Consider the following 138980-nt stretch of genomic DNA (forward strand, 5'->3'; position numbering starts at 1 on the left):
ACGAAATCCACCTCTTGAATCTCGGCGCTTGGCACGGTGCCTGGCACACAGGGGACGCCCGACAAAGGGTTTAATCGCAAAAGAAGAGAAAGAGTCCCGAACGCGCCTCTGCTGCGCCATCCTTGTGCAGCAGGCATCGGGCGGCAGGGTATTGGCCAGGGCCCTGGGTCAGGACCGGGCCGCTGGCCCGTGCGCCATCCCGGCCCCGGGCGGAGGGGGCGCTGCGGCGGGAGGCCGCGCGGGGCGGGGCAGGGCGGCCGTGGGGCCGCCCCCTGCGAGCGAGCGCCGCGCGCGCCGCCGCCGCCGCCGCCGCCGCCGCCACCGCCTCCTCTGCTCGGCCCCGGTCCCGGTGCGGCCCGGCCGGCCCGCGGGGCGCGGAGCCGAGGTCCGCGGCTGGCCGCATGAAGGACTGTGAGTACCAGCAGATCAGCCCCGGGGCCGCTCCGCCGCCCGCCTCCCCCGGGGCGCGGCGCCCCGGCCCCGCCGCGCCCCCCGGCCCGGGCCCCGGGCCCCCGCCGCCCGCCGCCGCCGCGCCGCGCTGGAGCGGCAGTGGCAGCGGCAGTGGCAGCGGCAGCATCGGCCGCCGCCCGCGGCGCAAGTGGGAGGTGTTCCCGGGCCGCAACCGCTTCTACTGCGGCGGCCGCCTCATGCTCGCCGGCCACGGCGGCGTCTTCGCCCTCACGCTGCTGCTCATCCTCACCACCACCGTCCTCTTCTTCGTCTTCGAGTGAGTTTGGCGGCGCCCCGCGTCCCCGCCCCCTGAGGCGCCCCATTCCCTCCGGTCCCCTTTGACCCCTGGGGCGCACCCCCCTTGCTCAGGCCTCTCTGGGCGCTCCAGCCCCTTTGGTCCCCTGCTGGGCTCTCCCACCTCCCGGGGCACTCTGCCCTTCCCAGCACCTGCCAGGCTCCTCCCGGGCCGCATCCTCCCTGTGCTTCTCAGAATCTGCCCTCAGGCCTCTCCAATCTCCTTATCTTCTGTCTGTCCTTCCGGGTCCCCTCCAGCCCTCCCAGACTGGTCATCCTCCCATGCTAGTTTGGATCGCCATCTAAGCTGGTCCTCCGGCCCCTCCCTAGCACCCCCATCCTTCCCTGGCACTCTGCCTTTGCTGGCCTCTGCCAGGAACATGGCCCTCCCATGTGCCTCGAGGCCCCCATCCTCTCTGCCCTCTCAGAGCCTGCACCAGGCCCCCCAGCTCCTTGGATGGATCCCCTCTCCTCACCTATCCCCTTGCCTGCCTTCTAGTTTCTTTCGGACCCCGTGGGGCATCTTTTCTTTATATCCCTTCCAGACAGTTTTTGAATTTCTTCCTTATCCTTTGGCCATATTCTCCCCTTTGAAATTTCAAGGCCATCTTCCAGGATCCCTCCAAGGTCCCTCTAGGTCCCCTCTCCACTCTCAGCACTGCCCCCCCACCCCTGTTTTCCCCTTGGCCATTCTCTCTCTAGGCCCTCAAACATCTTTGGGCCACTCAGGCCTCCCCTTTCCTCTCCAGCACCTTCCTTATTTTTTGTTCCAGAGCTTCCTGTCCTTACCCCTGCCTCCCCCAGTCCCCCCAGACATCTCCCAGGCCCCTGCCCCCCACCTCCTGACTCCTGGCTTCCTTTCCCTTCCCAGTGCTCCGGAGCACCCTCTGTCCTGTTCACGGCAGGAACAGCTGCAGTGCCTTGCTATTTTTCAAGAGGCGAGAATATTTTCATGTGACAGGTCATATTTGTCCCCATGGGTTCTTGACCTCTTTATAACCCCAGGGACCCAAGATTGGCCCACACAGTATTCTCCATGTCATGGATGGAGGGGGGGATGCTTGTCGCTTTACCAGGATCACATGTTGGTATGCAGAGTTTTCCACTCTACCCTTGGTTGCTAGCTTGAGCCACCTGTGTCCTGATTCCTTGCCCACCCACCCCATACTACATGAACCCCACTTTCCCCTCCTAGTTCTACCCATCCTCTGTGGTCTTAGTTATACAGGTGGCTAAGAACTCCATCTCTGCAGCTAACAAAGCTGGTTAAATCTCGGGCCCATCATGCACTCAGTGTGTGACTTCGGGGCAGTCACTTCACTTCTCAGATCCCAGCTTCCTCATCTATAAGATGGGGTTTATAATAGTACCCACCCCCTCAGGTTGTCACACGGGTAATGTGAAGTCATGTACCTAAGTTTTTATCTGGTAATAAGCATAGCGGGAGCTATTACTTGTCATCACCAAAAAACCCTTCCCAAGGGCCATGATAAGGCTGCCACAGAGACACTGGTACCTTTTCCAGTGGCCAGATCATATATCTGCATCCTTGGGTTTCCCCTTGAAGCAAGGTGAGGACTTCCTACAAATTAGCTTCTCCCTTTCACCTTTCCTTTCTGACTCAGGGTGGATAGAAAGTTCCAGGATAATTTAACAAGCAGAAGCTCCGGAGAGCCCCGGGCCTCCAGCATGACCCTTGGGCTGAGTTTCAGATCCACCTTGCTGGCCCAGCCCATGTGGCTGCTTTGAAAGTGTTTTTTCCAGCATCCCTCCGGCTCCCCCTGGTCCTCCCAGCCAGGGCTGCAGCCAAGGCAAGAGGAAGTGGTGCTTACTGGGGTTGGTCCCTGTGACCCTGCAGTGTGGGATTCGGGCAGTTCAGCAGCAGGGCCTTCTCTGGGCTGAGGGGATATCTTCAATAGAGACAGATTTGTCTCTAGAGAGGAGGAAGCGAGGACGTCTGGGTTCCTGGAGAGCTCGTGAATCATCTGGTCCTTGTCTCTGCTCCTCCTCACTTGGGGTGGTGGTGTGGGCAGGAGGATTTGGGTTGGGGCTGTACTGGGGTGAAAGCTCAGTGGGTACCTGGCGTATGGGACGCTGTTGATGAGGGCATTGGAGGGCGACAGGAGCTCTGGGGCCTCTGCTGCCGAGCGTGGTTTTCCCCGCTGCTGGGTTGGGTGCATTGTCGCGCAGGCCTCCCAACAGGGCTCCCAGATTCTGCCCTCTGCCCCACCCCCCCACAGCAGCCGGCATGTCCCTTTCATTTCAGGTCAGATCCAAATATTCCCTGGCTCTCCGGATAAGAGCCACAGCCCTGGTGGTGGCCTCGTCTCTGTCCCCATCTCCTCCCAGTGCTCCCATGCTTTCCCTCCCAGGCACATTGGCTTCCTCACACCCTCCTACCTCAGGGCCTTTGCACTGTTTGGGAACATCCTTCCTTCAGACAGCCTCATGGCTGACTCCCTCACTTTCTCTCGTCCTTCCCAGACCATCCCTTTAACCTAGGAAACTGCCCCTCTCCCCTGACCTACTCACCAAAGCACTTGCCAACACCTGACATAGCAAGGCTTTTTGTTAGCTTCTTGCCTGTCCCTCTCCATGAGAACAGTTTTCCCTGTTGTATCCTCTGTGCCTAGAACACGGCCTGGTATGTAGTAGGCACTTGACACAGTAAATACATAATCATACAATATAGCAAGTACCTTCGCTTGTTGGACAATGGACAGAACATTTGCTGGGAGCTTGGAGACCCCAATCCTGTCATTGCCTGGCTGGGCGACCTTGGATCTGGCTGTGGGCTTTGGAGTCCTGCTCTGTAAAACCGGGGGGCTAGGACGTGGTGTTTCTGAGGTTCTACGAGTCTCAGACTTCACCTCTTCTCCATCTCCCAAGAAGCCTGGTTGTACATGAGCTGGTTGAGTTGTCATATGCATATGGGTGACATGCAAGACTCAGACCTGGGGACCTTGAGATGTTTGGAGCAGATCATGGCCCACTTAAAGCCCTTGGTTTTGGCAGTCTCTGCTTCTTCAAGGGAAGGGTCTCTCAGGAGGCCAGAGCCTCTGACAACAGGATCCAGAAACAGGGCGTAAGATGCCCACAGGTTTAGAGTTCCCGTTGTGGCTCAGCGAGTTAAGGACCTGACTAGTATCCATGAGGATGAGGGTTTAATTCCTGGCCTCCTCAGTGGGTTAAGGATCTGGCGTTGCTGTGAGCTGTGGGGTAGGTTGCAGACCTGCATTGCTGTGGCTGTGGTGCAGGCTGGCAGCTACAGCTCTGATTCAACCCCTAGCCTGGGAACTTCCACATGCCGAGGGTGTGGTCCTAAAAAAAAAAGATGCCCACAGGTTTGCCAGAGCCTTGCACAGGGTGTTCTAGCAGACTTGGGTCAGGGGGCCTGATAGAACCAAGTGGGGACACCAGCCCTTGGGTGACAGTGTCAACGGCTGGACCGTGCTCTTTTTCCCCTTCATCTGGCTGACCCTACCTAGTCTTTGGGTTTTAGCTTAGGCATTATCTCCTTCAGCCCATCTTTCCTAACTGTTCTACTCCTTTCCCCTTCCCCATTATAACAAGCAAAGCCCTGTGTGGCAATTCTCTGTTTACCTGTTTTCCCCACTAGACCCTGAGCCTCACTGAGGGAGCAGGGGAACTCTTATCTTATTCACTGCCACCATCCCTGCTGCTTGTTAAGGGTATTGCCGTTCACACAGAGAGGGCTTCCATCAATATTCATGGAGTGACTGAATAAGTGAACATGGTTATGAATGGTTCATCCCGAGGGACAGTCCAGCCCTTGGGTAGTGGCTGCCTGGAGTGCTGTGTTTGGAAGGATTCTGAGGGTGCAGCCAAGGGCAGAGGTTGAGTGCTGGGATCTGTTGATCATATCTGCCAGGAGTTCAGGGAGACAGTGCAAGGATCAATGAGTGCTGCCTCTCTAAGCACTGAAGGGCCAGTGCTGCACTCACCTAGGGGCCGGGCCTCTGCCTTGGGGGACTGAGGTGGTGGTTGCCAGTTTGACAGAGCCTGCCTGGTGCTGCAGCCCTGTGCCCTGGGCGGCCCTGGGGTCTCCGCTCATCTCTTTCTCTCTCTCTTTTTCTAGCTGTCCCTTCCTGGCCCGCCAGCTGACCCTCGCCATCCCCATCATCGCTGCCATCCTGTTCTTCTTCGTCATGAGCTGCCTGCTGCAGACAAGTTTCACCGACCCTGGGATCCTGCCCCGGGCCACCGTCTGTGAGGCAGCCGCCCTGGAGAAACAGATTGGTGAGGCTCCCGCTCCAGCCGCAGCTGGGTCCCCCAGCTCCACCTTTCTTGATCTGAGAGGAGATCTGATTTTCTCTTCCCACGCTGTGCTAGGAACACTGTGCTAGCAGGGCTACCGTAGTGAGCAGGGCAGGCTGAAGCTGATGTAGAGTGGAGGAAGCAGAGGGTAAGCACGTGAGCACATAAATAAGAAATGCTAGCACGAGAGGACTGGTGTTGACAGCTGGATGGTACTGAGTACTTAGTGGGGGCCAGGCCCTGTGTTTATATGCATGATCTTATTTCATCCCCAGAGATCCTGTGAGATAGGTCCTGTTGTTATTCTCCTTTCATTTTTATTTTTGTCTTTTTAGGGCTGCATCCCCAGCATTTGGAAGTTCTGAGGCTAGGGGTCAAATCAGAGCTGTAGCTGCCAAATCAGAGCTGTTGCTGCCGGCCTACACCACAGCCACAGACACACCAGATCCAAGCTGCATCTGTGACCTATACCATAGCTCTTGGCAACACCAGATCTTTAACCCACTGAGCAAGGCCAGGGATCGAACCTGAATCCTTATGGATCCTAGTCAGGTTCCTTACCGCTGAGCCACAGTGGGAACTCCCTATTCTCCTTTTAGTGATTAATTAAATTGAGCCTCACGGAAGTTAAGTAAATGGTTGAAGGCAATATGCTAAGTAGAAGAACTGGGATGAGACCCTGGGCGCTCTGACCCGAGCCCCTGCTTTTAAACATTCACACACATTTATTCCTTCATTCATCAAACATTTATTGAGCCCCTACTATATACCAGACACTTTTCCTTTTTGGCATTTGATAAATCAAGTTTATTTCACTTTGGCTAAAATAGTAAATATATTCCTGTACAAAAAAATGTTCAAAAACTTTATGTAGGAGTTCCCATTGTTGCTCAGTGGTTAGCGAACCCAACTAATATCAGTGAGGACACAGGTTCGATCCCTGGCCTCTCTCAGTGGGTTGAGAATCTGGCATTGCCAGGAGCTGTGGGGTAGGTCCCAGACCCAGTTCTGACCTGGTGTTGCTGTGGCTGTGGTGTGGGCCAGCAACTGCAGCTCCAACTCGACCCCTAGCCTGGGAACTTCCATAGGCCACAAGATGTGGCCCTAAAAAGCAAAAAATTTCACAAAAATAAGAAAAAGAAAGAAAGACAGTCAAGGAGTTGCCGTCATGGCTCAGTGGTTAACAAATCCGACTAGGAACCATGAAGTTGCGGGTTTGATCCCTGGCCTCGCTCAGTGGGTTAAGGATCTGGCATTGCCGTGAGCTGTGGTATAGGCTGGCGGCTACAGCTCCCATTAGACTCCTGGCCTGGGAACCTCCATATGCCGCTGGAGTGGCCCTGGAAAAGACAAAAGACAAAAAAAAAAAGAGAAAGACAGTCAACAATTAAATATCTAGGCTGTTACAGAGAAGAGGAAAGCCAGGGGATGGAGGCTAGAGCTGGAGGAGGGTGTACGATTTTTAAATGGTTGGTTGGGATGGAGGGCTTATGAAGGTGGTGACATCTGAACAAAGAAGCAAAGGCCTACAGAAGTGAGGAGCTGAGCCTCCAGGGTCTCTGGAGGTAAGCACAGTGGGGCGGGGAGTGGGCTCGTCTCGATTATGGTCAGGGAGGCCCTTGGGAGGAGGCGGCATTGAGATGAGCCCTGAATGGCATGATGGAGCCAGTAGCATGTGGTCTGGACACAGTGAAAGGAAAAGCCCGGAATGGCAAACAGACTGGCGTGTTTGAGGAGCTGCCCAAAGGCCTATGTGACCAGAAAGGCCCTTGGTGCCTCCCAGAGTGCTGCATGGGTGCCCAGCTGACTGGGCACCGTGGCCAGGGCCTTAATCTCAGCTTGCTCCACCCCAGCTCCTTCCTGCTGAGAAGTGACACAGGTATTTGCACACCTCAAGTTTCCGGTCCGTGGTTGGCTCCTTCCCCTAACTGGATGGCTGTCAGACAGGCTTTTAAATACCCAGCTGCCTCTGAAGAGACCTGGCAGCCTGTGAGTGGCAGAGCCCTACTGCATCCATCCTGGAAGTCATTCCGCCAGGCCTCTGGAGCAGCTCAGGAGAGCGGCCAGTAGGGCAGAGAATGTCCCCGGCTCTGGTCTGCCCTCTGTCTCATTCTCTGCCCAGGCCTGCCCTCGGCCACGCCCTCGGTTGCCCTCTTCCTCTGCCTGCATCCAGCTTCCTTCCTTCCTTCCCCGCCCGACGCTCAGCCTCCAGGCTTCTGCTCCTTCAGAATCCTGGTCCACGGGCAGCAGGGGAGGCTCAGCGCAGCCCTGTTTCTCCTCCCTCCAGGTCAGAGTGCTCAAGAGGCAGGATTACTGTCCAGCTCAGCCCGGGCGCAGAGATCTGGCTGCCTGGAATCCTCTGGCCTCCAGGGAGCTGTTTGGGTCTTACTGACAACAGTAAGCCCCTGAGTTTGGGGAGAGCTTGACCATGCCGAGTGCTTCTCATCCATTATCCGCTCTGATCCTCACCACAGTCCGGCCCTGCTGATGAAGAAACCGAGGCAGAGGACCTGTGGCCGGAGCATGTGCCTTGACTCCCAAGCCCTATGCTTTCTCTTCTGAGGTGGCGGTAGGGACACTCGCCCCCAGTCTTCCATGGCCACACTCTCTTTATTCTTAGGTCTCAATTCAAGTGTTTGGGAAGCCTTTGTGACCCCAGTTGGGCCACATCCTCTTGACACATTGCCAGAGCACCTTGTCCTTCCCTCTTGGCCCTGTGCTGCATGGTGGCTGTTAGGCATTGTCAGGCAGGCCCAGTAGCCTTTCCTGGATGGTGAGTGTCCTGTTCACTTTGTCTGCCATCTGGAGGGACTCAGCAGCCTTGGCCTCTGTGGAGGTCCTCCTTGCTGTCCCCTTGAATTCCTCACAATTAGGCTTTATGGGTTTGGTCATCTATGTGTTAATTTATTCCGACCGATGGCAGGGTGAGGAGGCCAGGGGGAGGGAGAGGAATCTGCTGTGAGCCCTGCCCTCTGCTGGTTTCCAGGCTACAGCTTGGTCCAGGGTGGAAGGCCTGACTGGCCGCTACACGTGAGATCAGACTTTGGAAGAGGATCAAAGAAACCAGAGGAGTGTCTTCTGCCTGGAGAATGTGGGGAGGCTTCTGGAGCCAAAACATAAAATTTGGGTGGAGTTCAACCACAGGAAGGCGTGTGAAGGGAGCCCCCTGAGCAAATGGAGCAGGAAGAGGCGAGGATGCAGTGGGAAGAGGGGCAGGCATGGGAGCTGAGCAGGCCGCGTCAGCTGCACTCGAGAATTTGGAGGATGGGGTGAAGTCAGTCTTGTGGCCCTTGAATGTCAGGGTCAGAAACATCCCCTGGAGAACAGTTCCCAAGCCTGGAGAGTGGCATCTTTGGGGCTTTTGAGTTGTAAAATTGAAGCTGCTTCTTTTATTTTATTTATTTTTTTTAACTTTTTACTGGCCACACCTCTGACTTATGGAATTCCCCAGCTAGGGATTGAACTGGAGCCGAAGCTGTGGCCTACACCACAGCCACAGCAATACCGGATGTGAGCCATATCTGGGGCCTATGCCACAGCTTGCAGTAACGCCAGATCCTTAACCCACTGAGTGAGGCCAGGGAACCAACCCCCATCTTCATGGAGACAGTGTTGGGCCCTTAACCTGCTGAGCCACAATGGGAACTCCTGAACTGGAGGCTTCTAATCAGAGTGAAACGTATTTTCTCTTTTTCTTTCTTTTATTTTTTTGTCTTTTTAGGGCCACACCCATGGAATATGGAAGTTCCCAGGCTAAGGGTCGAATTGGAGCTGAAGCTGCCAGCCTACACCACAGCCACAGCAACACAGCCTCATCTGTGACCTACACCCCAGCTCACGGCAACACTCGTCCTTTAACCCACTGAGCAAGGCCAGGGATCGAACCCACGTCCTCATGGATACCAGTCAGGTTCGTGACCACTGAGCCACAAAGGGAACTCCGAAACATATTTTCCTAAAGAGGACAAAAGTCACTGAGCCTTTTTAGAAGGTCGGGGGGGGCCAGCTCTGGAATGGGCGGTGCCCTTCACATAAATGTGAGGTGATTGCCAGGCTGGGCCCATGCTGGTGGTGCAAGCTTCTTGCTTCGGTCCCATAGGCCAGCAACTCCAGCCGCACAGGATCTGGTCTAGGGCTCCCATCCGGCAAGGACCTTCTGAGGCAGGGTGACCAGCTTCTCCCAGTTTGCCCCCGACCCTCCCTGTTTTGGCATCGAAAGCCTCGTATCTTGGGAAACCCCAAAGTTGCAGGCAAACCAGGCTGCTGGTCACCCTGGTCTGAGGTCCTGACCTACCGGCTGGTGAGCTATGCAGCGGGACCCCCTGGGGGGGCCACTGCTCTGGGCACTTGGAAAAGGAGCTCCTGGTCTGATGGGAAATGATAGAAACATCTGAATCCACGTGACAGACACTCACCTAGCCATGGTTCCCACTCACACAGCAGACAGAGGCCACCTCTCCCTCTGCAGCCTCATGGCAGGCCACGGACCGCACCCTGTCTCTAGGGCATCTGCCCTCAGGTCCTTCTGAAGCCCACTGGCCTGGGGCACACGCACCTCATTTTCCACCTGGATTGGCTCAGGGCTCCGCTGACCAGGTGCCGACACCTGTCCTCTCCCTGCAGTCATAGTTGTCTCTCCACGATTCAGATTTGACCCCAGCCCTTCCTGGCTCAGAGTTTGGGTGACTCCCTAATGCTCTCAGCAGTATTTCCTGAAGATCAATCATTGGAATATAACCTTCATGAGTTTTGCCCTTTCTTTACCTCACTTTGTACCTTCCTTGCTTTTATGTGTTCCTTTAAATGGCTTGATTTTAGGGAATTCCCTGGTGGAACAGTCTGTTAAGGATCTGGCATTGCCACTGCTGCGGCACAGGTTCAATCTTTGGCCTGGGAACTTCCACAAGCCACAGGTGCAGCCACAACAAAAACTACAACAAAAAAGATATGGCTTGCTTTTAAATGTATTTCACAAGGAGAATTTATACCACTTGTTAGCAGAAGCCACATGCTCTAAATAGAAGATAATCATAAAAACAAAAATGTACCAATGTTACAGAATTCCTAGTGGCTGCAGTTGTCTGTGGAAAGCAGTCACTTTGAGGCCTGTGAGGATCATAGGAATTAAAAGTTGAGACTTGGTGGAGTTCCCGTCGTGGCTCAGTGGTTAACAAATCCGACTAGGAACCATGAGGTTGCAGGTTTGATCCCTGGCCTCGATCAGTGGGTCAAGGATCTGGCGTTGCCATGAGCTGTGGTGTAGGTTGCAGATGTGGCTCGGATCCCGAGTTGCTGTGGCTGTGGTGTAAACTGGTGGCTACAGCTCCGATTAGACCGATAGCCTGGGAACCTCCATATGCCACGGGTGTGGCCCTGGAAAAAGATAAAAAAAAAAAGTTGAGACTTGGCGTTCCCATCATGGCTCAGTGGTTAATGAACCCAGCTAGTGTCCATGAAGACGCAGGTTCCATCCCTGGCCTTGCTCAGTGGGTTACGGATCCAGCGTTGCCATAAGCCATGGTGTAGGTCACATATGTGGCTAGGATCACATGTTGCTGAGGCTGTGGTGTAGGCCAGCGGCTGCAGCTCCAGTTCAACCCTTAGCCTGGGAACCTCCATATGCCGGAGGTGTGGCTCTAAAAAGACAAAATATATATATATATATATAAGTTGTGTATATATATATATAAGTTGTATATATATATATAAGTTGTGTGTGTGTGTATATATATATATATAAGTTGTATATATATATATATATAAGTTGTATATATATATATAAGTTGTATATATATATATAAGTTGAGACTTGAAGAGTTCCCATTGTGGCTCGGCAGTAGCAAACCCGACTAGTATCCATGAGGATGCGGGTTTGCTCCCTGGCCTTGCTCAGTGGGTTAAGGATCTGGCATTGCTGTGAGCTATGGCGTAGCCACAGACTTGGCTTGGATCTCACATCAATGTGGCTGCAGCTCTGATTTGACCCCTAGCCTGAGAACTTCATATGCCACAGGTCTGGCCCTAAAAAGCCAAAACAAACAAATGAACAAACAAACAAAAACTTTAAGTTTCTGTTGTGGCTCAGTGGGTTAAGAACCTGACTGGTATCTATAAGGATGCCAGTTCAATCCCTGGCCTCGATCAGTGGGTTAAGGATCTGGTGTTGCCATGATCTGTGGCGTAGATCACGGATGTGGCTCAGATCTGGCATTTCTGAGGCTGTGATGTAGGCTGGCAGCTGCAGCTCCAGATTCCCGGGAGCTTCCATATGCTTCAGGTGCAGCCCTCAAAAAAGACCAAAAAAAAAAAAAAAAGTTTTGATTTTCACCTGGAGAGAGTCAGGGCTTGAAAGAGAATTGAAAATGGAATGGCTTTCTCATCATGTGATTATCAGTGTTGCTTAGTGTCCCATCCAGGAAACAATCCACCTCCCGGTTTCCTGGGAACAGATCATCTCCCACGTCCCTGCAAGCTCGCCCTCGGAGGCGCACTCACCTGCATGTGGAGGCAAAGCTCTGGCCCAGGCTGCCCTGCTCACCTTCCGCTCCCTGGCTCCCCAGCCACACTGCACATTAATGCCTGTAGGCCTTGGCCTTGACCCACAGGGTCCCCTCCGCTGCCGAGCCCTCCTCTCCCACTCCTTGAACCCAGGGTCTCATCCTTTCCCTTCTAGCTGCATGGCTGCCTCATCCCTCGTTGCTGTGACTGCTGCCTCTTTTCCCCACCCCATATATTCCGCTCTGAGAAGGCACCAGGAATGCCACTGATGCCCCAGTGCTGGGTTACACCTTTACGTCTCCCTTACAAGGTGGATGTTATTACCCGGTGAGGAAGCTGAGGCTCAGAGAGGTTGAGCGACTTCCTCAAAATCACAAGCTAACAAGTGGCATGGCCAGGTTTCACAACGGGGTCACGCTGGCCCCAGGGCCACCACACTTGACTCACAGAGCCTCTTGCACTGACTAATGACCCACCTCTCCCGCTCACTCTGCCTGCAGGCTGTTCTTCCTGTATCCCCAGGCCTGCCAGCCAGCCTGTGTGTGGTAAGGGTTCCATAAGCCTCTCGAATGAAAAGAAATGGTCAGGTGGGGGATACAGTGACCCAGTGCTCACAGCCTGGGCACCGTGGCTGACCTCAGGCTGGCCGGAGGCTGGGCGACCTCTCCCCAGGGGGTTCCCTACCGGCCCCTGGGCTTCAGCGACAGGCACAGGGGTTCAGGCCCACCTGCAGAATGCCTGCCTGCTCCTCTCTGGGGCTGTGGTTGGGTGAAGGGACTGGTCAGGAGGAAGGGGTGGGAGATTCACTTCCTTCTCCCCACGCCTTTGGTGAGGAGGAGCCTCCCCCATCACCACGTCCTCCGGGGCTTTAGTGTCCCACGTGGAAGGCAGCAGGAGGCCTCACTAGCAGGAGGGTGCCTTTTTCTTCTCGGGAAGAGCCTGCAGCAGGAAGAGCCCTGTAGTAAGTAGATCTTCGCTTCCCTTAGGGCAGGGATAGCATCTCTTATTACTCCTCCCTTCATGGCCCCAACAGCTATTTTCTGAACCTGATGAACAAAACAGCCATATTTGACTCACCTCTGTGTTCTTGCCTCCTCCTTCCCCCACCTGTGCCCCAGGCCTTGCATACCTTCCTGATGTAGTTGATGCTAGCATTTGAAAGAATGGACAGATGAATGCCTTGGAGGACAGAGGGTTCCAATTTCAGCCCCACCTTTTACTATTGAAGTCTGTAAAATAGGAGCACGTGTCCTCTTGCCCAGCCCAGAGCATTTTTTGTGTGAGACAGGGAATGTCATTGTGCTCCGAAAATGGTTTTTCTTGTGTTTCCCTTATGGCACAGTGGGTTTAGGATCCAGTGTTGTCACTGTGGCAAGTTTAATCCCTGGCCCAAGAGCACCGAATGCTATAGGCGCAGCCAAAAAAAGAAAATGGTTTTTCTGTATTGAAATGTAAGAGGCTTGGAGTTCCCGTCATGGCTCAGTGGAAACAAATCTGACTAGTATCCATGAGGATGCAGGTTTGATCCCTGGTTTCACTCAGTGGGTTGAGGATCTGGTGTTGCCGTGAGCTTTGGTGTAGGTCACAGACGCTGCTCAGATCCTGCGTTGCTGTGGCTGTGACAAGGCTGGCAGCTGTAGCTCTGATTCGACCCTTAGCCGGGGAACTTCATGTCCTGCAGGTGCAACTGTTAAAAAGAAAAGGCAGTGGGACTCGGCTGGGTAGTAGCCTCCTTGCAAAGCCTCCTTTGACCCATCTCCTCTTGGGCCCTGCTGGTGGTGACTTTACATGCAGGTGGCATCTTGTGCCGGTGTGGCCCCTTTTTCTCTTCTCTGCCTCTGGCACCCGGCAGCTGGAGGGAGCCGGCTGTGCAGAGCCCCACTTGCTGTTGGAGTTCTAGAGGGGAGGAGGCCTGGCTGCTGGAGGCAGAACATACTGGTATGAGTTCCCTTCCTGTCTTGGGGGAGAGGTGCGGGCATTCCTCAGCACTGGGAGGGCCTTTGGGAATCCGGTGAGGGGATCCAGCAATTTCTCCCTTAGTCCTGCAGAGTCCTGTGGCTGTCCTTCACGCACAGATGGGTTTTTTGTTTTTTGTTTTTTTTCAAATCTCTTCATAAACCAGTTGTTTGGAATAGAGTGTTCCATAGAAACATCAATGGTAATAATGGCTAATATTTATTAAGCTCTTGACAGGTGCCAGGCACTTTGCCAAACCCACTTGATGCCCTCTCACCCAATCCTCCTAACAGCACAAGGAGGTGGATTTATGTCCCATTTTCTTTTTTAGCAGAGGAGAGCACAGAGAAGTTAAGCAGCTTGACACATGTCACACGGCTAGTAAGCGATTGGGCTGAGATTCACACCCACATGGCTGTCTGGTTCCAAAGCTTATATCTAAGCCTGGGAGGCGACGGGGGTGGGGTGGGGGGGGTGGGCAGGGGCAGGCGCTGGGCCTTGGTCCTGAGGAGCAGGCTGTGGACTCGGGTTTGGCGTGATATCAACAGTTTTGGAAAGAGCTGGGGGGTTCTACACAATGGAGTGTCACAGCCTGAGGTGTTTGTCAGGACGCAGGGCTGGCCTTGCAGCCTCTCCTCCAGCCCTCGTCGCAGCCCTGGGAGAGTGAAACTGTCTTGTCTCCATTTTCTGGATGAGGAAACTGAGGCTCAGAGAGGTGAAGGAACTTCCTGACATAGCAAGTGGGTAGTAAAAGGGGGATTCGAACCCAATGTTTGTTCCAGACTCCAGAGCCTGTGCCTTGCTGCCTCTGATGAACACAGCTACTGGTTAGGACTCACCAAATACCTGTACTATTTCTAATCCTTACAGCCCTTCAAGGTAGTTGCTATTATTTATCTGCTTTACAGATGCAGCAACAGGTTCGCTGAGGTTAAGCAGCTTCCCCGAGGGCACCAGCTCATAGATGGAAGGCTCAGGACTTGAACTCCAGGCCTGCCTGTGTCCGAAGCAGGCTTTCTCTCTCCTTGGCCTGCTGCCACATGGTTCGTAGGCCCAGGACGGCTGGTTTGTTCCTCTGTACCCGCTCTCGAGAGCCATAGGGTGCAGTTGAAGAGACAGTGTACACACACAACTGTCCTGTCACAACTCAGCATGGAACAGAGCGTGTGTTTTGTGCTGTGTGAGGCCCAAGAGCCCCCTCGGCTGTGGTGGTCAGAGAGGCTGCTGACAGGGCCCGGCGAGTCCTGGTGAGCAGAGAAGGGAGGCCTGGGCTCGGGCACAGGGGCAGGAAATTGGGGCAGAGCTGTGGAGAGAAGCTGGGAGTGGAGGTTGGGCCTGACTGTGGAGGCCCCTGGTATCAGGACAAGAAATTTGTCCCTTTTTTTTTTTTTTTTTTTTTGCTTTCTAGGGCCACTCCCGTGGCATATGGAGGTTCCTAGGCTAGAGGTTGAATCGGAGCCGTAGCTGCCGGCCTACACCACAGCCACAGCAACGCAGAATCCTTAATCTGCTGAGTGGAGGCCAGGAATCAAACCCGCAACCTCATGGTTCCTAGTTGGATTCGTTTCTGCTGCACCACGATGGGAACTCCAAGAAATGTGTCCTTTACCTTGTGTTTTAGGGAGGCCAGGGAAGGGTTTCTGAGCTGGGAAGTGACCCCAAAGGGAGTTATTTAGAGGAATGTGACAATGTGTACCAGGGGGGTGAAAGGCACAGGGGCTGGGAGCAGGGAATCTCCTGGGGAAGCTGTTCAGTGATGTGGGTCTGGCCTGGGTTAGGGTGTTGGGAGTGGAGGGTAACAGGTTTTGAAGGAAGAGCCTGTCCAGACCTTGCCACTGGCCAGGCCCGGATGACAGAGAAGGAAGGGTCTGTACGTAGACTCCAAACTGAGTTCTCCTGCCTCTGCCACTCAGTGGCTGTGCATCCTCAGACAAATCCCCTAACCTCTCTGGGCCTGTTTTCTCATTTGTAACTGAAGGAGTTAGAACAGAGTCGTCAGTGAAGCCACATTCATCAGGTATCTGCTCCATGCCAGGGGCCATATTATATGTTCTTAGAGGTTCCTTTTAGCCCTTGGATTGTGCCATCAGCAGAAATAGGGAACCGGGCAGGGAAAAACACCACTCATCATGACACTTTAAAATTTACAAAAAGGCCTCAAGCCCAGGCTTTGGGAACTGGCTTCACATACTGACTCTGCCACTTACTCACTGTGTGGCCTCAGGCAAGTCATTTAGTCTCCTAAATGACTCCTTATCTCCTGGGCTGTTATCAGATTTGAAGGGGAGGGTTCTCTTGAGGTGCATCGGGTTAAAGATCTGGCATTGTCACTGCAGTGGCTGGGGTGGGTTCAATCCCCAGTGGGGATGGCAGGCCAGAAACTTGCAAAAAAGAAAAAAAAAAGCCTCAGTGACCTGTTTCTCTCTCTTTTGTGTATTTAGGGCCACACCTGTGGCATATGGACGTTCTCAGGCTAGGGGTTGAATTGGAGCTGCAGCTGCCGGCCTATGCCAGAGCCACAGAAATGTGGCATCCAAGCTATGTCTGTGACCTACACCACAAGCTCACGGCAGGGCCGGATCTTTAACACACTGAGCAAGGACAGGGATCGAACCCCTGTCCTCTTGGATACTAGTTGGGTTCGTTACCTCTGAGCCACAAGGAGAACGTCTTTGTCTTCTCTCTCTCAGCAATTCTCTCTTTTTTTTTTTTTTTGTCTTTTTGCCTTTTCTAGGGCTGCTCCCACGGCATAGGGAGGTTCTCAGGCTAGGGGTCTAATCGGAGCTGTAGCCACCGGCCTACACCAGAGCCACAGCAGCACTGGATCCAAACCACATCTTCGACCTACACCACAGCTCATGGCAACGCCAGATCCTTAACCCACTGAGCAAGGCCAGAGATCAAACCCACAACCTCATGGGTCCTAGTCGGATTGGTTAACCACTGTGCCACGACGGGAACTCCTCTCTCAGCAATTCTATGAGCTGATAATAACAGTGCACACTTCTCCTTTCTCTTCTTTTTTTGGTCTTTTTGTCTTTTTAGGGCTGCACCCACGGCATTTGGAGGTTCCCAGGCTAGGGGTCCAATCAGAGCTATAGCTGCTGGCCTTTGCCACAGCAACGGGGGATCCAAGTTGAGCCGATGACCCACACCACAGCTCACAAAAACTCTGGATCCTTAACCCACTGAGCAAGGCCAGAGATTGAACCCACGACCTCATGGATACTAGTCGGGTTCATTAACCACTGTGCCATGATGGGAACTCCAGTGCACCCTTTTTTTTTTTTTTTTTGTCTTTTGCCATTTCTTGGGCCACTCCCGCGGCATGTGGAGGTTCCTAGGCTAGGGGTCGAATCAGAGCTGTAGCCACCGGCCTACGCCAGAGCCACAGCAACGCAGGATCCGAGCCTCATCTGCAACCTACACCACTGCTCGTGGCCAACGCCAGATCCTTAACCCACTGAGCAAGGCCAGGTTTCGAACCCACAACCTCATGGTTCCTAGTCGGATTGGTTAACCACTGCCGCCATGACGGGAACTCCAGTGCACACTTCTTAAGCATTTGTTTTGTGCTACTTCATATATATTAGCTCATTTAATCCTCACAACAGCCCAGTGATCAAGGAAGCAGAGGCACAGAGAAGTTAAATGATTTGCCTTATCACACATCTAGCAAATGGTATCATCAAGAGAAGCCCCACTAATTAGAGGTGGAACGCTAGGATTCATATCCCATTCTATCTCTTATTCCCATTTTACAGATGAGAAAACTGAGACTCAGAAAAGTTCATTTGACTGCAGCCTCAGACATAATCACCCGGTGGCAGAACCAGTTTTCAGAGCATGTCCACTGGCCTCAACCTCCCTGCCGTGACCATGCTGCCATTGCTGAGGAAGAGCTGCTCAGATGCTTAGTTCCGTTTTAAACATGTTACGGTCAAGGTGGTGGTAAAACAGCCTAGCAAAAGTCTTGTCAGTAGCTAGGAATGTGAGACACAAATCTGCTTCACTGATAGATGCCAAGCAGCTAGAATGGTGCCTGGCACATGGTAGGCGCTCAGTAAGTGATCGCTGGGGACAAGTAGCCAAACTGGACCTATTATCTGGGGAGTTGATCCAGTGGAAGAGATGGCTGCGAATGTAGCCAGAGACTGGGGATCACAGGAAGCCCCATTTGAATCTCAGAATTCTGTTCAGGGAGGAGCCATTGCTCCGGGAAGATTGGTCCTTTATGGCCAAGGGTACGAAGGGGTTCCGAGGATAGAATTGTGGGTTTGCATAGAGCTGACCCAGGTTCAGATTCCTGCTCCGCCAGCACACCCACCTTGTGACTTCAAACAAGTTACTTTCTTTTCTCTTTTTCCTTTTTCTTAGATTTTTACTGAAGTATAACAAGCTTACCAAAATTATACAGATTATAAGTGTTCTGTTTGTTGAGCATTCGTGGTTGGAACACACACATGTAATTAGCGCTCAGATCAAGAAACACTGGTGTCCCTGGAGCCGCCCCTTGTTCCCCTGCGCAGTCTCTGTCACTGCTCCAAGGATAACCACAATCCTGACTTTTAACACATAGATTACCTGTTTGTGAACATTTTATGCTCGGCTGTGGGTTTTCTTCACTTTACACACATTTGCAAGATTCATTCATGGTGTTGTGTGTAACTGAGGGTCATTTATTCGCATTACTGTAGAGAATGCCATGGTATGAAGAAACTACAGTTGGTGTTTTTTGTTTTTTTTTTTTTTTTTTTTATCCTTTTTAGGGCCGCACCCACGGAATGTGGGGATTCCCGGGCTAGGGGTTGAATTGGAGCTATAGCTGGTCTATGCCACAGCCACAGCAATGTCAGATCGGAGCCATGTCTGTGACCTACACCACAGCTCATGGCCACCCCGGATGCTTAACCTACTGAGCGAGGCCAGGGATCAAACCTGCATCCTCATGGATGTTAGTCAGATTCATTTCCGCTGAGCCACAACGAGAGCTCTGAACTACAGTTTTTATCCATTCTACTATTGATGGATGTTTGGGTAGTTCCAGACCGTGGCTATTTTGAGGATTGTTGCTGTGAATGTTCTTGTACGTGTCTTTGGGTGCCCATCAATTCTTGCACGTTTCTGCTGGAAAGATACCCAGGAGTGGGATTGTTGGCAGGCAGACAGTTGTCCAGAGTGGTCATGTGAGATTTCTAGTTGCTTTACATTTGTGTCAACATTTGAGAGAGAGATTTTTTTTTTTTTTTTACATTTTAGCCATTCTGGTGCCTATGTACAGGTGGCATATTGTGGTTTTAATTTGCATTTCCCTGATGACTAATGAGTATGAGCACTCTTGCATGTGTCTGTTAGCCATTTGAACAACTTCTTTGATGAAATGCCCATTTGAATCTTTTGTCCACCTATCAATTCAGTCGCCTGGCCTTTTCTTACTGACTCATAGGAATTCTTTGTGTGCCCTGGATACACATCCTCTGTCCTGTGTCAAATAAACATATTGCAAATATCCTCTCCTAATCTGAAGGTCACCTTTTCATTCTTTTAATGCTATCTTGAAATGAACAGAAGTTCTAAACTTTGGTAAAATGCCATTTATCAAATTGCATTTTTGGATTTCCCATCGTGGCTCAGCAGAATTGAATCTGACTAGCATTCATGAAGATACAGGTTCGATCCCTGGCCTTGCTCAGTGGGTTAAGGATCCAGCGTTGCTATGAGCTGTGGTATAGGTCACAGGCTCAACTTGGATCCCACATTGCTGTGGCTGTGGTGTAAGCCAGCAGCTGTAGCTCCGATTCAACCCCTAGCCTGGGAACTTCCATGTGCTACAGGGGCTGTCCTAAAAAAAAAAAGCGTATTTATGATTAGCCCCTTTGTATCTTATTTTAAAAAACTTTGTCTACCTCGGAGCCATGACGTTGTTCTACTTTTCTTTTTTTAAATCCAAAACATTTGCATTGAGAACTGCAGTCTATCGGGAATTGAATTTGGGTTGGGGGAGGGGGCAGGGGGTGCAGATACACCTTTTTTCCCATTTGTGGGTCCAGTGGACCCTGGAGTGTTTATTGGGGGGGGAGACTGTCTTCCTTCTTGGCTACAGTATCACCTTTGTCCTGAACCACAGTACATGCTGGGTCTGTTTCTGGAGTCCCTGTTCTATTCCATTGGTCACTGTTTCTACCCTGTAACCCGAACCAGGCTGTCCTGATTGCTCAGGCTTTGTCGTAAGTCTTAATATCTTGTCCTATAAGACCTCTAGCTTTTTTTTCAGGAATGCCTTGGCCATTCTTGGCCCTTTGCATTTTCTTTTGAATTTTGGAATGAATGTGTTAATTTACACACACACACACACAACCCCCTGTGATTATGTTGCATCTACAGATTAGTTTACAGATAAATAATCCTTTTCTAATGTTGAGTCTGCCAATCCATGAACATCACATATCTCTGGGAGTTCCCATTGTGGAACAGCGGAAATGAATCGGACTAGGAACCATGAGGTTGCAAGTTTGATCCCTGGCCTCGCTCAGCAGTTCCGGTGTTGCTGTGAACTGTGGCGTAGGCCAGCAGCTGTAGCTCCAATTAGACCCCTAGCCTGGGAACCTCCATATGCCATGGGAGTGGCCCTAAAAAGAAAAAAAAGAAAAATAAAAAATCACATATCTCTGTATTTCTTTTTCTCTTAAAAAATTTTTATTATGAAAAATTTCAAACACTCAGAAAACTGGAAAGAGATAGTACAACAAATTCCTGTATATTCAGCATCTAGATTACTAGTTATTAAATAGTTATTACTAGTGGATTTTATTTGTGTCATATACACACACACAATACTTTTTTTGTTTGTTTGTTTGTTTTTTGTCTTTTCTAGGGCTGTACCCACAGCATTTGGAGGTTCCCAGGCTAGGGGTTGAATCAGAGCTGTAGCTGCCAGCCTATGCCACAGCCACAGCAATGCAGGATCTGAGCCACATCTTCGACCTACACCACAGCTCATGGCAACGCCAGATCCTTAACCCACTGAGCGAGGCCAGTGATTGAACCTGTGTCCTCATGGATACTAATTAGATTCATTTCCACTGAGCCACGATGGGAACTCCACACACATAATTCTTATAAACCATTTTATAGTAAATTATATACAATCATAGACACTTTACCCATAAATACTTCAACATATATCCTCAAGATTTAAGGATAGCCTCCTACGTAACAATTCCATTATCACATTTAGGAAAATTAATAACTCCCAGATTTCTAATCTGTAGTCTTTTTCCCCCGTTGCCCTCCAAAACTCATTCGTTGCTGTGTTTTGTTTTGTTTTTGAAAATAAGATCCAATCTAGGGGAGTTCCTCTTGTGGCTCAGTGGTTAACGAACCCAACTAGTATCCATGAGGATGCAGGTTCCATCCGTGGCCTTGCTCAGTGGGCTAAAGGATCTGGTGCCACTGTGAGCTGAGGTGTAGATCATAGGCGTGGCCTGAATCTGGTGTGGCTGTAGCGTAGGCTGGTAGCTACAGTTCCTATTTGACCCATAGTCTGGGAACTTCTATATGCTGCAGGTGTGGCCCTATTAAAAAAAGAGAGAGAGATCCAATCTAGGATCTTAGCATTTCATTAATTTACATCTCTTAAATCTCTTTTAATTTAGAACCATCTCCCCTCTGCTTTTGTAAGGATACTGACTTAATTGGGGTGGGGTGGGGCATATCCGTAGTGTGGGCAAATTCCCAAGCCAGGGATCAAACCCTTGCCCAGCAGCAACCTGAGCCGCTGGGTGACAGTACCGGATCCTTAACCTGCTGTGCCACAAGGAAAATCCTTGACAGTGATTTTTGCTGGAGAGCATTCTGATCTGATCACATCTGATCATTTCTTCCTGGCTTTACTCTCATTGTATATGTACGTTGTCTCTCTGTCTTCTGAAGCTCCTGGAAGCTGGGACTTAGATCTAGGCTTGTTTAGCTGCAGATAAACCTCACTGAGCCTTCCCAGGCCTCCTTCTCTGATGGCCCTTCTCAGAGTGATGAGTGAACAAGTGTGTAAAGCCCAGTGCTTGGCACATAGCACGTCTCAGTCAGTAGAAGCAGCTCTTGAGATCTGTCCCTGCCTTAGGTAGGCATCTTGCCCCAAAGTTTGTTTCCCAGAGGCTTCTCTTGTCCCAGCCAGGCAGCACTGGCTCCCCCACCGCCCCTGACTGGGGCTCCTGGCTCTGGGCTTGGCCACCCCCTCCACCTGTCTCTCTTCCCATTTTCAGACAACACAGGCAGTTCGACATACCGGCCGCCCCCTAGGACCCGAGAGGTGATGATCAACGGGCAGGTGGTGAAGCTGAAGTACTGCTTCACCTGCAAGATGTTTCGGCCACCGCGGACCTCACACTGCAGTGTCTGTGACAACTGTGTGGGTAAGTGGAAGGCAGCGAGGAGGGATGGGGGAGCCCTGAGAGTGATGTAGCCCTGGAGCCAGGGAGTCACTCACGGAGGCCGGGGGGTGCCTGAAATGTCTGAGCAGGACGTGTGGTTCCCCCAGGTTTGCTCTGAGTGAACAGAGGCCATGGGGAGGGCCTCTGGGTCACCACTGGTGTCTCGGCTTCAGCCGGGATGGGCAGATTCCTTCTGCTCAGCTCTGAAGTGTGGGGTGGACACACAGACGCCCTAAATCCTCCGGGTCCCCGGTAGGTCCAGGTTGCCAGGAGCCAGAGACAGGAGCGGTGACATTCTAGGTACATTTGATTCACCGTCCAGCCACCCAGGGTTAGCTGCACTGAAAGACTTTGGTCTGATTCCCAGGATTTGGAGGGACAAGAATCTAGGAACCAAGGAGTTCAGGCTGGTGAGGTGGAGAGGACACAGCCAGGGTTGGAAGCTAAGCTCCTGACCCACAACTGCAGTGGTGGGTAGAAAACCAGAGGCTGTTTTGTCCCCTCCCCTGCTCTCCAGTGGCCAGGCGGCTCTGACGGGGACCGAGGGAGTGCCCCAGAGGGTGTCGTAAGGGAAAGGCCCTGTGAGAGGCTCCAGGTGAGCTGAGCCACGGTGACTGTGCACAGTCCCCAGGGCGGTGAGCTCATCCCACCAGCTCAGCACTCCCTGAGCAAGAGCACAGAGGGCAACACCCCAGGGTGGCAGGCAGTGAAGTGGGTGACTCAGTGGGCATCATTCATCCCTGAGAATCCGCCTCACCCACCCTCAGAAGGGCGCTGGCCTGGGCCTGAGGCCTGCAACGGGCTTGTGACCCACATTCCCACAGGGGACTGTCTTCACTGGTCTGGGTGTGGCCCCACCCCCAGGGACATAGTGCCAGTGTGAGCTCAGCCCTCTGACAGGGCCTGCGATGCTGGTTCTCCACAAGTTCCATAGCGGCCCAACCCCTGCCTGATCCTCTATTCCAGAGCCAGGGCCAGGGGTCACTGGTTGTCGGCCTGGGGCCAGGATCAAAGGTGGGGCAGCCAGTATTTTCTGTGCATCTTCTTTGTACCGGGTACTGCCAGACCCTGGGATGCAGCTCAGGCCTGCTCCCTGCTCACAGTCGAGCAGGGGTACCTGGTCAGCCCACTAATTGTCAATCACCATGGAGACACACGTGGGCAGGGTGCGGCAGAGGGTAAGTGCCAGGGCAGCAGAGCAGATGACAGGGGCCTCGCCGTGTCTGGGGCTGGAGGAGATGTTCTCAAGGAAGTGGCCTTGCAGCCGCACGAAGAGAGAATCACCCTGAACCAGGTAAAGGGATGAGGAAGAATGTGCGAGGCCTTGGGAACCTGCTCGGAGGTCTAGAGGCCGGAGAGTCGGGGTGTGGAGAGAGCGTGGGGTGGGGACGCCCTGGCCGCGGCTGGTGGTAGGCCAGGCCGGCGCTAACCCCTCTCCCCCGGCCCTTCCAGAACGGTTTGACCATCACTGCCCCTGGGTGGGCAACTGTGTGGGGAGACGGAACTACCGCTTCTTCTACGCGTTCATCCTCTCCCTCTCGTTCCTGACGGCCTTCATCTTCGCCTGCGTGGTCACGCACCTGACGCTGCGTGAGTTGGGGGCGTGGGGGCCGCGGTGAGCTCAGCCAGGTCAGGGGGCTGTGGTCCCGGTCCCTCTGAGCCGTGCCTTCTGTCTCCTCCTCCCCAGGCTCTCAGGGAAGCAACTTCCTCTCTACTCTGAAGGAGACACCAGCGAGATATCCTTTGTCATTGTTGTTGTCGTTGGTGAGGGCTCCCTGTGGGGACCTGAGCCCCCTTCCCTGGGGTGGGTTCCTACAGCGCACCCTGCATATGGAGGGGCTGTAAGAGCTGATTCTGAGTGGGCTGTTGTGAGGCCGGAGAACTCTCAGGAGCCACAGTGCCGTCCTCCTATAAGACCCCAGGCTCCCCAGACCAGGCCATGTCCGTGGCTCTGGGCGCTGGGAATCCTCAGTTCCCTCTACGGTCCACCACCCCGGGCTAGTCCTGCTCTTGGGGGCGCTCCCGAATCTTCCCTGGGGCCCGGGAGGTGATCTGCTAAGTGGTGACTGGGCCATAGGAAGGTTACAGACTTAACATCCTTTCTGGGCACGTGGCTCCACGAAAGGATGGGTGAGAAAGGCTGGGCTGAGTGAGTTCCCAGGAGCAGGGAGGCTCCCGGTCCCCGTTAGGTCCTTGACTGCCCCGCTCACCGTGCTGGAGTTGGTGATCTGCTTCTTTTCCATCTGGTCCATCCTGGGCCTCTCAGGGTTTCACACTTACCTCGTCGCCTCCAACCTGACAACTAATGAAGACGTGAGTAAGGCCGGAGCAACACCTCGTCCCTGGGCCAGAACCTGGGAAGGAGGCAGGGCCTCGGGAGCCTGGAGCGGCTGTAGGGCAGCCCCAACTCTCCGACTGCCCCCTCAGAGGGAGCTGGGCTTCTCCCAGTGCTCACAGCTGGGCCCTGGGAGACCCAGTGCAGGCTCCCGAGGCCCCCAGTGCCTCGGCCCCTCGAGGCAGGCCCCTGAGCTTGCTCTCTCTCTAACCACACAAGAGCAGCACTCGCACTGTAACCGTCCTTACATCTGACTGGCTTACTGCGTTCGCAGAGTTCTTTCAATTTCCATTATCTTTGAGTCCTTTTGCCAGCCCTGAGGCAGAAGGAAGAGGGATGCTTTTTCTCCATTTGATGGCTGAGCAGCTTGCCCCAGGGCCACACAGCTGAAAAGGGACAGAGCCAGGGTTGCCCTCAGGAGCTTGCTGTGCCTCACCACACTGCACTTATGGACAGCAGGGATGTGACAGTCCTCAGGATGTGCTGGGACTCCCTAAGGCATCCTTAGTTGGGGGGCGGGATGTGGGGTGGCCAGGACAGAGGCCCGAGGCTGCATAACCTCCCAACCTGCTGCCTTGTAGGTCTCTACCAACAAGCATTGTTTGAGCACTCACTGTGTGCCCAGCCCTGGACTAGATCTGACCTCCCCTGTCCTCCCAAACAATACAAAAGCAAATGAGAGCATCCGTTCCAGGGCCAACATCTGATACTGCTCAGAGGCCCATTGACCAACAGGAAATACATTCCTTGACCTCAGCCTGTCATTTGGGGAAATAAAATTTAACACACATGATAGGGTATCATGTGATGGGTGATTGGTACAAGCAGAAATGACATCAGCCAGCATCTCCCAAGGTGGTTTCCTGGGGGCTGTTTCAGCAGGATATTGCCAGGGGTTAAGGAAAAAGGGTGTCATGACCAAATAAGTTTGGAAAACTCTAGGTTAAAGTCAAGCAGGCATCCTTTACCAACCATCCCCCCTCCCCTACCCCGTGCCTTTGATAGCTGGCTCCACAGATCCAGACGTGGGCAAGGTTTCAGCTAGAGCTCTGACAGTGCTGTCAGAGAGTTCCCTGTTTTGCAAATGAGGGTTGAGACTCAGAAAAGGGTGGTCTGTCCAGGGTCATGCAGTGAGTCTGGAGCAGAGCCAGGGTTCATAGCCCGGTCAGCCTGGGCCCTGTGGCTTTGCATCACCCTTCCTCTTGGGCGGCTGGCAGAGAAGGAAGGATACACCCAAAAAGTTTCCTGTGGTGACTTCTCTTGGGCTTTCCCTGTCTTCTGTCTGGGTTAGGGCCCCCTCTTCTGGGTGCCCCCCCAACATCCAGCAGTCCCTCATATTTTCACTGAGTGGCCTGGGTTAAAGGCACAGTCCCTCCAATAGTCTAGCCAGAATTGATTTCAGAATTTGCTGGTTTTTCACGGTCTCTAGAACAAACGAAATGAAGGGAAGTACCTGACCCAGACTTCCTTCCTGCTTGCAGATCAAAGGTTCGTGGTCCAACAAGAGGGGCGGTGAGGCCTCTGTCAATCCCTACAGCCATAAAAGTGTTATCACCAACTGCTGCGCTGTGCTCTGCGGCCCCCTACCTCCCAGGTAAGTGTGGGGGAGCAGGGGAGAGGTCACAGGGCCTGGCCCGGCTAGCGGAGGTGGCCCTGTGAGTCCACTCCTCTCAGATTCTGGCATCAGCAGACCTCTCCCCACACCACACATGCCCTCTGTCCACCATCCCTTGCTGAATGCACTCAGGACATTTGTCACCTAAAGAAATTCTGTAGTGGAGTTCCCGCTGTGGCACAAAGGGATTGGCGTGTCTTGGGAGCGCTGGGATGCAGGTTTGATCCCTGGCCCCGTGCAGTGGGTTAAAGATCCAGCTTTGCTGCAGCTGTGGCTTAGGATGCAACTCTGGCTGGGATCTTATCCCTGGCCTGGGAACTCCATATGCCACGGGGCAGCCAAGAGAAAAAAAAAAAGGAATGCTGTAGAGTTATAATTTGTAATCACATGTGCTCAGTGTAGGTAAAAAAGTAAGTACAAAATATTAAAGAGTATTCGATAGCACAGGTGATCTTCCACCCCAGGGGTAACCACAGTTAATGTTTTGGCGGTGCTGGTGCGTATGGCTGGACTGGGTGAGAGCCCTCCTGGCTTAGCCAGGCTGGGAAGTGCCCCATCTGTCCCAACACTAGGGGGCGCCAGAGTGCCAGATTGGGAGTTAAATTGCGGTGAATTGGGTTGGGGGTGGTGGTTAGTGTTGATAGTTCCCCACACATCACCACCTCCTCCGGGCTAACATGCCTGTCACCCATCCTGTGTCATGGGTAAAGGACAGTGGCACTATCTCTCAGCACCCTTTCATCCTTGCATTTCCCCTCAGCTGCGCCTGGGCGCCTAACAGAAAGCTGAACAGTTTGGATTAACAGTGGATAAATTCTGTGGCCAGAAGCCAGATGTCCAGAGTACAGAGAGGCCCTTCCAGAGAGAAAGGGCCTCTTGCTCCCAAGTGGAGAGCAGCTTCCCTTTCCTCAGCTATCCTAGGGCTGGGTCTTTTCTCTCAGCCGAGAGCTGGACCCTGCCACCCAGGCCCAGGCCTGGAACTCGGGTGTGAGTCAGGGTCCTCACGTGTCCCCCTTGTGTTTTGGAAGCCTGATCGACCGGAGGGGATTTGTGCAATCTGACACCGTGTTGCCCTCGCCCATCAGAAGCGATGAGCCAGCCTGCGGAACCAAGCCCGACGCCAGCATGGTAGGAGGCCACCCCTGAACCGGGCTCAGTACTTGCCACCTGCTGGCTTGTCTGCCCCTCCGCACTCACCTGCCGCCCTCCACACCTGCCAGGACCCTCCCCATTCCACCTGAAGGGAAGCAGAGCCGCCAAGGACTTTCTGAGTCTTTTCGTATTTATTTCCCATCCTGCGTGGCTTTCCCCACACCGTGCCATGGCTGTACCCTCGGCTCCCCAAACCAGGTTCCCACAGCCTGGGGCCCTAGATTCCCCCAGCTGACCAGTGGCAGGAGTGACAGGAGAGAGAGGCCGAGGGCCCTGAGATCGCCCAGGGGACCATGCCAAGTCTCTGCCGTGCCAGGGTGAGCCCTGTGTGAGTGAGGGTGCGAACTGAGTGTGACGCCTCCCTGCAGGGAGCTGCTGGGCCCTGCTGAGCCGGGGTCCATGGGGCAAAACAGGACGTAGGAGCAGGTGGCTCTGGACAGCAGGCCGTCTGAGAGGACGCCTCCGTGGGCTGCTCTGGTCTGTGGGCTCCTTCATTCTCGTTGTGACGATCATTATTCTTTCTTCTGTGTTTTGTTTTTTGTATGGAGTTGGTCAGTGGACTAGAGCTGGTAGCAAGGGCAGAGTTGGGGCCACGTGGCGGGCAGCCTGTGTCAGAGGAAGCTGCACAGCCAGCCAGGCGCCTGAGACCTCAGCTCCTGCATGATTCCCGGGCAGCACACTAGGAAGTGGGGGCCTCGCCCTCTCTCTGCCCACGAAGGATTCTCCAGGGCCCAGCCTGGCCCCCACCTTTCTCCCAAATCAGGTTTGGGGATAGGCAAGTTATACTCATGCTGGCAATACTTGAAACGGGTTTATTAATGCTGGGAATTTTGCACAATTTTATAGACCTCTTTTCTACATAGCATTTTTTAAATGGAAGAAGAAAAAGTCAGCCACATTGCTCTCTGTGTAGTGCCAGGTTAAGGGTTATAGGAAGGCAACTTGGTTTGAATAAGTTTATTACAAGAGACCTTCTGACTGTGAGTGAGTGTGTGTGTGTGCGTGTGCCCTTGTATGAATGTGGCTGGTTCCCACTCCCCCACACACCCCCTGGGTTGCCTCACTCCCCGCCATCCCCCTTGGGCACCAGCCTAAGCCATGGGGACAAGGAGTGTGTGCATTGGTCACTAGAGACCCCTGGGCTCATGCTGCAGCTCAGCCCCATCCTACCTTGCCCTCCTCCTTGGACTTCAGACGAGCAGTGGCTGGGACTCAGCCACCCAGCCCCCAGGTCAGGCTTCCAGCTGAGACCTGCCCAGACAGGCTGAAGCCTGGCCAGGTGGATGGGGTAGTGGCTGTGGGGAGTGGCTGCCATCCCACAAGCCACACCCCCTCCTCAAGCTCTAGGTATGGGACCCAGTGCCAGGGGCTGAAGGACCAGGAGCCTCTGCCAACCAGAGGCCTCCCTCCACAGAGAAGGAAGGAAGGAACAGGGTGGGCCGAGAGGCAGGAAATTGTCCCTTTATCCTCTTCCGGGGCCTCTCCAGTAGGCGGAACCCCTTGGAAAGGGACCTAGGAAGTCCTGCGCCTTGTCCTTCCTTGCTCCAGAGCCAGGGGGTCACAGGCAGCTGAGAAGCGGCAGCCACAGAGAGCCCCCTCTGGGAGAAACAGCTTCCCTCAGCCTCAGGGCCCTGGGCCTTGCTGCAGCGGCTCTGGAAGGTGGGGAGGAAGCTGGCCAGAGCAAGGGACTCCGACCCGCCTTTTATTTAAGCCAGTATTCTTTGTTTCTGCTTGTAATAAAATTTTTGTTTTTAAGAATTGATTTGCTTTGGTTTGGTTTTTGTTTGCTCTTCCTTTGCTGAGGCCTCAGCTGGCAGCCTTCTCTTCTTTCAGCCACACTGGGTCTTTCCTGGGGTGACAGAGAAAGCAGGTGGCCCAGTGACGTGGCTAATGTTCCCCGGTCCTGGCTAGTCTGTCCACTGGAGGCTGAGCAGATGGGGCTGCAGCCAGGCCCCCCGCGGGCATGTAAGAGAAGGCCATCTTGTCCCCAGTTTGTCCCCTCCACCTTCCCCTGCCTCAGGGGCCTGGAGACCCCTACGTTCTACCTCAATGTCTTTCCACTTTGACCCCCCAGCGACGGCTCAGCTAAGAAATGGTTTATAAGACATTCCAGTTTGCGAGCCAGAGCCTCCCTGGCCGCTACCCCCGCCTGGGCAGCAGGGCCCGGCCAGCCACCTCGTAACACTGGCCCACCTCTCTGGTATCTCCCCCAGGAGGACACATGTCAGGATTTTGCCATCTCCTGCACAGCCTGAGGGTTAGCTGGTAAGACCGTATCTCCCCTGTCAGCCAGCACTGCCCGCTCCTCCACACACCGTCTCATCCTCATCGCATGCCTCACCAGCCCCATGGAGCCCATTCATCTGTCTGGTGTGTGGTGTGGTGTGTGTGCTGGCGGTAGTAGGGTGCCCAGGGCTCCCCCCGACGCAGAAGGACCGGGGCGTGGGGCCAGGGCTAGGAGCCCAGCCCTGCTCGGGACTGAGGCTGTGGCTTCGTGCTCCGCAGCTCTCCAGCTGGAGCAGGAGGTGATGGGCGAGGTTGGGGAGGATGGCAGACCGCCTCGGAGGCGCTGGGGCCTGTTCTGGTGGCGTCCTGGTGTGCAGGGGCCCTCGACCACTAACCCTGTGGCCTGGCTTTCTGTCCCTGCCTCCCTGCTGAGCTTTCTGTCACCTGCCCATCTTCTCTCCTGCTTTGTTGCCTGCCGCCCGAGCCTTGGCCCTTCCGTGGGGAAGAGGCTGGTGCTGTGGCACCCCTGCCAGCCTCCTCTCTCCTCCCGATCTCGCTAACCCTCTCTCTTCTCCTTCTTTGCTGTCCTGCCCGGGATCTCCAGTGTGTGCGGGGGCTTAAGGACCTCCTGAGGACTGCTGCTCTCTGCCTCTCCGGGAGCGGCCTGGGGGGAGCCAGGCACCCAACACCTCCGCCTGCCTAACCCACCCGTATGTGGCCCGTCTGCCACCGTCTGTGCCTACAGGGTCTGCCCCTAAGCCTGCCCCCCCCCCCCCGCCCATGTGCTCTCTAGAGCCCCACCCCCACCCCATAGGAGGCAGGGGCTGGCCTCTCTGCCCCCGCCCCCGCTCCATGTGGCCAGAGTGTAGAAAGCCATAAAGCAGCTGTCAGCACAATGATGTAAACTCTGCTGAAACTCGCCCTCCCCTCCTCCGCTCTCCTTCCCCTTCCCCAGATTTGTAAGGAGTCAAGACTCTAGGAATCTTGCCTTACAGCCTGCCCACCCCCAGCATCAGGCATAGCCCGAGTCGGAGTCGAGCCAAGCAGGTTTCTTCAGGAGCCGTCTGGGGTGTTGATGACGCTGTTGAACAAGTTTGGTGACTGTTCTAAGCACAGCTGGTTGACACTGTTCCCACGGGCCCCCACCCCCACCCCCTGGAGCAGCCCAAGGAAGATGCTTGCACCCTTTGCTCCAGGCACCGAGGGACTGAGCTCACTCCCACAGCCCCGTGCTCTTCAGAGGAACTAAAGGAAACCAGGCCGGCCTAGGAAATCTGCTGAGCCCATGGCTGGGGGCTGCTTTTCTGCTGTCCTGTACCTTTTTTAACCAAAATAAAGATTTCCCTCTTCTTGCCGTACCCTTGGCTGTCTGCTACCACCTTCACTTTGGGGTCTAGGGCTGGGGCCTGTGATGAGTCTGCAGGCGAACATCCGGCTTACCCTCACGGCCAGCCTTGTCACCTGGTCAGTACTGTCCTGGAGATTTTAAAAAGAGGTGCAGTGAAGCCAGAGTGACACAGAATGGCTAGGCGTTCCCATTGTGACTCAGCAGAAATGAACCTGACTAGGATCCATGAGGATAAGGGTTCAATCCCTGACCTCGCGCAATGGGTTAAGGATCTGGTGTTGCCGTGAGCTGTGGTGTAGGTCGATGTCGCGGCTCATAGCCCACATTACTGTGGCTGTGGCGTTAGGCTGGCAGCTGCAACTCTAATTCGACCCCTAGTCTGGGAACTTTCATATGCTGCAGGTGAAGCCCTAAAAAAAAAAAAATAAGAAAGAAAGAAAAAAGGCAGATGGAGTGCTGTCTTCATTCTCCCCTCCAGAACTCCTGGTCTCAGTTCCTGAGACCTTCAAGCCTCAGCTGACCTCTGAACTCAGCAAGGTCCCAGACCAGGCTGCGACAGAGGGTTTAACTCCAGTCTGGGACTGTCACACCCCTGAACTGAGCCCAGCCCAGGTAACAGTGGAACCTTCCCTCTCCCCCGCTGCCATCCCAGATTGAGGTACATGCACAGTATGCTACGAGCTAAAAAATAATTAGAGCGGCCATTTAGCAAGGGCTTGCCAGGTGCCAGACCCATTCTCTCACCTAAACCTGTAAGGAAGGTGATGTCAGCCTTTTTTCAGATGAAGGAACTGAGGCTCCAGAAAGGCACAGGAATTGCCCTGGGTCTCCCAGCTGATACATTCAGGATTTGAAACTGATCTCTGTGCCCGGAACTCTGACCCTTCTGCACCAGCCAAGGAATGACTAGGGCTGCTTTGGGGGGAGGGGATCTCAGAGAGAGAAAGCCTGAAATTAGGGAATGTCATTGGGAGCCAGCAGGGGGCTTAGAGATGCTCTGTGCTGGCATCCATCCATGTTCTAATAGGGAAACTGAGGCCAAAAGGCAGGAAGGGACTTGCTCAAGGCCTTGTAGCAGAGCTGGGATGCAGTCCCACACCTGGACCTGATTCCATTCTCTTTCCAGTAACTTCTGTATCCTAGACTGGCCTGGCCTAGGACACAGAGGAGACTGAACAGCAGTGCCTTGAGGAGAAAAAGACTCAGATAGCTGAGTCACTTAAAAGTAATATCTCTCCCAAAGGCAACCAACTAGTAGAGTGAGCTTTTAGCTGAATAACTGAACTCTTGTTCATAACTAACCAGGGGAGAAGGTGCCATAGTTTCCTCCAGTCATGTGTTTAATTGGATCACTCCAAGACCAAAAAAATTTCCAAGGAAGTTCTTTCTGGAATCTAACCAGAGTCCATCCTGCTACAATCGGAGCCCTGTCCTTGTTCTCAGTGGAGGAGGACAGCAGCTGGTTGCTGCCTTCTCCATGCCACAACCTTTTAAGTCCTATTACCAGCTAAGAAGGCCTTGTTGTCTGTGGGACCAGAGGCCTTGGTCCTGCTGGTAGGAAGGATGCTGTATGGGAAGGTGGGAAGTAAGCAGGCAGGATGAGGAAAGCCCCTTTGGCTGCAGCCCCAGCTCCTGTGCTGCTGACTAAGGCGGCGGGCGGTGGAACTCCAGGCCCTGCCAGGGCCTGCTGCCTCCTGCCTGCCTGGGAAATGGAGGCCTGGAGGCAAAGGGAGGTGCCTGAGACAGGAACTGAGTCAGGACCGACAGGCTAGAGCGGGCAGGAGGTCTTAGGCAGCCTGGCTCCCAGATTCACCTCTGAGCTTCAGCAGGGGAGGGCGAAAAGGCTTTCTTTGCTCTGCCCAGAGCTGTTGTGTGAACCACCACCAGGTCTCCTGGCTTGAGGGGGAGGAAGAGAATTCTTCCTTCCTCGATACAGAAGCAGCTCCAAAATTCCTAGGCCTACCAGGCCCTGCCTTCCAGGTTTCTAGTGTTCTGAGATCTCCAGCTTTCTTTCCCCCAGGACTTGGGACAGCCCGAGCTGGATGACTAGTACAAAGGAAGGCCCTTGAGGGCCCAGGGCCTGCAGAGGCCAGAGGAATGTCTGAGCTGGAAAGGGAGGAGGCAGCGTTGAGTGAGTGCATCTGACCAGTCCTTCATCTTCTCTCCTGCTGGGCAGGGTCTGGCCTTCAGCTGAGGCCTGGTTTGGGGCCCTTCCTCATAGCAAAGAAACCAGCTCCATATTAGTGCTTCAAGGGTATGTAATAGTAAGGTTCGATGGATTTTTTTCACATGATATTAATACTAAATGCTTTCCATCAACTCATTAGATCCTCACAAGAGCTCCATTTTACATTTAGGAAAACGGAGGCTCACAGAGGTTAAGTCACTTAGTCAAAGCCAGAGCACCTGTAAGAACCAAACCGAGGCAGTCTGACTCCAAAAATACTAGGCTATTCTGTCTCTCTTAGAAAACTAATATGCAGTCACCACTGACAACCTGAAGACATGAGGAAAAGTAAAAGAAAAAAAACCAAAACACTTAGAATCCTACTACCTAAAGATGTGCGTGGTAAATTGGTATTTTTGTGTATTTCCTTTCCATTGTTTTCTGTGTCAGGGATCCGTTTTGAGCAAAGCCTTCAGAAGTTTGAGCCTAACATCCCTGTTGCTTCCTTCCTTGGAAAACCTGTAGCATCAGCTCAGACGTGTCCCTACTTTTCCTTCAAAGAGGCACCTCTCCTCTTTGAGCCTCAGAGCTCTGGCTCTGGGAGGGAAGGGTGAGTGTTCAGACACCAAGAATAACTGGGAAGGGACAGGCCCCTGAAAGGGTCCTGGGTCAGGGATGAAACTGGCTGGATCCCAATCAGAGGAGCCCCACCCCTGAGCCCTGTCTGGGCTTTGGCTTGGGCTGGAGCAGATAAAAAGGAAGCCATCCTTCCAGGTACAGTGCCAACAACTGTAGGTGAAATTCTTGGCTGACACAGAGACAGCACCCCAGCAAACAGGGACAGAAGATTAGCAATAGAGAAGTCTCCATCTCTGAGGCCTGTGCCAGGGGTCAGAGGTGGGGCCATGGTCAAAGGGAAGGGGCAGGGAAACTTCTGAGAGAGAGGCTGGGGAAGGGAGCACTCAGAGGGGACAGCTGCCCCCTAAAACAAAATGGCATGTGTCATGGCTGCCTCCTTTTTCTCAGTTCCCCCCGCAGCCGCACTGGGCTGAGCACCCAGGCGGCCTTCTTCCTAGCCTCTGACAAAGGGCAGGCTGATTCAGGCAGGAAAGTGGGACAGCTAGTGAGCTGGGTCCCCACCCTCTGTGAGCCCCACTGATACATGATGGCAGGCGGCTTGCGGGGCGGGGGGGGTGGTGGCAGGTAACCTGGCGTGGAGAGCCAGAGGGTAAGTCCTCACACAAGTGGCAACAGGCCACCAACTTGAAAGGGAAAATTGTGCTGTGATGGGGAAGGTATCCAAAAAACCTACTGGGTGACTAATTACAAAGGCTGGGCTGGAGCGTCAGAGGCTGCTCGTTAAACACCTCATTAAGTGGCACCCTGAAAGCTGCCACCTGTGCATTCTGGGAGCTCAGAAGGGATGGGACCTGAGGGGGAGAGAGGAGTTGGGGGGTGGGGTGTAAGCATTTCAGGTAGACTCCAGAAGAAGCCTACATCTCCCTTCTAAATACAGTCTGGAGCTCACAAGTCAGAAGCCTGAATGGGAGAGAAGTCCAACTTAGTAACTGTGTGACCTTGAGCAAATCTCATCCCTCTCTGAGCCTCAGTATTCCCCTCTCTACAGTGGGAGTAGTAGCCACAGCCCTGCCCATCTCACCAAGATAGCAGGGATTAAGTTAGACCATGGGTATGAGGTGCTTGGGAAACTATAGCCCTACCTAGACAATGAGTTATTTCACCTAAACCAGTGGAGGAACCACTCCTGGCCAGATTAGGCACCCCCTTCTCCTGCACCTGGCTTTATGGGCTCTGCCTAGGTCCATAGTGGCCAGGTAGCTGAAGCCATCCTGAGCCCCAGGAAGGATGCAGTGAAGAGGGATCTGATTTGAGAAACTGGGGCAGCTCCCTAACGTGTGCACCCATATAATGGAAGCCCTGACCCAGAGGCGGCAGCCTGGAGCCTGGAAAGGTATCGGTGCAGGTGGAGCCAACGCCCAAATTTCTCCTGCTGACAGTCAGGATGACTCACCCCCCCACATCCCAGCCCTTTTACCTTTAAGGAAGAGGCGGAAAGGGTGTGGGGGGAGGGGGGAGAGGAGAGGGAGGCAAGTCCTGGGCCCGCCCTCTGCCCCTCCCCACCCTTCTCCGGGCCTGGCCTTCCAGCCAAAAGGCAGGCAGGCAGCCGGAGAGGCGCAGAATCCGGCCTTGGTCCCGAGGCAGCCAGTTAGCTCTCCACCTGCCCATCTGTCTGTCCCCAGAGCCATGGAGAGAGCCAGTGTGATCCAGAAGGCCAAGTTGGCCGAGCAGGCTGAACGCTATGAGGACATGGCAGCCTTCATGAAGAGCGCCGTGGAAAAGGGTGAGGAGCTGTCTTGCGAAGAGCGCAACCTGCTCTCAGTGGCCTACAAGAATGTGGTGGGTGGTCAGCGGGCTGCGTGGAGGGTCCTGTCCAGTATTGAGCAGAAGAGCAATGAGGAAGGCTCGGAAGAGAAGGGCCCTGAGGTGCGAGAATATCGGGAGAAGGTGGAGAAGGAGCTCCGGGGTGTGTGTGACACGGTGCTTGGCTTGCTGAACACCCATCTCATCAAGGAGGCCGGTGACGCGGAGAGTCGGGTCTTCTACCTGAAAATGAAGGGTGACTACTACCGTTACCTGGCCGAGGTGGCCACGGGGGACGACAAGAAGCGCATCATCGACTCAGCCCGCTCCGCCTACCAGGAGGCCATGGACATCAGCAAGAAAGAGATGCCACCCACCAACCCCATCCGCCTGGGCCTGGCCCTGAACTTTTCTGTCTTCCACTATGAGATCGCCAACAGCCCAGAGGAGGCCATCTCCCTGGCCAAGACCACCTTCGACGAGGCCATGGCTGACCTGCACACTCTCAGCGAGGACTCCTACAAAGACAGCACCCTCATCATGCAGCTGCTGCGGGACAACCTGACGCTGTGGACCGCCGACAACGCCGGGGAAGAGGGGGGCGAGGCGCCTGAGGAGCCCCAGAGCTGAGCCGCACCCGCCGCCCTCCCTGCCCTGCCCTGCCTGCTCCAGTCCCCCACTCTTGGCAGAGAGGACTTGTATGGGGTGGGAAGCCCAACCCTTCTCCCCAGATGCCCTGCCCCAGCTCAAAAAGGCTCCACGGAGAGGAACCAGCAGAGCTGAGGCCACCTGGAGCCGGAGGATTCCAAGCTTCCTGCAGCTGTCAGGTGCTCCGACCACTGGTCGTCCCACCCTGACCCGCTCTCTGCACCCCGCCCAGACCCCTCCCCTGAGCCCAGCCACTTCCTCCTGATTCCCCGCTCCTGCCCCCCTGCCTCTGGATCTTAGGAATTGAGGAGTGTCCCACCCTTGTGGCTGAGAGCTGAACTGTGTGGCAGAGACTGTAGATGAGAGAGAGCGAGAGCGAGAGAGCGCGCGCGAGCGCTAGAGTGTGTGTGCGCGCCTGCGCAGCCAACAAGACCGAGGATGAGAGGGAAATCATGTCTGCTGGGTGTGACCATGTTTCCTCTCAATAAAGTTCCCCTGTGACACTCCTCCTGACTTTTCCACTTATTGCGGAGGGACGGATCAGGAATAGGTGCATGATTTACAGAGACCCTGAGCTCCCACAGGGCTGGCTCAGTGACCTGTAGGCAAGACTGGAAGCCAGTGACTCCAGGAGAGAGGCTGAGGCTCCAGCTCTCACCATCAACAAGCTGGTCTGATCTCGGAGGGTGGAGGGGTGGCGGGTGAGCGCAAAGGCGGCTTTGAGGTTCCTTTGCCGGGTTCGTGGGGCGGGAAGCTGAAGAGCTCAGGTGTCAGGAACAAGCAATCAGTGCAGTCTCAGGTGTGCGGTCTGAAGCCAGCGCCGCAGGGGATCGCTGTGGTGAGCGGCGCAGAACACCCCAGATCTGAGAGCGGGAAAGAGTCTCAGGTGCTCAAATCTGAGCGGAGGGGAATACGACCTGGAGCAGGGGTATGACGCCGCCATTAAAAGCCCAGATATGAGGACTGCCCCCAGCGTTCGGAGAAGGGGACAAAATGACATGGGCCGGTGAGGAGGAGGCGAAGGCTAAGTGGGAAGGGCCGCAGGGAGCAGGTCCGGTCTTCGCCCGCCAAGACCGCAGCCTCCGCTCCCAACAGCAACTTGCCTTTCGCTTGGTCCGGCCTTCACAGTAGGAGGCTGGGGGCGGGCCCGAGGCTCATGTCATCCAATCACGGGAGGAAGCTGTTCAGAGGGCCGCCCCCGGGGCCTCGCTGGCCAATAGGGGAGTGAGCGGCGGAACGCGCGCGGTGCGTCTTCCTGCCACCTCCCACCCCTCACCCTAGCCGGGTCGGCACCCTAACGCTCTGCGGGTCTGAGGTGCCCCCGCCACCAGCTGAGTGCCAGGGGCGGCGCTTTCCCGGTTTCAGTCGGACAAGTTGCCACCCGCCCGGCCCGAGAGCTCAGCGTCCTGAGAGCGGCGGGACAGGGCGAGGTTCTGCGGAAAAATCAGTTCCTGTCCTTTGAGTCATCTGCTCTACGGGCGTTGGTTGGGCCTGGCCGGGCGGGCAGGCTCGGCGGGGCAAAGGCCACCAAGGCCTCCCTACCACACCAGAGTTCAGTCAGCCCTGAACTGATGGCCAGGAGGCTTGGCTGTCTCTGACTGCCTTTGCAACCTTGGGAAAGCCATTATACATCCGTGGTTCTCAGTTTACCCTTCTGTATCGTAAGGGGTTTGGATTAAAGGCTCGCTAACGAAAAATGTGGAGTTAAAACTGCCTGGGTTTGACTCCCAGCCTGCCTGGCCAAGGCTCTTAACCATGCTTACCCTTTGCTCTCATTTGTAAAGTGAGGATTCAAAAGTAATACCTTCCTCTTAAGAGTTGCTATGAAGTTTGAGGAGGTAAATACATGTAAAGTAGCCCATAGTGGGAGTTCCCATTGTGGCTCATCGGTGATCAACTCGGATGGTATATATAAGGACGTGAGTTCTATCCCTGGCCTTGCTCAGTGTATTAAGAATCCTGCGTTGCCATAAGCTGAGATGTAGGTTGAAGACACGGCTGTCCTCTGGACTTGCTGTGGTGTAGGCCCGCAGCTACAGCTCCTGGGAACTTCTATATGCCGCATATGCCGCACCCAAGGCTCTAAGGAGCTCCTGCCGCTGCCGGTGGGGCTCGGAGGTTAACGAATTTGAATAGCATTCATGAGGACGCAGGTTTGATTCTGACCTTGCTCAGTGGGTTAAGGGTCCGGCATTGCTGTGAGCTGTGGCGTGGTCACAGACGCGGCTCGGATGCTGGTTGCTGTGGCTGTGGTGTAGGCCAGCAGCAGGCGTGTGGGTTTCAAAGTTCCAAACAGGCAGAGATTTTGGTAGAGGGAAGTGACTTCCCCTCAGCTCTGAAAGTGAACTGGTTTCTTACCAGACAGGTCTGGTGACTTTCTCTTAATGGGGTAGGTCCTGGGAAAGGATATTCTTTCTTCTGTTCTCTCAGCATTTGACTTTTGCCTTCTCCCTCTACACCATTCATGGTTGTCCTCTATGGGGAAAGAAATGAGCTACCTTAAGGTAGTGTGTTGGTGTTGACAGATTTCAAAAGCAGATGCTGTGGATTGGAATATTACCAACTCAGACAACTAGCTGTGAGCTGGCTTAGGTACCAGCTTCTGAACTGAGTCCCAGACATCCTCCCCCAATCCCTGAAGCTTTTTAAATGTCACCCAGGGTAGAGTCTCAGCATTTCTTGCTGTCTTTTCCCGGCCTAAATTTTACATTTAAAAATTTTCAGTCCTACTGCTAATGGATATGGAATTTCTCTTGGGGTGATGAAATATTCTGGATTTAAATATTGGTATTAATGCCACAACTTCGTGAATATATTTAAAAACACTGAACTGTAGGAGTTCCCTTTGTGGCTCCGTGTTAACGATCCTGACTAGGACCCTGAGGATGCGGGTTCAATCCCGACCTTGCTCAGTGGGTTAAGGATCTGGTGTTGCTGTGAGCTGTAGTGTAGATTTCAGATATGGCTCAGATCCCATGTTGCTGTGGCTGTGGCACTGGCTGGCAGATGTAGCTCCCATTCGACCCCTAGCCTGGGAACTTCCATATGCCTCGGGTGTGGCCCTAAAAAAATAAACACACTAAACCGTACACTTCATGTCCAACAATTTGCCTCTTTTTTTTTTTTTAAACTGTGCCAGTGGCATGTGGAAAGTTCCCCAGGCCAGGGATCGAACCTGCACCATAGCAGTGACACTAGCCACTGCAGTGACAATACCAAATCCTTTTTTTTTCTTTTCTTTTTTTAGCAGCCGTACCCATGGCATATGGAAGTTCCAGGGCCAGGAATTGAATCCAAGACAGCTGCAACCAACATGTTGGGTCAGGGATTGAACCTGAGCCACTGCAGTTGTGTTCTTTTTGGTCTTTTTAGGGCCACCCCTGCAGAGTATGGAAATTCCCAGGCTAGGGGCTGAATCTGAGCTGTAGCCGCTGGCCTACACTACAACCACAGCAACTCAGGATGTGAACTGCACCAGCCACCTACACCACAGCTCACGGCAACCCTGGATCCTTAACCCACTGAGGGAAGCCAGGGATGGAACCTGAGTCCTCGTGGTTACTAGTCAGGTTTGTTTCCGTTGAGCCACAATAGGAAAAATTATGCCCTTATTTTTTAAAAAAGAATGAATAAATGGGAGTTCCCGTTGTGGCGCAGCAGAAACGATTCTGACTAGTATCCACAAGGATGCAGGTTCAATCCCTGGCCTTGCTCTGTGGGTTAAGGCTCCTGTGTTGCCGTGAGCTGTGGTATAGGTTGTAGACGTGGCTTGGATGTGGCTTTGCTGTGGCTATGGCGTAGGCCAGCACCTGTAGCTCCAAACTTCCATATGCTGCACGTGAGGCCCTAAAAAACAAAACAAAAAAAACCTGGAAACCAAGTGTCAGGCCCTCTTTTGTAGGAATGGAGATACAGCTAGTTCTAGGATGAAGAAAGACTGTCTATCCAGAGATCCGGCTCACAAAGGGTCAAGGAACCCCAGGTCTAGCCTTTCTTACAGCCTGATTATCCCCCAAGTAACTGAGGCCCAAGGCCTGCAAAAATCTTTCTCTCCCAAGAATTTGAGCTGTATATGGAAAATTTGCAACCTAAAATTTTCTAGAGGAAGTATCTACTCTTCTCTCTTAAATGTAGTTCCTCCAGAGAGCAAAGTCCCAATTGGCTCTGCAGATCCACAGGAGTAGGTGATGGAAGGCAAGGCACTGAGGTTGAGGAACCTTCTCAGAACTCACCAGAAACCCTAGGGAGACCAAGGCACTGGGGTCAGGGAGGCCCCTGTGGCTCTTTCTAGAAAGGCAAGATATTCCTACACACACACACAGAGTCCAAGTGTCAATTGCCTTTTTGGAAAATCTGATTTCAGATGCTTGCTCTTCTGCAAGATTGTTCTTCTGACCAAAAGTGCCCCACTCCTGCTTCTTCCTAGAGAACAGAATACAGTAATAAGAGCAGCTGCCATGACTGCTGTGTGTGGCGGTTTTATACCTTAATCCTCACAGCAATACATATTATCATCTTTCCTTTGCATACGAAGAGACTGAGGCTCAGAGCAGCTAAATAACCTAATAACCAATGTTATACAATGATTTATGTGCCCAAGGAGTGGAACAGGTCTGACTCCAAGGCCCATGATTTTTAAACTACAATAGCTTTTTTTTTTCTTTTTTTCTTTTTGTCTTTTTATAGGGCTGCACCCGAGGCATATGGAGGTTCCCAGGCTAGGGGTCGAATTGGAGCTGTAGCTGCTGGCCTACGTACGCCACAGCCACAGTCATGGCAACACAGGATCTGAGCTGCATCTGTGACCTACACCACAGCTCATGGCAACGCCGGATCCTTAACTCACTGAGCAAGGCCAGGGATCGAACCTGAAACCTCATGGTTCCTAGTTGGATTCATTAACCACTAAGCCACAATGGGAACTCCTACATTAGGTTTTTTTTTTTTTTTTTTTTTTTTTGTCTTTTTTTGTATTTTCTAGGGCCGCACCCACGGCATATGGAGGTTCCCAGGCTAGGAGTCTAATCGGAGCTGTAGCTGCTGGCCTACACCACAGCCACAGCAATGCGGGATCTGAGCCGCGTCTGCGACCTACACCACAGCTCACAGCAACGCCGGATCCTTAACCCACTGAGCAAGGCCAGGGACCGAACCCGCAACCTCATGGTTCCTAGTCGGATTTGTTAATCACTGAGCCACGATGAGAACTCCTACATTAGCTATTTTTAACTGTGTTCAGAGGGTTCCCCAGAAGCTGCCATAGGACAGGAGCTCAGCGCTCAGGGTTTCCCCTGTTTCCACACACGTTGGCTAAAATACCCACGTGTGTCTGTTTTGTATATTGGGAGTTTCATGAGTTAAAAATAAGTTTGAAAAGAACCACCTTAATGCTATGCTGCTACTGCTCCTATTTCGGACTTTCTAAGAATCAAGAAATCCTTTTTCTTTTTTGTCTTTTTAGGGCCACCCCCTCGGTATGTGGAGATTCCCAGGCCAGCGGTCCAATTGGAGCTACAGCTGCCGGCCTATACCACAGCTCACAGCAATGCCAGATCCTTAACCCACTGAGCAAGGTCAGGGATTGAACCTGCAACCTCATGGATACTACTCAGATTCATTAACCAATGAGCCACGATGGGAATTCCGAGAAAGCTTTTTATTCTCCTTAAATCTAACGCCCCCCCCAGGGCCTGGCATTTCTCATTTAATCTGTCTTAAATGAGAAAAAACTGTGTGGTGGACCAATTTCCTGGCTTGTTCATCAAGTTAAGATTTCCTTAACCTGATTCCATCCTTTGTTGCTTCTCAGTTCCTCGCCTCGTTCACGGGACGTATGCCGCCCTGATCCCTGTTGTGTGTAAGAGGAAGGCAGGTTTCTGCAGGGGCGTAGGTCCCCCTCCTCTCACAGCACCCCCAGGTCCACCCACCCCCCGGAGTCAGGAGCCAGGAATGTCTGTGGAGGCAGCGGACAGGTATGTTGCCCTGGGGGTGTCAGAGGGCTGATTCATCTCTCATCGCCAACCATTCTTCTTCCTACTGCTGAGAAATTGAACACGTTTTCTAGAGAGACAAGGGGGAAATCCCAGACTCTGAAAAGCATGGAGTCTGAAAAGCATGGAGTCTATACTCTGTGGCTAGGCACAGTATTGAATACATCAGATTATGGTGTGCAATAAATATTTGTTAAGAGAGAAGAAGAAGACACAGTCCCCTCCTCCCGTTCCTCCTTCAGACTAAAGCTAACCTGAAATGTCCTTGTCGGACTCTAGAGGGGACTGGGTTTTCACTCAGGATAGATTATGTGGCCACTGATATGACTGATGAGTTGTCCCAATATCCCTTCTCTGCTCTTTCTATGACTCCACAAGTCAATGCGGAGGCTCCGGGGTTAATATATATGAAGAGGCAACAATTCAGTGTGAAGGGGAGCACACCGTTTTATTTTATTTTTGCTTTTTAGGGCTGTACCAGAGGCACGTGGAGGTTCCCAGGCTAGGGGTTGAATCGGAGCTGTAGCTGCTGGCCTACACCAGAGCCATAGCAACCCCAGATCCGAGCTGCATCTGTGACCTACACCGCAGCTCAAGGCAACACCATTTCCTTAACCCACATCCTCATGGATGCTAGTTGGGTTCTTAACCTGCTGAGCCATGAAGGGAACTCCTCCTACACTGTTTTAGATTGGCTTATTTGGGGTAACTTTGAGGGGGTCTCACCTCCCGCGTCCTTAGCTGCTTCAAGGGTTTGGATGGGGAGAAAAAAATGTAAACCTTGCTTTGTATTCTAGGCCAGGGCATTTTACTAATAATTATATTTTTAACCTCATTTGGGCTCCACATCCCTAGCCATCCCTCATCATCCCTCAGGCTTAGGCCACCTGGACACCTGGGCTTCTGGGGCTGTATGAAGTTAGCTTTCTCCTACTCTCAGCAAGCCCGCTGCCATTAACATATGCACTAATCTGAGACTCTGCCTTCCAAGGGGGGACAGGAGAGGAAGTGAGCAGCCCGGACCAGGCTGGGTAAAGGCTCAGCAGCCAGGGGCAAGAGAGAAAAGAGAGTGGAGGGGAGGTACACCCGCCCGCTTGATAGGGAATTTCCCTCCAGGAATCTGAGATAGTTGGGCCTCCCTTCTGCTTTCAAAAACAGGGTGGGCCTTAGCCGTGCTCCTGTTCCTCTCAGGAGTCTTGAGAAAGGACAGAGGATTTCAGACCCTAATGAGATCCTAATCTTCCCACAGACCCTAATGGGATCAGACTTTCTGTTCCCAGCCAATGGTGGATGAGTGTTCTGCTGCTTCAGAAACAGCTGAGGGCAGGCTGGCTGTGCTGCAGCTCTGTGGCTTCAGGGTGTCACCTCCACTCCTAAGCCTCTTTGTCTGGGCTGGAAGCCTTTGCAGTTAGCTGTGGTCTCTGACAGGTTCCAAACACCAGCTTCCAATCATTGGCAGGCGGGGTGCCCATTTCCGAGCCAGGAAATGCAGACTCTCCCAATGTCAGGGAGTGGTTAGCGGAGATGACCCAGAAGCTCTCTCGGAAGGCGCCCGGGGATGGTTTCCTTCCTCCAGAAGTGGTTCACGAGGTCGACTAAGTGAGGATGGAGGTGAGAAGGGCACTTCCAGGCAGTGTCTGTGAGGTGTAAAGCAGGAGGTGTTTTGGCAACATGAATCCAGAACCTAGAAGACCGTCTGCTGTTTTATTTCTAGGACTTTATCTCAGACAAAGATGTTAATCACGGCACTATTTATAATAGCAAAAAATTGATAATAACTTAAAGGCTGACCATAGGACTCTGGATAAACTGTTACAACAATACCAAAAAATATTATCATGTAGATATTTCAAGTCTACGTAGGAGTTCCCATTGTGGCTCAGTGGTTAGCAAATCCGAATAGGAACCATGAGGTTGCAGCTTCGATCCCTGGCCTTGCTCAGTGGGTTAGGGATCTGGCGTTGCCATGAGCTGTGATGTAGGTCACAGATGCGGCTCGTATCTGGCGTTGCTGTGGCCCTGGCGTAAGCCAGTGGCTACACCTCCGATTAGACCCCTAACTTGGGAACCTCCATATGCCATGGGTGTGGCCCTAGAAAAGACCAAAAAAATAAGTTAATTAAAAAATAAAAAAATAAAGTCTATGTAAATATAAATAAGAATGTCATATGGAAGTTCCTGGGCCAGAGACTGAATCTGAGTCACAGCTGTGACTAAAAAATGGTCTTTATATCTTCAATTACATGAAATAATGTTAACAGAAGAAAATAGGTTACAAAACAGTAACATATCCCACACGTATAAATGCTATAGCTATCCTTTGAATGTATAGAAAAATAAGACTGAAAGAAAAAAAATATTTACATAATCAAATAAAAATTTTATCGTAAATATTTTTGATTATTCATGTGTGATGGAATTATGGATGACTTTTCCAAGTTTTTTTACTTTTCTATTTTATTTTTTAGCTGCAGCGGTGGCATGTGGAAATTCTGGGCCAGGGATTGACAATGCCGAATCCTTTAACCCACTGAACCACTAGAGAACTCCTGACTTTTCTGGTTTTTGTCAGGAAAAAAAGAAATCTTGGAGCTCCCATCGTAGCTCAGGGGAAATGAATCCGACTAGTATCTGTGAGTATGTGGGTTTGATCCCTGGCCTCGCTCAGGGGGTTGGGGGTCTAGTGTTGCCATGAGCTGTGGTGTAGGTTGAGACGCAGCTAGGATCCTGCTTTACTGCGGCTGTGGCATAGGCTGACAACTCCAGCTCTGAATTGATCCTAACTTGGGAATTTTCCATATGCCACAGGTGCAGCCCTAAAAAGAAAAAAAAAAAAAAAAAATCTTAAGGACATTTGTTATATGCCGCCAACCTGAGGATGGTCTTTCTCTTAACCTACACATTTCACACTGAACAGCCTTGACCCAGGACCCAGATGCCTCTGCTTTTCTGCATTGTGCTGTCCCTTCCCAGTAATGACAGAGGAACAAAATCATGTTGCTACCAGTGGGAGGATAGAAAGCACCCTTGCTGTCACACCAAGGCCTGAAAATAAAGTTTGGAATTATTTCCATCCTTCTCCACTCCATGACTGCTGAGAATAAATGCTGAAAGTGTTTGCATTTGAGGCCATAAAATTGTAAACGACGCCTTCCTTCCCACTGGTGTGCTTTGGTCAGAGCTGGGGCCTCTGGGATAGGGAAGCATTAAAACCTGTGACCACAGCTACTGATACTAGTTTCAAAAACACAGCACCCACCCTCACAGCCTGATGAGGGATTCGTCCAGCAGCCTGAGCGTCAGGATTCCTGGGCTCCAGGCCCCATAGGACTCACAGCCAGCCCCAGGCGGTGCCTCCTGGCCTCAGTTTCCCTGGCTTGCACTGCTGATACTCCCCACCTACTGTGTACACTGTTAATAGGGTCAGGTGCTTTGAACTCCTCAGATGAAAGAGGTGGGGGAAGTAGCACCCAGTTATTATCCCCCATCCGGCCAGGCGTGGGAGCGGAGGTTGGCTGCTTTCATACTGTTCCAGCCTGAAGAGTCTCCTCACAGCCCCTCGCTCTTCTGTCTTCTGCTCTGACAGCCAAATCTGAGAAGCAAACTGGCCCCATATCAACGCCACGTCAGAATAGTTTTTCCTGGAGTTCCCATCGTGGCACAGTGGAAACAAATCTGACTAGGAACCATGAGGTTGCAGGTTCGATCCCTGGCCTCCCTCAGAGGGTTAAGGATCTGGTGTTGCCATGAGCTGTGGTGTAAGTCCCAGACATGGCTCGGATCCTGCGTTGCTGTGGCTCTAGTGTAGGCTGACAGCTGTAGCTCCAATTAGGCCCCTAGGCTGGGAACCTCCATATGTCGCAGGTATAGCCCTAAAAACCAAAAAAAAAAAAAAAGAAAGAAAGAAAGAAAAAAGAAAAGGAGAAAAAGAAACTTCTTCCTAAATTGCCCAAACCACCAGTCATCTATATCCTCCTTGATTTATGATTCAGTAATACTCTACAGGTATCTAAATTCTCCTCATTGGCTACAGATCCTGTGGGAGAAGGGCCGTGACTTTCCACCATAACATACTCACCAATTAGGAAGTCAGCAAAGTGAATTATGAGAGAACCAGGCTGACTGAAGTGCAAACTCATCTTTCTGTTTCCTCACTGTAAAGTGGGGCTTAGTTATATTCCCCATCTCATCTATATCTCTAGGGGTTGCTGTGAGAACCACATGAAGGCTGGGTGTGCGGAAGTTCTTTGTAAAATACTAAGCCCTTCCCATGTGTTAATAGGACTGAATGTCTACAAGTAAGACTTTGGGCACAACCGCCATCTATCGCCTGCCTCCAGGATACAGCAGAAAAAAATTAAAAAACAAGCCTGGGATGCCACCTACTGGTTGAACATATGAATTGCATCCAAACACTTACAAAAAGATCCACCGGAAGCAGACACGACTATTTCCAACTTCAAGCCATCTTAATTTTTACCAGGGCCCTCATGACATATTATATACTAATCATTTTCTTTAAACAACTCATTTTGTATAAATGTTTCATTTTATTTTTATTTATTTATTTTTGTATTTTTGTCTTCTTAGGGCCACACCCATGGCACATGGAGGTTCCCAGGCTAGGGGCTACAGGAGCTACAGCTGCTGGCCTACACCACAGCCACACCACATCCGAGCTGCTGGCCTACACCACAGCCACACCACATCCGAGCTGCGTCTGTGACCGACACCACAGCTCACGGCAACACTGGATCCTTAACCCACTGAGCGAGGCCAGGGATCGAACCCGCAACCTCATGGTTCCTAGTTGGATTTGTTTCTGCTGCGCCAAGATGGGAACTCCCAATAAATTTTATTTTAAAGTCAACTTCTAATCACTACTATAAATGGAAAACTAGTTAACACTTGCCCCCCCCCAAGAATAAAACCCTGAAATAAATACAATGAAAATAAAATATAAGATCTGTGAGGAAAGCTCAAGCTTGAGCCTCATTGTTAAAACTGAAGATTAACAAAAGCACACAACTTGAGACTTGAGAGTCAACCCTCTACTATGATCCTGTGGTTTAGGGGGAAACCACTGCCCTGTGTGAAGAAACAGGACTCTTCTGGAGTTCCTGCTGTGGTGCAATGGAATTGGTGTTGTCTTGGGAGTGCTGGGTCGCAGGTTCCAGCCCTGGTCCAGCACAGTGAGTTAAGGATCTGGCGTTGCCGCAGCTTCGGCTTAGGTCACAACTGCGACTTGGATCTGATCCCTGGTCCGGGAACTCCATATGCAGAGGGGCAGCCAAAAAAAGAAGAAGAAAAAAAAAAAAGGCAACAGGACTCTTCTGAGGAAAGGTGACATTCTCATGTTCCCAAATTCCTCGGCCCGGATGGTTGAAGAAAAGTTTGGAAGCCACAAAAAGTAGAAAATAAACTCTTGTATTGTACCATGTTCCATCACAGCCCAAGCGGGGCCAGTGCTGGATTCCTGCTGGCAGCGCCCAGAGCACTGAGAGTGCTCTGCTTGGTGACAGGTCTGGATCTGGCCGAACTCCTCTGCAGGGCTGTGTATCCCCTTGCCAGTCTCCCCCTGTGAGGGCTGCTCTTGGATCTGCAGCCTGCCGCGCAGTCTGCTGCTCTGGAAGCCACCATGCTACCCAGCGCTGGGTTGTGCGTCCTCCTCCAACAAGAGCCCAGCTTGTTGCTAGAGCTGCATGGCCTCCTGCTCCACTGGCTGGTCTGAGGGTGCCAGGTACTTCTCCTGGAGGCCCAGGGTGCTGATGGAGGGCTCGTCAAGGCTGACAGCGTGGGCAAGGATGGGGAACTGCTCTAGGCAGGATCTTGCCTCTACTGATGCTCGCCCTCCAACCACGCTTGGCAGGTTCCTCCCCTCCTGCTCCCTTCCTCATAATGATAGCTTCTGGCCACGGGGACCAGCTGGACGCGAGGAGCCCCTCAGAGCTTCTGGCCCCCAAGGTGAGAGGCAGCCACATGCCTCTTCTGCACACGGCTGAGGAGCAGAGGACAGGAGAGCACTAACCCTCCGGTTCCGTGCAGTGGCACACGCTCTGGAGCCACGCCGTGGGGGTTAAATCCTGAGTTTGTCACTTCCTTTTACTCATTTGTAAAACAGGGTCATGAGGATCAAATGAGACAGCAAATACAAAGTGCCCACCGTGGCAACTGGCACTCGGTAGCTGCCTGCTATTTGTGATTTCCCTGCTTCTGCTAAAGGAGGGACCTCAACAGAGCTCAAAGGAAATAAATTTCTGCTTGGGCCAGAGAGGGCCTTCTAGTGCTCTCTGTCAGCAGGAAAGACACCCATCAGATTCCCACAGCAAGAGACAGGACACTGCCAGTGGAGTGTGAGGCTGGCCGGCCCGAGGTCCGGGTCTGGCGCCTGACTAGGAGGTGGGGGCAGACCCCATAGCGGGGTTGGCCACCACGGCTCTTATCCCAGAGGAGACTCCAGTGTCAGAGCCTGAGATTCTGCAACCAGGTTCCAGCACACCCCACGGCCCCCTCAAGCACAGCGTGGCTGCCAGCTCCCATCCCCTCCGCGTGACAAACTTGCCCTCTCCCCCTTCCTCCCCTCAGGAACCACAACCACCCTGACCACTGTCTAAACCAGGAATCTAGGAGCCTAACTTCTGCTCCACCTCCTTCTATCCATAACCACCTGGCCACCAGCTCTGGTTGTCTATCTCCTTAATATTTTTTCAGTCCACACCCTTTTCTCTATTTTCACCTGGAGACTAAAAACTCCCCGGTCTCCAATCACATTCCTTAAACGCTCTTTCCACACATGGAGATGCTTTTCAAAATGTGCACCTGATCGTGTCACGCCCTGCTCCACAACAGTGTGCTGGTTCACAGTGGCTACCCACAGGCCGAAGTCCACCCTTCTCCACTGCCGGCCCTGCCCACCGCCCCTGTACCACTCCATCCCTTTCCCCTTCACACTCAAGATACCAGGCAACCAAACCCCCTGCCTCTCTTCCAAATGACCAGTGCCCTCTCATGGCTGGGCCTCCGTGTTTGTTGCCCCTTCTGATCAACAGCCTCCCTTGTCCTCAGGTACAACCGACCCTGAAGCCTTCTAAGGGACGTCACCAGCGAGCCCACTGGGCAACACAGAATCAGTCACCTTCAAGGGCAGCTGTAGTGATTCTCGAGCCCCATGCCTCCCCCCGTGGCGAAGGCTGGCGAGCAAGGATACGAGGAGAAGTGGAAGTCCGCTCCCACAGCGGCAGACATCATGGCCTCCAGGCTCCGCTGCTCCTGGACCCCGAAGCAGTAGCCATTGGCTTTATCCACAGCCTGCAGGACCCGCTGGATGCTCTCCTTGTCCTGGGCAGGAAGGAGAGGAACAGTGCTGAGTGAAACAGAGGTACGTGGCATTGGGGTTGTGCCCCACTGCTTGCAGTCTCCGAACACCCCACCTGATCTTGCCTCAGGAAGCCCCAGTACATGCAGCTTCCTTGGCCTGGAGTAGTTCTTCATGTCCCCAGAGGCCCGGCTGCATCCCACCCTTCCTGCCTAGCAACCCACCCAAATTAGAACAGGTAAGTTCTGCTCTGCACTCCCACAGTCCCCAGGTTATCCCTCCGGTAGCTGTGATCCCACCACCTTACCATTATGTTACTGACTCAGCTGCCTCGCCTACTTGACTGCGCACCCATACAGGTCAGAGCCCTTTGTCAAGGCCTCCCCAGTACTACGTCTGGCACAGGACTCAGCTAGCAGTAGGCACCCAATAAATATGCATGGAACCTATTCAGTCACCCCATAAAAGTGCTAAGAATGGTCCCTACATCACCTGATAGGAAAAAGAGATTTAAAATGTACAGTCCTTAGCACAATGCCTAGCACAGAAAGGCTCCCACAGTGGTCACTGTTACAATTAATGTTATAGGGTTCACCTTTTTTTGTTTTGCTTTTTAGGGCCACACTCGTGGCATATGGAAGTTCCTACACTAGGGGTCAAATCAGAGCTGTAGCTGCCAGCCTACACCACAGCTACAGCAATGCCAGATCTAAGCCATGTCTGCGACCTATCCACAGCTCAAGGCAACACTGAATCCTTAACCCACTGTGCGAGGCCAGGGATCGAACCCGCACCTTCATAGATCCTAGTCAGGTTTGTTACTGCTGAGCCACAACGGGAACTCCCTCACCTCTGCATCTTAGAGGAGAAAAGTGTGGCATTAAACAGGGAACAGACAAGTTTGCTTAAGTCCACCCACTGCAGAAAGGAATCAAACATGCACCTCTATCTCCCAGGTTACTTTTGTAGGGTGCAAGGTGAAAGGCACAAGGGTTGAGTGCTCCTTTGCAAAGTCAACAGGCAGTTGCTCATCTTGAAGGAGCCTCAAAGACTTGTCCCTGGCTGGTGACTTTCTGCCATTTTCACACCGAGGAGGGAACATGTGTACGGAGAACCCAGTAGAACAGAACAGGTAGGGCCAAAGCTTGGTCCACCCTCTACTGGAATCCCACCCACCAGTGGTCTTGAAACCATGGAGACTGAATGGTAGTCAGACCCAGGACAAAGACCATTGTTTGAGGCCTCAAAGCTTCCTGTACCCTTGGCTTGGTGAGGTCCTGGGCACTTTAGAGCCAGTAGTCAGGGAGAAGGCCTCTTGGTACCCAGTACAGGCACACCTGGAGAACTGCAGGTCTGGTTCCAGACCATCGCAATAAAGCAAATCTCAAAATAAAGTGAGTCACGTTCACACTTATACTATAGTCTGTTAAGCATATGATAGCATTTCGTCTAAAAACACAATGTACATACCTGAATTAAAAAACACCTTATTAGTAAAAAATGCTAACCATCATCTAAGCCTATGGTGAGTTGTAATCTCTTTGCTGGTGCAGGGTCTTGCCTCCACGTTGATGGCTGCTGACTGATCAGGGTGGTGTTGCTGAAGGTTGGGGTGGCTGTGGCAATTTCTTTTTCTTTTCTTTTCTTTTTTTAGGACCGCAACAGTGGCATATGGAAGTTCCCAGGCTAGGGGTAGAATCGGAGCCTCAGCTGCCAGCCTACACCACAGCCACAGCAACGCGGGATAGTTAACCCACTGAGCAAGGCCAGGGATCAAACCTCATGGATACTAGTCAGGTTCGTTACCACTGAGCCACAACAGGAACTCCTCTGTTTTTTTCTCTTGCGACCGCACCCACAGCATGTGGAAGTTCCCAGTGCCAGGAATTGAACTCGCACCATGGCAGCGACCAGAGCCACAGCAGTGACAGTGCCAGGTCCTTAACCCGTTGAGCCATAGAGAAACTCCAAATAGGGTCTCTGAAGGTTTCTGTTTTTGCGATTTCTTTTTTTTTCTTTCTTTCTTTCTTTTTTTTTTTTTTTTGTCTTTTTGCCATTTCTTGGGCTACTCCTGCAGCATATGGAGGTTCCCAGGCTAGGGGTCGAATCAGAGCTGTAGCCACCGGCCTACACCACACCCAGATCCGAGTTGTATCTGCAACCTACACCATAGCTCACGGCAATGGCGGATCCTTAACTCACTGAGTGAGGTGAAGGATTGAACCCGCATCCTCATGGATGCTAGTCAGATTCATTTCTGCTAAGCCACAACAGGAACTCCCCAAAATGTAAATCTTAAGACTTGAAAGTAGGAGTTCCCACTGTGGCTTAATGGGTTAAAAATCTGACTGAAGCAGCCTAGGCCGCTGCAGAGGCACAGGTTCAATTCCCAGCCCAGCACAGTGGGTTAAAGGATCTGGCGTTGCTGTAGCTGTGGCCTGGATTCTATTTCCGGCCCAGGAACTTCCTATATTGCAGGTGCAGCCATTTAAAAAAAAAGATCACTGATCACAGGAAATTCCCTGGTGGCTTGTCAGGTTAAGGATCTGGTATTGTCACTGCAGTGGCTCAGTCTCTACTGTGGCATGGGTTCAATCCATGGCCTGGAAACTTACACATGCTGCAGGTGCGGCCAGAAAAAAAAAAGGGCAGTGTAAAGCAACAAGTGCTGATAGAAAAGCCATACCACCCCCCCAAAAAGGCAAATAAAAATTCGTATTTTTTTTTTAAAAAGATCACTGATCACAGATCATCATAACAAATAGAACAATAATGAAAAAGCTTGAAATGGTATGAGATTACCAAAATGTGACAGAGACATAGAGTGACCAAGTGCTGTTGGAAAAAATGGCATCCATAAACTTGTTCAATGCAGGGTTGCCGTGAACCTTCAATTTGTAAAAATACTACAGTATCTGCAAAGCACAATAACGTGAAGTGCAATAAAGTGAGGTGTGCTTGTACCTGGATGTTGAGAGGGATGAAGGAGACCAGGCTGTAGTCTTCGATGAGCTGCACGAGTTTCTCATTGAGCTGACGATAGTGGCGGAAGAAAGGATCAGAAGCCAGGTGGTCAAGCAGGTAGGAGAGGTCCAGGACCTCTGTGTAGTAGTCCAGGTTGAAGGCTAGGAAGAGAAACCGGTGTTCAGCTGGCATCAGGGAAGACTTGGGGACAGGGATCACGTTTTCTTTCTTTCTTCCTCTGTCTTCATTCACTCATTCCACAAATACTTGCTGAGGTGTGAAATGAAATTACTAAGAAGAAAATACTTGATTTCACTTGTTGGCTCTGCTATTTACTTAGCTGGATGGACAGGGACCCGCCTCCTGGGGCTACTGTGAGGATTAAATGCTGTAAACCCCAGTGCCTGGTATAAAGTAGTGCTTGATCAACAGTAGTTAAGATTCAACATGTACCAAGAACAGTGTTTGGTCCCTGCCTCATGAAGCTCAAGGTCAGGCAGCACCCCCAGGACCCGGCACACACACTGTTAAGTACTCTATCTAGCAGGTGCCCTCTCGGGAAAATCACTTTCCCTTTCAGGGCCAGTTCCTTCCTAGTGTAAAATGACCAGATGAGACTAGATGACTCAGGTCCCTGACTCCGTTCTATGAGTACAAACTTCCCACTAAGAGAAGGAAAGTGGGCCTCCCTGCACTGTTCCTTTCTGCCTGGAAGACTCCAGCACCTGGGAGACGCAGCATGTCTGTCCCAAAGTGAGCCAAGGGAATCAGGCTGTCGGGGATCCGTTGACTCAGCCCCTGAGCTCTGCTCCTGCCTGCTCATCAGTTCTAACTGGAAACTAACAACCCTGTGGCTGCAAGGAATAAAGTCCTTGGCATCCAATAAACAGCTTGGATGCCTGAAAGGTATGTTTCTCACTGAGAATGAAGAAACTGGAGCCAAGTACACTTGGGTTTAGATTTCATTTCGGCTAACATATTAGCTGAATGACTGACCTTGGGCTCTTCATGTAAAGTCTCTGGGGCTCAAATGCCTGATCTGGTTTGTACCTCAGTCTCCTGTGAAGATGACTGGAAAAGAATCAGAGCTAGAGATGCAGAGGAGCAGCATGGAGCCATCCAGGCTGGAGATGTGAAGGGGAGGGGGGCTTGGGAAGACTGCTAACCTGGGCACAGACAAAATGTGGCTGCTGGGCTTGCTAAGAGAGGCACCAGGACTCTGAGCTGAGGTGGCCCCTCTAAGGTGCTGACATCCCTTCATGTCCTGACTAGCAGCCAGTCACCCTTCCTGAACAAGGCCCTGACACTTCACTGTCCCCACAACCTCCCTTCCTGCTCACTGCTTGTCATTTCAACTGTTCTTCTCTAGGTTACTTTGCGGCTGGAGATGCTATTTAGGGAACTGATGTCCCCAGAGCAGCAGAGCACTAATCGTGCAAGAAAAAAATCCTGGCTGGAGTTCTCGCTGTGGCACAGTGGGTTAAGAATCCAACTGCAGGGAGCTCCCATCGTGGCTCAGTGGTTAACAAATCCGACTAGGTTTTGGGTTCGATCCCTGGCCTTGCTCAGTGGGTCAAGGATCCGGTATTGCCATGAGCTGCAGTGTAGGTTGAAGAAGCGGCTCGGATCCTGAGTTGCTGTGGCTGTGGTGTAGGCCAGAGGCTATAGCTCCAATTAGACCCCTAGCGTGGGAACCTCCATATGCCGCGAGTGCGGCCCTAGAAAAGACAAAAAAAAAAAAAAAAAAAAAAAAAAAAAAGTCCAACTGCAGAGGCTTGAGTTGCTGTGGAGGCATGGGTTTGATCCCTGGCCTAGCTCTGTTGGTTAAGGATCTGGCATTGCTGCAGTTGTGGCGTAGGTCGCATTCAATCCCTAGCCTGGGAACTTCCATATGCTGCTGGTGTAGTCATTTAAAAAAAAAAAAAAAAAAAAAAGCTGGCTATTAGAACCCCTGGGCAATGCCCTTGTCAGCTTGCCTCTCCCCAAGTCTTTCCCATCTTGATAAATGGCACCTTTGTCCACTGGTTCAGTCAGAAACCTGAGAGTCATCCTTAATTCCCCTGCCTCTATGTCTAATCCACCAGCAAATCCTATTTCTGGAGTTAAGTTTTGAATCTATCTACTTCTCTCCATTCCCAAGACCACTGCCTGGGCTGTTGCAAAATCTTACTACAGGATTTATAGGTGCCCCTTTTAATTCACAAAACAGCTGGAAGGACTTTTCCAGTTCATGCTGTTCCCTTGCCTCATATTCATCAATGGCTTTCTTCTCTGTTTTGACAGTACAGGTTCTGGCCCCTACTAACCTCTCTGACCTCATTTCCTACCACCCTTCCCTGAGCCACTATCTCAGCTACCCTGGACTCACCCAACTCCCCACCCCCTTTTCCTAGAACACAAAAAGCTCTTTCCTGAAGGGCCCTTAGTGGTCCTTCTGCCTAGGAACAGTTCTGCCTTGGCAGGCTCCCACTCACTATTCTGATCTCAGTTCAGATGGTACTGTTCACTCTCCTCACTCCCGTTCCATTACTTACTTCTAATTCCTTCAAAATACACATAACCATCTGTAGCCCTCTTGTCCCCCAAAACCCAGAACAATATCTGGCACAGGGTGGCATAAAATAAATGGGCAGGGGTCAGGACCTGCCTGTGGCTACTCCCACCAGGCCATGCATGGTTCCTGGAAGCAGCTACCTTCAGCTGAGATTTCTGCTCCAGTGCAGCCCAGATGCTTCTCTGATTTTTGCCTGCCAGGACAGGAGCTCTTACCCAGCTTCCCATAGTGTTCAATGAGGTCCATCTTGGAGAGGAGGTTGACATGGGGGAGCTCCACATGCAGCATGGTGGCTAGGGAGGTACACAGTACTGAAATGAACTTGGCAGGGTCTGTGCAATAGTGAGAATCCACCAGGTGGACAGCAGTCAGCTGGGAGGGAAGGAAGAGACAGGGTGAGAGTGGCCTGGGGAGGCAAGGAACATTAGGGCCTATGTCTCCCCATCAGACCGGGGACTTCTGAGGACAAAGGGCAAATCTTCCCATTAGTCTCCTCCTGCTTCTGTTCATTCTAATAGAGTCATCTCCTTATCCCAGGAAATATGGGGCATTTCTTTCCTGCAGGCAACTGGTACAATTCCCACTGCATCTGACTCTATTCTTTAACTTTCTTTTGCCCACCAAATCACAACCACCATGCCACTTTCCACATAACCCTTTCCATACTTCCAATAATTCTAAGTTGGGTACTAACACATTCATTATACAGATGAGAAAACTGAGGTTCAGAGAATGAAACTGACTTTCCCAGGACCACACACCGAGTCAGTGGTAGAGCCAGAATTCGAATTCACACTTGTTTTACTTCAGAGCAATTCTACCCCATACTTAGCTATGGGACATGGGGGCGTGGCATCTGTCCTCTCCGTCTCAGTTCCTCCATCCGCAAAATGGGCCAGATCCCAGACGCACCCTGAGGTCCCACTGCGTCATCTGGGAGAAGATGCTGCGCAGGGCTCCGTGGTGCGTGCAGAGCTCCACTTGACCAGGGCAGTCAAAGAGGAAGTAGTGGCCGCGAAGGGGGTCGAGTTTCGCGCGCAGCCAGTCCAGGTTGGCCTCTAGGTACTCCATGCAGTACAGCAGACCGCCGTTGGGCCCCAGCTGCAGCTCGTCCATAACGTCGCTCAGGCCCACCAGCTCGCCCACATCTACGGCGCACTCATATGGCAGCCCCTCGTTGGCCGGGTCCAGGTTCACCACCGCCACGCGCCGGCCCAGCGCTCGCAGAAACTCACTCATGCCCAGGCAGTACGTGGTCTTCCCCGAGCCCGGCGGGCCGATCACCGCTTGCCCAAAGGCCGTGGTCTGAGCGGCCCCTGCCATGGGCGGCACACGGCTCAGACAAGTGAGAGGAAGTGCGTAGCAGACAAGTTCAGAGAGGAAGCAAGGGGGGAGCCGCACCGCAGACAAGAGCCGAGGGCAATGGGTTCCCCTAACTGCACTTGGCTGGGGACTGGCAGCGATACCCGGAAGCCGCCTAAGGAGAGAGAGCTGGAAAAGGCGCGCTGTAAGGGGACCAAATGGCCAGGCACTGACCAGACCAGCACCCGACTTCCGTACAACGCCGGAAACAGCGAGGGCCGGAGAGGAAGTCCCGCCTTTACAGTGACGACATAGCTTGGCGCCGAGGGGCGTGGCGGCGCCGAAGCATGAGGCGTAAGCAGGTCCAGGAAGAACTTTTCAGGGTTTTCCCCCACCTTCCGCCAAGCCCAAGTTAGAAGAGGAGAAATTCGGTAATACACTCCTTTATTCTCCCATTAGGTCTCAGACTCGGGATAACTGCCTTAGACTCTCCGCTGCCCGGTCCCAGCCAGTTAAGGGGAGAGGCGAAGGAGGGCCGGCCCCCAAACCGTCTCTTCAGAGCGCAAATCTTCTCCTCTTCCATGTCCCTTTTCCCCTCCTTCTGGGCTTCGTGGCGACCTCCCTACCCCTCCCCACGGGAAGTTGTGCTGGTAATCTCAGGCAGTTTGGCTTTTCATCGTACTGGGGGAAGCAACAGGAGCAAGCCCAAACAGACCAGGGTTAGGCGGCCACCAGGGAGAGGTCATTAAGCCGTTTCATCAAAAGGGAGGATTGGGGACTTTTTGTCAAAATGCCCCTGAGGTAGACAGCCAGGAGGCAAGTTCTAAAAAAGCATCCTGAACAGGCTAGGGCAGATTGCTGCTCCCAGAGTTCTTTTTGCTTTGGCATTAGATAAGACCGTATAGAGGGCTGCCACTGTGCAATTATGAGTGATCCTGATTAAGGAAGCCCCTGGACCTGTCACTCAGGCTCTGAAGGGCTGTCCAAGGCACAGCTGGAACCTCTCACAAAAGCCATGTCTGTACGAAACTTCATACTGGTGGGTGGCTGGCGGCGGAGCAGCGACTCCCCCTGGTCCTGGGGCAGGGGCTCATCATAGATGGTGGAGATCAGCCCCAAGCCAGTTCCACGGGGTCTCTTCAGTTGCCCAAATGGCTGCAGCTTCTCTCCATGGTACCTGGATTAAAAAGGGCTCTCAGTGAGAGGGCAGCTCTCTTACCTCAGTAAAGGGGTTGGAAAGGACAGGAAATAGCTACGCGTATATAGTCTGTCCCAAAGACAAAGCATTTAAATCTAAATCTTTGCTCTCCAGCCCCCTTATCCATCTATAGATAGCACCAAAAACTAGCGGCCTCACCGCTTTCATTTTAAACAGTAGACAAAATTGAGAACAACTGTCACCACTCTGCATCCCTAACAGCAATCATCCAGGCTACACTGCTCAGACTTGGGGGAATGACTCCTGCAGGAAGTTAATGATCCTATCAAGCCTGAGATCTTGGTCTTGAAAAAAACAGTGCCAGTCCTACTTTTTTTCTTTCTAATTCTGCTTTGAAAGTCATTCCCTAGGGAGTCTCTAGCACCTAAGCCAAAACCAGAGGGCAGGGGGAACCAGGGTAGAGTTGAAAGGCTCCCTTGGGCTCCCTGGGAAGTCCCTCAGCCATACTCACCCCAATCCACGCTTGCATCTGGGGTGCTGGCCATCACTATCCAGGGCCTCAGGCACCCCTGAGCACTGGCTGCCCAGGCCCTGGCCCTCAGCCCAGCCCTGCCGCTCCATCACCTTCCGCCCAATGCCCTAGAGAAAAGGGAGAGAACTCAAGAGTTGGGGCGCCTGTGGGGGCTCAAGGAAACAGGGGTAGGGAAGGAGAAGAGAGGAGTCAGTAGGCTGGGCACAGTGCTCACCTTGGTGTGGCGCTCGAAGGTGCCCACCTGGTGCCTGATCACAGAGCCAGCCTCCTGGCCATCACGGAGTCTCTGTTCCAGACGCATTTGGACAGAGTCTCGGGCGTCCTTGTCTCCACCATCTGAGGAAGCAGAGCACAGTTTGTGGAAGGGCTTTTCTCAGCAGAAGTGGGAGGAAATCAGGTTTCCAGGCTCTCCTCACAAAATTTATGTATTTGTCTTTATGGTGTGTTATTACTTTTATTATTTCTCTCATTAGACTGGGAACTTGCCAAGAGTAAGAACCATGGCTGTCCCATTTTACAGATAAGGAAATTGTGCAGAAAAGTCATGGAGCTAAAAAATGAGAGATGTAATTAGGACCAGGTCTTCCCCTCCCACCGCCCAACCCCCCAGGTCATTTTTGACTCCTGAATCTAAATTCTTAACAGAGCCTGAACTCCTGACCCTCCCACTTTTCTAGAGCCTGCCTTTCAGAGCCAGAGCTCTCTGAGGGCTGTCCCCACATGTCCTTACTCCACAAAGAAAGGAAAAAGGCTCTGCCCACCAGTGCTTAATGCACCCAACTAGAGATGTTTTAAGAGAGGAGCCCTCTCAGTGGGCTACCCCAGTCCTGCCTCAGCCTCTGCTAAGCAGGCCTGGTAAAGTGTCACAGCAAGGTCAGGGCACCATTCCACCTCCCAGGACTGCAACCCCTGGCCCAGTACCTGCATCATAGTACACACTCATGTCCACATCCCAGTCATCAGCTGTCTGTTCATCAAAGTCTGCAGATAGAAAAGCATCAAGCAGAGTAAGTGAAGGACTCTTGAGTTAAATCTAGTCTTAGACATTCTAGGACTTGGGGCTTTTAATTGTGTTTTCAAATCTCTCCTCTGGGAGGGGCATTCAGAATTTGCAGGAGGACAGGTCTTCTCCACCCCACTGATGCCCCACCCCTAGAAAGGATGACTGGTCTCTCATATACAACCAAGGTAAGCCCCTTCCCTAGCTCTTTATTTGGGCTCAGTGCCAGGGAACCCACTGCGTGGAGCAAAGCACCCCGAGCGAAGGCAGCAGGGATCAGTCCTGCCCTTGCCCTTGTCTGGTGCCTGCATTACCTCCTTCCTCCTCCTGCCAGAACTGGGCATCAGTGTAGAACACCAGCCCGGAGCCGCCCTTCTCCCACTTGAGCTCGATCTCCTCCTCAAAGAGCCGCTCAGTGGTCCGCTCCTGCCTGGTCACGTCCTCATGCAGTGCTTCGTGCCGCTCCCACTCCTCGCCCCGGTCATCATCCTAGGAGACAAAGGGGAGAGGTGACCTGCCTGTCCAGCTTCTTGACCCCATGACCACAAGGAGGGCAGCTCAGGGCACAGGAGGTCCTGGAGATGGGACCTCAGATCCGCTCCTCCAAATTTCTGAGAACCAGCACACTTTGGGCCCCTGAGGCCTGACCAACACACCTCTCCATGCCTGAGTGTTCCTCAACCTACCTAGCCCCTTCCCCCCACAAGCCTGACTCCCTCTTCTCCCTGTGCTTTCGACATGTTGTTCTCCTTGCCTGGGTATCCGCCCTCCACTCCACCACCTCTTCGCTTGGTTAAATCCTCCTCATCCCTCAAGTTCTACGGCCTATGTGAAGCCCCCGTACCAGGGCCCACAGTACCCTCACTGGTCTCTGAACCACTCAGTGCTAATCAATACACAGTTTACACCTTTTTTTTTTTCCCTCCCTTTTTTTAGGGCTGCACCTGCGGCATATGGAGTTCCCAGGCTAGGGGTCAATTCAGAGCTGCAGCTGCCAGCCTATGCCACAGCAACATCAGATGTGAGCCAAATCTGTAACCTACAGCACAGCTCGTGTCAAAGCTGCTGGAACCTTAGCCCACTGAGCAGGAACAGGGATCGAACCTGCATCCTCATGGATGCTAGTTGGATTCATTACCGCTGAGGAACAACGGGAACTCCCCTTTATGCCTTATACTTTATGTCACAAAGAGAAAAGGGAAAAGAACTGATACCCATTGTCTACTGTGTGTCAGGCCCTTCATATACCTTAGCTCCTTTAATCACCCCAACAACCCTGTGAGGTAAGTACTATTATTCCCATTCTGTAAGTGAGGAAACCTCAGTTCAGAGGTTTGCCCAAGATAGTACACCAAGAGAGGGACAGAGCCAGCATTCACATCCATGCCATACCATATATCCTTTCCAGATGCGGGTTCTCTCTCTCTAGGGAGATTTAAGGCTCCTGGAGGGAAGGAAATGGGTCTTAGAACATCTCTGGAATCCTGCACTAGCCCCTGTTTTTATAACTGCTTGACTGGACTTGTGGAATGATGGGATGACTCCTGGATTGAAATCTGGGGGGCCCTTGTCCCAGTTAAACTCCAGGAGGCCTCAGGAAATCACTGTTGCAGAGGAGGTGCTGGAGAAAAGGCAGGACAGGACCATACTGAGGATGAGGTCCAGATGTGTTAGCAACTGTGAGCTGGGAGCTTTGAAGACACTGGTCAGTTACATTTCACCCAGAGTATGCACTTAAAAAAAATTTTTCCACAGTGGGAAAATAAAAAAAAAATATATTAAAAAAAAAAAAATTTTTTTCCCAGAGGTCCCATTGCGGCGCAGTGGAAACGAATCCGACTAGGAACCATGAAGTTTCGAGTTTGATCCGTGGCCTTGCTCAGTGGGTTAAGGATCTGGTCTTGCCGTATGCTGTGGTATAGGTTGCAGACGTGGCTTGGATCCCGTGTTGCTGTGGCTGTGGTGTAGGCCAGCAGCTGTAGCTCCGATTAGATCCCTAGCCTGGGAACCTCCATATGCCACGGGTGCGGCCCTAAAAAGCGAAGGGAAAAAAAAAAAAAAAAAAAAAAAAAAGGTTTCCCAACAAATCGCACCTCTCCTGATTTTATGGATGAACAATCAAGTTTGGAAAAAGAGAATAAATGACTATTTCATTGATAAAGCTAGAGTGGAGGCTAGTGTTCAATCCACAGACTCAAGGTCAGAAAACAGAGGCCGCTTCTCAGCCACTTAATGAAAGCACAGAGGTTAGATAAGCAGTGGAGGAGACTAGGTTCACATCTCAGCTCTGCCTCTACTTCTTTTATTTGGCTACACCCATGGCATGTGGAAGTTCTTGGGCCAGGGACTGAACATGTGGCACAGCAGTGACCCAAGGTACTTCAGTGCCAGTGCTGGATCCTTGATCCACTGTGCCACAAGAGAACTCCTGCCTCTACTTTAGATGATCTTGTCTCTTGGTAGATTTCACCAATGAAAGGACCCCCCCCCCCCCGCCTTTCATTTCTTCTGAGAGAATGAAAACACCCCTTCAAGAATCTTTCAATAATCAAAACCACTCTGAGGTACCACCTTATACCAGCCAGAATGCCCATCATCAAAAAGTCTACAAACAATAAGTGCTGGAGAGGGTGTGGAGAAAAAGGAACATAGTACACTGTTGATGGGATTATAAATTCGTGCAACCACTGTGGAAAGCAGTATGGAGATTCCTCAGAAAACTAAACATAGAACTACCATTTGATCCAGCAATCCCACTCCTGGACATCTATCCAGAGAAAACCACAACTTGCAAAGACACATGTACTCCAATGTTCATTGCAGCACTATTCACAATAGCCAAAACATGGAAACAACCTAAACGTCCATCGACAAAGGAGTGGATCAAGAAGATGTGGTACAGGAGTTCCCATCGTGGAGCAGTGGTTAACGAATCTGACTGGGAACCATGAGGTTTCAGGTTCAGCCCCTGGCCTCACTCAGTGGGTTAACGATCCAGCGTTGCGGTGAGCTGTGGTGTAGGTCGCAGACGCGGCTTGGCTCCCGAGTTGCTGTGGCTCTGGCGTAGGCCGGTGGCTACAGCTCCGATTCGACCCCTACCCTGGGAACCTCCATATGCTGCGGGAGCAGCCCAAGAAATAGCAAAAAGACAAAAAAAAAAAAAAAAAAAGATGTGGTACATATACACAATGGAATATTACTCAGCCATTAAAAAGAATGAAATACCAGCATTTTTAGCAACATGGATGGACCTAGAAACTATCATGCTAAGTGAAGTCAGCCATACAATGAGACACCAACATCAAATGCTTTCACTGACATGTGGAATCTGAGAAAAGGACAGACTGAACTTTGCAGAACAGATGCTGACTCACAGACATTGAAAAACTTATGGTCTCCAGAGGAGACAGTTTGGGGGTGGGGGGATGTGCTTGGGCTGTGGGATGGAAATCCTGTGCAATCAGATTGTTATGATCATTATACAACTACAGATGTGATAAATTCATTTGAGTAATTAAAAATAAATAAATAAAAATAAAAAAATAAAAGACAAAAAAAAGAATCTTTCGATAAAGGCTCTGGCCCTTCTCCCCAAAGAAACACATACTTCTATATGCAAATGAAGTTTCACCTTCAACGTTGGGGAGTCCAAAGTCTTTGGACCCCAGGTTTATAATTTTTTTTTTGTCTTGTCTTTTTTGTCTTTTTTTTTTGCTATTTCTTTGGGCCGCTCCTGCGGCATATGGAGGTTCCCAGGCCAGGGGTCTAATCGGAGCTGTAGCCACCGGCCTACGCCAGAGCCACAGCAACTCGGGAGCCAAGCCGTGTCTGCAACCTACACCACAGCTCACCGCAACGCCGGATCGTTAACCCACTGAGCAAGGGCAGGGACCGAACCCGCAACCTCATGGTTCCTAGTCAGAGTCGTTAACCACTGCGCCACGACAGGAACTCCCCAGATTTATAATTCTTGTAACAGACAATTGAAGAATGGTACTACCGATGTCTTGGCCTCTCTAAGATGCAGGCAAGGACAAGGTGGCTCTCTGTACTCACATCATCTGAGTGTGATTCTTCTTCCTCTTCCTTTTCTCTTTCTTCCTCCACCTCTCCACAGGGGCTGGCTAGTACATCTGCCAGGCAGGTTCCCTGGGGTATTTCCTCACCCTTGGCTGTGTATACAAGCTCTTCCTGCTCCACAGTCTCTGAGTCCTCATACTTGAAAGGCACATTGCCGTAGCGCCGGGAGGAACCTGTCTTGGGGAACTGGAGCTGCAGCTGGGTGATGATCCGAGGGGGTAGGCGGCAGGCCCGGATCAACTCCAAAAAGACCTGAAGGGGAGTCCCCACATTCCCTCTGGGCATCAGCACTGGTGGGTTCAACTCTGGCAGTTGTCTCAGGTCGGCCAGTGTGAAGGCTTCACTTGTAGCCTTCCGACTCTGCAGTTCTTTCCGGGTCTTGAAGGGAAAGGAGTCCAGACCTTGGGAAGCAGGAGGAAGAATGGCTCTTAAAACCTAGAGGTCTCCAGCAACACTTGAGCCAGAAATCAGTCAAGGTTTAAATCCTTTAGCCTAATGCTGTTCTCCCCTTCAGACTTTTCCGGAATCCCATCCTCTGTTCCCTGACCAGAACCACCTAGTAATTTCATGCCATTTCTCATCACCTCGGCCGAGCTCACAAGTTTCTTTCAGATCTGGTTCCAGTTTTTTCTGCCTCCGGGCAGCATATGGAATTCCCAGGCCAGGGATAGGATCCAAGCCACAGTTGCAACCTACACTGCAGCTGTGACAATGCAGGATCCTTAACCCAATGCGCCAGGCCAGGGATAGAACCTGTGTCCTGGTGCTGGTCCTGTCAAGTTGCATCACAGCAGGAACTCCTCAATCATGCCAAACAATTTAACCTGCCCTGGACGTTTCATGGGCTTTCACATCTCTGTCTGTGTCTTTGCAAATGCCATTTACTTTGAACACCATTCTTCCCCACGAACTCCTGTTTATCTTTCAAGAACCAGAAGAAAAGTCACATTTCCTGATTCCCTCTAGGAAATCGGTTTCTCCCTCCTCTATCATCTCACAGCAGTTGGTGATAGAGCACAGGTTCTGGAGTAAAATGCCTGATTAGTATTGTGACTCTGTCACCTTGGGCAAGTAACATAACTTCTGTATCCTTCAGTTTCCTTATAAAATGGATAACAGTCACTCCCAACTTATAGGATTGTTGTAAGGAGTCAATTAGAAAATGCAAGGCCTAGGAGTTCTCATTGTGGCGCAGTGGAAATGAATCCGACTAGGAACCATGAGGTTGTGGGTTCAATCTGTGACTTTGCTTAGTGGGTTAAGGATCTGGTGTAGGCACAGATGCGGCTCAGATCTGGCATTGTTGTGGCTGTGGCCGGCAGCTGTAGCTCCGATTAGACCCCTAGCCTGGAAGCCTCCATATGTCGTGGGTGCAGCCCTAAAAAGCAAAAAAAAAAAAAAAAAGGGAAGAAAGAAAATGCAAGGCTTAGAACAGTGCCTAGTACATGCACGGGAATAGTTAACAGGACGGCATCTCTTTGACAACTACCATTTTTACAAATCTATCTTTCTCTCTGGATTCTAAGCACAAATTATTACCAACTCTTCTCTTCATACCAACTAGAGTCACAGTAGGTCTAGTAGTATTGGCTAGATTTGTTGAATGAATGAATGAGAGGATTCTGCACTGTTTTCTGTTTCCCTATCAAACTGATTTCCCATGAAAGTGAGAGCTATCCAGAGAAAAGCGTTTGTCTCTTCATGCGCATTTTGCCAAGAGAAGACTGGTGGGGAGCAACAGAGTGCTACAAGAACAATATCCGATTTCCTTTTCCTCCTTCTGTATCAGTGCAAGATCAAAAGGGTCTCAGAAAGGACTTAATAAATTGGAAAAGATCATCAGAATAAGACTCTTTCCGTCTCCCCCACCCCCAAGTTTTACTAACGTGAAGTTGAGCCTGAAGCTTTGTCTAGAAATGATCTAAACTCCTGAAGAGCCCTAACGAGAGACTTGACTTATTCTCATCACTCAAGCCTCTGTCCCAGTGCCTGCAAGCCCAATCTATTATCTGTCCCATCCGTACCTGATGTCTCAGTAGGTAGTCGAAGTCTGCGGATGACACAACAACCAGGTAACCAAGTCCCCTGAGAATCCAGCCACCGGCGGCCGGAGTACATGCGGAGAAACCTCTGGGCTTGAGCTTCCCCCCGTATGGAGACCACGCAGCAGCAGGTGTGGGGCTGGGCGGGAGCAGAGTCCTGAGTGGAGAGAGCACGGGCATCTTTGACTGAAGTCTGGGCGAGACCCTGGCCGAGAGGAGTTAGGGCAGAATCCGGAGGAGCCCGGGAAGGGGCCCTCTCCGGCCGATGCCGGTAGTGGAAACAAATGAAGCCACAGCCGCGTTCTTCCCGGAACTGGCTAAAGTAATTCCGTAGCTGGGCTGAACGCAACGCCGAAGGGATACCACTCACTATCAGATAAACTGCTGCCTCTTCTTCCGCCTCGCTGGACACTGCCATCTTAGATGTCACATGATCGGCTGGAACCAATTCTCGCGAGAGCATCGCGAGCTGCGCTGAGGCGTCGCAATGCTGCGTAACCTGTGATTAGTCCGCGGGGGTGGTGAGTGTGGGACTAAGGTTGGGAAAGTACTGGACGCTTTCCACAGACAAGCCGGGGATGATGGATAAAACTCACCCGAGAAAGGAGGTTACAACGCTCTTTCATAAGGCTCTAATGATCAAATTAGAAGCCTGAGGGAGGGACAGTGTTTAGGGTTTTTAGCTGCTAGGGATCCCCCAAACCCAATCTCAGTTCTTTATCACTTTAGAGCCTTTCAGTCGTTAAAACATTTTTCTTCCAGACTGTATTGATGAACTCCCAACAATCAGTAAGGAAAAAATTACCCAGTTGAAAAGTGGGCCGAAGACACCTTCACAGAAGAGAAACACATCCCATTAACAATGGAAGATGCACAGTCTCAATCCTTCGGGAAATGTAACGAGACCCACTTCTCAGCCACCAGATTGGTAAACATTTTTAAATCCTCAAATCCTTTTTTTTTTAATAATTTTTGGTCCCTCTGCAGCATATGGAGTGCCCTGGCCAGGGATCGTATCACAGCCGTAGTTGCAACCTAAGCTTCATTAGTGGCAACCTGGATCCTTAACCCACTGTGGTGGCAGGGGCTCGAACCTGCGTCCCAGCACTCCGAGGACAGCGGGAACTCCCTCAAATCCTTTTTTAAATCCTGATGATGTAAAGCAACTGGAGCCTCCATATGCTGTTGGAAGTGTAAACCGGTACCACCACTTTGGAAAACACTTTGACATTACCCTGTAAAAGTGAAACTACATACCTTTTGACCCAGCAATTCCACTTCTATTTACATACTTTGAAGAAATTCTTGCATATCAGGAGATATACTGACAATACTGAGTCTTGCTCAAGCCTTGTGATCCTAGAAAGCAGCAAAAGTTAAGAAACCCCTCCCACCCGTTTGTGTTCCAGAACATAATTTACTGCAAAGAAACAAAAAAAAAACCCTTTTCAATACCTTCCCTCTCCCTATTGCAATATTTCCTTTCCTCCCTTGTAATAATAATTTCAAAAAACGTCTCTCCTTGTTAAGTACAGATTTGTTCTTTTTTTTTTTTTTTTTTTTGTCTCTTTAGGGCAGCACCCTCAACATACAGAGGTTCCCGGGCTAGGGGTCTAATTGGAGCCGCAGCTGCTGGCCTATGCCAGATCCGAGCTGTGTCTGCGACCTACACTACAGCTCACGGCAACGCTGGACCCTTAACCCACTGAGCAAGGCCAGGGATCAAACCCACAACCTCATGGTTCCTAGTCGGATTTGCTAACCACTGAGCCACAATGGGAACTCCCAGATTTGTTCTTTATTTGGCATATATATGAATATTTATAGCTGCAGGGTTTGAGAGCAAAACCTGGCATTCAGGACTACTCAGTTCAGGTATATGATGTTGACTGAAGATAAGCCAGTCAGAAAACACAGAGTATTCCACTTTATATAAAGCTCAAAAAATACAGATCAAAAAACATTTTTCGAGGATACACAAGTAAGTATACTTTAGCATCATAAAAGTAATGATTACCCCCAAATTTAGGGTAATTATGACCTTTGTGTGGAGGTGATAGATTTAGAAAGAGACTTCAGGAGTTCCCCTTGTGGCTCAGTAGGTTAAGAACCTGATGAGTACCCAGAGGATGTGGGTTTGATCCCTGGCCTCACTCAGGGGGTTAAGGATCCGGCATTTGCCACAAGCTTCGGCCTAGGTCATCACAGATGTGGCTCAAATCTGGCAGATTGCGTGGCTGAGGCATAGGCTGTCAGCTGCAGCGCCAATTCAGACCCTAGACTGGGAACTTCCGTGTGCTGCAGGTGCCACCATAAAGAGAAAAAAAAAAAGAGAGAGAGACTTCAGAAGTTGATGGTGATAATGATCTATGGAACAATGATGGGGGTTCATTGTATTGTTATTCTTTATTACTTTACATGTATTTTATAAATGTTTTGTTTTACTGAATATTTAATTAAAAATCTTAAAAGGGAAGGAGTTCCTGTCGTGGCACAGTGGTTAACGAATCTGACTAGGAACCATGAGATTGCAGGTTCGATCCCTGGCCTTGCTCAGTGGGCTAAGGATCTGGCGTTGCTGTGAGGGTGGTGTAAGTTGCAGACGCGGCTCGGATCCCTCGTTGCTGTGGCTCTGGTGTAGAGAATCTAGCCTGGGAATCTCTATATGCCATGGGAGTGGCCCTAGAAAAGGCAAAAAGACAAAAATAAATAAATAAATAGAATAAAAATTTTAAAAGGGAAAATAATATTTCAAAAAGCAATAAAGGCAGTGGTCACATCGTGGTGATCACATATACACCTACTCAAGAAGTAAAAAAATGGGTGTTCTTGCAGTGGCACAAAAGGATGGGCAGTGTCTCAGGAGCACTGGGATGAAGGTTCACTCCCTGGCCCAGCACAGTGGGTTAAGAATCTGGCGTTGCCACAGCTGTGGCTTAGGTCATGACTGCAGCTCACATCTGATCAGGGAACTGGCCAGGGAACTCCATATGCCCTGGTGGCCAAAAATGAAAAAAAATTAAAAAATTTTAACTAGCATCTGGGTAATTGTGAATAAGGACAACATTATATATGGTTTTAAGATCTGCTGATGGGGGGTTCCCATCATGGCTCAGTGGAAACGAATTTGACTAGCATCCATGAGGACTCAGGTTCGCTCCCTGGCCTTGCTCAGTGGGTTAAGGATCTGGTGCTGCTGTGAGCTGTGGTGTAGGTTGCAGATATGGCTCAGATCTGGTATTGCTATGGCTGTGGTGTAGGCCATCGGCTACAGCTCTGATTTGACCCCAAGCCTGTGAACTTCCATATGCCGTGAGTGTGGCCCTAAAAAAAAACAAAAAGAAAAATCTACTGATGGACATATAGATTGTACGCCACTTTGGTAAAGTATCGAGATCTACTCAAGTTGAGAACACATTCTATGGCTCAGTAATTCCAATTCTTTGTTTGGCCACACCACACCCACGGCGTGCAGAAATTCCCAGGACCAAGGATGGAACCTGTGCCACAGGAGTGACCTGAGTCATAGCAGTGACAATGCTGTATCCTTAACCTGCTGAGCCACCAGAGATCTCCTCAATTCCTTTTTTTTTTTTTTTTTTTTTGTCTTTTTAGGCCATACCCATGGTGTGTGGAAGTTCTCAGGATAGGGGTTGAATTGGGAGCTACAGGTTCTGGCCTACAACACAGCCACGGCAACGCCAGAACTGAGCTGCAGCTGTGAGCTACACCACAGCTTATAGTGACACTGGATCCTTAATGCACTAAGCAAGGCCAGGGATTGAACCCTCATCCTCTTGGATACTAGTCAGTTTCGATACTGCTGAGCCATGACTCGAACTCCCCCAATTCTTGTTATATAGCAACAGTTCTGCAAATATCCGTGCACCAGAAAATGGGTGCAAGAATGATCCTAGCAATATTTGATGAACTAAATATTCTCTAGAAGTATAATGGATAAATACATTGTAGTGTAATAGGAATTTTACAACAATGAAAATGAATGGGTTACTGCTACAAGAGCATATGCTGAATCTCAGATATTGAGTAAATGAAGACAAACACAAAAGAGTTTGTGCTATATGGTTCCATTTATATAAAGTTTATGCAGTTTATATAAAGTTTAAGCAATCTCATTTATGATGTTGGAAACCAGGGGAGAGACAGTGATGGGGAGCGTTTCTGGGGTGTTGTTAATGCTCTTATTTCTTGTGCTGAGAGGTGGTTACTGGGTTCCGTTCATTTTGTGATAATTCCTCAAGCTATACATGTATGATTTGTGTACTTTTATGTTTAGTCACAACTATATATACAGGGACTTCCCATTGTGGTGCAGCAGAAACAAATCGACTAGGACCTATGAGGTTGCAGGTTCTACCCCTGGCCTCGCTCAGTGAATCAAGGATCTGGTGTTGACAAATATGGTTAGGTAATTGATCAGTACAAGCACTTTGTTATTATCCTGGGTTTGTGGTGTCTGTTTTCTGTCAGCTTATTTTACTTTGTAATTTGTTAGGATTTGTTTTCTCATTTATTAAATATTCATTTTCACACCTGATTTTCTATTCTTTATTTTTTTTTCTTTGTAGGGTCACACTAGCAGCATATGAGGGTTCCCAGGCTAGGGGTCAAATCAGAGCCACAGTTGCTGGCTATAGCCACAGCCACAGCAGCGCTGGATCTGAGATCTGAACCACAGCTCATGGCAATGCAAGGCCAGGGATCAAACCTGCAACCTCATGGTTACTAGTCGGATTGTTTCCACTGCGCCACAACAGGGATTCCCCTCTATTCTTTTTTTTTTTTTTTTTTTTTTTGTCTTTTTTTTTGCTATTTCTTGGGCTGCTCCCGAGGCATATGGGGATTCCCAGGCTAGGGGTCCAACCAGAGCTGCAGCCACCGGCCTACACCAGAACCACAGCAACGCGGAATCCGAGTTGCATCTGCAACCTACACCACAGCTCACGGCAACACCGGATCGTTAACCCACTGAGCAAGGGCAGGGACCGAACCCACAACCTCATGGTTCCTAGTTGGATTCGTTAACCACTGTGCCACGACGGGAACTCCTATTCTTTTTTTTTTTAGCCAGGCCCATGGCATGTGGAAGTTCCCAGGTCAGAGATCAAACCCATGCCATAGCAGCAACCTGAGCTGGATCCTTAACCCACTGCATCAGAGGGGATCCCTGATTTTCTATTCTTAAAGACGGCCCTACAAAACTGTATAAGCTTCAGGGCCCTAAGACCAATATTCACTAGTGGCCTTTCTTACTACCCTTTTTAATTTTTTTAATCTGAAGCATATGGAAGTTCCCAGGCTAGGGGCTGAATCGGAGCTGTAGCTGCCGGCCTACCCCACAGCCACAGCAATGCAAGATCCAAGCTGCATCTGCAGTCAATACCACAGCTCATGGCAACGATGGATCCTTAGCCCATTGAGCAACGCCAGGGATCGAACTTGCATCCTTATGGTAACTAGTCGAGTTCGTTACTGCTGAGCCACAATGGGATCTTCTTACTACCCTTTTAAATATGAGAAAACTGAGGCCCAGAAATATAAAGTGACTTGCGCCCAAGGCCCAAGGTGGCTCAATTAAATAATGAAAAAGGGTTTGGACCCAGCCAGTCTGACCCTAGAGTCTCCTTAGAGGGGATGCTCTGAGGACCCAGTGAGATAAAAGGATGTTAAAGCAACTTTATATGTGGAATGATTAAGATTGTTATGTTATTGTAATCACAGGAGAGATGTGTGCCTGTCTGCTGGGGTCTGTTTGCCTTAGTTCCTTAGGCAGAGGAAAGGGGGAGCAAAGTCTAATATATGCTAGAAACTGCTTGGAATCTGATGCCTCGGACCTCACTATGTCCTCACAGCTGCCCCATAGGCAGGTATTGTCTCAGCTGAGGATCCTGAGGCCCACAGGAGATTTGGGGTTCAGCCCACAGTCACACTATTGGAAAGTGATAGAGCCAGGAGCTGATGCCAGGGATGGCAATGGCTGCCCAGTAGTGTGTTAGCAGAAGGCTTGCCAGGCTGGGCTTGCCAAGGTCCACAGATATGACACAGCCAAGGACCGTCCCAACAGCCCTCCCGACGTCAGAAACAGATGCCAGGGACAGGGGAGCCGTGTGGCTAGCTGGCAGCAGAGCAACATTTCTGCCCAGATCACATGGGCAACATCTGCAGACCAAGAAGCAGAGGTGGGGGCCCAGGTGGTCATGAGCTCTGGGAGACCCAGGCCCCACAGCTCTGGCTGCCCAATTGGGCCAGAGGGTCCAGGGCAACAAGTGAGGATTTTGGAGTCAGACTGATCTGGGCTCTGTCTCTTCTCAGTGGTTTGAACTTGGGCAAGTCACTTCACCTCTTTGAGTCTCAAAAAGTAAGAATCTTGGGAGCTCCTGTTGTGGTTCAGTGGGATAAGAAACAAACTAGTATCCATGAGAATGCAGGTTCGATCCCTGCCTTGCTCAGTGGGTTAAGGAAACAGCCTTGCCTCAAGCTGTGGTGTAGGTCACAGACTTGGCTCAGATTCCGCATTGCTGTGGCTGTAGTGTAGGCAGGCAGCTGCAGTTCTGATTTGACCGCCTGGCCTAAGAACTTCCATATGCTGTGGGTGTGACCTTAAAAAAGACAAAAAAAAAAAAAAAAAGGTTTGGAATCTTATAGGGCAGCTTTGAATAAGAGAGTGGAAAGTGCCTGGCATGTAGTAAATAGCAGCAGTATTTCATTATCATTCTGCAAAGGCTTCTCAGCAGATATAGCCCTTCAGGGTCTCCAGGAATCCAGGCTGGGGAGAAAGACTTCTTAAGGATCTTATTCGTGCAGGACCCCCCAGAACTGGAGTCAGAGGAAAGGGGCCTCCTTGACTGCAAAGTGGGCAAAGTCCTCCCAGCCCCCCAGGGTCCTGGCTCCCTTCCCTGCAGGTTGTTCCTTACTGACAACGGGAGCAGGGCCCCAAGGTTAGGCAAACAAGCAAGTGATAAGGCGCTTCCAGGTTGGGCCTTGTGTTCAAGGCTTGTCCCGGTCTGGGGCTGGCTTCCCAGTCGAGCAAGAGTCCTGCTGGCACCAACAGGGACACCTGCCACGGCCACCTGCAATCGGGTGCAATCATGCACCTGAGGCCTTGGTGCCCTGGTACAGCCTGGGTTAATGACCCTGTTTATCCACTTGAATCATCTGACAAAGGGCAGCCCGGCCAGCAGGCAGGCGGCTCTTGCCCTGCACCCGCCGCTTCATTGACTGAAGCGATATCAGAGCCACGTGGAGTTCCAAGGCCCCCTCCCCCCTCACTTCCTCACCGGTCCTGCCAGGGTCAGTGTGTGTTTCTTTTTTTTTCAATGAACATGACTTCTGGAGTCAAGGTTGTTGGGCCATTCCCCCGCCCTCCCCCATGGGGGGATATAAATAGCACCCATAGCACAGAGCAGAGGGCAGGGGAGAGCCGGGAGGAAGCAGGAGCAGAGCCTCAATCATGAGCTCCAGGCAGCCAGGGACCTGCCCATGCCAGAGTGCAGCAGGCCGCCCAACCATTCTGTATGCACTTCTGAGCCCCAGCGACAGGGACCGGCCGTCTGTGCCCCCAGCCCGCAGCCACTGCCTGTGCAGGCAGCACCGGCCTGTCCGGCTCTGTACCCCCCATCGCACCTGCCAGGAGGCTTTGAATGTTCTGGCCAAGACGCTGGCCTTCCTCAGGAACTTGCCGTCTTTCTGCCAGCTGCCTCCCCAGGATCAGCGGCAGCTGCTGCGGGGCTGCTGGGGTCCCCTCTTCCTGCTTGGTTTGGCCCAAGACATTGTGACCTTCGAGGTGGCCGAGGTCCCAGTTCCCAGTATACTCAAGAAGATCCTGCTGGAGGAGCCCAGCAGCGGCGCAGGTAGTGGCCAGCCGCTGGATCGGCCCCAGCCCTCGCTGGCTGCCGTGCAGTGGCTTCAGTGCTGCCTGGAGTCCTTATGGAGTCTGGAGCTGGGCCCCAAGGAATACGCCTACCTGAAAGGGACCATTCTCTTCAACCCTGGTGAGCTCCTAGACACTCCTGGATGGGGGCCGAGGCTGGAGGGGGCCAGGGCTTAGCCAGGAGGGCGCCTTCTAAAGGCTTGACACCCGTTGTCTTTTTTGGGTCCTCATTATCACCACCAAAGAGTCATCTCACAAAAGGGGCTCAGAGAGGCTAAGTGACTCGCTGAAAGTCACACAGCCAGGGAGGGGCAGAGCAAGGATGGGAACTTGGGTCTCTTCACTTCAGCCACTCTGCCCCAGAACCTTGTCCTGACCCTCAGGGAAGGCGGGAGTCCTGAAAGGGAGGGTGGACAGACACAACTGTACCTCAGTCATGTCTTCACCAGCTGATGGCATGAAGATATTCTGAAGGTGCAAGTCCGTGGGTCCAGAAAGACCATGCATAGAAGAGGAATGAAAACGAGGGATGTGGGGGAGGAGAGGGAGGAGTCTGTGTAAACTTCAGCCGGGAGAGCACAGATAGAGGTAGTGTCTTTGTTATCTGGAGAGCACCTAGATGAGAATGTCTCCCCAAAAGGCCTTCATGGGATACATTATCAAAGAAATTGTTTAGAACAATAGTAACAAATACTCATATTACGCTTACCGTATGTTCAGTCCAGTGCTAAGGGTTTGACATGTACTGGCTCATTCAAACCTCATAACAAGTCTAGAAGATAGGTTTTTATACCCATTTTATCATTTTGTTATCATTATCATTATTATTATTATCCTTATTTGCCTTTTTGTCTTTCTAGGGCCGCACCCATGGCACATGGAGGCTCCCAGGTTAGGGGTCCAATCGGAGCTGTAGCCACCCACCTATGCCAGAGCCATGGCAATGCGGGATCCGAGCCGCATCTTTGACCTATGTCACAGCTCCTGTCAGTGCGGGATCCTTAACCCACCAAGGGAGGCCAGGGGTCAAACTTGCATCCTCACGGGTGCTAGTCGGGTTCGTTAACTGCTGAGCCACGACAGTAACTCCTATCATTTTATTATTTATTCCCATTTTACAAATGAGGAAACAGAGGCACAGAGATTGAGTAACTTTCCCAAGGCCACATAGCTAATAATGATAGTGTGGGATTCAAACCCAGGTGGCCTGGGTCTTAACCATTGCTCTATACTACCTCACCATAAAGGAGCAATGAATAAAGTGATGGATAAGTAACTCGAGATAGAAATAGGGTCCCAAAAGCTGAGCTGGCGGCCTCAGGTCTTGGGCCAGTCTTATCCTGTGGTGTCGGAGCAGGGTCCTCACCAGCCCTCTTTGCCTTCTCTGCCCGCAGATGTTCCAGGCCTCTATGCCTCCTCCCACATCGGGCACCTGCAGCACGAGGCCCACCAGGCGCTGTGGGAGGTCTTGGAGCCCTGGTGCCCAGCAGGCCAAAGCCGCTTGGCTCGTGTTCTCCTCGCAGCCTCCACCCTCAAGTCCATTCCGCCCACCCTGCTTGGGGACCTCTTCTTTCGCCCTGTCATTGGAGATGTTGACATCGTTGGCCTCCTCGAGGACATGCTTTTGCTGAGCTGACCTGCTCCAGCCCAGGCAGAGATCAGGTGGAGGCTGGCAGCACTGATTTGACCTGGCTGTCCCCAGGGGTGAGCCGGTGCTCCCAGAGGGGGCAAGCCTGGACAGCGAGCTCTCGGCTCCCCAGGAGCAGCTAGTCCTGGCCCAGCCAATTGGGCTACACCCTATCTTGGCCTTCCTTGTTTTGGGCACCGTGCTCCAGCTGTCTGGCCAGCCCTTGGTGGTCCCAGGACCTTTGGGCCAAGACTCCTGTCTCCTCCTGGGATGGGGTTGGAAAGTCTGACTGCTCACTGGGTCAGGAGTCCTCCTGACTTTGTACAGAACTGACTTAAGTTATTGGTTTTTGTAATAAAAAGTGTGACACACATGGAGCCTGACGCTGTATTTTGTACATGTGGAGGGGACCGCCTCACCTCTGGGGTTACCCCGCCCTGCCCCTATAGGAGGGAGCCCCTGAAGAAGGAACTCTAAGTGTACAGCAGTCAGACCTCTGGAAACTGGAATTTTAATATATCAGAGGGGAATGATGATTTCATTTCTGGGGATGCGATTTATTTTGCATGGGTCTAAATCCAGGGGGCAGCATCAGTTCAAGACTCCCTCACATCCTTGACTTTATCTTAGAAGGTAGTAGGTATCTCTCCCTGCCCCCATCCCCTGCTGACCCCCTCCCCCAGCTCCCGCCCTAGGCTCCCTCTCACCTCAGTGAGAACTGCATCCCAGCCAATAAGGAAAATGAGGAGTTCCCATCGTGGCAGTGGTTAAGAATCCGACTAGGAACCATGAGGTTGCAGGTTCGGTCCCTGCCCTTGCTCAGTGGGTTAACGATCCAGCATTGCCGTGAGCTGTGGTGTAGGTTGCAGACGCGGCTCGGATCCCGCGTTGCTGTGGCTCTGGCGTAGGCCTGTGGCTACAGCTCCGATTCGACCCCTAACCTGGGAACCTCCATATGCCACGGGAACGGCCCAAGAAATGGCAAAAAGACCAAAAAAAAAAAAAAAAAAGGAAAATAAAACAGACCATCCCCAAATTGAAGCAGCCAGTTTCCTGGAATTTCTGAGGTGGTTATTGATTTGCTTCCTTCATTGCTTCAGCTGACAGAGGAGGGTGGTCCATTGTTTCCCCAATGAGAGGGGACAAGGGCACCCAGGGCTGGCCTGGCAGCTGTTAGGAGGCCAAGACAAACTGAGGTTTAGCTGCCACACCAGCTGTTTAAGTTTGAAACACTTCCATGCCAGTTGGTTCGCAGCCACTGCACTGAGCGCCCCTGTATTTCCTCCCACTGCCCCTCTGTGCTGGCCTTTCTCCTGGAACCCATCCCCGGGTCCAGCATCTAGAGAGGCAATGCTTGGCATAGCCATGGCCTCTGGAACTGTTCCATTCAGTGCGTGGCTTGCGTCTGTTCTGACCGGTCAATGTCTGTGCCTCACTGTTTGTTAAACATTTTGAACATCACCCAGGTCAGGGTCACTGCCCTGCAGGGGGGGGGGCAGGAGGGAACGATAACAACACACATGCCCATAGGACCCCCTTCAGGCCTCCTCCTTTCTCCAGCAATGAGGCCTGCCCCGGACCAGGCCTCGCCCCCCTCACCACCAGTTTGGAGTCTTCTCATGGGGGGGGCCAAGTTAATTATTACTCAACAAGAGGTCATTCACTCAGGGACAACAGTCTAGGAGTTGTCATTCAGACCTCTCCCCAAGGCCCCTAGGAAAGGGACCACAACTGAATCGGCTCACACCTATCATGGGCACCCAGTGCCAACGGCAAGGGCAACCTGTCCCTTCCCCAGTCACCCACTCACCACTCACCCAGCATGAAACAGAAGCACGCAGCTCTGACCTCACAACAAAGACACACACGCAAGTGAGACCTACAAGCGTCTCACACCCAAAGTCGGTACAACTCAGACATGCACATGGAGGTTCCCAGGCCAGGGGTTGAGTCGGAGCTTTAGCCGCTGGCCTATGCCACAGCCATAGATAGCAACACCAGATCTGAGCCGAACCTTCGATCTTCACCACAGCTCACGCCAACACCAAATCCTTAACCCACTGAGTGAGGCCAGGGATCGAACCTGAGTCCTCATGGATGCTAGTCAGATTCATTTCTGCTGAGCCACAGTGGGAACTCCCGTCTCTCCATCTTCTATAGTTCACAGAAAAAGGAAGAGCGGGCCCCAGCGTAGGCAGACCTGTGTCTGCACATCTTCAGGGTCTACCCAGAGCCTGCCAATCCGGGCCAAACTACTCTGCCTGGCATTTGGGGTCTCAATCACCCCCTCTTCCCATGGTGACCCCAACATCCAGCGTCCTCTCAAGAAGGCCATGTCCTGCTCAACAACTCCCCCTACAGCCAGGACCCAACCATCCCCACCTAGAGACATCCTCTAGAGCCCAGCAACAAGCCCCGCATCCCTCCATTCCCCCCCCCCCCCGCCCCCCGCCCCGCCAGAACTCGGCCCCAGGAAGCCCTCCCTGCCCGGCCCCTCCCACCCCTTGGGCCTGTCTCACTTGTAGTCCCAGGAGGCAACCCTTTCAAGAGCAGAGGTCTCCCAGAGGAGCCAAATCCAGCAGTTTCCGGGATTTTGAGTCGTTCTGTCTTCTGTGTCCCTTCCACCAGCTGCCTCCATGCATTTATTGTTGCACCTCTCTGAACCCTCGGCTTGGGTCTTCCTGCCTCTCACCAACCCCTTCTTCCAACCCTGGGCAGCCACTGGAAAGTGCTCCCCTCCACCTGCCACCCCAGCCTTTTCCCTCAACTTACATAGTGTTTCCATCATCAAAAACAGCTTCCTCATTAGTCCTGCCTTGCCCCTTTGCAAATTTCTCCCCTATTCCTCCACATGATTGGGAAGCATACGTCTCTTTCTTGTCTGTATCTCTTGAGTCACTCCCTGTGCCCTCCCCAAGCCTTCTGGAGGAACATAAAGACCAATCTAGTAAAATTAAAGAGAAAGTGATAATACAGTTTAATAAGGATAATACGCTTTCTCCCTGAGACGGCAGGGTTTCCAAAGGTGGGAGCAATGTCTCCACTACCAGTACCTTAGCAGCAAGAACTGTGTCTCATCGACCTGAGAGGGCGGAGAAAGAAACAGTTTCAGACAACTTATTCAGGGTCTGGACTGATCACCATCTGTGCTGGGATTTGAACTCAGGCCTGTGTGACTGTGGAGGACGGGCTCCAGCCACCAGCACTGGCTGGAGTGAGTCATGGCCAAGATCAGGTTGGAACCGGCTCAGCCATTGTTTACTGACTAACTCTCAGCTTGATCCCCGTCCTCAGGCCCAGCCAGAGATGACTCACTAGGGAAGCAGGAGAGTGGCTATGGCTCTGGATCCACGTTGGGTACCATTTTATCATCATCATTATTCCTACCTTCATTAGTCAACTCATTGACTGCTTATTAAGTACCCAGACTGCTGACGTGTCCTGTGCTGACACACCCTGCCCTTGGTGCAGTCACATATCTTAGAACCTATGATGACAGCAAAAAGCCAACACCCACTCTTTTTTTTTTTTTAAGAGCTGCATCCGTGGCATATGGAGGTTCCCAGGCCAGGGGTTGAATCAGAGCTACAGCTGCTGGCCTACGCCACAGCCACAGCAATGTAGGATCCAAGCCATGTCTGCGACCTACACCACAGCTCACGGCAACTCCAGATTCTTAACCCACTTCATGAGGCCAGGGATCGAACCCAAAACTTCATGGTTCCTAGTCAGATTCATCTCTGTTGGGCCACGACGGGAACTCTCAACATCTGTCTTGATGTCTGCTTGTACCAGACCCAGTGCTAGATGCTGAGGGGCACAGAATAAATAAGATATAGTCCCTGCCTTCATTGCATACCCTATGGCAGAGAGAGACACATGAGAAATTGTAACACAAAGTGCTCTGAACTTTGGTAGAGGGACATCCAGCAGGCAGCAGGGGCTCAGAAGAAGTAATGAAATCTGCCTGGAGGTGGGAAAAATGCTTCAGCCAAGCGGTGACTTCTTGGAGCTAAAGAGATTGAGTAGGGGGTTGCCAGGCAAACAAAGGAGGTAGGCATTTCAGACAGAGGGAATGAAAGTGCAAAGGCACAGAGGTGGCAGAGTTCAAGGGTGTTTCTCCAACTGCAAGTGGTTTGGGGTAACTGGGGCCCGGGGCAACCAAGAGAAGAGCCTGCAGAGGTGAACAGGGACCATGTCACAGAATAAGGCAGAGAGGCAATTCCAGTGAAAATGGTGGTGGCAGCAAGGCTGAAGTTTCAGGGAGTCAGGGTTAACAAAGGGGACTACCCTTTCCTGGCAGTGTCATTCTGAATAGCCACTAAGCAATAACCAGCTAACAGTTATTGACAGCTGTGCTTTATTTATGTATTTATTTGCTTTTTTAGGGCCACACCCACGTCATATAGACATTCCCAGGCTAGAGTTCGCACTGGAGCTGTAGCTCCCGGTCTACACCACAGCCATAGCAAGGCAGGATCCGAGCCACATCTGTGACCTACACCGAAACTCACGGCAATGCTGGATCCTTAACCCACTGAGCGAGGCCAGGGATTGAACTCACATCCTCATGGATCCTAGTTGGGTTCGTTAACCGCTGAGCTATGAAGGGAACTCCTGAAAGCTGTGCTTTAAACACGCTACATGGATTATGTTATTTGATTCTCACAACTCTATGCTGGAAGTACTATCATTATCTCCATTTCATAGATGAATAAGATGAGGCACTAAGAGTTTAGGTAATTTGCTCAAGGAAATATTGTAATCAATTATAAAGTAATTATTACACGGTTAACCATAGTAGAGTCAGGGTTTGAGCTCAGGTGGTCTGGATTTAGGGCCTACGTTCTTTGTTTTTTGTTTTTTTAATCCTGTATTGCCACACCTGCAACACAGGCCACAGCCATGAGGTTGCAGGATTGACCCCTGGTCTTGCTCAGTGGGTTAATGATCCGGCGTTGCCGTGGGCTGTGGTGTAGGCTGCAGACGAGGCTCGGATTAGACCCTTAGCCTGGGAACCTCCATGTGCTGCGGGAGCGGCCATAAAAAGACAAGAGACAAAACAAAAACAAAAACAAAAAACCTACGTTATCTTGAGTCTTTGAAGGTTAGAGATGATCAAGTGGAAAATAAATGACAGAACTTACACTCCTTCCTCTCCCCACCTCACTGTAAGTCAGAATGAGAGTGAAAATGCAGTCTTAGTTACCTTTCAGTTTAAGCTTTTAATGAGAAATCTGGCCTGTCTGTTCCTCAGGGATGTGGCCCAACAACTTTCCCTGGAGAGAGTCCCTAGCCACAGCTGGTGGCATATCCCCATGTAAGTGCCAGGAATATTCATGCCATCAGTGATGATTTACTGAGAATCTACTCTTCATTGAGCATCATGCAAAGTCCTGGAAACTTCACCCAACAAAGGGCGACTGTGTGTAATCATAAGTGCATAACTTCTTTGGTCATCTAATAGCTTTTCCAGAGCACACCATCTTTGTCTTGGTGTGAACTGTTTGCTATAAAATACTTTTTTTCAATTTTCAGATTGTATTTATTATTATTATTGCTTTTTAGGGCTGCATCTACACCCTCACGGCAAGGCCAGATCCTTAACCCACTGAGTGAGGCCAGGGATCAAACCCACATCTTTGTGGATACTAGTTGGGTTCCTTACCACTGAGCCACAATGGGAACTCCCCTGTCAATGATTTTTATTTTTATTTTTTGTCTTTTTCTTTTTTTTTTTTTCTTTTTGGTATTTCTTGGGCCGCTCTTGCGGCATACGGAGGTTCCCAGGCTAGGGGTTGAATCGGAGCTGTAGCCGCCGGCCTACGCCAGAGCCACAGCAACACAGGATCTGAGCCGCGTCTGCAACCTACACCACAGCTCACGGCAACGTGGGATCCTTAACCCACTGAGCAAGGGCAGGGACCGAACCCGAAACCTCATGTTCCTAGTGGGATTTCGTTAACCACTGCGCCACGACGGGAACTCCTCTTTTTTTTTTTTTTTTTTTTTTTTTTTTAGGGCTACACCTAAACTTCCCAGGCTAGGGGTCAAATAAGAGCTCTAGCTGCCAAGCTACATCACAGTCACAGCAACACCAGATCTGAGCCACATCTGCTACCTACACCATGGCTCATGGCAAAGCCAGATCCTTTAACCCACTGAGTGAGGCCAGGGATTGAACCTGAGTCCTCAAGGATACCAGTCAGGTTTGTTACCTCTGGGCCACAATGGGAACTCCTATTGATGATTTTTACAAATAAATTTCTGCAGTGAGAACAGAGAAATGATTAAAATTTTTTTTTTTTTTTTTTTTTTTTGCTTTTAAGGGCTGCACATTTGACATGTGGAAGTTCCTAGGCTAGGGGTGGAATTGGAGCTATAGCTGCCGAGCTACACAGCCACAGCCACAGCAACTCAGGATCCAAGTCTCCTCTACCACCTACACCGAAGCTCATGGCAACCCTGGATCTCGGACCCACTGACTGAGGCCAGGGATTGAACCCACATCCTCATGAATACTAGTTGGATTCATTTCCGCTGCACCACAATGGGAACTCCCAATTCTGTCTTTTCTCTTGCAAGAAAGGTTGATTTTTTTTAAGTTGAATTTTTTTTTTCTTTTTTCCTTTTCTAGGGCTGCTCCTGCGGCATATGGAGGTTCCCAGGCTAGGGGTGTAATCGGAGCTGTAGCCATCGGCCTACACTACAGCCATAGCAACTCGGGATCCGAGCTGCATCTTCGACCTATACCACAGCTCATGGCAACACCAGATCCTTAACCCACTGAGCAAGGCCAGGGATGGAAAGAAAAAGAAAGAAAGAAAAGAAATTTTGAAACCAAAAATCATGGAGATGTAGACTCCATGATTTATCAGGGTCAGTAAAAGCCTCATAGAGGAAGAGGCATTTGAGTTGAGACCTGATGGGTGAAAAGTTGCTGGCAAAGGGCTAAGAACTAGGACAGGGGATTTGAGGAAGTGAAAGCAGCCAGGAGGGAGCCTGGTGAGTGAAGATGAGGTCGGAGAGGTGGACAGGGCCCTGATGGTGCTACTCCTTGGGGTCCATGGTTGGGAGTTTGGAATTGATCCTGGATGCAACAGCAATCCATGAAGGGCTCATTTACTTTTATAGAGAACTCCCATGAAAGTCTAGATTTTAAGCAAGGGAGTAACAAGACCTGGATTATCCTTAAGAGCAATTGCTCTGGCCATTGAGTGGAGGATGGACTACAAAGGGACAAGGAAGGAGGTAAAGAGAGCAGTGAGGAAACTCTAGGAATAGCTGTCAAGCAAGAAATGATGCTGGTTTAGATAGACTACACCTAGCAACTGTAACTGCACCTTGCATCACATAGCAAGGTGATAAGGAAAGAGAATCAGGATACACTTTGGAGGAAGAGCTAAAAGGACTTACTAATGCATTAGATAAGGTCACATTTTGGCTGGTCCAAATGAAAAGATGAGTGGAAGTTTGGGTTTTTGCAAATTGGTGCTTGAAGGGGCCATTTAGCTTGGAGATGACTTTGGGAGAAATTAGTTTGTGTGTGTGTAAGAGTCTCAATGTTGGCTATATTGGCTTTTATTTATTTATTTATTTATTTGCTTTTTATGGCCGCACCCATGGTATATGGAGGTTCCCAGGCTAGGGGTTGAATCAGAGATACAGCTGCCAGCCTATGCCAGATCTGAGCCTCGTCTTCGACCTACACCACAGCTCATGGCAACGCTGGATCCTTGACCCACTAGCAAGGCCAGGGCTCGAACCCGCAACCTCATGGTTCCTAGTTGGATTCGTTTCCGCTGCACCATGATAGGAACTCCATGTTGGCTTTTAAAAATAATTTTTTTTTCTTTTTTGGCCAAACCCTTAGCATATGGAAGTTCCCAGGCTAGGGGTCGAATTAGAGCTACAGCTGCCGGCCTACACCATAGCCTCGTCAATACCGGTTCCTTAACCCACTGCAAGGGGTCAGGTCAAACCCACATCCTCATGGATACTAGTGGGGTTTGTTTCCACTGAGCCACAACAGGAACTCCAATAATTTTCAGATATTATAGAATATCCATTAAGAGTTCAAATTTGAAATTGTCTCATAAAAGTATTGTTATTGTGTTTAAATATACATAACAGGAGTTCCTGTTGTGGTTCAGTGGGTTAAGAACCTGACTAGTATGCATGAGGATGTCAGTTCGATCCCTGGCCTTGATCACTGGGTTAAGGATCCAGTGTTGCCATGCACCATGGCATAGGTCACAGATGTGCCTCGGATCTGATGTGCAGCTGGCAACTGCGGTTTGATTTGATCCCTAGCCTGAGAACTTCCTTGTGTCACAATTTCGGCCCTAAAAAGAAAAAAAAAAAAAACCATAACAGTACATTTACCATTTTAACTTTTTTTCTTTTTTTTCATTTTAGGGCTGCACCCACGACATATGGACGTGCCCGGGCCAGTAACCCAAACCGCTGCAGCTGGATTCTTAACCCACTGTGCCACAGTGGGAACTCCCCATTTTAACCATTTTTAAGTTTATAGTTCAGTGGCATTAAATACATTCACATTGATGTGCCATCATTTCCACCATCCATTCACCAGCCTTGGATGAGTTTTGGAATATCTGTTAATTATCCAAGTGGAGTTGTCCAGGGGCGCTGTCCAGGAGGTAGGTAAAGAGATGGTCCTGGCACTCAGGAAATGTCTGGGTGAGGTACCATGAGTATAAATAGAGAGGAAAAGAGGAGAGGGTAAAGGACAGAGCCCCCAACATTTATAAACCTGGGTAGATCAGAACACGGAGAAGGAGAGTTAGTGAAGTGGGAAGAAAACCATGTAAGTGTGAGGACGTGCAAACTCTGTCAGTCTGCTAGGGCTGCCATAACAAACTATTACAGACTGACTTGACAACAGTAGTTAATTTTATTACAGTTCTCCAAACCTGGAAGTCCAAGATCAAGATGTTGGCAGGTTTGCTTTCCTCTGAGGCTTCTCTTTTTGGCTTGCACATAGCTGCCTCACGTGGCCTTTCCTCCGCTTGCTCGTGAGTCCCTGGGTTTTCTTTCTCTTCTAGTAAGGACACTAACTATTTTGGATTAGGGCCACATCTGTATGAATTAACTCTAATTACATGTTTAAATACCCCTATTTCCAAAAAACAGTCACACTGGGAGTAAGGGTTTCTTCTTAATTTTTTTTTTTTTTTTTTTGGCTCTTTAGGGCAGAATTGTGGCACATGGAGGTTTCAGGCTAGGGGTCGAATCTGAGCTGTAGCCACCGGCCTAGGCCATAGCTACAGCAACTCCGGATCAGAACCTCATCTGGGACCTATACCACAGCTCATGGCAATACTGGATCCTTAACCCACTGAGTGAGGCCAGGGATCAAACCTGCGTCTTCACAGAAACTAGTCAGATTTGTTTCTGCTGAGCCGCGGTGGGAATTCCAAAGAGAGTTAGGGTTTCAATATAAGAATAATGGAGGAATACAGTTCCATCCATAACAGAAGACTAGGGAAAAAATTGTTTCTAGAAGGAAGAAGAGGTCAACTGTGTCAAATGCAGCTGAGAAGCTGAGCACTGTAATAGTGCTTTACTGGTTTTGGCAATAAGTAGGTCATTGTATCCTTGGTCAGAGTCTTAAGTAAAGACCAGAGTAAATCGAGGAGAGACGGAAGGTGAGGAAGTGGAGAAACAAGTATAGCAAATTTTTTTCAAGTTTTGCTGTCAAAGAGATTTTAAAATTGGGATAGGAGTTCCCATCGAAGCTCAGTGCTTAACGAATCTGACTAGGAACCATGAGGTTGCGGGTTCGATCCCTGGCCTTGCTCAGTGGGTTAAGGATCCGGTGTTGCAGTGAGCTGTGGCGTGGGTCGCAGATGCAGCTTGGATCTTGCGATGCTGTAGCTCTGGCGTAGGACGGTGGCTATAGCTCTGATTGGACTCCATGTGCCGCAGGAACGGCTCAAGAAAAGGCAAAAAGACAAAAAATAAAATAAAATAAAAAATAAAAAAATAAAATTGGAATGGTAGGAGGAGAAAAGTTTGTGTGGGGGGGTCATAGAAGAATAAAAAAAGAAGTGGCATTAAAGTATATTTGTAAGTTAAAAGGGATGATCCAGAAGAAAGAAAATTGTGATGCAGATTCATTGAGTAGGGAAAAAAAAAAATTCTGATGCAGGAGAATTAGGAAAGGATAGTAAGAGTAGAATCCCTGAAAAGACTAAGATGATGAAATTCAATACAAAAGTAGAGGGTTTGGCCTTAGATGGCTGGGGTCTGTCCCGCACAAAAGTGAAGTTCGAATTTAGCACTCATTACATAATTTGCATGAAACTGCGCAAAATGACAATGCGGGGTTGGGGGTGGGGCTCTTGTTAAAAAATATTAAGAGTCTCAGGACTGCAGCAGAAGAGCATTAACCCCAGCACCAAGGGACTTTCTAAGTCCGGGTCCCCTGCGACTGCACAATTTGTATGGAGTATGTGATGACAACAGGGGTAGGCTGTCTTTTGGGGCAAGTTCCCTTCTCCTTTCTGGGCCTCAGTTGGCCGATGGAAAACTTGGAAGAGATGATTAAGAACGCTTTACCGTTCTACAAGCTCAGCGGTCACTCTCAAGGCGTAAATTCAAAGTTTGTGCTTTTTCAACTTTCAGGCCCGCGTGATTTGAGCCCAGGGTTTTCTGGAAGGCTCCAAAAGGTTCCTGGTGACCATAGCAACTCACACCAAACTCAGAGGCCTTCGACTCCGCCCACCGCTCACGGACGCGCTCTTTGATTGGCTCAGCAAGTCGACCAATGGTCAGTGAAGCGGGCTGCTTGCCGCACGGTCAATGGCCGCTGGCCACAAGGGAGGCGGGAGGAGAGAGCAGGCGGGCGGGCCAAGGCAGCGGGGCGCGTGCGTGTTTCCGTCTCCGCTGCGGAAGGCGGAGGACTGAAACCGTTGCACCGGACGCGACCCGAAGGCGCCGAGAGCGCGGGACGCGAGAGCAGAGCTCAGATTTCGGAGCGTGGCTAGCAGCTGGCAAGATGGGTGGAGACCAGGAGGAGGATCGTTTCGACGGCATGTTGTTGGCGATGGCGCAGCAGCACGAGGGAGGCGTGCAGGAGGTAACGACCCGCTCGGCATTGGCTTGGCCTGGCCCACCCAGGCGGCCCAGCCACTCTCTTTCCTCCCTTCGCTGCCTTCGAGAGACGAGATCCACCCCTGGGCCTTGCGGGCTTTAGGATCCCGCATTCTCATTGCACCCCAGCTTCTAGTCTGGCCTCCCCGCCGCAAGTCTTGCGCTCGGACCAGTTCTGGATCCCTGGGGCCCCTCAGTAGTTACCATCTTAACAGCTCTGGCATCCCTTTATCTGCCCCTGGGAAGGCCCGAGTCTTGGAATCCCTTCCCCCTCTTTAGTCTCCAACCTGCTTCCGGCCCTTTTCCCCTCTGGTGGCCGCCCCCAAAGAACATCCTTTAGGATGTTCTAGGCATTGAGATTTGCATGTACCAAGACTTGGGGCGAGCGGAAGAATGTATGCGATGTGTGGGGGTGGGGGGGGTGATATTAACACGTGGTCTTTCTAGATCTTGAATGAGAGAATAGGAGGCGTGTTTTGCATTTCCTAACAACTTGGACTGTTTCATGTCTCCAAGCTTCAGTTTCTTTCTTTGAGACAGAGCTACGAATCCTTACTTCCTGAATTTGTAGGAGAGTAGTGTCTTGAAGTGAAGGACAGTGAAGAATTCTCGGTAATCAGACTCGAACATTCAACAAGTGTTTGTTGAGTAATTGATGTGTGCAAGAACATAATTCATGCTTAGTGACCAAACCCAATAACATGTGTAGGAAAAGGATAAGGACCAACTAGTAAAGATTCTGGAGTTGGTTTTTTGGACGATGGAAAGTTAAACGTAGCAAAACCTATCAAGATTAGTCTTTCTTTAAAGAAACTGAAGGAGCTTGCCCAAGCTCATCCAACAGGCTCCTGGCTTAGAGGGGACCAGAATCCTTAGGCCAGTGTGTGCTTTCCACAGTCCATTGTTGATTCTGTGTCTCATTGGAGCCTTCCATTCCCATTCTCATTCAGGTCCCTGTGGGAAGAGTGCTACTAATTTGCAGATGTGAAAGTCTCCCTTCTCCTACCCCCCTAAATTGTTGTTGCACCTGGATTTGGAAGTGAGTTCATTTTTGAGTGAATTGAAAAAGTGTCCAGAAGCAGGAATTGAAACTGTTGAGATAAATTCTAGCGTCAGATTTAGAACCTCTCACTTGGGCAAATAAAAGGGCTTATTTATATGTGCCAACCCTCAGTCATCACTAGATCTTTTTGCTCAGCAAAAGTTTTCTGAGCATGCACTCTGAGCCAGGTCTGGTGCCAGGCCTTGGGGATGTACACAGAGTCATGGTTCATGGTGCCTACTTGTGAGGAGCTCTCTCTGTGGCCGAGGTTCTTTAGCCAGACGCTATTAAGGACCTCACCTGCATGTCTTCCTTTGGTCCTCTCAAGGATCCTCACGTGTATCCCTAGAAATTGGTCCTGCTGCTATTTCTGTTTCATAGAGTTAAGACACTGTCCCCAGGTCACAGAGCTAATGTATATCAATCTAATGGCCAAAACGATGCTCTTTTTTTTTTTCCTTTTTAGGGCCACACCCATGGCATATGGAAGTTCACAGGCTAGGGTTTGAATCAGAGCTGCAGCTGCCAGCCTATGCCACAGTCATAGCAACGCCAGATCCAAGCCATGTCTGTGACCTGCACCACAGCCCACTGCAACGCTCGATCTTTACCCCACTGAGCAAGGCCAGGGATCGAACCCATGTCCTCATGAATATTAGTTGCGTTCATAAGCACTGAGCCACAACGGGAACTCCCAAACCGACGCACTTAACAACTTGACTGCACTGATGCACCCAGCCAGAGTTAGCTGGTTTTGGAGTTCCCTGGTGGCCTGGTGGTTATGGATCCAGTGTTGTCCATGCTGTGGCTTGATTTTGATCCCTGGCCCCAGGAGCTTCTGTAGCTAACCTCCCTCCTCCCCTCAAAGAAAAAAACACCAGAGTTAGTGGGTCTTAACCTTCTTTGAAGTGGCCTTCTTTGTTCTCTCCTTCCAGCTCTGCCCTAGTAACTCAGCCAGCGCCACTCTGGATGGGCTTTTTGCTACATGGAGAGGAAAGCTAGGCCCCAGGCATTTCAAACCTGGATGCAGTGCCCCATATCCTCAGGCTGCTTCTAGCATCACAAAAAATGTGAAATACACATATGCATATACACAAGAAATGAGAATTCTCCCTTTCTGTTGCTCTAGATCAGGTTAGGTTAGGCTTCCTGGCAGAAGTAACTAAGGCAGGGCTGTTGGGGGGGATGTTTTCCCAGTTGGGAGGCTCAGGGTTGAAATGGTCCAGTCCCAAGTTCCTTCCTAGGTGAAGGAGGTTGCTTGTGTGTGGTTAAGGGGCTCCCTGTATGGCACCTCTACAGCTTCAGTCTTTTGCCTTCTGTCTTTCAGCTTGTGAACACTTTCTTCAGCTTCCTTCGTCGCAAAACAGACTTTTTTGTTGGAGGAGAAGAGGGGATGGCAGAGAAGGTGAGTGTTGGCGAGCTTACCTGGCCTTCCTTTGGCATAATAATAACCTTTCGCAGAAGTTAACACGCCAAGGGCAAGAGTTGGGGAAGGAAAGCATTTACTGTCATTTATTGAAGTCCCTTTCCTTGCCAAGTGCTTTATCTACCCTGCTTTCCATGGTCCTTTAGCAGTTTGAGAGGGGCAGCTGTTACTATCTCCGTTTACAAAGGAGAACGTTGCTCCGAGTTATGAGAGACAGGTTGGAACCAGAGTCTGTTGTAAAACTGCCTTCTGGCCCTGGCATCACGCTTCTTGGTTTCTTTTCTACTGTGGAGGTTTTATCTAATTACCTAGCTGGGAGATGAGAGCAGGCAAATGTAAAACACTGAGCTTAGAAAAACAGATGTCGGAAAAATCAAAACCTACCAATCCTAGTCTTGCCAGATGCTTGTGACCCAAAGTTCAAGGATTTGAGAATTGCAGGGGGTTTTTTTGTTTTTGTTTTTTTTAACCGAAGTCTAGTTGATTTATAATGTTGTGTTCGTTTCAGGTATACGGTAAAGTGATTTGGGTTTTGTGTGTGTGTGTGTGTGTGTGTGTGTGTGTGTGACAGTGAAGAAGTGATGGGTGTTAGGGCACAAGTTCTGGGAGCATAAAATGGGGGCTCCAGGAAAACTTCCTGAGGAAGAGGTGCCTGCGGTACGAAGGCTGAGTAAGACAGCAGGCAGAAGGGAGAGAGGTGAACAATATCCAGACGTTACATCTCAGAAGTATCCCAGGGATGACGGTAGCTGCCACGTATTGGATGTTTGCTGGTCCCTCTTAGACCCTCCCTGCTGTGCTCCTTAGAGTCACCTCTTCCCCAGGAGGTTGGTCAGACCCTCAGGCAGGCAGAATCCTGTCCACCCTTCTCACCTGGTCTCCAGTGGTAACACGCTAACACCTTTATGTTGAGCACCTACTGTGCGCAGGGCTGCCAGATAACATCACTTTCAAGTCCTTGGGTTAAGAGCTCGGCTCTGGAGCTAGGTGTCCCCTCTCCCTGCTTGGCAGCTGTGTAGCGTTGGGTGAATCACTTCCCGATTCACTTGGTTTTCTATAAGACAGGGATGCTCTTTCCCTCACGGAGCTGTTGTGAGGATATAAGGAGGTAATATAGTGTGGCTGGCATATGCGAATACAAGTTCACAGTCCCTTTTTCAGACCTCTTGGGGTCAGGAGCATTTTGAGACATAGAATTCTTTGGCTCTTTGGAGGCCATACGGAGTATATACTGTCCATCACATGCAGGACCCCAGTCTGGGGGTCAGGAGCGGCATCCTGGAATGAAACTTGAATATTTCCGCAGAGAAATATGTATCAATATTTATACCATGTGGGAGATAATGAAGACTGTAAATATCTTCACGCTACAAACTTAGAGAAATACAAACGCACATTTAGTTTTTATAGTCTGGGGCTAGGAATTATGGATTGGAATAAAGTCATAATGATCACATCAGTATGTTACTGACAGAGAAAAGACAAATGGACTAACGAAGCAGAATAGAGAACCCAAAAAGGTCTTGCACGTATGAGGATTTAAGATGGGTCCAGTAAGGTAATTCAGTTCAGTAGGCAAAGGATGATTTAATAAGTTGTGCTGCTACTACTGGCTATTTATCTATAAAAAATGTAGCATCTGTTTTACTCATATCTAAAAATATATTGCAGCTCAAAAGAACCTCTTGAGGAAAGCTAGGAAACTAAGTATAGTCTTCTGTGGAGGAGGCCTGGCAAGGATAGAAATCTGGAAGCTATATGGAGTTCCTGTCGTAGTGCAGTGGTTAATGAATCCGACTAGGAACCGTGAGGTTGTGGGTTCGATCCCTGACCTTGCTCAGTGGGTTAAGGATCTGGGATTGCTGTGGCTCTGGCGTAGGCCGGTGGCTACGGCTCCGATTTGACCCCTAGCCTGGGAATCTCCATATGCTGTGGGAGTGGCTCAAGAAAAGGCAAAAAGACCAAAAAAAAGAAAAAAAAAATCTGGAAGCTGAAGGAGAAAAGGTAGCTGTTGGCCTCTTCAAACACAGGAAATGTGTAGCCAAAGAGACTTAATGACATCTAAAGTCTATTGAAAAGAAGTAGATTTGGGAAAAAAAAGTGCAATGGAGAGGACAGATAAAATTTAATAGCCAATTCAATATGCAGGGACTCTTGTAAATTGACATGAAAAGGATAGACAGACAAATGGGCAGTTCCAAGAAAAGCATATGAAAAGATGCTTAAATTCACTAGTAATCAAGGATATGTAGGAGGGAGAAACAGTGAGATGCCCTTTTTTTCTTGTCAAATTCACAAAAATATATTTTTTTAAATTGCTTATAGAGTTGTGTAAAAAAGGGTACTCTTTAGACACGGCTGGTGAAAGTCATATCAGCTCTTTAAAAACTATTGGAGTTTACTGGTGGCCTAGTGGTTAAGGATCTGGTGTTGTCACTACTGAGGCTCAGATTCCATCCCTGGCCTGGGAACCTCCACATGCTGCAGGAGCAGCCAAAAAAAAACCCCTTTTGGAGTTCCCGTTGTGGCTCAGTGGTTAACGAATCTGGCTAGGAACCATGAGGTTGTGGGCTCGATCCCTGGCCTCGCTCAGTGGTTAAGGCTCCGGCGTTGCCTTGAGCTGTGGTGTAGGTTGTAGACGAGGCTCCGATTTGACCCCTAGCCTGGGAACCTCCATATGCCGCGGGAGTGGCCCTAGAAATGGCAAAAAGACAAAAAAAAAAACCCAACCAAAAAACCCTTTTTATTATAAAAGATGCTCAACAACACTAATCATTAGAGAAATGCAAATCAAAACCACAGTGAGATGTCATCACCTCACATCCATTAGGATGGCTTCTATGAAAGCCCCAGGAAAATACCAGGTGTTGGTGAGAATGTGGAGAAATTGGAACTCTTGTGCATTGTTGGTAGGAATGTAAAATGGTACAGCTGCTGTGGAAAATAGTATAATGGTTCCCCTGAAAATTAAAAAATAGAACTATCATATGATGCAGCAATCCCACTTCCAGGTGTATATCCCGGCAAATCGAAAGCAGGGTCTTGGAGTTCCTGTCATGGCTCAGCAGTAACGAACCCAACTAGTATCCATGAGGACCTGGGTTTGATCCCTGGCCTTGCTCAGTGGGTTGGGGATCCAGCGTTGCATGAGCTGTGCTGCAGGTCACGGATGTGGCTTGGATCCCATGTTACTGTGGCTGTGACGTAAGCTGGCAGCTGTAGCTCCAGTTTGACCCTTAGCCTGGAAACTTCCATATGCCTTGTGTGGCCCTAAAATGACCAAAAAAAAAAAAAAAAGGCAGGGTATCGAAGAGAGATTTATACTTACAGCAACACTGTTCATAACAGCCAGAAAGTGGAAGCAACCCAAGTGTTCATTGATGGATGAGCAAGATGTCGTATATACATATAATACGTTATTCAGCTTTTTAAGGGGAGACAGACAAGAGCACCTATTGAATGATTTCATTTATATGAAGTTCTAGAACGGGAGTATGTCTTCTTCCTCAGATGTGTTCCCCACCCCCATGGTCAGGTTCAGGACCTCATGCCTTTGGGTTTAGTTTATTTTTTATTTTTATTTTTGCCTTTTTACGGCCATACCCATGGCATATGGAGGTTCCCAGGCTAGGGGTCAAATCGGAGCTGCAGCTGCTGGCCTACACCACAGCCACAGCAACACCAGATCCAAGCCATGTCTGCGACCTACACCACAGCTCATGGCAACGCCAGATCCTTAACCCACTGAGTAAGGCCAGGGATTGAACCCACATCCTCATGGATACTGATCAGATTCATAACCCGCTGAGCCACAGTGGGAGCTCCCTGGGTTTAGTTTAAATCTCTCTCGGGCATCTTCCCTGACTAGGCAGGTGGGAACCACTCTTTATTCTCCTGTCACCCAGCTTCAGTCAGGGAAAGCTGCGTTCTGTTGTGCTCAGGTCTGCCCACTGTGCAGTCTGGGGCCTGTCTTCTTTTTTTTTTTTTTTTTTTTTGCTATTTCTTTGGGCCGCTCCTGCGGCATATGGAGGTTCCCAGGCTAGGGGTCAAATCGGAGCTGTAGCCACCAGCCTACGCCAGAGCCACAGCAACGCAGGATCCGAGCCGCGTCTGCAACCTACACCACAGCTCATGGCAACACCGGATCATTAACCCACTGAGCAAGGGCAGGGACCGAACCCACAACCTCATGGTTCCTAGTCGGATTTGTTAACCACTGCGCCACGACGGGAACTCCGGGGCCTGTCTTCTAGAACCGGCAGCCTTCCTTACCCCTCCCTTACTCTGCCGGCCGTGCTTCCCAAAGATGTGTCCGATGACAGAAGCTTGGCTCTCACAGCCTGCTGGGTCACTTCCGAGTAGACTGCGCACTCCCAGGTGTCTCTCTGGGGCTGGGCACAGACGCTGGTGGGAGGAGGGGTCAGAGGCTGCTGTGATTGGCCTCGACTCTGCCTGGTGCTTCAGCTCTGCCCTCACCTAACCGCCAGGAGCCAGGAAGGAACAGGACAAATGGGATGCAGCATGAGATGGCCCTGCTCCTACCTCCCCTTGGCCACTGGTTGGCAGATGGCTTGAGTTCAAGGTCTTCCTGATTAGGGACTTGGAACTAAGCCCTCTGGTGACCAAGGCCCTGTGATGGAACAGCCTCTGCTGGTATAACTGTCCCATGACCAATCCCTTCTTTCGACAGCAAAAAAGTGGTTCATTTTTTTTCTTACACACACCTCATTTTCTTAACCCATTTGGTTTGGGGGGTGCTTTTGGTGCCCTTTAGCCTTGAAGGGTGTGGAGCTACTGCATTGTGGCGTAAGGTTTGAGGATTGGGAGTAGCAGGAGGAACTGGCATCAAGTGATGAGAAGCCCCAGGGCATTTGGCAGAACCCTAGGTCTGAGAGCACATGGCCGACTGCAGTGACCCTGTCCGGTGGGCACTTCAGCTCTTGCAGATCCCTTCCTCCCTCCACCTCTGGCTCAGAGATTCTTGAAAGACAGTTTGTTGACCATTGGTCATGTGGCGTGTGCCCTGCAGAGCCTCCAAGTGTGTGGGGCAACACCGAGTCGGGTTTCCTACGTTGGATAAGGTCCTGGGCCTGCCAGAGGTGAAGGGGTGACATTTAAGAGACACTAGAGCTGGTCCTGGAGTGTGAGTAGGAGTTTGTCCCTGGGAGTAAGGCAGGGACATGCTAGGCAAAGAACAGCTGTGTAAGAGTGCTTTTAGCAATGATAAGATAGAAGCACAGAGATGACCTCGCGGTCACACAGGTAGAAGGAGTAGACCAGGCTCTCAAATGTAGGTATGACTCTCAAATATGCAAGGGAATTGGCAGGGGCCTTGTTAAGAATACAAATTGCTGGGCTGTACTCCCCCGAATTTCTGATTCTGTAGTTCTGGGGTGGGGCCTAAGATTTAGCATTTCTAATAAATTCTGGGTAATGCTACTGCTGTGGGTCAGGGGACCACACTTTGAGAGCTGCTGTTGTAAAATAGGAGGCAGAACAGTTTCTCCCACTGCATTTTTGTTTCGTTTTGTTTGTTTTGGCCACGCCCGTGGAAGTTCCTGAGTCAGGGTTGGAACCCCAGCCACAGGAGTGACAACTTAATCCTTAACTGCTAGGCCACTAGGGAACTCCACATATCTTTCTAGCAGAGAGGGTGCTTTTCCCCACCCTCCCCCAGCTGATACCGGTTTAGCCTCAGCCAGGCAGGGGGTGTTGGGAAGCTAACAGTTCATAGGCAGTTATGATGTGGCAGGGACTGTGCCAGGTTCTAGACAAGTGTCTGTCATATTCAGTCTTTGTGACAGCTGATGAAACTGGCGCTTAGAAGGTGTCGAAGTTGTTCACTTGTCCAGGGCCACACAGCCAGACAGGTGACAACAGTTTTGGGGTGGCTTTTGGGCAGCAGGAAGGCCAGCAAGCATCCTGGGAAGGCAGTGTGGGAGAGGAATCACTTGAAGTGGATAGCTTGCAGGCTGAGGAGAGGAAGAGACGAGGCCATTTCCCTCAAGAAAGCTCTTTCTGGCCACGAGAGCTCAGGAAAGACTTTTCAGAGGGATGGAGGCCAGAGTTCTGCTTCCAGCAGCTTTACTCTGAAATGAAGGACTTTGGGACACTGTGTTTGGGTTGCACAGCATCCCGGTGAGGCAGGGACTCATCCTCGCGGGTAAGGAATCCGAAGCTCTTACAGGTTAAGTAACTTGCCAAAAATGCAATGGCTAGTGTGTGATTAGAGCACTAAAGCCTGAATTAGAACTCGGATTGTCCAGCTTCAGTGTTGGGTCTTTAAGTAGTTGCTGTTTATTGAAGCAGATACTTTGTAGGTATTCTTATTATGACTCAATGAGAAGAGGTGTATATTAAATCTTGTTTTATAGAAGCTCCCACTGTGGTGCAACAGGATTGGCGGTGTCTTGGGAGCACTGGGACGCAGGTTCGATCCCTGGTCAGGCACAGTGGGTTAAGGATCCGCATTGCTGCAGCTGCAGCTTAGGTCGCAACTGCGGCTTGGATCTGATCCCTGACCCAGGAACTCCATGTGCTGTGAGGCAGCCAAAAATGAAAAACAAAAACAAAAAACTCCCTACTTTATGGACGTGGAAACTGAAGTTCTGAGTGCAGTGTCTTGCCCAGGCGCTCAGCAGACGAGGGGACTGGCTTCATGACTTGGGACATGTCCCTTCCCCTGATGCCTCTTCTTCTCTTCCTTCCCCAGCTTATCACACAGACCTTCAACCACCACAACCAGCTGGCACAGAAGGCCCGGCGAGAGAAGAGGGCTCGGCAGGAGACTGAACGGCGGGAGAAGGCAGAGCGGGCAGCCAGGCTGGCCAAGGAGGCCAAGTCCGAGACCTCTGGGCCCCAGATCAAGGAACTGACTGATGAGGAGGCAGAGAGGCTGCAGTTGGAAATTGACCAGGTAAGAGTGGGCTTCCTGCCCCCCGGCTCCCCAGTGGTACCGTAAGCAGAGACCCTCTTGCCAGCTGTTTTGCCCTTTGCCACAGAAAAAGGATGCAGAGAATCATGAGGCCCAGCTCAAGAATGGCAGTCTTGGCTCATCAGGGAAGCAGGTGAGGTGGCCTGGCGGTGCCCGGGACTAGCAAGGGGCTTGGGAACGTCCGGGGACTCCACCCTTTCTCTGGAAAGCCCTCTCTTCCCTCACTCCACCCCTCCCTTAGCTTTGGGGATCCTCCCCTACTTCAGGATCCCACATTGGACCAAAGTGGGTTAAAAAGCCCGAAACCCACTGGCTTAAGCCTTGGCAGGAATGCCCAAGAGCCAGAGAGGATGGTGCCTGTACAGGAGCCAGTCAGGAGGGCTGGGCTCTGTGGGCCCAGCCTGGCCCTTCGTGGTGGGTTCCTCTGACACAGCGGAGTATATGCCCCTTAGGGCTCCTCCCACTGGCTTGAGTTCGGCTTCCCACATAATCCTTGGGGCCGTTATTTGCTTTCTGGAGGTTCTAGACTGAGACTGGGGACACAGAAAAGGGGATCGTTTGGCAGCCTGATTTTATTTTAGAATATTCTTATTCACGGCCACCTCATGAACTTCTTTTCTGTGCTGGGCTTTCTTCCCCAGTACCTTGACTTGGACCCCCTGCTGGGTCCCCTGGGTCCATCTCTGACTGTCACTGTCCCCCAGCTGGGTCCTTTGTCACATGGTATAACAGTCTGAGCTCTTAGGCAGAGATCAGAACAGGTTTTACCTCCAGCTCCCTTGGGCCGGGCACTGGGCAGGGCTCGCAGGTCTGTTTTATCTTGTGTGAGCCCTGGGCCTGGCCCAGTGGGGTCTGGTCAGGTCTGTCAGGTAAGCAGCTGAGCACCCTGACTACGAGCAGGAGGCCGAGGAGGAAGAGGAAGAGGAGGACGAGAAGGACAAAGGGAAGCTGAAGCCCAACCTTGGCAATGGGGCGGACCTGCCCAATTACCGCTGGACCCAGACCCTGTCGGAGCTGGATGTGAGAGTAGGGGCTGGGGGGTGGTGGGGAGGATAGGGAGCCAGCCTGGGGCCCCTCCTGACTGCTCCTGCCCCGTGCAGCTGGCAGTGCCCTTCCGTGTGAACTTCCGGCTTAAGGGGAAGGACGTGGTGGTGGACATCCAGCGGAGGCACATCCGGGTGGGGCTCAAGGGCCAGCCGGCGGTCATCGAAGGCGAGCTCTACAACGAGGTGAAGGTGGAGGAGAGCTCGTGGCTCATTGAGGATGGCAAGGTGGTCACAGTGCACCTGGAGAAGGTATCAGAAGCCCGGCCTCCTGGCCTGTGTTGTGATGGGATGGGGATGGGAGGGAGGACCACTGTGCTGGGGGTCTGATGGACATACTGTATTTAATCCCCACAAGAAGACGTTTAAAGTCGGTCTGTGTCCTTTTAAGAGTCAGGAAAGGAGGGAGTTCCCATCGTGGCTCAGCAGTTAACAAACCTGACTAGTATCCATGAGGACTTGGGTTCAATCCCTGGCCTCGCTCATTGGGTCAAGGATCCGGCATTGCCGTGAGCTGTGGTGTAGGTCACAGATGTGCTTTGGATCCCGTGTAGCTGTCGCGTAGGCCGGCAGCTACAGCTCGGATTGGACCCCGAGCCTGGGAACCTCCATATGCCACGGGTGTGGCCTTAAAAAGACCCAAAAAAAAAAAAAGGTCAGGGGAGTTCCCGTCGTGGCGCAGTGGTTAACGAATCTGACTAGGAACCATGAGGTTGCGGGTTCGGTCCCTGCCCTTGCTCAGTGGGTTAACGATCCAGTGTTGCGGTGAGCTGTGGTGTAGGTTGCAGACGCGGCTCGGATCCCGCGTTGCTGTGGCTCTGGCGTAGGCCGGCGGCTACAGCTCCGATTCAACCCCTAGCCTGGGAACCTCCATATGCCGAGGGAGCGGCCCTAGAAATAGCAAAAAGACAAAAAAAAAAAAAAAAAAAAAAAAAGGTCAAGAAGGGGAGAGCTCAGGGATTTGCCCAGGTTTTACCTCTGGGAGGGAGTGGAGTCAGGATCAGAACAGTCTTTAGTACCAAAGCCTTTTCCTTTCCGTTAGGTTTGTGCATGTATTCAATTCAACAAATACCGGAATACCTACTAGACTATGTGCCAGAGACTGTTCTAAGTGCTGGAGAACAATGAACAAAACGTAGAAAACCATGCCTTCAGGGAGCCTTGTTCTCTCCCTCGTGCCCTCAGAGAGCTGGGGCACAGACACCAGTACATGGATGTGGTCTCTATAAGTTGCCAAGGGCCCAGCAAAAGCATCCCATGGCATGTCCGGCCAACCCAGCCTGCCTGATGGCCTTGGCCGCCTCTGCCTCACCCTCTGTGCCCTTGCGCTTACATGCTTTTCCTCCCACCTGCAGTGTCCTCCCCTGCTTTTTAATGTGGCTTACTGCATGTCCTTCAAGGCCAAGTCCACGTGTCCCTCTAACCTCTCTCCCTCCACCCTGGATGGAGACTCCCTCTGTACTTTATTCTTTCCCTTATCGTGCTGATTTGTGACCGTCTCCCCCAGCCACCGGGGAGGGCAGAGGTCTTGCCCATCTGCACCCTTGGTTCCAGCGCAGGCCTCTGTGGGCCCGGGGTGCAGGATGTGGAGGAGAGAGAGTTTGGTTCTGGAAGGCTTGGAGACTAGTTCCCAGGGCACCAAGCGAGCTCCCACCCATCCCCTGGTGGTCCTCTTCCTCCCAGATCAACAAGATGGAGTGGTGGAGCCGCTTGGTGTCCAGTGACCCTGAGATCAATACCAAGAAGATCAACCCTGAGAACTCCAAGGTGAGTCCTGGCTGGTGGGAGGAGCTTCAGGTGGGAGGTGAGGGGCCCAGGTGGCCCCAGAGCTTCACCCGTCCGTGTCACTGCCTGCCCCCAGCTGTCAGACCTGGACAGTGAGACCCGCAGCATGGTGGAGAAGATGATGTACGACCAGAGACAGAAGTCCATGGGGCTGCCCACTTCGGATGAGCAGAAGAAACAGGAGATTCTGAAGAAGTGAGCAATTCAGAGATGGGGGTCTGGGGGTGGGGTCTGGCGCTTGGACCTAGGTGACAACAGCGAGTATGTCACTGAGCAGAACACAGGAGCTGCCCTGCCCCTTCCAGGATGAGCCAACCAAGTTTATGGCTTAATAGCCTTGGCTTGCCTCCCCTAATCACTTGCTGAGATCATCTCGAGGGCAAGGCCACCTCAGGTAGGAAGGGGTAACGGGCGGTCATTGTCGCTGACAGAAAAACAGTGCCAGCTTGGCATCTCAGCTTCCAGCCTCAGGGGCCCAAATGGTCCTCAGAGAGAGCCCTGGGGCCCCGCTGCTCGGCCTGGTATCCAGCTGGCCGAGAGTTCTGAAGAGTCTAGTCCTCGCGTGGGGGCTGGGAGAAAGGGACCGACTTTCAGGAAGAGGGACGGCCGGATTCACCTTCTTCCTTCTTTCCCTCCACAGGTTCATGGATCAGCATCCAGAGATGGATTTTTCCAAGGCCAAATTCAACTAGCCCCTGCATTCGCCTCCCAGAACTCTTGGGTCTGAGTCCTCTCAGCTGCGCCCGTCTTCTTTTCTCACCCTTCCCTGGGGCTTGTGGGCCTTGGTGCTGGGCAGGCACAGGGCTGGCCCACACACAGGTCCCAGGGCGTCATGGGAAAAGGGCTGGGGCCTTGGGGGGCGAGGTCTTCCCCAGTTGGCCTGCTGTTACACATTAAAACTATTATTTACCCAATTCCACCTGTGTCCTCTTCCCTCTGGCCTTTCCCTGGGGGCAGGCTTCTTAGGGCTGCTGCTGGGACCTGGGGGCTTGGCTTCTAGCCCAGGTTCTGCCATGTGATCTAGAGCAAGTCCTTGCTCCTCTCTGGGGCTGTTTCTCATTACTTAAACAGAGGATTCAAACAAAGCTTTCAGTCTGTGTATCATCCTGAGCAAAAGTGAGTTTTTCTGGCTGTAGGGGCCAGAACATATGTCAGATTCTCAAAAGAGGCCCATGACTCAGCAAAGTTTAAAACCAGCGGGATTGGAGTTCCCGTTGTGGCGCAGTGGTTAACGAATCCGACTAGGAACCATGAGGTTGCGGGTTCGGTCCCTGCCCTTGCTCAGTGGGTTAACGATCCGGCGTTGCCGTGAGCTGTGGTGTAGGTTGCAGACGCGGCTCGGATCCAGCGTTGCTGTGGCTCTGGCGTAGGCCTGTGGCTACAGCTCCGATTGGACCCCTAGCCTGGGAACCTCCATATGCCGCGGGAGCGGCCCAAGAAATAGCAAAAAGACAAAAAAAAAAAAAAAGACAAAAAATAAAATAAAATAAAACCAGCGGGATTTGGTTGCATTTTCATCTCTAAGACCATTTCCCACTGCACTGGGTCTGTCCTCTAGCCCTGAATCAAATGTTTCTAAAACTACCCCCTTCTTTCCCCAGGGACAGAGAGCAGCAAAGGCTGGGGAACTGCCCAGACCTCAGATTGCCTTGGTGTGTGGTGGGGATCTGGCTGGGAAGGCAGAGGGTGAAGCCCGGTGGGGCCCTCCTATACGTCTCTGACCTGGACCTCTGCAGATTTTAGGGCTTCTCAGAGTCAGCCGCTGAGGGAGAGGTGCTCGATTCTGCCCCAGTCCAGCCGCTGTAGCTCATCTCTGTCCTACTTTTGTGAGAGAGTCCAGGTCACCGTGCAGGGTGCCGTGGAGGATATGGTTATAGCAAGAATGTCTAGGTTGGCTTGCCTGGTGTGCTCTGCTTTGTGGGCCATGGGTGACCTGTGAATTTCTGGAACACAGCATATCTGTTTTTGGCATTTCAGAATAGCTCATTAAAGGCTTAAAAGAAGCTATGCAGTGGGGGTTCCCTGGTCTAGTGGTTGGGACTGGAGTTCAATTCCTGATCTGGGAACTGAGATCGTACTTGAAGCCACTGCAACGCCAAAGCCAAAAAAAAAAAAAAAAAGCAGCTATGTAGTGTCTGGCTTTGCCTGTTTACCAGACATAAAGCCTTTTTTTTTTTCTGAGAATGCCAGAAATGGTGTCCAAAGCTGAGATAGTTGGAAAATAGTGCCCTAGGGCCCAGGCTAAAGTGCAAGGACCCTGTACCTACTCGCTCCGCTGGCTTGTCATTTTTTCCTTTCAGCCATGCCTGGGCTGGGGATCCAACCCACGCTGTAGCAGTGACAGCTGAGCCATTACAGTGACAACACCATCCGTCACCTACTGCCCCACAAGAGAACTCCCCATTGTGGAATTTTTAATCAGAGAGGCCTTAACCTGGCCCAGGAAAGGGGCAGGTTTTATCACTGATAGTGGGCCCTGTGGTCATGGCCACTAGGGGGGGCCATCCAGTGTGTCCAATAGGAAACTAGACAAAAACAGTTTGTCTAGTCACTCTCCACATTGTGCCTGTGGGGATGATAAAAAGGGCTGGGAACACTGCAGGTAAGGTGGGGGCAGAGGAGGGTCCTGGACACTTAGCTTATTCATCAGTTAAGGCCAGGCTGGTGGGTCTGCTGTGGCCTCACCAAGAGGATGAACACCCCTGTGTGTGAGGAGTAGCCAAGTAGGATCCTTCTGAACCCAGCTGGGCTCTGATGTTCAAACACGAAGACCCTGCCTCCACCCAGGGCAGGTCAGCTTGACAGCTTGGGGCAAGATGGCCATGAGACCAGTTTCGGGGTGCACAGCTACCATTCCTAGCTGTGTGATCCCCTAAGTTCCTTGACTTCTCTGAACCCCAGCCCCTGTGAAAGAAGAATGGCCCCGCTCCAGGGTGGTTGGGAGTGCCAAGAAGACACCTGTGGATCACAGTGCTGTCAGCACCCAGGAGAGGTGGAGGGAGCGTTTAGTCTGAGGCTGGGTGGGGGCTGCTCGGGGACTTGGGGAAACTGCAGGGATGGCCAACCTGCAGGCAGTGAACTGGGGCAGCAGAGTCCAGGCAGGTCTGCCTAGAAGGACCTCTCGACAATGACCGAAACCACTTGTTCAGCCCTTCTCGGGTGCAGACGCTGTACTTGGCACTATCTCCTGGAACTTACCAGGAGCCCGAGCAATGGTCATCACTGCTCTCAGGTTAGCCTTCTTGCCTCAACCCCACAGCAGTAAGCCGGGCTGGGCGGCCTATCCTGTCCTACTCTGGGCAGCAGTCAGGCAAATGGGGCAGAAAGGACAGTATTCACAGCCAAGATGAGCAAACGGACGTCTGTTAAGTTTGTGGTATGGTCATGTTAGCACGTAGGACATCACTTGAGAACCACTCAATAGAATACAGAGTGGGCACTGCCCACAGAATTCCAGAGGCCCTGCCTGCCTCCCAACCCAATCCATTTAAGACAAGCTTCTTTTAGCTACTACCCCGGCTCCCTTTGTCCCGGGGAGGGGGAGGTTTGCATGATTGGTTAGGGGGTGTATGTTACAGGGGGAGCATGTATTGGGGGAGAGTCGGGATTCAATCCCGGAAGTTAACTCCCCTCCTCAGTCTTTTTTTCCATGACCCAGGCTGGGTTCGGGCCAGCAGGGGACCCAGGGAGGTGGGCACCATGGCCCCGTGAAATGCATGTTGTCCAGGAACCCATCAGTCAAGGAGGGAGGAGCCAGGGTGGGCACTGCACCTTGGCTCGTGGCCTTGCCTTCCACAGAGGGGGGTTCTGGCCTCTCTCTTCATGCTGTAGTCTGTGCTTCTCTCAGAAGGGGTTGTGGCCACTGGGCCTGGCGAATGTTAGCAGTACACCTGGAGCAGGGGTGCCCCTGAAGAGTCTGTGTCAGTGCCCTGGAAGGACGAGTCGTGGCTGGTGGGGTATCCTGAGGGGGAAGGGAGGAGGAAACAGAGGTTCAGAGATGGGGAGGGGCTTGTCCAGGTCCCTTGGGCAGGGAAAAGCCTGCTGAGAAGGAGCAGAAGGGGACTTGAGCCTGGGTCAGCTGATCCTGGCTGGGTGATCTGCTCAGTTTCTTGACCTCTCCGAACCTCCAGTCTCGCTCTTTGCAAAGGGTAATGACCCTGCTCTCAAGGGGCTTATCATGAAGGCCAAGAAGACAGCAGTAGAAACCACACAGGGCACCTTACCAGCAACAATGGATGCCCCCCACCTCCCGCCCTGCCCTCCACTCTCCTCTCCAGTGACCTGGGGTTAGATGCAGGTTCTGGGCGCCTGCCCCCTGCTGCCTCAGGGGCATCCCCGGAAATCTCTCCCAGCTAAATCTTTAAGCCCTCTTGCAGGATTGGGATGGGGTATGAGGCTGCTCAGGCTTCTCATCCCTTTCTGATCCCATCATCACCCACCCCAGGAGGAAGCCAGGAGAGGGGAAGGTGGGGGGCCCCTAGGGCAGTCCCCTCTCCTCTCTGCATTCCTCATGTCAGGACCAAACCTGGGGCTCCATAAGGCCTCAGCTTCCTGGCGATGGCATCTGCGGTCGTCTCCTGGGAGATCTGCACCGTGAGTTCTAGGGAGGGAACAGGAAGGGGGCAGTGGTCATTATCACATCCTTTCAGCCCTACTCCCCACTTCTGCCCCCAGCCCAGTGAGGGAGGGGCCAGTCACTCCTGGGCTGGGCTAGAGAAAAGATATTTTATTGTTATTATTTTTTGTTTTTTAGGGCTACACCTGCAGCATATGGAAGTTCCCAGGCTAGGGGTTGAATCAGAGCTATAGCTGCTGGCCTACTCCGCATCCACAGCAACACAGGATCCGAGCTGCATCTGCAACCTATACCACAGCTCACGGCAGATCCTTAACCCACTGAGCTGGGCCAGGGGTTGAACATATGTCTTCATGGATGCTAGTCAGATTCGTTTTCACTGAGTCAAGACAGGAACTCTGGGAACTCCCTGTTTTTTGAATTTTTTTTTTTTTTCTTTTTAGGGCCATGCCTGTGGCATATGGAAATTCCCAGGCTAGGGGCTCAATAGGAGCTGTAGCAGTGGGCCTATGCCACAGCCACAGCAATGCCAAATCTGAGCTGCGACCTACACCGTAGCTTATGGCAACGCCAGATCCTTAACCCACTGAGCAAGGCCAGGGATCTAACCCACAACCTCATAGTCACTAGTCAGATTCTTTCCCAATGTGCCACAATGAGAACTCACCTTTTTTTTTTTTTTGGATCTTTTTAGGGCTGCACCTGTGGTATATGGAGGTTCCCAAGCTAGGAGTCCAATCAGAGCTCTAGCTGCTGGCCTACACTACAGCCACAGCAACGAAGAACCCAAGCTACGGCTGTGAACTACACCACAGCTCATGGCAATGCCGGATCCTTAACCCACTGAGCAAGGCCAGGGATTGAACCTGCATCCTCAGGGATGCTAGTCAGATTCACTTCCACTGAGCTATTATGGGAACTCCAGGAACTCTCTGTTTTTAAAAATTAATTTTTCTTTTTTTTTTTAGGGCCACACCTGTGGCATATAGAAATCCCCAGGCTAGGGACTGAATAGGAGCTATAGCAGCCGGCCTATACCACAGCCACAGCAATGCCAGATCCAAGCTATGGCTGCGACTTGCACCACCGCTTAGGGCAACACTGGATCCTTAACCCATGAGCAAGGCCAGGGATCAAACCTGCATCCTCACTGACACTATGTCAGGTTCTTAACCCTCTGAGCCACAATGGGAACTCCAAGAAGAGATGTTTTAAACAAAGATACAGACAACGTGTGACTGTGTGCATGTGTCTGTGCAGTGGTGGGTGAGGGTTTTGGCCAGGATACGCCAGAGGTCCGAATTCCTGTGGGTTCCTGGGTTAATCAGGCTAGGCCTGGAAGCTACTCTGGCAGGTGGTAGCAGGGAACAGAAAGAGCCTATTAGCAGATGTAGAGGGGTTGAGAAAAAGGGGAAGGAAGAGCTGGAACCAGCCAAGGGATAGACCCACAACAGCCAAAGACCCCAGTGCCACCCTCCCCGTCCAGAGCCTCCTTCACTCTGCCCCTCGGCCCTGTGGCACTCCACCTACCATCCTGGCTGAGCCCTGAGCCCACCATGGTCTCATGGCCACTGTCAGGGGCAGCGGCAGCAGGGGCAGCCGCCCGGGTTGAGCGCCCCTCTGTGGCCTGGGGGCGGGCACGGCTCTTTCGGGTACTGATGCGAATGATGCCGCGAACCAGGCGGCCCTCAGCATCCTGCTCATCCAGATGGTAGTCCTGGGTGATGCTGCTGATAAGGTCCGAGATCTTACTGGTCTTCTCCAGGAACACAGTGTCTGAGGTGCACTTGGCCAGCTCGTCGATCTGGTGTACACTGAACAGCTCCGTCAGCTTCTTGAAGATGAGCACATCGATCTCGCGGCTGGACATGGAGCCACTGCCTATCTCAGGTAGGTCCAGGTCCGACTCGTGGAAGGAGTAGTATTCCTCGGAGCCACGGGGGCTGCTGGCAAGGGTGCTGGGCAGGCTGTGCCGCATGGATGGGGGCTCGGCCAGTGGCTCCTTGCAGCAAGAGTCCGAATCCGGGACTGGGGAGGTGGCGCTGCGGTAGGGATACACAGGGATGCCTTTGAGCTTGACGTCAGGGTAGCTGAAGCTGCTGCCCATGGCCGACTTGAGCCGCTGGCCATCCCGCCGGCTAGGAGGGGCACGGTCAGGGCTGGGGGGCACTCCATTGTGCTCCTTGGCCCAGCTGGCTTCAGCAGTCCCTTCAGGGGAGTCCCCAGCTGACAAGCAGGGGCTGCAGCCCCGCGCACAAGCTCCACAGCGCTGGAGGCAATCCCGGCAGCGGCGGAAGCAAAAGGCAGCCCGGCACCAGTCCCACACCAAGGGCCGCCAGAGCAGGCAGCAGGCTGGGGGCTCAGCAGCCTGCTCAGCAGAGCCGGAGAGGAAGGTAAGGCTCTCCGGCCCATGGTGGCCAGGGTCCTTGGGGTCTGGCCTACGGGTGCGGCGGCTTGGTGGGGCCCGGGATGGCTCATCATACGTCTCCAGGCATAGCTCTGCTGGTCGCTCCCAGGGGCCCAGGCGTGGGGGCCCAGATGACGGGCGGGGGTGTCCAGGGCGGGGCATGGCTTATTGCATGGTTTGCTGTAGCCAGGGACCTGTGGGGGAGAGGCCAGGAAGGAGTCGGGATCAGAGGTCAAGGGCATACTCCTGCGCTATGTCCTGAGGAGCTTCAGACTTCTGCTTTCCAGGAGGTCTGTGAGGTATTTGGGCCCAAGCATGCCCATGAACCCTATCTAGTATACCCTTGCTCTCTTGCTTCCCAAAGAGGACGTTCTCTGTGATCTAATCTACAAATCAAAATCTCCTGGCACGTCACACCCATTGGGATGCTTACTATTTTTTTTTTTTCCTTTTTGTGCTGCACCTATGGCATGTGGAAGTTCCCAGGCTATGGGATGAATTGGAGCCATAGCTGCAAGCCTACCCCACAGCCATGGCAATGCAAAATCCAAGCTGCATCTGTGACCTACACCGAAGCTTGCAGCAATGAAGGATCCTTAACCCACTGAATGAGGCCAGGGATCGAAGCTGTATCCTTACAGATACTAGTTGGGTTCTTAACTGCTGAGCCACAACGGGACCTTTGGGACGGTTACTATTGAAAAAGCAGGAGTTCCCGTCGTGGCGCAGTGGTTAACGAATCCGACTAGGAACCATGAGGTTGCGAGTTCGGTCCCTGCCCTTGCTCAGTGGGTTGGGGATCCGGCGTTGCCGTGAGCTGTGGTGTAGGTTGCAGACGCGGCTCGGATCCCGTGTTGCTGTGGCTCTGGCGTAGGCCGGTGGCTACAGCTCCGATTCAATCCCTAGCCTGGGAACCTCCATATGCCGCGGGAGCGGCCCAAGAAATAGCAACAACAACAACAACAGCCAAAAGACAAAAAAAAAAAAAAAAAAAAAAAGAAAAGAAAAAGCAGAAAATGACAAGCATTGGAAAAGATATGGAGACACTGAAACACTTGTGCATTTCTGGTGGAATGTAGAATGGTTACACCTGCTGTGGAAAACAAGTACGGAGCTTCCTCAAAAAGCTAAAACAAAATTGCCATATGATCCAGCCATATTACTTCTGGGTATATCCCCAAAAGGATTGAAAACAGGCACTCAAACAGATATTTACACAGTAATATTCACAGCAGCATTATTCGCAATAGGCAGAGATGGAAACAACCCAAATGTCAGTGGGTGGCTGGCTGAATAAGCAAAATGTGGGAGTTCCCCTCGTGACTCAGTGGTTAATGAACAGGACTAGTATCCATGAAGACGTGTGTTCAATCCCTGACCTTGCTCAGTGGGTTAAGGAGCTTGTGTTGCCATGATCTATGGTGTAGGTCACAGATGCAGCGCAGATCCCACATTTCAGTGGCTGTGGTGTAGGCCCGCAGTTGTAGCTCTGATTCAACCCCTAGCCTCGGAACCTTTGTATACCACAGGTGTGGCCTTAAAAAGACCAAAAAACAAAACCAAAACCAAAACCAAAACCATACACTGGAATATTACTCTACCCTAAAAAACGAATGCAATTCTGATATATTATATAACATAGATGAGCCCAGAGACTTTATGCTAAGTGAAGTAAGCCTGACAAAAAAAGGCAAATATTGTATGGTCCCACTTATATGAAATATCTAGAACAGTCAAATTCATAGAGGCAGAAAACAAAATGGTAGTTGCTGGGGGGATGGGAAGTTAGTATTTAATGAGTAGAGTTCCAGTTTGGGAAGATGAAAAAGTTCTGGCGATGGGTGGTGGTGATGGTTATACAATAATGTGAAAGCATTTAATGCCACAAGACTATAAGGTTAAAGTTACTTTTTAAAATTAAAATGGTAAATTTCATGTAACGCATATTTTACAGTATAAAAAGAAAAATCTCCTCGGATCTCGTTCCTGGGCAATGGTCTCCCCACTTCTTCGCACTGTTGGTAAGCGCCCCCAGCACAGAGCCTCTGAGGCTGCTAACAATGCCCTTCCACGAGACTTGCCACAGAACTGATCATTACCGCCTTCCCTGTCTGCCCTCTTCCTTCAGATCAGACCCTGGAATCGACAGGTCCCCAGTCAATGTTGCAGCCTGGCTCAGATTTGCTTTCCTATCAACATTTAACACCAACCACTGTTTTACTTCCTTTGATTAGACATGAAAGTCAAGCCTTGGAGTTCCCACTGTGGCACAGTGGGTTAAGGATCTGGCATTGTCTCTGGGGTAGCACAGGTTTGATCCCTGGCCTGGCACAGTGGGTTAAGGATCCAGCATTGCTGCAGTGCAATGTAGGTGGCATCTGTGGCTCGGATTTGATCTCTGGCCCAGGGACTTCATATGCTGCAGGTGTGGCTGAGAAAGCAAGCAAGCAAGCAAGCAGGCCAAGCCTCAAAATAAATACATCTTCTTTCTGTTTTTGACTTGGTTGCTGGTTCAGAGCTAAGATTAAACTGAACCTGGTCCTGTGTTAGGGCACAGTAGAACCCAAAATGAATGAACCCTGTTCCTATAATTCACATATGGTTTTATCGGGAAAACAGATGCTTAAAAGCTAATAAGTTGGAACAAATAGGATATATGCAGCTTCATGGGAGTAAATAACCCTGCCTGTGGGAACATTTCACAGTATTGTATTTGGGAGGGCCCCTGATTACATGGAGGGGTTTGCTGGGCAGTAACTATCCTTAGCCTGGATCTTCTGAGACATTAATCCCTTAACTTTTTATTTATCCCTGATTTAATGGCACTAGTGTCCTAGAACTGGTGATGGGAAAGGAATTTTGGGACTAGACCTCAGGATATCTGTATTCTAGCCCCAGTTCTGGCTCTAATAGGCAACGTGCCTTGGGCAAATCAGTGCCATCTCCCTAAAGAGTGCCACTAACATCTTTCACCCAGACACTGTACTGTCAAGGCCCCCATTCTGGCCACCTCGATTCCCTTCTACTTACTGCAGCCGTTGAGAATTTAAAAAACAACAGCAAATAACACAAATCTGGAGAAACTTGTCAGACACTACTTAAATCAAAAGATCAAAGATAATGTGGGTTTTTTTTTTTTTTTTTTTTTTTTTTTGGTCACACCTGTGGCATATGGAGGTTCCCAGGCTAGGGATCCAAACAGAGCTGTAGCCGCCAGCCTATGTCACAGCCACAGCAATGCAGGATCCAAGCTGAGTCCGTGACTTACACCACAGCTCATGGCAATGCCGGATCCTTAACCCACTGAGCAAGCCGGGGATCAAACCCGCATCCTCATGGATACTAATCAGATTCGATTCCACTGAGCCATAATGGGAGCTCCAACGTTAACATTATTAATAATGGAACAAACTGCCATGATATGTCTCCTGATACTATGCACTAAAGAGGATACAGCATCTCTTATGGGATATTCCTGCCAAAAATGTATAACCTGAATGTAACCATGAAGAAACATCAGACAAGCCCAAGTTAAGGCGCATGACAACTAAATGCAATGTGTGATCCTGGATTGGACCCTGGATCAAGAAGAAAAACTGGTGGAGTTCCTATTGTGGCTCAGAATGTGACTAGCATCCGTGAGGATGTGGGTTTGATCCCTGGCCTCGCTCACTGAGTTAAGGATCCGGAGTTGCCGTGAGCTGTGGTGTAGGTTGCAGACATGGCTCAAATCCAGAGTTGCTGTGGCTCTGGCGTAGGCCAGTGGCTATAGATCCAATTAGACCCCTAGCCTGGGAACCTCCATATGCCGTGGGTGCGGCCCTAAAAGGACAAAAGACAAAAAGACCGAAAAAAACAAACAAACAAAAAAAAAACAAAAAAAAAACAAAGGAAACTAGGTAATTGGTAAAATTTAAAAATAGACTTTATATTATTTAATAGTATTATGTCAATGTTAAATTTCCAATGTTAAATGTCTGCAACTTAATCTCAAAGGTTGCCCCCAAACAGAAGGTTTCTGTGTGTAGACAGAGAAAAGGCGGGGATGTTAGCCATAGTGAATGCGAATGAGGAGGATACAGGAATTCCTCATTTCTGCCACTCTTCAACCTCTCCCCCAGCCCCACTCAGCCCTCCCCCCCAGGACCCGCCAGAACCTCAAGCAGATGGGAAGCCCTCTCCTAACCGCCTTCTTTCTGCTGGGCTCTTGGTCAGCTAAGTTGGCCTTGAACTCGGTGTTCAAGCCTATATGACCCTGAGGGGCAGGGACTGTAATTCCTTTCTGCCTCAGTGCCTGGAACAGAGTTGGTATATTAAATACTTCAGGGGATGGAGACATTCTGTCTGACCTCTGGGTAGAACGAAAAAAGATTTAGGCTCTAGGCTGACCAGAGTGGGGGGAGTAGAGTCTGGCAAGAGTAGGGGTGAGGTTCCCCTTCCAAAGGTGTGCAAATGGAAATTTTAACAGGTGACTCCAAAGTCCCACAACCCAGAGAGGCAAGTGGTTTAAACCCTTTGCCTTGGTTTGAGCAATGCTGGGGTGGGTATGGATTCATTCGTTCACTCATTTGACAAATATTTTACTGACAGCCTACTATATGCCAGACACTTCTAAATTCCGTGGATACAGTGGTAGAACAGACCAAATTTCCTAACCTTAGGAGTGCGTATTCTGGCGAAAGAGTTAATTATTGATAGCTTACATTGTTCTCAGTAAATGTATTGAACAATTAATTCTCATATCCTTATTTGTGGGTAATTATTGTTGTTATTATTATTATACTGAGACACAGAGAGGTTAAAGAAGTTGTCCAGAGCCACACATCTATTTGAATGCAAGTGGCCTTGCCCAGACACTTATCCACTACCCCTTCCCATCTGCTACTTGGAAGAAGGGGACAGTCAAAGTGGTCAGCTGCCAGCTCCATGGATGAGCCTGTGCCCAAGGAGGGCTCAACCTTTAGATCAGAAGTGTGGGTGCATCTACACTGTTTCCACCCCACTGAGCTCTGGGGGACGTGAGGTTTGTCAGAACATCAAGAGGTTACTGATCAAGGTCTGGGTTATTGTCTCCTCCACCTCCAAGGTTTTAGGAGTTGCTCCTATTCATTAAATTCATCCAACATTTTTTTTTCTTTTTATCCACACCTGTGGCATATGGAAGCTCACAGGCCAGCCATCGAATCAGAACTGTAGCAGCTGACCTATGCCACAGCCACACTGGATCCGAGTGGCATCTGTGACCTATGCCACAGCTTGCAGCAACGCCGGATCCTTAACCCACTGAACAAGGCAAGGAATCGAACCTGAATCCTCATGGGTACTAGCTGGGTTCTCAACTAGCTGAACCACAACAGGAACTCATACCCAGTAAATACTTACCGAGCTCCTACCATGTGCCCACCACTGCGCGAAATGCTGAGGAAATAGTTGCAAATGGGCCAGAAACAGGCTCCAGCTCAAAAGGACTTTTCCTTTATTTAACACTCACGATTGCCCTGTAAGTATCATATCTCTACAGGTCAGGAATCTGAAGCTCAGAGAGGTGAAGTGATTGGCCCAGAAAACACCTAGCTGCAAAGGAGTGGAGCTGGATTTATACTGTGGTCTGCCAGACTCGGCCCCCCCATACTTTGCTCTGTGCCATACCCCCTGAAATGCAGGTGGGATGGAGGAAAGGGGTCGGGGGCAAGACCTGGGGTAAGGACAGTGCCTAGCCTCAGTTTCCCCCTTCTCTCTAGGCCCAGAACCCTCCTAAAGTCAATCTCAGCCCATTCTGTCCCAGCTGTATCTCCCCCTTGGCTGCTGCTGCCCCACCTCCCAAATCCTAGAACACGAATCACGAGGTGTAGTGAGGGGAGGGGCCCTGCCCCTGTTGTGGCCTGGGGCAAGACTCCTGGCTTCCTTTTCTCACCTTTAACAAGGCTTGTGAGCAATATCTTCATGGGCTACCTTGAAGTTTAAATGAGATATTGCTACAGGGGCCTTAAAGCTGAGCCTGGCACCTGGGAGGGGCTGGGTCACTGGACACCCCAAGGCAGGTATCCTCTTCAGGGTCAGAAGCTCCCAGGCCCCAGGCAAGCCCTCCCCAAACTTTAACTGATGCTCTCCCCTACCCCCCAGTCCTCCGAGGACACACACTTTTCGAGGTCTGTTGCGGTACCATCCCCTTCCTCCGAAGGTGCCTTAGACAGGCCTGACCTCGCCAGCCTCTGTCCTACAACCCCACCCCCAGTGCCCAGCCGGATCCTGCACACCTGGCAGAGAGGGGCACCCCAGCCCTGCTCACGAAACAGCCGTCGGCTCTCGCGCCTGGCATCCGTGCACCCTCGTTCTCCTGCCCCAAAGGCTCAGCCTGCGACTCCCACAGCCGCGGGCACCTAGTCCCTGAGGCAGGAAAGAACCAGACCCCGGCACTGCCCCTCGGACTAGCACAGCCTCGCCACCAGTAATGCCCTCGGGCCAAGCACCACCCTCTCTCCAGCCGCAGGGGCCCTCCGCCGGCGGACGGACCCAGCCTTTCCGACACTGTTCCTAGGAGTATGCACCGCTCACTATCTCCTGCCGCCCCCGACCCCCGGGGCGAGCAAGGCTCCTACGCCAAGCAGCGCAGCCCTAAGGGCGAACAAGGCGCCCCCTTACCCCAATCTGCCCGCCCAGCCCAGGCGCCCGTTCAGGCCGCTCCCCGGCCCGGCCCGGCCGGCCCGCGCACCCCGGAAGTGGGAGGGTGGCCCCAGAGGAACCGACCCCGGGCCCCTTGCCCGCCCGGGCGTAGCATCGGGGGTCTCTCCACCCTGGTGTCTCCTTGCTTCGCGCCCCCTCGGGTCCGCGCGGGGCTTACCTGTCCCGCCAGGTGAGCGGCCTCCGGCTGGGCCCCTCCCCCCGCCCCCGCGCCGCTCACCTGGTGCGCAGGTGAGCGTCTCGCGGGAGCGCTGCACGGGCCGCCGCTGGGGACACACTTCCTGCCTCCGCGAAGCGCCGCCTTCGCCGTTTACCTGGGCGGAGGCTCCGCCCCGGGAGCTGGGCGGGCGCGGCGGCCGTGCTCTGGCGCTACCCCTGCAGCCGCCCTTGGCTAACCCGGGTGAGCGGGGCCTGGCGGGCACAGTGGTCAGACGCTGAGGCTCAGTATTCTCTCCAATTAAATGGGCAGACGGTGCCAGCACTCTCTGAGCGCCCGCGGAGCGCTTGCCAGGCCTTAAAGGCTCAGCTCTAAGAGCTTGTATCCTGGGTTGCCTTCCCTGACCCTTGTGCCTGTCCAGTTTTCTGTTATATAGAGCAGTTCTTTGTTTTTTGTAAAGTTTTTTGCTTTTTTTGGGTTTTTTTTTTTTTTTTGGTCTTTTTGCCTTTTTTTAGGGCCGCTCCCGCGGCATATGGAGGTTCCCGGGCTAGGGGTCTAATCGGAGCTGTAGCCATTGGCCTACACCACAACCACAGCAACACCATATCCGAGCCGAGTCTGCGACCTACACCACAGCTCACAGCAATGCCGGATCCTTAACCCACTGAGCAAGGCCGGGGATCGAACCCGAAACCTCATGGTTCCTAGTCGAATTCCTTAACCACTGCACCACTATGGGAACTCCCTAGAGCAGTTCTTTGTAGTCATTATCGTAGTACTCAGCACAGTATTTTCTTGTTTTCTGTCTTCTCCTTTAGCCTCTGACTAGGGTATGGTCTTGTTCCCAAATACTCCAGGTGCCCCGCATAGGACATGGCACATACTAGGTGCTCAGCAGATAGTTTGTACTGAGTGAACTGCAGGGCTCTGATTTCTCCCTTTGTCCTGAGGCAGAATTGGGGGCCTAGTTCCTAAGCTTTGTTTAGTTCACCTTCTCTGTTCCAGGAATCTGCAGAGGAAGACAAGGGCCTCTGCTCTGGGGCCTAGGAGCAGGGTGGAGAAGGGGACTGGGCTGTGTAGTCTGAAAGACATCTCAGATCAGCAGAGGTGGCCAAAATGGGCCATAATTACTGCATCTCATGGAGTCGCTGCAGGAGGCGACATCATTGGGTGGCAAGAGTCAGGGGTCAGATTATCCTGCATTCCTGCTCCCCTTAATAACAACCAAGCACCAATAAACAAGTGACTTTGAGGGAGCATCTCCAGGATCTGTGCTAAATCCTTTACTTGCATAGTATTATTTAATCCTTCCACTGCAAGTTTTATCATTCCTTTTTTTTTTTTTTTTTTTTTTCTTTTTCTTTTTAGGGCTGCACCTGCAGCATATGAGAAGTTCCCAGGCTAGGGGTCAAATTGGAGCTGCCAGCCTACGCCACAGCCACAGCAGCGCCAGATCTGAGCCATATCTGTGACCTACACCACAGCTCATGACAATGCTGGATACCCGACCCACTGAGCGAGACCAGGGATTGAACCAGCATCCTTACATTGGGTTTCTTAACCTGCTGAACCACGACAGGAACTACATTCCCATTTTACTGATGAAAACCTGAGGCTTAGGAAGGGAAAGTTATTTGCTTGGGCAGTTAGCCCACATGGTGTGATTTTGCACAAGGCATTTTACTTCCTTAAGCTTAATCTGTGGCGATGATAGTACCTCTCTCCATCTGGGAGCATTAAAAAGATAATAGATGCAAAGTGAGTAAAATATATGGGAAGAGAACGCTGGGAAAAAGATTGGTATGTGGGAGGAATTCAGTACTGCCTAGCCCCTCCCCCTTCCAGGTATACCAAAAATGTGAAACCTCCCAACCCCAAGTGGAGATACTTCCAATGAGAACAGAGTTCTTTGTCTGCCCTGTTTGGGTTGCCAAGTCCCAGCTAGGGTGCGACACTCCTTGGAAGCTAATTCCCATGGCAACTAGGAGGTTTCCTTCCCTATCTCTCCTCTCGGGGCACCATTGTCTCATTCCACAGGTGCCTTGCCACGGGCACACAGTAGGTGTTCAGTTTCCACTAGAGATTCTCCATGGCAGCCCCTCCCGCCGCAACTGGTCCACATTCTCACCTGGGGCAAGTAGCCATAACCTTAGTTGGAGATCAGAAAGTGAGTCACATCATGTACAGTTGAACATCTGTATTTCCAAAGACCCAGTAACTGCATTCCCGGGCAACAGCCACAAAAATTGCACACATACACCAAGAGACACGTGCAAGAATGGCAGTAGAAACCTTATTCACAGTAGCGCCAAATTGAAAACATCCAAATGCCGCTGGCAAGAGCTGTAGAAATGTGGAATGATGATATAGTGGTAGAAAATGAAGGAAAAATAGCAATTCGGCTGGATCACGGTGATGTAATACTGAGTGAAACAAATGCAAGTCCCAGAAGAGTACAGGTGGAATGGTATCCTTTTTGTGAAGTTCAAATACAACTAGAACTACTGTATTTAGGCATAATATTGGGTTGAATCACACGGAATTGCTGTTTTTTTTTTAACCTATTTTGACCTATAAAAGTGGCGAATTCATAAGGTTAAGCCTATTTTATGTGTGAAAAAAACTATTTTATAAAAAAAGCAGGAAGAGGAGTCCCCTTCGTGGCTCAGTGGTTAAAGAAACCAACTAGGATCCATGAGGATGTAGGTTCAATCCCTGGCCTCGCTCAGTGGGTTAAGGATCCTGTATTGCTGTGGCTGTGGTGTAGGCTGGCAGCTGCAGCTCCGATTAGACCCCTAGCCTGGAAACTTCCATATGCTGCCACAGGTGCGGCTCTAAAAAAAAAAAAAGCAAGGTGAGTTCTCACTATGGCACAGTGGGTTACAGATCTGAGTTCAGTGGCTCAGGTCACTGCAGAGGTGGGTTGGATCTCTGGTCCTATGCAATGGGTTAAAAGATCAGGCATTCCTACAGCTGTGGCTCAGATTCAATTCCTGGCCCAGGAATGTCCATATACCTTGGGTGCAACCATTAAAAAAAAAAAAAAGCAAGCAAGACAATGAGGAGCACAGAATCCAGAATAGTGATTACCTGGCGTGGGGTAGTGGAGGGGTGAGGGAAGATGGGGAACCCATAAGTAGATTTAATTTTTAGTGATGTTCTGGTTCTTTGGGTTGGAAGGTGGATTGAGGGACTTTCATTTTTTCATTCATGTATGAATGAATGAAAAAATAGAAATTTATTCTGTAACTAATTAGGGGCACTGCCACTTGCAGAGTTTTCAAGGTAGTAAAATGTAAGAGTCTAGAATCTTATTTAGTTGTTTTTTTTTTTTTTTTTTTCTGGTCATGCTCCCAGTATGTGGAAGTTACTGGGCCAGGGACTGAACATCAGCTAAAACAGTAACCCAACCCATAGCAGTGACAACACCGAGTCCTTAACCTGCTGGGCCATCAGGGAACTCCAGAATCTTATTTAGTTTTTTCTGCATTCATTTATTCATTCTTCTTTTTTTTTTTTTCTTTTTAGGGCCGCACCTACTGTATGTGGAAGTTCCCAGGCTAGGGGTCCAGTCGGAGCTACAGCTGCCGGCCTATGCCACAGCCACAGAAACATCAGATCCGAGCCACGTTTGTGACCTACACCACAGCTCACAGCAATGCTGGATCCTTAACCCACTGAGCAAGGCCAGGGATCCAACCTGCAACCTCATGGTTCCTAGTCAGATTCGTTTCTGCTGCGCCATGACAGGAACTCCCATTTATTCATTCTTTAAAAAAAAATAAGGGCATAATTTTTTTCTTTTTCAGGTGGCACGTGGAAGTTCCCAGGCCAGGGGTTGAATCTGAGCCAGAGCTGCGACTTATGCCACAGCTGCAGCCATGCTGGATCCTTAACCCATGTGCTGAGCCTGGGATTGAACCAGTACCTCCACAGAGACAAGCCAGATCATTAACCCTCTGCACCGCAATAGGAACTCCCAAGGCATAATTTACATACAGTAAAATTCACCTTTTTAGTGTACGGTTCTGAGTTTTAAAAATGCATACACTTGCATAACCATCGCCACAATCAAAATATAGATCAATTCCATCGCCCCCTCGATTCCCCCCAAACCCTCCTGCAGTCAGTCAGTCCTTCCTTTCAACCCCAGCCCTTGGCAACTACTGATCTTTTTTTCTGTCTCTATAGTTTTGCTTCTTCCAGAACATGTTTAGTAAAAGTGCCCACAAAATTCTAGTTCTGTGGTATTTAAAAGGCTAGGGATTCGTAAGTAGGAACATGATGACTAAAGCAGCTCAGAACTACTTTCTTTGCCTAGAAAGAGAGAAAAAAAAAAAAAAAAAGAAAAAGAAAAGGAAAAGGGTAGGACAATATGATCTCTGAACCTCACCCTCTGATGTGCGAGGGGACCTTTCTCTGGATCCCCAGCCCTGCCTGTTACCAGCTGTGTAGCTCTAGAGAAGCTACTTCCCTTCTCTTCATCTGTAAAATGGGATGATAATATTTCCCCCTCTGGAGTATTTTGTGGAGTACAAGGTAGCTGTTATCCTAATCGGAGCAACACTGAAACCTTTCTCCTTCTTGGCCCTTCTCCCTCCCACAGGCAAACACACTGGCTCTGTTCCTAAGGGCCCATCCCCCTGCCACAGTGCATATTGAAAAAACTTTGCCCAAAACTGATAACACTGTAGGTATATTTTTGGGTTTTTCTCCGTTTTTTGGCCACATCCACGGCATATGGAAGTTCCCAAGGATTGAACCAGCAACACCACAGAGACAAGACAGAGCCTTAACCTGCTGCGCCACAGCAGGAACTCCCAACACTGTAGATATATTGAAGACTTGGAAACAGAGATTCAAACAGGTACTTAAATGCCAAGGTTTCATTGCACTACTAGTCACAGGAGCCAAAAGGTGGAGACAACTCAAGTGCCCATCAACAGATGAGCAGATAAGCAAAATATGGTATATACACAATGGAGTGTTTTTAGCCTTAAAAAGAATGACGTTCTGATACATACTAAAACATAGATAAACCTTGAAGACAATATGCTAAGTAAAATAAGCACACAGAAGACACAGAAGAACAAATACTGTGATTCCATATATATTAAATATTCAGGACAAATTCATAAAGACAGAGACTGGAGGTAACCAGGGGCTGGAGGGAGGGAGGAATGGACAGTTATTGCTTCATGGGTACAGAGTTTCTATTTGGGATGATGAAAATTTTGGGGAATAGATAATGGTAATGGTTGCACAACAGTGTGAAGGTAATTAATGTCACTGAATAGTACACTTAAAAATGGGCAAAATAGGAGTTCCCGTTGTGGTGCAGCAGGTAAAGAACTTGACTAGTATCCATAAGGATTCAGGTTCAATCCCTGGCCTTGCCCAGTGGGTTAAGGATCTGGTATTGCTGTGAGCTGTGGTGTAGCTGGCAGACTCAGCTCACCCCGGATCTGGTGTTGCTGTAGCTGTGATATAGGCCAGGAGCTACAGCTCCAATTTGACCTCTAGCCTGGGAATTTCCATAGCCTGCAGGTGTGGCCCTAAAAAGGCAAAAAATAAATAAATAAATAAATAAAAAGATTTTTTTGTCTTTTCAGGGCCACACCCAAGGCATATGGAGGTTCCCAGGCCAGGTGTTGAATTGGAGCTGCAGCTACCAGCCTACACCACAGCTCATGGCAACGCCAGATCCTTAACCCATTGAATGAGGGCAGAGATCGAACCTGCGTCCTCATGGACACTAGTCGGATTCATTTCCACTGAGCCATGATGGGAACTCCACACATTTTCTGTATTTATGTGTTTTACCACAATTAAAAAGGCCTCCAGTGATGACATTCTTTGACAACAAAACAAGGCAACAAAGGAAAGAAAAGTTTTTTGGAGTGAAATTTCCAGGTAATCACCCACCTCTCCTGTGTACCTCTCTTGACAGTTTACAAAGCGAACATTTTAAGTTTTATCCTTGCAGCACCCTAGAGGTAGCCATTGTCATATTGATTTTACAGATAGAGAAACTGAGTCACATCAAGGTTCCCAAGACTACACTGTGCCTGAGAAGTGCAGCTGAGTGGGAACCCAGTCCTTCTTGCTCCCAGTAGCGTGCTCCTTATTGTGCCTTCCTCCTGGCCCTTCAAGCTATGTTTGGGTTTCTTTCTAAACAGAAAGCCCTGCCTTTCTAATCATCTAAGCCCAGCTTTGCCGCTTGGCCACAACTGGGGACCTTTGTCCTGATCCTCTGTTTCTACCACTGCTGTTCCGTTCTGTTCAGCGTTTACTTTTCTGGTCTACTACCCAGGCTGCCATGCAGGCTTCTGGACTGGTGACAGATGGAGGGGGAGAGGGAAGTGTCGAGGATGGCTGGGGCCCTGGCTTGTGATACTGGATGGATGGAGATGACTGGGGAGGGAAAGTTTGGGGTGTAAAAGTGTAAACTTGGTGTTAGACCTGTTGAATTTAAGGATTTGTGAGGTAGCCAAGAAATATGATTGCATACGCGGATGACATTCAGAGTGACATTTATTTGTGTATTTATTTATGTATGTTCTTATGGACGTATAAGATTTACAATGTTGTGCCAATTTCTGTTGTAAAGCAAAGTGTCTCAGTTATACGTATATACCCCAGGAGATTAGACAGCGTTCCCTAGGACCTTGTTGTTTATAAATTCTAACGTAATTGTTTCCATCCAATGACCCCAAACTCCTAGTCCTCCCATATCTCCCCCCTCCCCTTTAGCAGACACAATCCTGTTTCTGTTTTGTAGGCAGGTTCATTTATACCTTATTTTATTTTATTTATTTATTTTTGTCTTTCTGTCTTTTCTAGTGCCGCATGTGGCATGTGGACGTTCCCAGGATAGGGGTCTAATGGAGCTGTAGCCACCGGCCTACGCCAGACCCATAGCAACGCCAGGTCCAAGCCGAGTCTGTGACCTACACCACAGCTCATGACAGCAATGCCAGATCCTTAACCCACGAGCAAGGCCAGGGATCGAACCCACAACCTCATGGTTCCTGGTTGGATTCGTTAACCACTGAGCCATGATGGGAACTCCTATTCCATATTTTAGATTCCACATATAAGTGATATTGTATGGTATTTGTCTTTGTCTCTTTTTTTTTAAGGGTTGCACCCATTGCATATGGAGGTTCCCAGGCTAGGGGTTGAACTGGAGCTGTAGCCACTGGCTTATGCCACAGCCACAGCAACGCGGGATCTGAGCCGCATCTGCAACCTACACCACAGCTCAGGGCTATGCCCTTAACCCACTGAGCGAGGCCAGGGATCAAACCTGTGTCCCCATGGATACCAGTCAGATTTGTTTCCGCTGAGCCACGACTGGAACTCCTGTCTTTCTCTTTCTGACTTACTTCACTTAGTATGATAAATTCTAGTTGCACAGAATGATATTTAGAAGCTGTAAGGCCTGCAGTTTGGGGCGTGGGGAGAAGCAGTGGGTCAGGGGAGTGTGGGTGGTAAAGCCTGGATCCTTGGTTATCTAGTATCTGGTGTGCATCTCCCATAGGGGGCACTAGGGGGCAGCACTCAACAGCAGAAATTGCCAGAACTTTGGTGTCAACAGATCTGAGTTGGAATCCTAGAGGCAGCCCTGTGAGCTTCACCTCTTTGAATCTGAGCATTTCTCATCCTAAAATGGGTTTAATGTGAGCTAGGATAGTACATTGGTTCATGGTTTGAACTCTGGAGTCAGGGGGTCTGAATTTGTGTCCCAATTCTGCTAGTTGTGTGACTTCAGGCAAGTTATTGAACTTCTCTGTGCCTTAGACACCTAGTCCATAAAGAGAAAGCAGTAATAGTTTCATGTGGTGATTGCAACAGAGGCCAGCATATGGTAAGTGCTAAGTAGTTGATAGATATTTTTTATTTTATTTTATTTTTTTATTTTTTGGTAGGTATTTTATTTTAACCCCTTCTTCCTGTCCCCAGGCATTCTGGGGCCAGGACTCTCAGAGGCAAGACGGCTGCTCTGAGAATAAGCAGAACAAATTACTGTGACTGACCTTAATGTGCTAGGTATATTATAAGCCTTATTACATTTAATCCTCACAATAACTCAGTGAATAGATCCTAAATCCTTATTTTATAGCTAAGAAAACAGAGGCTCAGAGATTTAAGCCTCTTGCCCAGCGTCACACAACTAGTAAGGGGCAGAGCCCAAAACAGGGCCCAAGTTTATGCTTTCAGAGCCTGAGCTCTTTGCAGTGGCTCCTCTAGATACTGCCGAAACTGGGTCCTGGAGGATACTCCAGGCACCAGAAGAATAAGGGAATTCTCCGGTCAAGAATTCCCTTATAGGGAGTTCCCTTCATGGTTCAGCGGTTAATGAACTCGACTAGGATCCATGAAGATTCAGGTTCCATCTGTGGCCTCGCTCAGTGGGTAAAGGATCTGGCATTGCCATGAGCTGTGGTGTAGGTCACAGATGCGGCTCGGATCTCAGCAGCTATAGCTCCGATTCAACCCTAGCCTGGGAACTTCCATACGCCTTGGGTATGGCCCTAAAAAACAAATGCAAACAAAACAAAACAAAAACAGAACCCTTCTAGGGGTTCCCTTGTGGTGCAGCAGGTTAAAGATCCAGCATCTTGGGGTTGCTGCTATGGTTCTAGCAGGTTCTATGCCTGGCCCAGGAATTCCACATGCCACTGTCGTGGCCAAAAACAACAACAACAACAAAGAAAAAAAGATTAAAGAATTCCCTTCTGTAATTTGTTCCAATTCTGCCTGCTGTGCCTCTCTTTCCCAGATATAATCTCCTGGAATTCTGAATGGAATAAATAGAATGGAGCCACCTGAAAGGGAACCCAGTGGGGTGGAAGGGGACAGAATGATGGAGGAGGAGCAGAATTGGAACATGGAAGCTGAGGCTGTCTCAGCCTCTCTGATTGGTCAGGCCTATTTGTACTGGTCAGATAATGGGCCAATGACCATTCAGAGTTGCCTCTTCCCTTTCCTTCATTGGGCAAAGGATAGTGTATCCTGGAGGCTGGAGAGAACCAGGGGAGTCTGGTAAGCAGAGACAGGTAAGCTGGGATCTGGGCTGGGCTGCTAATATGGACAGAGCTGTGGCTGGAACCCTGGAATTCTAAGGAGCTGGGCTGTAGGGGCTTCTGGAACTCTAGGTTGGGTTGCTGGGAGGAAGATCCCAGGTCTACCTAACACTGGGGGAATCCTGGGGCTCCCTGGCTTTAGGCTGCTTGGCACTTGGTTGCTGGACCTGGAGGGAACTGCAGGCTGAGAAGCCATCCTGTACCAGGTAGAGGCAGGGGCTGCCCCTTTGGTCCTAAATTTGGTTCCAAGCTTGAGTAGAGATATTTTCTGCAGAGTCCTTGTGCTGATAAAATCTTCATCCAACTCCATTTTACTGATAAGGAAATAAAAGAACGGCTTTAGCTGATGTCACATAGTGAATAAGCATGGGCCCTGGAGGAGGTGGACCTTCCTCCTTTGCCTTGCTGTGTGGTGTCAAGATAGGCCTCGGTTCAAATCCTGCCTTTACCTGGCTTTGTGAGCTGGGGCAAGCAACTCAGCCAGACATTATTATTATTATTATATTATCATCATTATCATTTTAGGGCTGCACCTGTGGCATATGGAAGTTCCCAGGCTAGGGGCCAAATCAGAACTGTAGTTGCCAGCCTACGCCACAGCCACGGCAACTTGGGACCCTTAACCCACTGAAGTAGGCCAGGGATCGAACCTGTGTCCTCATGGATACTAGTTGGGTTTGTTACCGCTAAGCCATGATGGGAATTCTAAGCCAGACCTACTTATTCATTAAGTCCTTCTCTTGCCTAACCTCCACCTCTCCCCCGTACTGCTCTCTCAGTCCCTTACACAGACACGGACACAGACATAAACACACACACACACACACACACACACACACACACACACACGCAGTGGAATGGACACTTGTGTCCGGTGCTGAGTCTCTTTGTCACTCACAAGGAAGAGTAGGCAGCTCTGGCCATTGAACGACACCACTTCCTGGCCCTCCCCCCACCCACCCCCCAAGTCAATCTCACATCTCCTGTTAAGCTTTCCCAGAGAGCCCCCAGCTAGGCCGTCTCCCTGAGCGATCTCAGAAGGCTCTCTGAGTCCCTCTGATGGCTTTAACTTCCTCTACTGCTTTCCCTGTCCCCAGATTGGAGCTCCCAGAGGACAAAGTCCAGGCTGATTCCTCTCTGCGTCCCCAGCACCCAGCCTGGGGCAGGGGCCAAAGGCTGTGGCGGGGTATGGTTATGGAAAGAATAAGTGAAGGAAGCCCCTCCAAGCCCTCCCCTTTCACAGGAGCCCATAACCTTCACCCTTCCAAACCCCTGATGTGGTAGCTAGAGCCCTGGAGTGGGGGCTCCCGCAGACCTTGGATGGAATCCCAGCCCAGACTCTTCCTGACTGTGTACCTAGGAAATGACCTCACTCCTTTGAGCCTCAGTTCCCTCTTCTATAAGCAGCCTTCCTGGGGAGGGGACATGGAAGCTGAGAACTGGAAGATCTAGGTGGAAAGACCTGGAGAAGGGTCTTCTGGGCAGAGGAAAGAGCTGATGTGAAGGCTCCAAGATGGGGATAAACTTGGCATGTTCAAGAAATAGAAAAGAGGGGGTTCCCATTGTGGCTCAGTGGTAACAAACCTGACACTAGGATCAGTGAGGACATGGGTTCGATCCCTGGCCTTGCGCAGTGGGTCAAGGATCCAGCATTGCCCTGAGCTGTGGCACAGAGGGAAGACACCGCTTGGATCCTGCTACGGCGTGGCTGTGGCTTAGACCTGCAGCTGCAGCTCCGATTTGACCCCTAGCCTGTGAACTTCCATATGCCTCAGGTGCAGCCCTACGAAGACAAAAAAAAAAAAAAAAAAAAAAAAAGGCAAAAATAGAAAAGAAGGAGTTCCCGTTGTGGCTCAGTTGTTAACGAATCTGACTAGGAACCATGAGGTTTCGGGTTCAATCCCTGACCTTGCTCAGTGGGTTAAGGATCCAGCGTTGCCATGAGCTGTGGTGTAGGTTGCAGACGTGGCTCGGATCCCGCGTTGCTGTGGCTCTGGCATAGACCGGCAGCTACAGCTCCGATTAGACCCCTAGCCTGGGAACCTCCATATGCCACGGGTGCGGCCCTAAAAAAGAAAAAAGAAGAAGAAGAAGAAGAAGAAGAAGAAGAAGAAATAGTCAGACAAGAGGGTGCAGCTGGAGTAGGTAGGAGCCAGCCTGGGCCCTTGTAGCTGCCTTCCAGCCCTGGCAGTGAAGGTGGGAAAGCAGGCCCGAAGGGAGGCTCTGGGAAGACCGGGGGCTGCAGGTATTCTTCCCATTTTATGGATGAGCCAACTGAAGCTCAGAGTGGGGGAGTCACCCAACCTCGTATCCTGGGCTTCTTCCCACCCTGTTCAATTCTTGCTGAAATCATAGGGAAGGTGGGGGGAGGGAGGGCTCTCTCCTGAGCTGGCAGAGGTTGGCATGGGAGCTACTGCGGAGTGCCCCTTCCCCGGGTGCTGGATTTGTGCCACCTCCCCTAAGTAAGGCAGAGCCCTGTGAGGAGGCATTAAGGGTGGTGGTGACATTCATTGGGGATGGGCAGACCCAGACTGGAGCCCCCAGTCTGAGCAGTCTTGCCCTCAGTCTCCTCCCATGAAGTCCCATCCTCAGAGGCCCTGTGTCTGAGGGATGAAGGAGGGAGGGGAACTGTGTGGAGGTCAGAGGTCAGGGCCAGGAGAGATCATGGGGTACCTGGGCTGGGCTGGGTTCCCTATAAAATGGGGAAGGTTGAGGAGTGGCCAGGTTTTGCCCAAGGGGCTCAGAGGACAGGATGGGAGGGAGGCTGGGAGCTTAGAGCCTTGTCCAGCTCAGCTTCAGCCTGAATGACCTTGTGTTTGTTCCATTCTTCTAGACTGGTGCTTAGGGTCCCCATGCTCTGCCAGTTGGAGCCACTAGCATAAGAGCTCAATAATATATGAGCCAGCTGAGCTCTGGCCTCCCCTTGGAAGGGAAAGGCAGCCCCACATCAGAGCCAACCCAGCCAAGCCAGAGCCCTGCTGTTCCTTCCTCCCAGCTAGTCTTGGGGTGGTGGCGGTGGTGGTGTTGGTGGGGGCGCGGCAGCTCAGTCCAGGCCTCAGATACAGGAGGAGGGGGCCATGGAAGGAGGTGGAGGGAGAGGGAGGGGAGGTTCTGGCATCTGATGCACTCACAGCAAAAGCCTCTTTTCCTTGGAACCAGAGTGCTCTGTAATAGGCTGGGTGGGCTGGGCAGGGAAGGGAGGCTGGGAGGAGGGGAAGGCAGAATCAGAAAGACCTGGAAAGGGGGATGGAGACAGACCGAGAAAGTCAGCAAGAGACAGAAGGGAGAAAAAAGACAGAAGCAGCTGTAGTGGGTACACATACGGGTGCACACAATCAAGCAGGGAAGATACAGGCTTTTTTTTTTTTTTTTTTTTTTTTCCCTTTTTGGCTTTTGTCTTTTTTAAGGCTGCACCCTCAGCCATATGGAGGTTCCCAAGCTAGGGGTAGAATTGGAGCTGCAGCTGCCCGCCTACCCCACAGCCACAGCAATGCAGGATCTGAGCTTCGTCCACCACAGTTCACGGCAACACCGGATCCTTTAACACACTGAGTGAGGCCAAGGATGGAACCCGAATCCTCATGAAGACTTAATTGGGTTCTTAACCTGCTGAGCCACAACAGGAACTCCTGATAAAGGCTATTTTTAAAAACCCACTTAGAGGCCTCATTCCAGCTGGCTGGTGGGAAACCCAGCTTCCATTATCGTTAGGCTGTCCACGACAGCCCCTAGGGTTGGCCCAAGGCCGCGGGGTGTTACAGAACCAGACATGGACAAGGTCCTTCCATCTGCTCTCCAGCCCTCCTCGGTCACCTGACCGGCATGACTCCATCACATCAGGGACTATGCCATTCCGTGCCAGCCATGCTTGGCACATGGAATCTTTGGTCATCTGGGAGGCATTTGATGTGGGGTCCAGTTTTCTGAATGCCACTGTCCCCTTGAACCCTGGACCTAGAACCATCTATTCCTTGGGATCAGGGAGCCTGTACGGCCACCCCCACCCTATATCTAAGAGGTTGGGAAAGAGCCTCCCACTGTGGTCCCTAGAAGCCCTGGGCAGTTGTTGGTCCCAGAGTCATACCCTTGCATCCCTCTGGCACCTGGGTCTTGGGATCTGTCACTTAGCAGAATCTTTGTTCCTTAGCATCCTATAGCTGAGCAGCTGGGGCCAGCCCAGCAGTCCTTCTGGAGCCTGGAGGCTTTAGGCCAGTCAGAGAGTTTGGGGGAGGATCCCCAGACCTCTATCAGCCAGCCAGCTCTGAGGTAGTGATGGAGTAGCGGATTGCAGATGGGCAGAGCTGGAGCCTCGTCATGAGTGAGGAGGAGGGTCCTGATCCAGAGACAGATGGTCCTTAAATTATCCAAAACAAATTTACCTGTGTCTGCAAGGGCCAGGCCCTACCCCAGTCTCGAAGGCCCCACATGACCTGGTCTTACATACTTTATTTAAAATTTTTGAGTTCCCGTCATGGTGCGGAGGAAATGATTCCGACTAGGAACCATGAGGTTCCTGGTTTGATCCCTGACCTTGCTCAGTGGGTTAAGGATCTGGCGTCGCTGTGAGCTGTGGTGTAGGTCTCAGATGCCACTCGGATCCTGCGTTGCTGTGGCTGTGGTGTAGGCCAGCGGCTGTAGCTCCGATTGGACCCCTAGCCTGGGAACCTCTATTTGCTGCCGGTGCGGCCCTAAAAACCAAAATACATGCATACATACCTACATACATAAATATTAAAAAATTTTATTGCAAAATATCTTATACATGTAGAAGAATATGTATGTGTGTATACACACACGCATAGAAATATAAAAGTATACATATTGTTTAAAGAGTAAAAAATGAAGACACCCACTCATATTTTAATGGGATATTTCAGTACTTTTAAGCCCTTTGTATGGCCTTCTCTGCAGCCTCTTCTTCCCGCCTACTTCCAGAGCAAAACCATCCTGAAAATAGTGTTAGTCATTCCCTTAATGGTGTTAATCATTTGGGGTGATTTTTCCACTGGGCACAGTTCCTATGAGTCTCAATACTTTTAGGGTTCCACAAAAATGTTTTAATTTCTTTTATAATGAGAGCTGACTTATGCTGTAAACTTTAAACTTATTCATAACTCTTAATTATATCTCAATAAAACTAAAAAAAGAATAAGGTGGAGTTCCTGTCGTGGCGCAGTGGTTAACGAATCCAACTAGGAACCATGAGGTTGCGGGTTCGGTCCCTGCCCTTGCTCAGTGGGTTAACGATCCGGCGTTGCCGTGCGCTGTGCTGTAGGTTGCAGACGCGGCTCGGATCCTGCGTTGCTGTGGCTCTGGCGTAGGCTGGCAGCTACAGCTCCGATTTGACCACTAGTCCGGGAACCTCCATATGCCGCGGGAGCGGCCCAAGAAATGGAAAAAAGACAAAAAAAAAAAAAAAAAAAAAAAAAGAATAAGGTGATTGAATAAATGAGAGATTTTCTTTACAGAATTACAAATATATGCAGATATTCCTCTCTCCAGTAGGGGGAGCTTTATCAGGTTAATAGTGCTTTATACCTAGTTCGCTAAAATATTTTAACTTAAAAGAATGTTGGCAGTTCCCGTCATGTCTCAGTGGTTAACAAATCCGACTAGCATGCATGAGCACTGAGGTTTGATCCCGGGCCTTGCTCAGTGGGTTAAAGATCCTGTGTTGCCGTGAACTGTGGTGTAGGTTGCAGATGTGGCTCGGATCTGGCGTTGCTGTGGCTGTGGCGCGTGCTAGAGGCCGAAGTTCCACTCCAACCCCTAGCCTGGGAACCTCTATATGCTGCAGGTGCAGCCCTAAAAAAGAAGACAAAAAAAGAAAAAAGAAAAAAGATTGTTGTGGGAGCCGCCATTGTGGCTCAGCGGTAACGAACCCAAATAATAATCATGAGGACTCGGGTTCGATCCCTGGCCTTGCTCATTGGGTTAAGGATCTGGCATTACCATGAACTGTGGTGCAGGTTGCAGCGGCAACTTGGACCTGGTGTTGATGAGGCTCTGGCATAGGCTGGTGGCTTCAGCTCTGATTCGACCCCTAGCCTGAGAACTTCCATATGCCAAGGGTTTGTCCCTAAAAAAAAAGATTGTTGAATTATCAGATGTGTTTTCTTTACGAGTTGAAATGTTCACTTGGTTTTCTTCAATTAATAATATGGAGGAAATTATGAATTATATTAGTAGATTTTCTAATGTTTTTATTTATTATTTTATTTTATTTTTTATGGTTACACCCACAGTATATAGAAGTTCTTGGGCCAGGGATTGAATCTGAGCCATAGCTGTGACCTATGCTGGATCCTTGAACCTGCTGTTCTGGGCCAGGGATCAGACCCACGCCTCCACAGTGACCTGAGTCGATGTCGTTGGATTTTTTTTACCCACTGCGCCACAGCAGGAACACCTAGATTTTCTAATGTTGAATCGACCTTCCTAGAATAAACTCAACTTGGTCACAATGTGCTTATCATCTTTTACATACATGGCTAGATTTAGCTTGTTAATATTTTTTTGGGGCACTTACATCTATGTTCTTAAGTAATACCGTTCTGTAATTTTTCTTTTCTTTTTTTTGGGGGGAGGGGCGTGCAGACTGGAGACATATGGAAGTTCCCAGGCTAGGGGTTGAATTGGAGCTACAGCTGCTGGCCTACACCACAGCTCACGGCAACGCTGGATCCTTAACCCACTGTGTGAGGCCAGGGATCAAACCTGCAACCTCATGGTTCCTAGTCAGATTCGTTTCTGCTGCGCCACGACAGGAACTTCTCCAGTTATCTTTTAAATCTCTGCTACAACTGCAGTTCTGTAGTCCCAATCATCAACCCTAACACTGTTTATTGTCCACTTCCCTTTTTTTCTTGGTCAATCTTGTCAGGAGTTTCTCCGTACTGTTCCTGTGCCAGTTAGGAATTAGATTCAGCTGGAAGTATCAGACTCCACACAGCAGCTCGCTGTTCTAACCATCCCTAGAGTGAGGCCCTTGTCTTAGGGTCCTTGATGGCATCTGCCACATCTGTGTTTCTGCCAGCAGGATGCAGGAAAGGAGAAAAAAAAAGGGCAGAGGTTGTGGGTCAGTTCTGCTCATTGGCTGCTTAATATCCAAGTGCCTCAGACTCAGTCCTTGGTCCTCCCTCTGCCTTCTCTCCTTCCATGGTCATCTCATCCAGTAAAACACTGTCTAGGAGTTCCCATCGTGGCTCAGTGGGTTAAGGACATGATGCTGTCTCCTTGAGGATGAGGGTTCTATCCCTGGCCTTGCTCAGTGGGTTAAGAATCCAGCATTGCCATGAGCTGTGGTGTAGGTCACAAACGCAGCTCGGATCCTGCACTGCTGTAGCTGTGGTGTAGGCCGGCAGCTACAGCTCTGATTACACCCCTAGCCTGGGAACCTCCATATGCCAAGGGAGCGGCCCTAGAAAAGGCAAAAAGACAAAAAGACAAAAAAAAAAAAAAAAAAAAAGATCTGGCGTTGGTGTGGCTGTGGCTAGGTCCATTTAATCTAAGAACTTCCATAGCCTGGGAACTTCCATATGCCGCAGGTGCAGCTGTTAAAAAAAAAAAAAAAAAATGCTGTCTATCTGCTGATAACTCTGAAATCACAGCTGCAACCCAGTCCTCTCTCCCGAGCCCCATTTAAATTCAGCTGCCCACTTGAAATTTCTGCTCAAGTATCTAATCGGTGTTTCAGATTCAACATGGTCAAAATTTAACTCCCTAGAAAACAAAAATCCAACAAAATGTTGGAGCTGGGACCCCAAATGGTCCCTTTCTTCTGAATGCTTCCTGATTGCAACTTCCAGTTAGAGGGGTTTTTTTTGGCTGCAGTGTGCAGCGGCTTGATGTGGGACTTCAGTTCCCAGACCGGGGATTGAACCCTGACCCCAGCAGTGAATGCATGAAGTCCTAACCACTAGACCACCAGGGAACTACCCCACAACTTGCAGTTTGATCGCAAGTTGGCTTCCCTTTCCCAAAAGAACACTCTCTGGCTTCTAGCTTTCCATTGTTTAATAGATCTCAACCAGCATTAAGATAAAAAAAAAAAAAAAAAAGAGGCAGTCGAGTAGTATGGAATAGATTAGACAGGAAATATCCATCTGCCTCACATATAATTAGGGTGAGTATTGCTTGTGAAACTTTGTGCCCCGGGTTCTGTTGTAAAATGTCTTTTTTTCTTCCGGTTTTATTTATTGAGATAGAATGGACATGCCGCAGTGCATAAGTTTAAGGTGTATACAGCATAATGATTTGACTTAGGAACTTCATGAAATGATTATGCTGTGAAATGCCTTATCATGGGTTAAAGATCTGGGCCTTAGGGTTCAACAGGTGACTTCAGGGCCAACATCAGCTACAAGACCTATTTGCTCCTGAGGAATTGCCCTTTCTTGTCATTTCTGACTTCTGTTTCCTTACTATGGAGTCAGCTCACTGATGCTTTACAGAGGATAATTTTTAAAAAATTTAACCATCATTTATGGAGTTCCCCTTGTGGCTCAGTGGGAATGAACCTGTCTAGGATCCATGAGGACATGAGTTTGATCTCTGGCCTCAATCAATGGGTTAAGGATCCAGTGTTGCTGCAAGCTGTGGCATAGGTTGCAGATGCAGTTTGGATCCCACGTTGCTTGGCTGTTGCTGGCAGCTACAGCTCCAATTTAACTCCTATCCTGGGAACTTCCATATGTCACAGGTGCAGCCTTAAAAAGACAAAAAAAAAAAAAAAAAAAAAAAAAGGAATGGAAGCTGAGACTTGGAACTTTCAGTACCCCTCACCCCATGCTCAGGAGGGATTTGGGCTGGAGATTGAGTTAATAATTTAATCATGCCTATGTGATAAAGCCTCCATAAAAATCTCCAAGGTACAGTGTTTGGAGAGCTGCTGGGCTGGTGAACATATCCACATGCTGGGAGGCTGCTGCACCCCAGATCCACGGGACAGAAGACCCTTCCAGGTCTCATGCTAGGTATCTCTTCATTTGGCTGTTCCTTTGTATCCTTTATCTTATCCTTTATTAGATAATAAACTGGTGTTTCCCTGTGCTCTTGAGCTGTTCTAGCAAATTACTGAATGCAAGGAGGGGGTCGTGGAAACCTCTGATCTGCAGCAAAGTTGGACAGAAGTTGCGAGTAACCTGGGGATCTACTACTTGTGACATGGCATCTGAAGTGAAGGCCGTCTTGTGGCAATAGGCCCTCACCTGTGGGGTCTCTCCTACGTCTGGTTAGTGTCAAAATCGAATCGCAATGAATTGCAAGACACCCAGCTAGTGTTGAAGAATTGATTGGTGTGGGAAAACGCACACACACGTTTGGTGACCAGACATGTCAGAAGTGAAGTGTTCTGTGAGCAGAGTATTGAGAGTAGGAAAGAAAACCGTCGGGGTGTAGCAGAAATGAATCCAACTAGGAAACATGAGTTTCCAGGTTCGATCCCTGGCCTCTCCCAATGGGTTAAGGATCTGGCATTGCTGTGAGCTGTGGTGTAGCTCGCAGATGTGGCTTGGATCTGGCATTGCTGTGGCTGTGGCATAGGCCAGAGGCTACAGCTCTGATTTGACCCCTAGCCTGGGAACTTCCAAATGCTGTGATTGTGGCCCTAAAAAGACAAAGGACCAGAAAAGAAAAAAAAAAAGATATATATATATATATTTTTTTTCTTCTCTGTATTTCTTATTTATTTATTTATTTATTTATTTATTTATTTATTTAATTTTGGCTGTGCCCCCATGGCATGTGGAAGTTCCTGGGCCTGGGGTCGAACCTGTGCCACAGCAGTGACCAAAACCACTACACTGACAACGCTGGATCCCTACCCTGCTATGCCACAAGGAAATCTGAGTATTTCCTTTTTATTGAGTTTTGCCTTTTTTAAAAAAGAAATTTTAAAGTATAGTTGATTTATAATGTTCTGTCAATTTCTGCTGTACAGCTAAGTGATCCAGTCATGCATATATACATTCTTTCCCCATATTATCTTCTGTCATGTTCTAGCACAAGTGATTGGATATAGTTCTCTGTGCTATACAGCAGGACCTCATTGCTTATCCATTGTAATAGTTTGCATCTACTAATCCCAGCTGAGTTTTGCCTTTCTGCATTAGACTGATGTGTCATCAGCATGATTTTACAAGTCAGACTTTCATTTTCCAGTGTACAGGAACTCAAATCATGTTATCTGAATGCGGTTATGCTAAGGCCAGTTATTTCAAATAATCTTTCCACCTTGAGAACTGAATATATACCTTTCACACGATATACTATTTCCTAGTTAGGCTAAAAAATGAGAAAATAGAATGGGCTACTATTGCAGACTTCTTTTGTTTTTCTTCTTTTTTTTTCCTTACCAAAGGCGTGTGGAAGTTCCAGGGCCAGTGATCAAACCTGTGCCACACAACCTAGAATAGATTTACAAGGAGATCCTGCTGAATAGCATTGAGAACTATGTCTAGATACTCATGTCGCAACAGAAGAGAGGGTGGGGGAAAAAACTGTAACTGCAATGTATACATCTAAGGATAACCTGACCCCCTTGCTGTACAGTGGGAAAATAAAAAAAAAAAAAAAACCTGTGCCAGAGCAGCGACCCGAGCCACAGCAGTGACGATGCCAAATCCTTAACCCTCTGTGCCACCAGGGAACTCCTGTTGTTTTTGGAATGAAGCAATTTATTATTCAGGGAAACAAAACAAAACCTCTTGACCTTGATTTCTTTACTAAACCTGCTCCTCCCTGGTCTTTTTCATCTCAGACAAGGGCACCATGATAGCTTTTGCTGCTCTATCCACAAACCTGGAGGGCCTTCCCTCACCCCCACACTAATCCATCCACAAGTCCTTTCATTTCACCTCCAATTAAAACTCAAATCTGTGCCCCCTCCTACCTCTTGCCATCACTCCTGGCCTGGCCACGTCCTCTGTCAGCTGGATTACTCCACTAATCTCCTAACTGTCCTCTGGCATTCTCCTCCTACTGCCTTTCAGTTCATTCTCCACATAGCTAATAGCACGATCTTTGCAAAACAAATCAGATCCTGTTGATCCCCGCTTTAACCTTTGAAAGGCTTCCTCTGCTCATAGAATAAAACCCCAAATCCTCTCCCTAGCTTCCAGACCCAGCTCCTCTGACTTCAGCTCTCCTCATTTTCCTGCCAGCTTGGCAGACACTGAACACCTCTTTCTGTCTCAGGACCTTTGCACGTATTCGTTTTTCTGCTGGGAAATTTCTCTCCCCAGTTCTACCTAACTGACTCCTCATCATTCATGTTTCAAGTTAAATGTCACCTCTTAAGGAGTTGCCTTCCCGGCTCCCCTTTCTATCATGTCATCTTGTTCTTGATTTCTGGGGAAACACTATGGCCTCATGGTTGAAGACAGGCTCTGGAGGCAGACTGCCTGGGTGTTGAATCCTAGCCTGGCCACCCCTTGACTATGTGACCTTGGTCGCATTTACTTAACTACTCTGTCCTTCAGGCTCCTTATCTGAAAAATAAGGAGTACCTCATAGTGTAGGTACTCTGTACTTGGCACAGAGTAAACACCAAGCAAATATTGGCAGGTATTTTATTGTTCCTTTATGGCACATTTCTTGGGAGTTAATTATTTTGGCTTCTGAAATGTAAGCTTTGTGGGAACAGGGATTGTGCTTTTTTTCCTTTTCTTTTTTTCTTTCTTTTTGTGGCTGCATCTGCAACACATGGAAGTTTTGGGGGCTAGGGGTCCAATCGGAGCTGCAGCTGCTGGCCTACACCTCAGATACAGCAACACCAGATCCTAGCTGCATCTGCGACCTATGCTGCAGCTTGCAACAACACCGGATCCTTAACCCACTGAGCGAGGCCAGGGATGGAACCTACAGCCTCGCACACACTATGTTGGGTTCTTAACTCGCTGAGCCACAATGGGAACTCCTGCGCTTCTCTTATTTACTGCTGTGCTCAGAGCACCTTGCACAGTGGCTGGTACATGGTAAGTGCTTAATTTTGTTCTGAATAAATGCATGAAAGCAGACTCAATGTCACCCCTTTGGAGCTTACAATCTAGAGATCACGGACTCTAAACGTAGCTTTCTTACCCTTCAAGACCTGGGCATTTTAGAAAGGTGAAAACTGAGACCCATAAAGGTGGGGATTGACTTGAACAAAGCTTCAAGGGGGAAAACATATTGCTGTTTCCAACTTCCCAGAGGGAAGTAACATTTCTACTTGTCAGAAATGTGATGAAACACCAAAAGCACATGGAACCTGCTACATCCATTGTGAACACAAACACAAGTCACAGCCTTTTGTTCTGGGAATGAGAACTAGGGCAAAATTTTCATCACAAGAGAAATTTTAAAAAAAGAAAACTTGTGAACTCTCTGGATGGAGCAGCAGGATGGGTTACAGTGCTGTTGACTGAGATGGCACTGAACTGCAGGGTTTTTTTAAATTTTTTTTTTCTTTTTTTGCCACACCCACAGCATGTGGAAATTCCCAGGCCAGGGATCGAACCTGCACCACAACAGCAACCCAAGCCATAGCAGTGAAAACGTAGGAGCCTTAACCGGCTAGGCCATCGGAGAAGTCTTCGTTTTTTTTAAATTTTAGTTGATTTACATTGTTCTGTCAATTTCTGCTATACAGCAAAGCGACCCAGTCATACATATATTTACATCCTTTTGCTCATATTCTCTTTCATCATGTTCCATCACACTTGATTGGACATAGTTCCCTGTGCTATACAGCAGGACCACATTGTCTACCCATTCTTTTTTTTTTTTTTTTCTTTTTAGGGCCATACTTGAGGCACATCAAAATTCCCAGGCTAGGGGTCAAATCAGAGCTGCAGCTGCCAGCCTATGCCACAGCCACAGCAACACCAGATCCAAGCCGCATCTGTGATCTACACCACAGCTCACAGCAATGCCGGATCCTTAACCCACTGAGCAAGGCCAGGGATTGAACTCAAATCCTCATGGAGCCACAGTGGAAACTCCCTGTGCCATATGTATATATATATATATATATATATATATACTTTTTTTTTTTTTTTTGGTTTTTTTTTTTTTTTTTTTTTGCTTTTTAGGGCTGCACCTGCGGCATATGGAGGTTCCCAGGCTAGGGGTTGAATTGGAGCTATAGCTGCCAGCCTATACCGCAGACACAGCCACACCAGATCCGAGCTGCCTCTGACCTGCGCTATAGCTCATGGCAATGCCAGATTCTTAACCCATTGAGCGAGGCCAGGGATGGAACCCACAACCTCATGGTTCCTAGTTGGATTTGTTTCTGCTCCGCCACAATGGGAACTCCCCCTGTGCCATATTTTAGATTCCCCATATAAGTGGTATCATATAGTATCTGACACTGCACTTTTGCCTTCCTGGGAAAGCTATCTGGTCCCCTGTCTGGGGCCCTGCCCTTCCCCTACCCAATCATGTTGTTCTTGGGACCTTTAGGAATCCAGAGCCCTCATTCTACAGATGTGGAAACAGAGACTTAGAGAAGAGGAGGGACTTGCTCAAGTCCACATTGTGAATTAAACCCAAGTCTTCTGACTTGTGGCACGAGGTTCCTTTAAGATCTAATGAATACAAAAGCTCTTCATTTGAGAATGGCAAGAAAGAGGAGGTAAGGAGGAGGAGGGTAGAAGAAAGAGGAGATGTCGAATCAGGAGCCTGCTGATGAGTGTGTGGGGCAACCAGAGACCTTGGTGGGGGGGCAGGGGAGTCTGCTGAGCAAAGAGGAGATGGAGGCTGCGGCCTGGCTGGGTTATTTTCAGAGCTGCTATCTTTGTCCGCATCTGCTAAATTATTAAACTGATATCACATCCTGGAGGATGCCAGACCAGGTTGCCAGGAAGAGGCTGAAAGGGAGGGGTTGGATCTCTTAGCAGAGGCCCTGAATCTTCTTGGCAGAGGTGGACATCAACTCTTTAAGCCTTGACCTCCTGCCCTACCCCACCGGCCTCTCAGCTGATGGAAGGGATCCTGCTTTGGGCTGCATCCTCCCTCCATATAGTTCTGTCTCCACTGGCTGCAGTCCTGGGAGGGGAGTGTGTATAATGGACAGGACTCTGCATCTGGAACCAGGTCCCCCTTGGCTGCCTCTTCTCTTTCATGATCTCTAACTACAGAAGACTAGCTGTGAGAACTTGGATGCAGTCTTTTTTTTTTTTTTTTTTGTCTTTTTAGGACTGCACCTGTGGCATATGGAGGTTCCCAGGCTAGGGGTCTAATTGGAGCTGTACCCACCGGCCTACAACACAGCCACAGCAACGCAGGATCCGAGCTGAGTCTGTGACCCACACCACAGCTCCCGGCAATGCTAGTGTTCTAACACACTGAGCAAGGCCAGGGATGGAACCTGAATTCTCATGGATACTAGCTGGGATGGTTACCTCTGCACCACCATGGGAACTCCTTTTTTTTTTTTTTTTTTTTTTTGGATATGCAGTATTTATTTTGTTTTTTTATTATAGTTGATTTACACTGTTCTGTCAATTTCTGCTGTACAGCAAAGTGACCCAGTCCTATGTAGACATACATTCTTTTTTCCTATTATCTTCCACGGTGTTCCAAGTGATTGTGTATAGTTCCCTGTGTTGAACAGCAGGCCCTCATTGCTTACCCATTCTAAATGTAACAGTGTGCATGGACTAACCCTAAACTCCCCGTCCATTCCCCCTCCCTTCCTTCCCCTCCCCTTTGGCAACCACAAGTCTATTCAGTCTTGGACAAATTTTTGAGTTTTGCATATCTGTATCTTTGCCATAGGTATTAGAGGGTCCACGTCTCAGACCCCGAAGTTGACATAGAAAAAGTGCCTCTCTCAGAGTTGTGCAGCTAGGGGAGGACTGAGCTTCAATTCAGATTCAAGTCTTTAATTCTGGATGCCTTTCCTTGCTATTCTTTTTTAAAATTTTAGTATTTTCTCTATTTCCTATCTTTCCTACAAAAGGAATGTACATTTTGATAAAAAATCAGGGAAAAAGATAATAAACTTTATAGTTTAAAAATATTTTTTTTCTGGAGTTCCCGTCGTGGCTCAGGGGTTAGCGAATCCGACTAGGAACCATGAGGTTGCGGGTTCGGTCCCTGCCCTTGCTCAGTAGGTTAAGGATCTGGCGTTGCCGTGAGCTGTGGTGTAGGCTGCAGACGCGGCTCGGATCCTGCATTGCTGTGGCTCCAGCGTAGGCCGGTAGCTACAGCTCCGATTCGACCCCTAGCCTGGGAACCTCCATATGCCCCGGGAGCGGCCCTAGAAAAGACAAAAAGACAAAAAACAAACAAACAAACAAAAATATATATATATATATTTTTTTTTTCTGGGGAGTTCCTGCTGTGGTACAACGGGATGGGCGGCATCTTGGGAGCACTGGGATGCAGGCTCAATCCCTGGCACAACACAGTGGGTGAAGGATCTGGTGTTGTCAGAGCTGTGGCTCAGGTCACAATTGAGGCTCGGATCTGATCCCTGGCAGAGGAACTCCAAATGCCGCAGGGTGGCCAAAAAAGAACAAAAAATTTTTTTTTTTTTTTTCTGGGAGTTCCTGCTGTGGTGCAGTGGGTTAAGAATCTGACTGCAGTGCCTCAAGTTGCTATGGATACTCAGGTTTGATACTGGGCCCAGTGCAGTGGGTTAAAGGTTGCAGCTGTGGCTTGGATTCAGTCCCTGGCCTGGGAGCTTCCACATGCTGTATGTACAGCCATTAAAAAAAAAAAATTAGGAGTTCCCGTTGTGGCTCAGTGGTTAACAAATCCGACTAGGAACCATGAGGTTTCAGGTTCGATCCCAGGCCTTGCTCAGTGGGTTAGGGATCTGGTGTTGCTGTGAGCTGTGGTGTATGTCGCAGACATGGCTCAGATCTGGTGTTGCTGTGGCTGTGGCATAGACTGGCAGGTGCAGCTCCGATTAGACCCCTAGCCTGGGAACCTCCACATGCTGCAGGTGCGGCCCTCAAAAGACAAAAGACAAGAAAAAAAAATGTATTTTCTAATTCCAAATGTGTTTGCCAGGCTGGCTGTGCCCTAAGAGGTGGTTGGCTGTGGCCCCGGTCCAATCCTGGGAGTGTGGAGCTCAGGGCATTTAAGGAAGCCATGAAGGAAGCTGGCAGATGCCAAAGCTCACTCACGTCTGGTCCTGTGCACATAGTGTTCCCATCCCAGATCCTTCTCCCTTCCTGTCCCCCCACCACCTGTGTACCATGTACTTTGACTCATCCTTCAGGTTTCAGTTTAAATATCATCTTCTGCAGGGAACTCTCCCTGATCCCCTCCCCACCCAGATGGGCTCAGTGTCTGCTCTGTGTTCCCATAGCCCCTGTTGCCCCATCCCAGGAAATAGCTCACTGCACTGCCATCACCTGTGCCCTCTCTGAGGGCAGGGCCCCATCGGATTGTTGCTGCGCCTTCAGCAGCCATCCCGACAAAGAATTTAATGATCAGATTTGTCAAATGAGGGGAAATAAAGAATGAATGAATGAGGAGTTCCTATTGTGGCTCAGTGGGTTAAGGACCCAATGATGTCTCTGTGAGGATGCGGGTTCGATCCCTGGCCTCAGTGGCTTTAAGGATTAGGCGTTGCTGCAAGCTGCAGCATAGGTCACAGATGTGGCTCAGATCTGGTGTAGCTATGGCTGTGGTGAAGGCCTCATCTGCGGCTCCAATTTGACCCCTGGACCAGGAACCTCGATATGTTGCAGCTGTGGCCATAAAAAGAAAAAGAAAGAAAGAAAAAGTGAATGAAGGGGAGTTCTCTATTCCCAACAAGCTCTGTTCTCTTTTGCATTCTTTTTCTTTTTTTCTTTTTCTGTTAATGGTTACACTCGAGGAATCTGGAAGTTCTTAGGCCAGGGACCAAATCCCAGGTGCAGCTGCAAACAATGCCATAGCCGGGGCTACATCGAACCCTTTAACCCACTGCTCCAGGCTGGGGATCAAACCTCTGCAGTGACCCAAGCCTCTTCAGTCAGATTCTTAACCCACTGCACCACAGCAGAAACTCTACTCTTATATTATTTTTCATTCTTTTTGTATTATTTTTCAGTTCCAACAAATATTCGAGTGGCCTTACGGGCCAGGCACTCCACCCGAATTCAAGGAAGTCTGATGATAAGCAAAACCAGTTTAGGGAGAGACTATGAAATAACTAAACAATAAATAAATACACATAGATGACTCATGGGAAATGCCATAGGGGACAGGAACAGGGAACATGTCAGAGATGACAGGGAAGTGAGCTATGACTTTAGGGTGGGTCACATCTGTGTTTGAATCTTTTTTTTTTTTTTTTTTTGGCCTTTTTTAGGGCCCCACCTGAGGCACATGGAAGTTCCCAGGCTAGGCCTGAATCGGAGCTACAGCCACTGGCCTACCACACAGCCAAAACAAAATGGGATGTGAGTCTCGTCTGTGACCTACACCACAGATCTCGGCAACACCAGATCCTTGACCCACTGATCGAGGCCAGGGATCAAACCTGGGTCCTCATGGATACTAGTTGGGTTCATTTCCACTGTGCCACAACAGGAACTCCCTGTGTTTGAATCTTTGGCTGCTTATCTGCTGTGTGACCTTGAGCAAGTCTTTTTACTTCTCTGAGCTTAATTTTCTCATTGGGAATAAAGGCTGATGATGCTCCCTCTCCTAGGGATGCTGTGGAGAGATGGAGAATGTTCTTCTAGTCAATAAATGTGAATCTCCTATTCACGACTTGGCCAAGGTCACCCAGAAGGGCAGTGTATGTGGGATTTAAACTCACACACACACAACAACAACCCCCTGTGATTTTGTTGCATCTACAGATTAGAGATAATTAAAATCCTTTTCTAATGTTGAGTCTGCCAATCCATGAACATCACCTATCTCTGGGAGTTCCCATTGTGGCGCAGTGGAAATGAACCCAACTGGGAACCATGAGGTTGCGGGTTTGATCCCTGGCCTCGCTCAGTGGGTTAAGGATCCGGTGTTGCCGTGAGCTGTGGTGTAGGCTAGCAGCTGTGGCTCTGATTAGACCCCCTAGCCTGGGAACCTCCATATGCGGCGGGTGCAGCCTTAAAAAGACTCAATAAGTAAATAAATAAATAAAGGAGGCAATTTAGTAGGACATTCCTCCTCAGCAGGGGCAAGGGGTAACCTGCTAACCTTCCCATTGAGCCCCTCTGAGTTCCTGAGCCCCACCCCCCTCCCTCTGTGAGCCTCTGGCACCAATGTGCCCACTAATCCCCTCTTTCCTCACTGAGCCCATCGCATTCACTGAGCCCACGCCCTCAGCCTCCCCTGGGCCTCCACTTCCCGTCATTGAACACCCCCCCATCCCCTCCGAAGTCCTCCTCCCCCTTCACTGAGCTTAATGCCCCCTCAAGCTCCTCTCTGAGCTCCTCTGAGCTACCTCTCAGGAGCCGGGCTGTTGCCCCACAAGTCCCCATCACTCAATCTAAGGCATTTACAAGCACTTAGAGAACACGATGGGGTGTGGGCATGGGGGTGGGGGGGGATGC

The 138980-nt window shown here is 50.5% G+C and overlaps 7 protein-coding genes across 10 annotated transcripts; 4 read left to right on the forward strand and 3 right to left on the reverse strand.

Moving 5' to 3' along the window:
* On the forward strand, positions 309 to 30227 carry ZDHHC18 (zinc finger DHHC-type containing 18). Of its 2 annotated transcripts, XM_021095633.1 has the most exons (10): positions 309 to 727; positions 4844 to 5004; positions 21738 to 21887; positions 23358 to 23495; positions 23593 to 23641; positions 24116 to 24218; positions 25722 to 25834; positions 26884 to 26983; positions 29221 to 29272; positions 29838 to 29956. In XM_021095633.1, the coding sequence occupies exons 1-9, from the start codon at positions 402 to 404 to the stop codon at positions 29260 to 29262; spliced, it is 1182 nt and encodes a 393-aa protein (XP_020951292.1). In that variant the 5' UTR covers positions 309 to 401; the 3' UTR covers positions 29263 to 29272; positions 29838 to 29956. The 2 variants fall into 2 exon arrangements, with proteins under 2 accessions (XP_020951292.1, XP_013844253.2); XM_013988799.2 differs by lacking the exons at positions 29221 to 29272; positions 29838 to 29956 and adding an exon at positions 30189 to 30227.
* Positions 34976 to 36279, forward strand: SFN (stratifin). Its single transcript, NM_001044564.1, is given in 1 exon segment — positions 34976 to 36279. A coding segment is annotated over 1 exon segment (747 nt). The 5' UTR covers positions 34976 to 35013; the 3' UTR covers positions 35761 to 36279.
* On the reverse strand, positions 46607 to 56184 carry GPN2 (GPN-loop GTPase 2). The gene is made up of 5 exons (XM_003127718.4): positions 55514 to 56184; positions 54817 to 54973; positions 52048 to 52208; positions 48976 to 49106; positions 46607 to 47533 (listed from the first exon to the last, which is right to left on the reverse strand). The coding sequence occupies exons 1-5, from the start codon at positions 55922 to 55924 to the stop codon at positions 47461 to 47463; spliced, it is 933 nt and encodes a 310-aa protein (XP_003127766.1). The 5' UTR covers positions 55925 to 56184; the 3' UTR covers positions 46607 to 47460.
* GPATCH3 (G-patch domain containing 3) lies at positions 47182 to 65165 on the reverse strand. Its single transcript, XM_003127719.5, has 11 exons — positions 64699 to 65165; positions 62651 to 63075; positions 58909 to 59083; positions 58516 to 58575; positions 57809 to 57930; positions 57574 to 57701; positions 55363 to 57080; positions 54817 to 54973; positions 52048 to 52208; positions 48976 to 49106; positions 47182 to 47533 (listed from the first exon to the last, which is right to left on the reverse strand). Exons 1-7 carry the CDS (start codon positions 65132 to 65134, stop codon positions 56864 to 56866), a joined length of 1563 nt encoding a protein of 520 aa, XP_003127767.4. The 5' UTR covers positions 65135 to 65165; the 3' UTR covers positions 47182 to 47533; positions 48976 to 49106; positions 52048 to 52208; positions 54817 to 54973; positions 55363 to 56863.
* NR0B2 (nuclear receptor subfamily 0 group B member 2) lies at positions 72125 to 74611 on the forward strand. The gene is made up of 2 exons (XM_003127720.4): positions 72125 to 72728; positions 74002 to 74611. Exons 1-2 carry the CDS (start codon positions 72188 to 72190, stop codon positions 74241 to 74243), a joined length of 783 nt encoding a protein of 260 aa, XP_003127768.1. The 5' UTR covers positions 72125 to 72187; the 3' UTR covers positions 74244 to 74611.
* On the forward strand, positions 85150 to 98501 carry NUDC (nuclear distribution C, dynein complex regulator). The gene is made up of 9 exons (NM_001243803.1): positions 85150 to 85338; positions 87722 to 87799; positions 94533 to 94736; positions 94822 to 94887; positions 95655 to 95774; positions 95855 to 96049; positions 97481 to 97564; positions 97659 to 97777; positions 98223 to 98501. Exons 1-9 carry the CDS (start codon positions 85258 to 85260, stop codon positions 98272 to 98274), a joined length of 999 nt encoding a protein of 332 aa, NP_001230732.1. The 5' UTR covers positions 85150 to 85257; the 3' UTR covers positions 98275 to 98501.
* Positions 100948 to 111567, reverse strand: KDF1 (keratinocyte differentiation factor 1). Of its 3 annotated transcripts, none has more exons than XM_003127722.4 (4): positions 111407 to 111567; positions 103689 to 104759; positions 102108 to 102182; positions 100948 to 101543 (listed from the first exon to the last, which is right to left on the reverse strand). In XM_003127722.4, exons 2-4 carry the CDS (start codon positions 104725 to 104727, stop codon positions 101461 to 101463), a joined length of 1197 nt encoding a protein of 398 aa, XP_003127770.1. In that variant the 5' UTR covers positions 104728 to 104759; positions 111407 to 111567; the 3' UTR covers positions 100948 to 101460. The 3 variants fall into 3 exon arrangements, with proteins under 3 accessions (XP_003127770.1, XP_013844248.1, XP_013844247.1); XM_013988794.2 differs by having other exon boundaries at positions 111467 to 111565; XM_013988793.2 differs by lacking the exon at positions 111407 to 111567 and adding an exon at positions 109948 to 111391.

The sequence above is a fragment of the Sus scrofa genome, chromosome 6, assembly GCF_000003025.6.
Source record: "Sus scrofa isolate TJ Tabasco breed Duroc chromosome 6, Sscrofa11.1, whole genome shotgun sequence".
NCBI classification, from domain to species: domain Eukaryota; kingdom Metazoa; phylum Chordata; class Mammalia; order Artiodactyla; family Suidae; genus Sus; species Sus scrofa.

Excerpts from the sequence above, each read along its gene's own strand:
- NUDC (NM_001243803.1), top strand. The coding sequence starts at position 85,258 with ATGGGTGGAGACCAGGAGGAGGATCGTTTCGACGGCATGTTGTTGGCG. Across the intron at positions 96,050-97,480 it reads TCACAGTGCACCTGGAGAAG|ATCAACAAGATGGAGTGGTG; the intron begins GTATCAGAAGCC and ends TCTTCCTCCCAG. Across the intron at positions 97,778-98,222 it reads AAACAGGAGATTCTGAAGAA|GTTCATGGATCAGCATCCAG; the intron begins GTGAGCAATTCA and ends TTCCCTCCACAG.
- NR0B2 (XM_003127720.4), top strand. The coding sequence starts at position 72,188 with ATGAGCTCCAGGCAGCCAGGGACCTGCCCATGCCAGAGTGCAGCAGGC. Across the intron at positions 72,729-74,001 it reads GACCATTCTCTTCAACCCTG|ATGTTCCAGGCCTCTATGCC; the intron begins GTGAGCTCCTAG and ends CTCTGCCCGCAG.
- ZDHHC18 (XM_021095633.1), top strand. The coding sequence starts at position 402 with ATGAAGGACTGTGAGTACCAGCAGATCAGCCCCGGGGCCGCTCCGCCG. Across the intron at positions 5,005-21,737 it reads CGCCCTGGAGAAACAGATTG|ACAACACAGGCAGTTCGACA; the intron begins GTGAGGCTCCCG and ends TCCCATTTTCAG. Across the intron at positions 23,496-23,592 it reads GGTCACGCACCTGACGCTGC|GCTCTCAGGGAAGCAACTTC; the intron begins GTGAGTTGGGGG and ends CCTCCTCCCCAG.
- GPATCH3 (XM_003127719.5), bottom strand. The coding sequence starts at position 65,134 with ATGGCAGTGTCCAGCGAGGCGGAAGAAGAGGCAGCAGTTTATCTGATA. Across the intron at positions 57,931-58,515 it reads GAGTGTGTACTATGATGCAG|ATGGTGGAGACAAGGACGCC; the intron begins GTACTGGGCCAG and ends CTGCTTCCTCAG. Across the intron at positions 57,081-57,573 it reads AGATGCAAGCGTGGATTGGG|GTACCATGGAGAGAAGCTGC; the intron begins GTGAGTATGGCT and ends TTTTTAATCCAG.
- GPN2 (XM_003127718.4), bottom strand. The coding sequence starts at position 55,924 with ATGGCAGGGGCCGCTCAGACCACGGCCTTTGGGCAAGCGGTGATCGGC. Across the intron at positions 54,974-55,513 it reads TGACGCAGTGGGACCTCAGG|CTGACTGCTGTCCACCTGGT; the intron begins GTGCGTCTGGGA and ends CTTCCCTCCCAG. Across the intron at positions 49,107-52,047 it reads TCATCCCTCTCAACATCCAG|GACAAGGAGAGCATCCAGCG; the intron begins GTACAAGCACAC and ends CTTCCTGCCCAG.
- KDF1 (XM_003127722.4), bottom strand. The coding sequence starts at position 104,727 with ATGCCCCGCCCTGGACACCCCCGCCCGTCATCTGGGCCCCCACGCCTG. Across the intron at positions 102,183-103,688 it reads CTCAGGGCTCAGCCAGGATG|AACTCACGGTGCAGATCTCC; the intron begins GTAGGTGGAGTG and ends TTCCCTCCCTAG. Across the intron at positions 101,544-102,107 it reads GAGGCCTTATGGAGCCCCAG|GATACCCCACCAGCCACGAC; the intron begins GTTTGGTCCTGA and ends CTTCCCCCTCAG.